Raw genomic sequence first — 144,179 nt, forward strand, 5'->3', positions numbered from 1 at the left:
CCCAACTGTGTACAATGCTTAACATTAAAGCTCATCATGTCCTCACCCTCCCCAGGTCCAGGGCTGACTCCCTGCTCTGGTTCCACTGGTTTGGCTGCAGTGGTGACTTCATGTCAACAGTGCGTGTCACCGCTGCAGCCGGTGACTGCGCCTGTGTGCCAAGGTTGATGACACACGGTGCTGAGCTCAGTGATATGACGTCACCACGGCGGCTCTTGTGAGAGCAAGTGCGCGACTGCGGGTTCATAACCCAGGTCTGTAGCGGCAGTTATGGATGCAGAAAGGGCGAGGACTAGTGTTGAGCGAGCATGCTCGACACTGCTCGGTACTCGCCCGAGCATCTCACTACTCGGGATGTTCGGCGAGCACCGAGCATTTCCGGGTTACTCGGGCGGGAGCTCGGGTCTCCGCCCTGCACGTTTGGCGCTCTTTACAGAGCCAATGAACATGCAGGGATTGCCAGCCAGTCACTGTAATGCCGCAGCCATGTTGTTTGTGGCATTACAGTGATTGGCTGGCCGCACAGCGTCACCTCGAGTATTTAAAACTGGGCACCGCCATCTTGGACACAGTCGCTCCAGATCAGACGGTGTAGAGACAGCGCTGCTGAGCTAGAGAGAGATTTATACTGCAAAATAGTTAGTGTAGGGTCTGTAAAGGCTGCCAAATCAAACAGTCCTTCTCAGGACTAATATCCATCCCAGATATCAGGCAGGCTGTATAGGAGACGCAGTGGTTATACCAAAAAACACTGCATTACAGTCTTGTGTGCTGCTCCTGTTGGTCAAATTGCTAGACTTATCCTCCCGGTCTCAGGGGCCAGGAAAAATCCTTTTTTTTTCATCTAAATCCTGTTTGTTTGTTTTTTCCCTCAGTCAGACTGTACAAATACCCGTCTTATTAACCTTTTGGTATTCCCCCCCCCAAAAAAAAAAAATTGAGTGTGTCTGTGTGTGTTCAGACACAAATATATCTGTTTAAAAGAATCTGGTATAGGCCAGATAACTAGAACTGTGTTTTTCCTCTTCCACGGTTCAAATCTGGGTGTTATCAACCTGCTTGCCTTTTTTCCATAAAAAAAACAGTTTGAGTGTGTCCAGGGCCGACGTCAGCACCCGGCGCACCCGGGCAAATGCCGCGGCCCTGAGCAGGCAGAGGGGCCCACTCGCGGTCGCGCACCCCGCTGGGCTATGGGCGGAGGAGAGCGGTGTCAGCGCCCGCCCTTCTCCGCCGCTTTCTCAGGGCCCCGGCAGCGGGATACTTACCTCTCCCTGTGCCTCTGCAGATCCGCTGTCTTCCTGCTCTGCGCTCCCTGTGACGTCTCAGGTCAGAGGGCGCGGTGACGTCTTTACACCGCGCCCTCCCCTGAGCCGTCACAGGGAACGCTGAACTGGAAGACGCCGACAACGCTGGAGTTCGGACCCGAGCAGCGGGCAGCAGGTAGCAGGTGAGGAGAAGGAAGGCGAGTATTTGATTTTTTTTTATTTTTTTTTTAATGTATAGAGGCATGGGGCAGTATAAAGAGAAGGGGGGGGGGGCATCCTGCATGGGGCAGTATAAAGAGAAGGGGGGGGTGGCATCCTCCATGGAGCATTATAAAGAGAGGGGGGGGCATCCTGCATGGGGCATTATAAAGAGAGGGGGGAACATCCTGCATGGGGCATTATAAAGAGGGGGGGTGACATCCTGCATGGGGCATTATAAGGTGGGGAACAGCCTGCATGGGGCATTATAAAGAGAAGGGGGGGTGGCATCCTCCATGGAGCATTATAAAGAGAGGGGGGGGGCATCCTGCATGGGGCATTATAAAGAGAGGGGGGAACATCCTGCATGGGGCATTATAAAGGGGGTGGGCAGCCTGCATAGTGCATTATGTGAGGGGTAACAGCCTGCATGGAGCATTAAAAGGGGGGGGGCCTGTATGGGGCATTATGTGGGGGGTAACAGCCTGCGTGGAGCATTATAAGGGGTGGACAGCCTGTATGGGGCATTATGTGGGGGGTAACAGCCTGCATGCAGCATTATATGGGGGCCAGTATCCTGTATGAAGCGTTATAAGGGGACCGGTATCCTGTATGGAGCGTTATAAGGGGACCGGTATCCTGTATGGAGCGTTATATGGGGGCCAGTATCCTGTATGGAGTTTTATAAGGGGACCAGTATCCTGTATGGAGCGTTATATGGGGGCCAGTATCCTGTATGGAGCTTTATAAGGGGACAAGTATCCTGTATGGAGCGTTATATGGGGGCCAGTATTCTGTATGGAGCCTTATATGGGGGCCAGTATTCCGCATGGAGCCTTATATGGAGGCCAGTATTCCGTATGGAGCCTTATATGGGGGCCAGTATTCCGTATGGGGCCTTATATGGGGGCCAGTATTCCGTATGGAGCCTTATATGGGGGCCAATATTCCGTATGGAGCCTTATATGGGGGCCAGTATTCCGTATGGAGCCTTATATGGGGGCCAGTATTCGGTATGGAGCCTTATATGGGGGCCAGTATTCCGTATGGAGCCTTATATGGGGGCCAGTATTCTGTATGGAGCCTTATATGGGGGCCAGTATTCCATATGGAGCCTTATATGGGGGCCAGTATTCCGTATGGAGCCTTATATGGGGGCCAGTATTCTGTATGGAGCCTTATATGGGGGCCAGTATTCCACATGGAGCCTTATATGGGGGTCAGTATTCCGCATGAAGCCTTATATGGGGGCCAGTATTTCGCATGGGGCCTTATATGGGGGCCAGTATTCCGTATGAAGCGTCATATGGGGGCCAGTATTCCGCATGGGGCCTTATATGGGGGCCAGTATTCCGTATGAAGAGTCATATGGGGGCCAGTATTCCGCATGGGGCCTTATATGGGGGCCAGTATTCCGCATGGGGCCTTATATGGGGGCCAGTATTCCGTATGGGGCCTTATATGGGGGCCAGTATTCCGTATGAAGCGTTATATGGGGGCCAGTATTCCGTATGGGGCCTTATATGGGGGCCAGTATTCTGTGTGGAGCGATTAGTGTTGAGCCACCCCCGTAGTGTTCGAGTTCGGTTCGGTTCGTCGAACACCCGTGTGTTCGCCGAACTGTTCGTCGAACTGTTCGTCGAACACCTTCGAACACCGTTAAAACCAATGGCAGGCAAACAAAAACACATAGAAACACATAGAAAACACCTTCAAAGGTGTCCAAAAGCTGACAAACTGCTCAGAAGACACAACTAACACATGGAAAAGTGACAAGTACATATAGTCATGCGAAAATAAAAGAGGTGGAGGAGTAAAAGGAGGGGGAGACACAGATATAGGCATGTCATGCCCTTCTAAAATCCAAAAAGTGAGAAGCCGAGACGGCCAGTCCGCTCCTGCCCGTGCCACCTCCATGTCGCCGGGTTTGTGCCAGAGCCGCGGTGAACCCTGACGGCCAGCCCCCCTCTCCCAATACTGGTGCCTGTCCGCTGGTGGGTCGAGAGAGCCCCCCTGTGGTGGAGGCAGCTCTAAGCTTTTTAATTTAAATTGTCCCTCTAATTTGAATGAATACACTTTAAATCCATTTACAAGGATCTATTGGAGGGCAAGTCTCATGCCAGCAGCCGCGTAATTCCAGCTCCAGTAGCGTCCACTAAAGCTGCTGCAGTTAAAAAGCTTTTATAAGGATCGAGCTCGGCTGTCCACCGCAAGGCATCCTAGTGCCAGTCCCAGCCCCTATGCCTTGGGGTGCCTCCTGATGCTCTTCACTAAGTATCCCGTGGTCCCGAAGCATTTCCTTTGAAAAAATTAAGTGTCCAAACTACAGGTGGTGTAGCTTGCTTAACAGCCGGGATAATCCGCTGACTAGCAGACACTGCTACTAGGCACAAAGTATTTCCTGGGCTAGATGCAGTTAAAAATTTGTAAGTAGATACTCTCGTTGGATGCTGAGAAAGCATTCCATAGAGTCTCCTGGCACGCCATATATGATTCTCTTAAAAAGCTTGGGGTAGGGGTCTAGGGGACCCTTTTATAGCCAAAATCACGGCCCTGTATCACAATACGTCACCTAGGCTGAAGATAAATGGAACTGTAGCACCGAGGGCTCGGTTGCTACAGACGTATTGCACCTCACCCAGAGGTGTGATATCTCACTCTCAGATAAGGATGGAGTGTGGATCAGGACCCGACACCTGCATGCATTACACCACATTGCCGTGGGGCAAGGCGACCAATATGCCCCTGAGATGGGCACGACAGTCCCTGTCCCTGGCTGGAGTGGGGGGAGGGAACACTGAGGAAGGGGAACCCTGCAGTGCAGGAGCAGGGAGGAAGCAGTTCCTGGGTGCATTGAGAAGGGAGTATAAAAGGTGGGCACCATCTTAGTTCAGTGCAGAGAAGTCTGAGCAGAAGTGGCAGGGAGCAGGGGCTCTGCATGAGCTCTGCTCCGGAGGCGGGCCTAGTAACAGAGGCCCAGGCCTGCAAGAGGGAGAAGGAAGGAAGAGGAGCGGAGAAGGCTCCAGGAACGAGGAATGAAGGGATCCCAGGGGTGCGGACGGGCGAGTCGCCACCGCACGCCCGAATCCACCTGCGTGGAGGGGTCAGGCCAAAGGGGGAGACCGGTCCCCGAACTAGTGGAGGCAGGAAACGACCCTCAGCTAGAAACCGGAGGCTCTGACATTTTATGTGGCGCAGCCCCTTGCTCCACCCGCTAGGAAGGCACCACATAGGGTCAGGGAAACTGGCGCCAAGTTTACCAAGAGGAGGCCCGAGGCAGCCGGACAGAAGTGTTGGTAAGAAAGGCCAGACAAAGGACACACAAAGGGGGTCCTGTGAAGCGCTCCAAAGTTATCTGGGAGTTGTCTGAGCCCCTCACCTGGTGAGCACAGTACGACGTGGGCAGCCGTTACCTGCAGACGTGGTCTGGATAATAAGAACTGTGAGTAAAGGCCCTGAACTACATCACTGACTCCGTGTCGTTACTGCTGCTGCCCTGCACCATCACCCCCATCCTCCGCATACACTGCCCTGAGGCTATACTCCTCCCGTGGGGAGTTATGCTACGCTCTGCTGCACCCACAACACCAGCCTTAGCGGTCTGCCCTGTAGCGGCGGTTCACTCTGACCGCAATCCACGGGTGGCGTAGTCGGACATTTAAACATCAAAACCACATAAATAGTTCCGCCACTGGTTTGACCGCCCTGAGCCACGGAACCGGATCGCCGCCACGAAGACTACAACCACCAGCATCCACCAAAAAGGGTCCGGCTCCGGGTGTCCCAAGGCCCAGGGGGTGCGTCAGAACATTTTCATCACCTTTCACAATCACCAATGGGACAAGGCAGGGATGTCCTCTGTCCCCTCTCTTATACATCCTAGTGACGGAGCACCTGCTCTCATCAATTCGCCATAACCCCAATATTAGGTGGATTGAGGTGGGAGGCACCGAGTACAAGTGCTCTCTATTTGCTGATGATGTCCTAGTATATATCACTCAATCACATATATCCATCCCTGCTGTTATGGCTGAAATAGATCACTTTGTTACATGGTAAAATTTTAAAATCAATGCAGCGAAGTCTGAGGCCCTCGATGTCTCCCTCCCTAAATCCATATAGGATTCCATCCAGTCCAACTTTCCCTTTGCCTGGCCCTCACAGGGTATCAAATACTTAGGAATTCCTATTCATAGAGACCTCTCCCATCTATGTTATCTTAATTTTGGGCCCTTTATTGAACAATTCCATACAGACCACGGTTGGCAAGTTAGAACTGTAAGATTCACTACGTGAACCACTGGTGTTTTGTGGAAAAGCACATGTACACCGCGTTCCAAATTATTATGCAAAAAGTGTTTAGGAGTGATAAGGGAAGAATTTGTTTGTTTGTCAGTTAAACTCATTGATGGTGATGTGTGTCAGGGCTCTTTATATCACTGTAAGCAATTGCAGACACCTGTGCTAATTAGTTTGGCAGGTGTGTCCAATGAAAGGCAAGACTACTTAAGAAGGCTCTCTCACATTATTAAGCAGCCTACATTTTCTGCCAAAATGGGAAAGAAAAAGGATGTGTCGGCTGCTGAGAAGCAACAAATTGTGGAGTGTTTAGGTCAAGGCATGACTACAATCAACATTGTGCGATGATCAGGATGAAGTGTCTTGGCAATCAAGAAGTATGTAGCTGATTCACAGTACACACGTGTGCGTGCTGATAAGGGCAAATTGAGGACTCTTTCCTACAGGCAATTACGTCAGGTTGAAAGAGCAGCGGCAAAAAAGCCTTGTCATAGCAGCAGACAAGTTTTTGAAGCTGCTTGTGCCTCCAACGTCCCCCGAACAACAAGATGCAGGGTCCTTCAGAGGTTTGCAGCTGTGCATACGCCATCCTGTCGACCTCCTCTATCCACTTCACACAAGCAGAAACGGCTCCAGTGGGCCAAACATTACATGAAGACTGATTTCAAAACTGTTTTGTTCACGGATGAGTGCCGTGCAGCGCTCGATGGTCCAGATGAATGGAGTGGAGGATGGCTGGTTGATGGACACCCCACGCAAACACGGCTACAGCGCCAACAAGGAGGAGGTGGAGTAATGTTTTGGGCTGGAATCATGGGGAGAGAGATTGTCGGCCCCTTTAGGATCCCTGAAGGCGCTAAAGATGAACTCCATAATGTATGTGGATTTTCTCAAACAGCACTTCCTGCCATGGTTCAAGAAGAAGAACCGTGTATTTCACAGCAAGATCATTTTTCTGCATGATAATGCACCATCTCATGCTGCACATAAAACATCTGCATCTCTGGCTGATATGGGCATAAAAGGGGACAAACTTATGGTGTGACCCCCATGCTCCCCTGACCTCTACCCCATTCAGAACCTTTGGAGCATCATTAAAAGGAGTGTCTATGATGGCGGGAGGCAGTTCACATCTAAGCAACAGCTCTGGGAGGGTATTCTGTCCTCATGCAAAACAATTGAAGCAGAAACCATCCAAAACCTGACAAATTCAATGGACGAGAGAGTTCAGAAGCTCCTTTCGAACAAGGGGTCCTATGTGAAAATGTAACATCACCTAGAATAAAGTTTTGAGTTGAAAACTGTTTGATTTCAGTTTCTAACAACCTGCTAATGCTTATAATTTCAAAAATGACCATTTTTTTGGTCTTTATTAAAATGAAAAGGTTGATCGAAAAGTTTGGGGGATCTAAGAGTGTGGCAACCCAGTAGTCATGATTACTTCGAATTCTGACAATATGAGGGTCATGCTGCAGGTAGTGCAGCAAGAAGGCACTTATGTGTCTTGCGCATCTCGGAGCCCCAAAATTATTTTCCGGGCTAGATGCAGCTAAAAATTATTTTTAATTTTAAATCTGGTGAAGCTTATTATAGATGGCCTAATAGGATCAGTGCTGCACACTGCTACAAAGCCCAAATTATTTTCCAGTCAAGATACAGATAAACATGATTAGTAATTTGAAAGCTTAAAACGGTTGGTAGGGTGATTTTAACCAATCATCAAGCTTTTACTCTCCCCAGGATGACACAGGGGTAGAAAAGTCGTTTCGGATCCATGATTTGTTCATCTTTATGAACGTGAGTCTGTCTACATTATCAGTGGAGAGCCACGTGCGCTTATCTGTCAGCACACCACCAGCAGCGCTGAACACACGTTCAGACAGAACGCTGGCTGCGGGGCATGACAAGATCTCCAAGGCGTAAGTGGCTAGCTCCGGCCATTTATCCAGATTGGAAGCCCAAAAAGAGCAAGGGTCCAGTGACACAGTCGTGGCTTCAATGTTTACTTGGAGATACTCCTGTACCATCGTCTCTAGGCGTTGACTATGTGTCAGACTTCTTGTCTCCTGTGGCCTTGCAAAGGATGGGCTAAAAAAGTGGTGAAATGATTCCGCAAAATTGATGTTACCAGCAGATACTGTGGTTCTGTTACGGTTTGAGTGCTGAACACTTGACGGTCCCACGGTTGGCAAGTTGGAACTGTGAGATTCACTACGTGCACCACTGGTATTTTGTGGAAAAGCACATGTAAGATTCTGCAACAGTCTCTGCTGATACTCCTGCATGCGTGCATCCCTTTCTATGGCAGGAATAATTTCTGCAAATTTACTTTTGTACCGGGGATCTAACAGTGTGGCAACCCAGTAGTCAGGATTATTTCTAATTCTCACAATTCGAGGGTCATGTTGCAGGTAGTGCAGCAAGAAGGCACTCATGTGTGTTGCGCATCCAGGAGCACCAAGTCCCTGTTGTGTTGGTGGCGAGGTAACAATCATGCTTCCTTCCTCTGTCCTCTCCCCCCAACCTCGCACAACAGAAATGTGATCAAGGTCTCCCTCATCTGATGAGTCTTCCATCAGTTCGTCCTCCACTTCTTCCTGGGCTCCTGCACCTTCCTCACTAGTTTGGCTGCTACCATGCGCCCTGGTAAAATCATCTCCCCCACCCTCACATGCCTGCCGCCCTGGTGCTGCCGACCGTCTGGACCTTGCAGATGTTAGCCCTTCCGCATACAACTCCTCCTCCTCTACTTCCTCCACCTCCTCTTGTGCCACCACCTGACTCCGAATTCTGTTTAACATGTGCTCCAGCATGTAAATCACCGGAATAGTCATGCTGATAATGGCATCGTCAGCACTAAACATCTTCGTCGCCATTTCAAAACTGTGCAGAAGGGTGCATAGGTCCCTGATCTGAGACCACTCCTCCAGCGTGATTTGCCCCACCTCTGAATCTCGTTGGCCCAGGCTATACGTCAGAACGTATTGCACCAGGGCTTGTCGGTGCTGCCACAGTCGCTGCAACATGTGCAGAGTTGAATTCCACCGGGTAGGCACATCGCATTTTAGCCGGTGAAGTGGCAGGCCCAACGACTTCTGTAGAGATGTAAGTCGCTGAGCTGCGGGATGCGAACGGCGGAAGTGAGCACACAGCGACCGTGCCCTCTGCAGAAGGCCATCTAGTCTGGGATAGTGGGCTAAAAATTGCTGGACAACCAGGTTCAACACGTGAGCCATACAAGGCACGTGTGTGACATTGCCCCGGCGAAGGGCCGCACCCAGGTTTGCAGCATTGTCGCACACGGCCTTCCCTGGTTTCAGGTCCAGTGGAGACAACCATTCATGAAATTGGTTCTCCAGAGCTGACCACAACTCCTCAGCTGTGTGACTCACATTTCCCAGACATTTCAATGTAAAAACCGCCTGATGACGTTGAGCCCTACTGCCAGCATAGTAAGGAGGTGTGCAGGATCCCTTCTGCGCAGTTAGAAAGCTTGTGGCATGACCAGACAGGCTTTGGGTGCAGGTGGAAGACCGAGAGGAGGTTGAGGAGGCAGAAGCAGTGGAGGAAAAATGACATAAAGAGGATTGACGCACAACTCGTGGGGACGGCAAGACTTGGACAGCAGCCCCTTGTCCTGCTGTCACCATAGTTACCCAGTGCCCAGTCAGCGACATGTAACGCCCCTGTCCATGCCTACTCGTCCAAGTGTCTGTGGTGAAATGCACCCTGTCACACACAGAGTTTCTCAAAGAAGCGGTGATGTTGTGTGCGACATGCTGGTGGAGCGCAGGCACACCTTTCTTTGAGAAGTAGTGCCGACTGGGCATCTGGTACTGGGGCACTGCGACGGACATAAGGTCTCGAAAATCCTCTGTGTCCACCAGGCGGAAAGGCAGCATTTCTGTAGCCAAGAGCTTGCAGATGGTGAAATTCAACCTCTTAGCTTTCTCATGGCTAGGAGGAAATGGTCTTTTACTTGTCCACATCTGAGGGACCGAGGGCTGGCTATTGTGCTTAGACGGGGTTGATAAGGGTGTCCCCGGCAAACTGCCGGTCTGTGAGGAAGATACAGGCGGACATGTTAGGTTGCCTTGATCCAAAGGTGGTGCTATCGATGTCGGACAGCGCTCAAGACCAGCTGGTGTTACCACCTCCAAAGAAAATGATGACCTGCCAATCACGCTGGCTGTTGCGGGTAAAGAGGTGGCAGGTCTGCGCCCCAAAACAGGTGTGACTGCTGTCCCCCCAGTCACAGAGGATGAAGAGGCCGCGGATGCACAAGATATGGCAGACGGTGGTTGGCCCGGCCGGCTAGACCGCATTGTAGCACACTGAGCTTCCCACTGCAACTTATGCTTCATGTCCATGTGCCGGTTCATGCATGAAGTACTCAAACTATGTATTTTTTGGCCTCTACTTAGCTTTTGCTGACAAATGTTACAGATAACACGAGTTGGGTCATCTTTATCGATCTGAAAAAATGCCCAGGCTATGCAAGGCTTAGCACCCATGCGACCTGAAGAGCCACCACGACTTGTGGTGAGAGGCAGAGTTGTGTTTGAGGATGCAGTTGTTGACGTGCTTCCAGTACTACGTCTCTGTCCAGGAAGGCGCAACCTGACCTCGTCGTCACTAGCATCTTCCTCCACCTCCTCTGCTGACCTCATCTCTTGGCTGACTGTGGGTTGACAGTAAGTGGGATCTCCGACCTCATCATCATCACCCTGTGCGTTATCACACCCGTCGTCCTCAGAGCCAACCTGTTCCTGCCCTGACAAAAAACTAAAGTTGTCGCTCCAATCAGGTATTTGAGTCTTATCATCGTCTTCCTCATTGTCTCCACTAACAGGAGTTACAGTTTGGGAATGAGGGTCTACATTATGGTCAGAACCTTCTGCGTCTGGTCCTGGATCCGACTCATAAAGATTCTGGGCATCAGTGCAGATCATTTCCTCGTCTGGATTCACAGAAGCGCTGGAGTCGACCTCTGATTCCCAGGCTATAGTATGAGTAAACAGCTCTGCAGACTCAACCATCTGTTCTACCTCATACTCAGACGGGCAGCTGGAGATTTGGGAGCTGTGAGGAAGCAAGTGCGATTTGGGTGACACCTTTGAGGACTGGAGTATTTGTGATGTTGAAGTTGATGTGGAGGAGAGCCCACTTAAAGGAGCACTTGATATCCGTTGAAGCACCTGCTGTTTTTGTGCCTCATCTGGAATTTGTAGCGATTGGCGTGGCCGTAAGAAAGGGATCTTGTCACATTGTCCGCTAAAAGAAGTAGACATTTTAGTTTGGCTGGAAGATGGTCTTTCTTCTGCACCTACCCCACGGACACAACCTTTTTTCCCCTTCCCAACACGCCTATTCCCCTTTCCACCAGCAGCAGGCCTTTTTCCACTCATTTTGGTGGTTAACTAATTCACAACTCTGGAGTTGTTTGCACAAAAAAACAATGGATGGTAACCGAGCAGAGCTGAGTGGCCAAACTGTGGTATTAGGCCAAAACTATTGGCTGGGTTAGATGCAGAAAAAAATTATTTTTAATTTGCAACCTGATGGAGGTCAGTATAGATGGACTAATAGACCAAGTCCCACACACCGCTAGAAGCCCAAATATTTTTTCAGAGCTAGATGCAGAAAATTTTTTTATTCAATTTGCAACCTGATGGAGGTCAGTATAGATGGACTAATAGACCAAGTCCCACACACTGCTAGAAGCCCAAATATTTTTTCAGAGCTAGATGCAGAAAAAAAATATTTTTAATTTGCAACCTGATGGAGGTCAGTATAGATGGACTAATAGACCAAGTCCCACACACTGCTAGAAGCCCAAATATTTTTTCAGAGCTAGATGCAGAAAAAAATTATTTTTAATTTGCAACCTGATGGAGGTCAGTATAGATGGACTAATAGAACAAGTCCCACACGCTGCTAGAAGCCCAAATATTTTTTCAGAGATAAATGAAGAAAAAAATTATTTTTAATTTGCAACCTGATGGAGGTCAGTATAGATGGACTAATAGACCAAGTCCCACACTCTGCTAGAAGCCCAAATATTTTTTCAGAGCTAGATGCAGAAAAAAATTATTTTTAATTTGCAACCTGATGGAGGTCAGTATAGATGGACTAATAGACCAAGTCCCACACACCGCTAGAAGCCCAAATATTTTTTCAGAGCTAGATGCAGAAAAAAATTATATTCAATTTGCAACCTGCTGGAGGTCAGTATAGAAGGACTAATAGAACAAGTCCCACACACTGCTAGAAGCCCAAATATTTTTTCAGAGCTAAATGAAGAAAAAAATTATTTTTAATTTGCAACCTGATGGAGGTCAGTATAGATGGACTAATAGACCAAGTCCCACACACTGCTAGAAGCCCAAATATTTTTTCAGAGCTAGATGCAGAAAAAAATTATATTCAATTTGCAACCTGATGGAGGTCAGTATAGATGGACTAATAGAATGATGCTATGCCCAAAAGATTTTACTTCACTAGGTGCAGTAAAAAAATTGGTATTCTATACACAGGTGGTATATCTTGCAACACAGATAGGCTACTCCACTGACTAACACACTCTGCAATAGGCCAAAAAGGATTAGCTTTGCTAGATTCAGCCAAATGCTGTGAAAAAAACTTGCACAGCACTGGCACAGACCTGCCTGGCAAAAACTGATAGGAACTGATGTAACCTAGTCCTGAAAAGGACTGCAATTACAATTAGTCTTTACTCCCACAATCTATCTATTTAAGAGCACAGACCTGCCTGATAAAAGTCGTAGGAAATGCTGTAACCTAGTCCTTAAAAGGACTGCAATCACAACTATTCCCTACTCCCAAGCTATCTGTATATTTGTGCGAAAATTGGCTTGAAATTAACAAGGTATAGCGCACACAGCAACAGCGGTGCCGTCTAACACGCAGCTGCAGCAGTGAGAAAATGGTGGCGACGGGGAAAATGGCTTGGTCTTATAGGGCAAGGACATGTGACATACACTGCCAATCACACATGCCCTTGCTTGTGTGAAAAAAAGCACTTCGCTCCGTGTGAGCGCTGCTGATAGGCTGACAGATTGCACCTCCCCACTGCAAATGCGGGAAAGAGAAAAAAAAATGGAGATCTTCATTGTTCCTGCAGAGATCCATCCCCTGCCCCTCCCCCCGCCCCGCTGTACACTCAAACTGCGTATTAACATTAATTTTCATCATTACTGAGAAAAAATCCAGTTATGATTTTGGTGCACGAACAGTTATCGAACATAACCTCGAACAGCCGAATTTTTCTCAAATTGTTCGTGTTCGCCGACCGGCTCGAACACCGCCCAAAACAGCTCGAATTTGAGATTGGCGAACAGTTCGAGTAGAACAACGCTCATCTCTAGGAGCGATTCACCGGTTTCTGAGCTATTGTGGAATTTACAATAGATATCACTCATGTAATGTAAGAAGTGAAATCTTTGCATTGTACTATGTATATATTTCTCTGCGGTATCTGCGCATCATGAATCGGGGTATGTGTTAAATGGGCCCACTGAGACTCTTTCGCCCGGGGCCCAGAAAAACCTGGAGCCGGCCCTGAGTGTGTCGCTGACTGTTCAGACACAAATATATCTATTTTAACAAGTCTGGTATACATCAGGAAATTATAACTGTGGTTTTGCAGTTCCATGGTTGAAATCTCTGTATTATCCACTTTTTTGTCTTTTTTCCATAAAAAAAAAACATTTTCAGTGTCTCCCTGACTGTTCAGACACCAATATATCTGTTTAAAAGATTCTGGTGTAGGCCAGAGAACTAGAACTGAGGTTTTCCTCTTCCACTTTTCTAATCTCCTTTTTATTACCCTTTTTCCATTGATAGTGCGAGTGTAAGCTATTTTACTTCATTTACAATGGGCAAGGCGAGTGGCAAGAGACGTGGAACTGGACGTTCTGGTGATGGTGCGTGTAGAGGACGGGGCCGTGGCCAAGGTGAAAATGTGCCACAACCAACAGCCATATCTTCTCTCTCCCAGTTCTTGACCGAATTACTAGGGAAGCACACAACAGCACCACTATTGCAAACTGATCAGTGTGAACAGGTTATTAATTGGATAGCAAATAATACTTCCAGTCACCTGGGCACCACCACCTCCGGTCTGTCTTCCACAAGGTCAAGTGTTAGTAGCCGTGAGTCTTGACTGCATACTCCGCCTCACCCTGACGCTCCTTCCTCCCACCATGCCGAGTGTCGTCAGACAGCAACTGATCCCACAGTTGGACACTCTGAAGAGCTGTTCACTGGTCCATTTCCATATTTGGGCCCCTCGCCTGATCCCCATGAAGTGGTGGAAGAGGAGATCTCATGTAGCGATGGCCAAATATTTGAACAGCCATGGCCACAGGAAGGCGACGCTGCCAATTTGTTCCAAGAGGTGGAAGATGACGAGACACAATTGCCACGAAGTGAGGAGGAGGACCGTGGTGCGCAAGTGGAAGAGGAGGAGGTGGTGGATGATCTAGTAACTGACCCAACATGGCAGGAGGACACGCAGAGCGAGGCCAGCAGCACACAAGGGGAGGGGGGCAAAGTACCCCAAGAGGCAGGAAGAAGCAGTGTGGTGGCCGCAGACAGAAGGCGGGCAATCGTTCCCCATAACACCAACATGAGGGACGTTGCCAGTACAACCGGTAGGTCTTCCAGAGTCTGGAATTTTTTTAAAGACTCTGCTGATAACCCCAAAAAGGCCATTTGTACCACCTGCCAGGCCAGCATCAGCAGGGGTGACAAAACTACCAGCCAGACCACCACCAGCATGATCAGGCACATGTCAGCAAAGCACCCGACTTTGTGGGGCGAACCCCAGGGTCCACGACCAGTGTCAGCGGGTGTCACCACTGCTGCTTCCGCTGTTGTGCGTGTAAGAGAACCCCCTGTTGTGCGTGCAAGGCAATCCCCTGTCCATACTGCATTCAAAGATGCCCCCTCCTCTCAGTCTTCACTTGTTATGGCAGTTTCTCAAGAAACAGCATCAACGTCCATGTCCCACCGCAGCGTTCAATTGTCCATATCCCAGACCTTTGAAAGAAAGCGCCAATTCGCAGCCAACGCCCCACAGGCCACAGTCCTAAATTCGCACATTTCACGACTGCTTGCATTGGAAATGCTGCCTTTTAGGCTGGTGGAGACGGAATCCTTCCGCAACCTTATGGCGGTGGCCGTCCCTTGGTACTCGGTCATTTTGCCCAGTGTGCCATCCCCGCACTACACAAGCACGTGTCCCAAAACATCTGCCGTGCCCTCAACAACACAGTTACTGGGAGAGTCCACCTGACAACGGACACGTGGACAAGTGCTTGTGGCCAGGGACGGTACATCTCCCTGACGGCACACTGGGTAAACATAGTGGAAGCCGGGACCCAGTCGGACCTTGGGACGGAACACATCCTCCCCACACCGAGGATTGCGGGCCCTATGTCAGTCAGAGTTGCCTCCACACTGTACAGCTAGTGCGCATCCTCCTCCTCCTCATGTTCAGCCTCCATCTCAGATATCACCACATCAGTTACAAGCTGGAAGCACTGCAGTACTGCCTCAGCCAAGCGGCAACAGGTTGTGCTGAAACTCATAAGCTTAGGTGATAAACCTCACACTGCTTGTGAGTTGTGGACAGCTGTGAAAGAGCAGGCAGATCTGTGGCTGAGACAGCTGAACCTACATCCAGGCATGGTCGTGTGTGACAATGGCCGTAACCTGGTGGTGGCTCTGAGGCGAGGCGAAATCACACACGTACCATGCCTGGCTCATGTGCTTAACCTCGTGGTTCAGCGGTTTCTTAAATCGTACCCCGAGTTTCCATATCTGCTCGTCAAAGTACTCCACCTGTCAGCTCATTTTCGGAAGTCGGCTACAGCTTCCGCCGCCCTTGCTGTGTTGCAGCAGCGTTTGCAGCTTCCGGCACACCGACTGGTGTGTGATGTCCCTACACGTTGGAACTCTACCCTCCACATGTTGCAAAGGATTTGTGAGCAGAAGAGAGCAGTTGTGGAGTACCATCTGCAACAAGGCCATTGATTTTCAGGTCAGACTCCACACATAAGACCTCAGGAGTGGACCTGGATGTCTGACATATGTACCATCCTGACAAACTTTGAGGAGTCCACCAAGATGGTGAGTGGCGATGACGCCGTCATTAGCGTCAGCATCCCACTTGTCTGTCTTTTGCAACGCTCTCTGCAGAGAATTAAAGAGGAGGCATTGCAGCCAGAGTATGATGAGATGGACCAAGAAGCCGTAGCGGGCGATTACACACAGCCCAGCCTCATCTCATCCCAACATGCATTGGGGGACAATGAGGGAGAGGAGGAGGAGGAAGAACAGGAGCTGGTATCATGCGCTGTAGATGGTAGTACTTGTACAACTGTCATACCGTCGGTTCAGCGTAGGTTGCCTGAGGACCAGGGGGAGGGGGAGGAGGAGAGCATGTTCAGTCATCATCTTGTTGAGGACACGGAAGTTTTGCCCGTTACCAGTCTGGCACGCATGGCTGACTTTATGTTACACTGCCTTAACCGTGACCCTCGCGTTGTCAAAATGTTGGGTGACATTCATTACTGGTTGGTGACACTTTTAGACCCCCGCTACAAGGAGAACTTTCACTCTCTTATTCCTGAGGTGGAGAGGTCTACAAAAATGGGGCAGTACCAGAAGGCCCTTGCTGCAGAACTGTTAAAAAAATTCCCATCTGAACACGCTAGCGGCAGAGGTCACAGTTCGTTGACCAACCAAGGAGTACAGGCGAGAGAGACGCCACCTCAATCCAGCAGAGGCAGGGGAACACTGTCAACGTTCTGGGACAGTTTTCTGAGACCCACCCAGCTTACAGGCCCTGAGGTGCGGGGTATTCTCACAAGGAGTGGAAAGTTTCAAAAGATGGTGAGGGAGTACCTTGCCTACCGTACTAGCGTCCTCCGTGACTCCTCTGTGCCTTTTAATTATTGGGTATCCAAGCTGGACACTTGGAATGAACTTGCTCTGTGCGACTTGGATGGCCTGGCCTGCGGTGCCGCTAGCGTGTTATCGGAGCGTGTTTTTAGTGCCACTGGGGGAATTATAGCTGATAAGCGCACTCACCTGTCAACTGACAATGCTGACAAGCTGACCCTTATCAAAATGAACAAGGGCTGGATTGGGCCAGACTTCTCATCACCACCAAATGACAGCAGAGTAACATAAAGTCAAATCCACTGTGTTGTTTCGGGAGGTGTATTCCCATGCACCGCTTCACACCCACACATGGGTATACGCTTCCTCATTTCGGCTGTTTTTTGCTCTTCTCCTTATCCTCAGCCTCCACCACCACTATACCACCAGGGTGACCGTGGTCCGTGTTCCCAGCATTGCAAGTTCCTCCGTCCTAATTTTTGGCAGCTTTTGTTTGGAAGTCATAGGCAAAGACTATGGGTGACCCACTCCCCCATAATGGGAATAATGTTTTTAATATGCTGTACTGCATGGCTCTTGTACGGGGCATTGCAAGTTCCTCCATCCTAATTTTTGTCAGCTTTTGCTTGGAAGGCATAGGCAAAGACTATGGGAGACCCACTCCCCCATAATGGGAATAATGTTTTAATATGCTGTATTGCATGGCTCTTGTACGGGGCATTGCAAGTTCCTCCGTCCTAATTTTTGGCAGCTTTTGCTTGGAAGGCATAGGCAAAGACTATGGGAGACCCACTCCCCCATAATGGGAATAATGTTTTTAATATGTTGTACTGCATGGCTCTTGTACGGGGCATTGCAAGTTCCTCTGTCCTAATTTTTGGCAGCTTTTGCTTGGAAGGCATAGGCAAAGACTATGGGAGACCCACTCCCCAATAATGGAAATAATGTTTTTAATATGCTGCACTGCATGGCTCTTGTAAGGGGCATTAAAATCGTCTTGTTAAGCTACTGTGACCTCCAAGTCTCTTCCACGGGGCATTAATATTGTCTTTTTATTTCACTGCGACCTTCACCACTCTTCCAAGGTGCATTGATATTGTCTTTTTATTCCACTGCGACCTCCACCACTCTTGCAAGGGGCATTAAAACCATCTTGTTAAGCTACTGTGACCTCCACGTCTCTTCCACGGGGCATTAATATTGTCTTTTTATTCCACTGTGACCTCCACCACTCTTCCAAGGGGCATTGATATTGTCTTTTTATTCCACTGCGACCTCCACGTCTATTCAACGGGGCATTGATATTGTCTTTTTATTCCACTGCGACCTCCACCACTCTTCCAAGGGGCATTGATATTGTCTTTTTATTCCACTGCGACCTCCACCACTCTTCCAAGGGGCATTGATATTGTCTTTTTATTCCACTGCGACCTCCACCACTCTTGCAAGGGGCATTAAAACCATCTTGTTAAGCTACTGTGACCTCCACGTCTCTTCCACGGGGCATTAATATTGTCTTTTTATTCCACTGCGACCTCCACCACTCTTCCAAGGGGCATTGATATTGTCTTTTTATTCCACTGCGACCTCCACCACTCTTCCAAGGGGCATTGATATTGTCTTTTTATTCCACTGCGACCTCCACCACTCTTCCAAGGGGCATTGATATTGTCTTTTTATTCCACTGCGACCTCCACCACTCTTCCAAGGGGCATTAAAACCGTCTTGTTAAGCTACTGTGACCTCCACGTCTCTTCCAAGGGGCATTAAAACCGTCTTGTTAAGCTACTGCGACCTCCACGTCTCCTCCAAGGGGCATTAAAACAGTCTTGTTAAACCACTCTGAACTCCACCGCTCTTCCAAGGGCATTGAAATGTTGTTTTTAATTACCGCTAACCTCCACGACTCTTCAAATGGGCATTGCATTTCCTCCTAATTTTAGTCAGCTTTTTCTTTTCAATGCATAGGCGAACACTAAGGGAGACCCACTCCCCAATAATAATTTTTGGAAAGCCTTCCATTCACTGCTTAGGCCAACAGTGCACAGGAGACCCAGTTGCTATAAATGGAAAAAACAGTTTAGTTAAGGCCCTCTGACCTCCATGTCACTTCCAAGGGGCATTGGAGTGCTTCGAAATTTTTGGTAGGCATTGCACTCACTTTATGCTCTATAACTGTGTAGCCGAACCGCTCCTTTTGGTACAGAAACATATCCTACAAGACATGTGTGGTTGACTGGCCTGATATTGATGTGAATGGTCCCTGTTCCTCCTGCTCTTTCTCCTTTGCCACCACCTCATCCATCATTCATCACCTGAAGCTTTGTTTTAATAGGAGTCATAGAACTGGGATAGTAGCATGAAAACATCCAGCAATCCTCGGAGGAGGTAGGATATGCGCCAAAACGCTGACCACCTCAGGCCTAGCCGCTACTACATACATGCGCTTGCATTCCAAGGAACAGAAAGCTAAGGAGGTGGATGGCCTCATGATCATGAATAATTTACTCGTTGTGTAGGAGGCCGACCACTGCTGCTGTCTACCTTCTGAACTTTGTGTTGAAGCCTGATTGACCCAGGACCCGCAATCCTCTATGTCTGGAGGATGTGTTGCATCCCAGTGTCCAACTGTGTCCCGGCTTCCACAATATTAACCCAGTGTGAAGGCGTCAGTGAGATGGACCATTCCTGGCCACATTCACTTGTCCACGTGTTTGTGGTTAGGCTGTCCTTCCCACTAAATGCACTGGGGAGGGCACAGGTAATGTTTTGGTATGCGCGCTTGTGTATAAGGCGCACCGGGACAAATAGGGGCGGCTGGGGACCGTTTATGGACACCCGGCTGCCCCCAGGCGGCTGGGGACCGTGTGTGGGCACCTGGCCGCCGGGCGGCTGGGGACTGAGCATGGATACCAGGCCGCCGACGCAGCCATGACATGGTGGCCGGCGTCTGCCTCCACAAGCCTAAAAGGCCTCATTTCAAGTGCAAGCAAGCTAGCAGTATGGTATTGCAGCCTGGGGGTGGGTGGGTGGCAGGCTGCACACTTACGCTTGCATTCCAAGAAAACAAAGCAGATGCTAACTGCTTTGTGCAATTGTGCAATCATTTACAGGAAGAAACTGAGTATTATCTGACAGAATTGCAGGGGTGCCAATACTTTTGGCCAGCACTGTATATAAGTGTGTGTATGCATATAATAGTGTATATAAAGTGTGTGTATATAATAGTATGTATATAGTGTGCATTTGTGTATGTAATAGTACATATATAGTATGTATATATAGTGTGTGTCTGTGTGTATATAATAGTATATATAGTGTGTCTGTATATAATAGTGTATCTATAGTGTGTCTGTATATAATAGTGTATGTATAGTGTGTCTGTATAGAATAGTGTATATACAGTGCCTACAAATAGTATTCAACCCCCTGCAGATTTAGCTGGTTTGATAAGATGCAAATAAGTTAGAGCCTTCAAACTGCAAACGAGAGTAGGTTTTATGAACAGAAGCATAAACCTTACAAACCAAAAAGTTATGTTGCTCAGTTGAATTTTATTAAATTTTAAACATAAAAGTGTGGGTCAATTATTATACAACCCCTATGTTTAATATTTTGTGGAATAACCCTTGTTTGCAATTACAGCTAATAATCGTCTTTTATAAGACCTGATCAGGCCGGCACAGGTCTGTGGAGTTATCTTGGCCCACTCCTCCATGCAGATCTTCTCCAAGTTATCTAGGTTCTTTGGGTGTCTCATGTGGACTTTATTCTTGAGCTCCTTCCACAAGTTTTCAATTGGGTTAAGGTCAGGAGACTGACTAGGCCACTCCAACACCTTGACTTTTTCCCTCTTGAACCAGGCCTTGGTTTTCTTGGCTGTGTGCTTTGGGTCGTTGTCTTGTTGGAAGATGAAATTACGACCCATCTTAAGATCCTTGATGGAGGAGCGGAGGTTCTTGGCCAAAATCTCCAGGTAGGCCGTGCTATCCATCTTCCCATGGATGCGGACCAGATGGCCAGGCCCCTTGGCTGAGAAACAGTCCCACAGCATGATGCTGCCACCACCATGCTTGACTGTAGGGATGGTATTCTTGGGGTCGTATGCAGTGCCATCCAGTCTCCAAACGTCACGTGTGTGGTTGGCACCAAAGATCTCGATCTTGGTCTCATCAGACCATAGAACCTTGAACCAGTCTGTCTCAGAGTCCTCCAAGTGATCATGAGCAAACTGTAGACGAGCCTTGACATGACGCTTTGAAAGTAAAGGTACCTTACGGGCTCGTCTGGAACGGAGACCATTGCGGTGGAGTACGTTACTTATGGTATTGACTGAAACCAATGTCCCCACTGCCATGAGATCTTCCCGGAGCTCCTTCCCTGTTGTCCTTGGGTTAGCCTTGACTCTTCGGACAAGCCTGGCCTCAGCACGGGAGGACACTTTCAAAGGCTGTCCAGGCCGTGGAAGGCTAACAGTAGTTCCATAAGCCTTTCACTTACGGATGATGCTCCCAACAGTGGAGACAGGTAGGCCCAACTCCTTGGAAAGGGTTTTGTACCCCTTGCCAGCGATCTTTAATCCACACATGTGAAGCTCACTATTCTTGGTGCCTGAACTACTTCTTAATACTTTAGGGGGACCAAACAGAATTCTTGTGGTTTGAGGGGTTGAATAATAAATGACACTCTGAATTAACTTTTAACGTTTTAAAAAAAAAAAAAAAAAAACAATATTTGCTGCAGTGCATTTCCCACTTCCAGGCTGATCTACAGTACAAATGTCACAATGCCAAGTTAATTCCGCATGTGTCAACCAGCTAAATCTGCAGGGGGTTGAATACTACTTGTAGGCACTGTATATATAGTGTGTGTCTGTATAGAATAGTGTATATGACGCGCCCCCTGGGACATATTCCTTTTTTGAGGGGAATACCCGGCACCGGATCAGATGGGGGGTTGTAGTCTCCGAGCGGCTGTGACCCGGTCCCGTGCCCAGGGCGTCAAGCTCAGTGTGATGTGGCAGTTCTACAGATGTTACTAAAGTTCTTTTGTGTCGACTACGCCACCCGTTGTGATGCGGTCACTGTGGCCGCCGCTGCAGCAGGGTCCGCTGAGGCTGATGGTGGGTGCGCAGCTTGGTGAGATAACCCCCAACGGGAGGGGTATAGCCTCAGAGGGGACAGGCGCAGAGGATGGGGGTTGTGGTGGTGTAGTGCAGACGGCAGTGAAGACAGAGTCGGGTTGTGCAGTTAAGGGTGTTTACTTACTGCAGATGTTGTACTGGTCACTCCAGCTGCTAGTGACCACCCGAGCCGTGCTGCGTCCACCAGGTCCTGGATCCAGCCAACCCCCAAACAAGTCCGGAGCGTGGCCCTGAGCTCTCCCTCTGTCCTTTCTTCAGCCGTCCCCACCAGTGATCCACCTAGGTCCAGCTCCCTCGGGCCTTCTGTTGGGACACCCTTGGCCCTGGGTTCCCTGACCCTTCATGTGGTGTGCCTTCGGGGTGAATGTGGTGGGTGACCGTGACAGACACTGCCCACGGTCTCCGGTCTCTGGCTGGGGATTGTTTTTACCCCCACCAGCTTGGGTTCCGGTACCCTGATGCTGACTCCTCACCCGGTGCTCTGATTTGGGTTCTTGGGTCCCTTCTCTTCTGTGCTCTGGGTCTTTCTCTTTTCTCCTCTCTCACTCTGGGTCTTGGTCTTTCTTCTCTCCTCTCCTCTCCTAACTTGTTTTCTGCAGCTGATCCTCTCTGCATCTGACTCTCTGCGTCTGACCCTGATTCTAGTTGGTGCCCACCTTATATACACCCTCTATGTGTGAGCTCAGGTGACCAGCACCCAATGAGCTCCTAACTTTACCCAGGCTGCTCCCCCTATCTGCCCCTACACTACATGGGATGTTCCACCCCCCTCCCACTCCAGCCAGGAACAGACTCGGTCGTACCTGCACATTTCTAAGTGGGAGTACCGTCGGCCTGTTCCTCGGAAATGGGATGTGTGTAGTGCATGCAGCCTACCGAGCTCAGTTCCACTCTCCATCCTTACCCGGGAGTGGAATATCACACCTCTGGGTTGAGGTGCAATACCCCTGTAGCAGCCGAATCCTCAGGGTGCTACATATATATAGTGTGTCTGTATATAATAGTGTATGTATACTGTGTCTGTATATAATAGTGTATGTATAGTGTGTCTGTATAGAATAGTGTATATATACAGTACAGACCAAAAGTTTGGACACACCTTCTCATTTAAAGATTTTTCTGTATTTTCATGACTATGAAAATTGTACATTCACACTGAAGGCATCAAAACTATGAATTAACACATGTGGAATTATATACTTAACAAAAAAGTGTGAAACAACTGAAAATATGTCTTATATTCTAGGTTCTTCAAAGTAGCCACCTTTGCTTTGATGACAGCTTTGCACACTCTTGGCATTCTCTTGATTAGCTTCAAGAGGTAGTCACCGGAAATGGTCTTCCAACAATCTTGAAGGAGTTCCCAGAGATGCTTAGCACTTGTTGGCCCTTTTGCCTTCACTCTGCGGTCCAGTTCACCCCAAACCATCTCGATTGGGTTCAGGTCTGGTGACTGTGGAGGCCAGGTCATCTGGCGTAGCACCCCATCACTCTCCTTCTTGGTCAAATAGCCCTTACACAGCCTGGAGGTGTGTTTGGGGTCATTGTCCTGTTGAAAAATAAATGATGGTCCAACTAAACGCAAACCGGATGGAATAGCATGCCGCTGCAAGATGCTGTGGTAGCCATGCTGGTTCAGTATGCCTTCAATTTTGAATAAATCCCCAACAGTGTCACCAGCAAAGCACCCCCACACCATCACACCTCCTCCTCCATGCTTCACGGTGGGAACCAGGCATGTAGAGTCCATCCGTTCACCTTTTCTGAGTCACACAAAGACACGGTGGTTGGAACCAAAGATCTCAAATTTGGACTCATCAGACCAAAGCACAGATTTCCACTGGTCTAATGTCCATTCCTTGTGTTTTTTAGCCCAAACAAGTCTCTTCTGCTTGTTGCCTGTCCTTAGCAGTGGTTTCCTAGCAGCTATTTTACCATGAAGGCCTGCTGTACAATGTCTCCTCTTAACAGTTGTTGTAGAGATGTGTCTGCTGCTAGAACTCTGTGTGGCATTGACCTGATCTCTAATCTGAGCTGCTGTTAACCTGCGATTTCTGAGGCTGGTGACTCGGATAAACTTATCCTCAGAAGCAGAGGTGACTCTTGGTCTTCCTTTCCTGGGGCGGTCCTCATGTGAGCCAGTTTCTTTGTAGCGCTTGCTGGTTTTTGCAACTGCACTTGGGGAAACATTCAAAGTTTGCCCAATTTTTCAGACTGACTGACCTTCATTTCTTAAAGTAATGATGGCTACTCGTTTTTCTTTACTTAGAATTTGTATTATGGCAAGAAAAAAGCAGCTAACAGTCTATTCAGTAAGACTATAAGCTGTGTATCCACCAGACTTCTGCACAACACAACTGATGGTCCCAACCCCATTTATAAGGCAAGAAATCCCACTTATTAAACCTGACAGGGCACACCTGTGAAGTGAAAACCATTACCGGTGACTACCTCTTGCAGCTCATCAAGAGAATGGAAAATGTGCAAAGCAGTCATCAAAGCAAAAGGTGGCTACTTTGAAGAACCTAGAATATAAGACATATTTTCAGTTGTTTCACACTTTTTTGTTAAGTATATAATTCCACATGTGTTAATTCATAGTTCTGATGTTTTCAGTGTGAATGTACAATTTTCATAGTCATGAAAATACAGAAAAATCTTTAAATGAGGTGTGTCCAAACTTTTGGTCTGTACTGTATATAGTGTGTGTCTGTATAGAATAGTGTATGTATACTGTGTCTGTATAGAATAGTGTATATATATATAGTGTGTGTCTGTATAGAATAGTGTATATATAGTGTGTCTGTATATAATAGTGTATGTATAGTGTGTCTGTATAGAATAGTGTATATATATATATATAGTGTGTGTCTGTATAGAATAGTGCATATATAGTGTGTCTGTATATAATAGTGTATGTATACTGTGTCTGTATATAATGGTGTATGTATAGTGTGTCTGTATAGAATAGTGTATATATATATAGTGTGTGTGTCTGTATAGAATAGTGTATATATATATAGTGTGTGTCTGTATAGAATAGTGTATATATATATAGTGTGTGTCTGTATAGAATAGTGTATATATAGTGTGTGTCTGTATATAATAGTGTATATATAGTGTGTGTCTGTATATAATAGTGTATGTATAGTGTGTCCGTATAGTGTGTGTCTGTATAGAATAGTGTATATATATATATAGTGTGTGTCTGTATAGAATAGTGTATGTATAGTGTGTCTGTATAGAATAGTGTATATATATATATATATATATATATATATATATATATAGTGTGTGTCTGTATAGAATAGTGCATATATAGTGTGTCTGTATATAATAGTGTATGTATACTGTGTCTGTATATAATGGTGTATGTATAGTGTGTCTGTATAGAATAGTGTATATATATATAGTGTGTGTGTCTGTATAGAATAGTGTATATATATATAGTGTGTGTCTGTATAGAATAGTGTATATATATATAGTGTGTGTCTGTATAGAATAGTGTATATATAGTGTGTGTCTGTATATAATAGTGTATATATAGTGTGTGTCTGTATATAATAGTGTATGTATAGTGTGTCCGTATAGTGTGTGTCTGTATAGAATAGTGTATATATATATAGTGTGTGTCTGTATAGAATAGTGTATGTATAGTGTGTCTGTATAGTGTGTGTCTGTATATAATAGTGTATGTATAGTGTGTCCGTATAGTGTGTGTCTGTATAGAATAGTGTATGTATAGTGTGTCTGTATATAATAGTGTATATATATATATAGTGTGTGTGTCTGTATAGAATAGTGTATATATATATATATATATAGTGTGTGTCTGTATAGAATAGTGTATATATAGTGTGTGTCTGTATATAATAGTGTATGTATAGTGTGTCTGTATAGTGTGTGTCTGTATATAATAGTGTATGTATAGTGTGTCCGTATAGTGTGTGTCTGTATAGAATAGTGTATATATATATATATATATAGAGTGTGTGTCTGTATAGAATAGTGTATATATAGTGTGTCTGTATATAATAGTGTCTGTATAGTGTGTGTCTGTATATAATAGTGTATGTATAGTGTGTCCGTATATAATAGTGTATGTATAGTGTGTCCGTATAGTGTGTGTCTGTATATAATAGTGTATGTATAGTGTGTCCGTATAGTGTGTGTCTGTATATAATAGTGTCTGTATAGTGTGTGTCTGTATATAATAGTTCATGTATAGTGTGTCTGTATAGAACAGTGCAACTATAAGGTATTTCTGTATATAATGGTATATCTATAGTGTACTGTATGTATAGTGTGTGTATATAATAGTGTATATACGGTATAATAGTGTATATATGCCTGTGTGTATAATAGTGAATATATAATGTGTCTGTGTATATACTAGTGTATATATAATGTGTGTCTGTGTATATAATAGTGTATATATAATGTGTGTCTGTGTATATAATAGTGTATATATAATGTGTGTGTCTGTGTATATAATTGTGTATATATAATGTGTGTGTCTGTGTATATAATAGTGTATATATAATATGTTTGTGTGTGTATAATAGTGTATATATAATGTGTGTGTCTGTGTATATAATAGTGTATATATAATGTGTGTCTGTGTATATAATTGTGTATATATAATGTGTGTGTCTGTGTATATAATTGTGTATATATAATGTGTGTGTCTGTGTATATAATAGTGTATATATACAGGGTGGGCCATTTATATGGATACACTTAAATTAAATGGGAATGGATGGTGATATCAACTCCCTGTTTGTGGCACATTAGTATATGGGAGGGGGAAAACTTTTCCAGATGAGTGGTGATCATTGCGGCCATTTTGGATTCAACTTTATTTTTTTCAATGGGAAGAGGGTCATGTGACATATCAAACTTATTGAGAATTTCATAAGAAAAACAATGGTGTGCTTGGTTTTAACGTAACTTTATTCTTTCAGGAGTTTTTTATTATTTTTACCTGAGGAAGATAGCTTCTGCTATCGAAACGCGTCGTGGCGTTAGAGAGTGTATTAAACAATTAAAGCTTTGTGTGTTATAACCTTAATCTCCTGTCTAGTTGTTCTAGCGCTTCCCTAACACCGCACAATTCTTTCTTTCTTGATTGCTAATCTCCCCTGTGGAGAGCGGTGGAAGCTGCTCTGTTTACAACTAGCCTACGACAGGACCTGCCGTGATGTCATTGTGGAACGCCCACTTCGGTCACACGGTCCTGGTCATGTGACCGCTGAAGCAGACAGAAGCTCCCTACAGCAGTTCCTGCTAAGCTGCGGTCATCTTACAGACTCCCACCTGGAAGTGTTTTCCCTTGTTGTGCGGGGCTCCTTGGCACAACAGGACCAGGTGAGTGGTCACAACATCTCCCCCTTCATTCCCCCCCAAACCTCAGGCTCTTCACCATTGGCGCTCCAACTGTTTTTGTTTTCCATAAACTTGTAAAAAAGTCATGAAAGAATAAAGTTACGTTAAAACCAAGCACACCATTGTTTTTCTTATGAAATTCTCAATAAGTTTGATATGTCACATGACCCTATTCCCATTGAAAAAAATAAAGTTGGATCCAAAATGGCCGACTTCAAAATGGCCGCCATGGTCACCACCCATCTGGAAAAGTTTTCCCCCTCCCATATACTAATGTGCCACAAACAGGAAGAAGATATCACCAACCATTCCCATTTAATTTAGGTGTATCCATATAAATGGCCCACCCTGTAGTGTGTTTGTGTGTATATAATAGTGTATATATAGTGTGTGTGTATATAATAGTGTATATATAATGTGTGCGGAACATATTATGAGAGGCTGAGGGGGGACCTAATATGAGGGGCTGCGGGGCAACATCATATAAGGGGCTGTGGAGGGACCTGATATGAGGGGCTGAGGGGGGACATGATATGAGGGACGTTATATGACGAGCTGTGGGGGACATTATACTGTTTAAGGGACTACAAATTAAAATTTTAAATTTATCTTTTAATTTTTGAGAAATGTTTGACAGTTTTATAAATTAATGCAAAACATACCAACCTAAATTTACCACCAACAAAAGTGTCACGAATAAACAAACCCAAAATTACTAGGATAAGATTTAGATTTGAAAAAGTGAGCTTTGACGATAAGGCCAAACCTTGCTGTGCCGCAAAGGGGTTAATGGACAACACTATGGCATGTTTGATTTTATGGACCTTTTGCAATTTTGTCTTTGCAATATAGTTTTACAAATTGAATATAACAATGTAGTGCCGTATTTTTCGGACCATAAGACGCACTTTTTTCCCCCAATATTTGGGAGGAAAATGGGGGGTGCGTCTTATGGTCCGAACGTTACCTGTGGTGGTGGTGAAGTGGGATTGCAGGGCCCTCCAGGATCGCGGTGGTGATCACGGCGGCGGCATCGGCAGCAGAGGTGAGGCAGAGCGGCTGGGGCCAGGACCTGTGCCCGGTCGGTACTGGGGCCGGTGTCGGGCTGTGAGCAGCGTCGGGCGGCGAAGCAGTGCGGCCTGCGCAGGTTTCCGGTGTGCGCAGCCATCTTCCTAGAGCTGTGATCTACAGGAAAATGGCCGCCCGAGCCGGCGCATGCGCAGACCGGTAGCTCCGGAGGCCATTTTTTTTGTAGATCACAGCTCTAGGAAGATGGCTGCACACACCAGAAACCTGCGCAGGCCGCACTGATTCGCCGCCCAACGCTGCTCACTGCCCGGCACTTGCCGCAGCCCGGTACAGGCCCAAGCCCGAGATCCCGGCCTCAGCACGGTACAAGCCCCAGCCCGAGGCCCCGGGCTCAGTCCGGTACAGGCCCCAGCCCCAGCCAAAGGCCTCAGCCCCAGCCAAAGGCCTCAGCCCCAGCCAAAGGCCTCAGCCCCAGCCAAAGGTCTCAGCCCCAGCCAAAGGTCTCAGCCCCAGCCAAAGGTCTCAGCCCCAGCCAAAGGTCTCAGCCCCAGCCAAAGGTCTCAGCCCCAGCACAGGAACCGGCCCGGCAAAGGCTCCACAGCATCTGACCTCTTCTGCTGCAGCCACCGACTTCCTGAGGGACCCTGCCTCCTGTGACCCTCGCTCCACTGCCCCCCAGGTAAGATACTGTACCTATTCAGACTATAAGATGGACCCCCATCTTATAAAAAATATTTGTTTCTATTTTCCACCCCAAAATATGGGGTGCGTCTTATGGTCCAGTGCGTCTTATAGTCCGAAAAATACGGTATATAAAAAATTAATAAAGTAGCATAATAAACAGATTTATACAAAATAGCAACCACTAACAAAAACGCTTTATTAAACAGTAATGGACACATAGTGCAACTCATCATTTTTTATACAGAATATTCTAAAAGCATTATATTAGTATTATTTGTCTTACATAAATATAGTACTTATATCTGGTTCCTGTGTGGAAAGTTGTTTACAGTAATAATAATAATTTTATTTACATAGTGCTATCATATTCTGCAGCGCTTTACAAATCAGAAGGTCCATGTACAAACAGTATCAGACATTACAGAGTAAGACAATATTCAACAAATAAACAAGAGGAGTGAGGACCCTGCTCACAATCTTACAATCTAAGGAAATACGAGAGACATATGTAAGAAGAAGCACACAGTTAATACCTAACGGAGTGTCTGCAAATGACCACCGCCATCTGCTGGTCAAAGATGATAGAGAAAGTGAAACCAGAAAGAATTGCATTACCAGGAACTCAAGGGTGAAGTGCATGTTCCCTCGGGTAAGAGATTGGAGGAGACACCAATTCATGTAATAGCTGTGCCGCAGTTATTAATTATAAAAGGCCCAGGAGGGCAAAGGAGGGGAGAAGTTGGCGCCCGAACTTGTAGCAGTACAGATGTATGATACAACGAGCTGGCTTATAGCCACCATTACGAAAGACCAGATCAAAGTAAGGACCCGACAGAGACCAGACCTGAGTGAAGACACGAGAGCGACCAGATCCAAGTGAAGACCCGAGAGACCAGATCCGAGTGAAGACCCGAAAGAGAGAGCAGACCTGAGTGAAGACACAAGGCCAGAGCAGGGAGAGCTAAGCCGAGAGAGTCAGAGCTGAGAGACGACTAGGTTGCAACAGAGGGAAGTTTGTGTGAGCTATTACTTCCATTGTAGACATATGGTAGAGAGTGGAGACCGGGGCAGTGCTTCAGAGAATGAAGGCGGCCAATGTGACGAGTGGGCCGAGTAACTCACCAACCTGGGACTTGCTGTCTAGCTTGTAGTATCGTCAACCCCCGTTAGGGCCTGTGTGATGTTTTGTGTTCTCTAGAGAGTGACGATGGTGATGGGCCCAGTAGTGACAACGACACCCTTTAGGGTGGGATATTAGCACTGAGACATCACTGATAACTGTTATTTAAAGTTAATAGTAGAGCAATAGAGTGTAAGTAGCATTGTATCAATACCGGTTCATCTGAATTACTGTATTCTTCTTGTTACATAACTTGTTTCATTTTCAATGTCTGCGCTATCCCCTAATATTGTGCCGAGAGCCTCCCTTTGATTGTGTTAATCGAATAAATAGTTGTTGGTGTAACTGCCACTGTCTCCTCATTGTCTGTGCTCTTGCATCCGTGTACCCGTTAACACATAAAATGTAAAGTGCTTGTATTGTGTGATCCAGCCATTAGTATAATAGGAGTATTCAAATAAGACTGCATGATCCAGTAACCAGCCAGTATCTGTATAAGAACAGATACAAAGTGCTACTGAGTTCTTGGAGGGTGTGCGACCAGATTCTGAGAAAAGTTTGGGATGCAAGAACAGATACCAGTTAGTGGTGATAGTCCACTCTAAAGAAATGTGTTTTTAGGGCACACTTAAAACTGTAGAAACTGGCGAATTAACTGGATAATCTGGGGTAGTGCATTCCAGAGAACTAGAGCAGCAGAGAAAAATCTTGGAGACAGGCGGTTCGGATTATTGAGGATGTTTGTCATAGATCATTAGCAGAATGGAGGGCACGGGTAGGGTGGTAGACAGAGATGAGGGAGGAGATATAATGTTGGGCAGAACTGTGGAGAGCTTTGTGGGTGAGAGTGATTATTTTAAGTTCTATTCTGAAGTGGATGGGCAACTAGTGTAATGACTGGCACAGGGTGGAGGCACCGGTGTAGCGGCTGAACAGAAAAAAGACCCTGGCTGTCGTGTTCAAATTAGATTGGAGAGCGGAGAGTTTAGTGTGAGAAAGACTGATTGGTAGAGAGTTTCAGTAGTCCAGATGACAATGAATAAGAGCAACAGTAAGTGTCTTTGCTGTTTCAAAGGTGAGAAAAGGTCGGATTCTGGAGATGTTTTTTAGATGCAGGTGACAAGAGCGAGCGAGTGATCGAATATAAGGAGTGAAGGAAAGATCTAAGTCAATATAACCCCAAGACAGCGGATGTGCGGTCACAATAAGAAATGACAATATAAACTTGTGAACTTGAACGGGTACAGACAAGTGTGAAGTTAATGTAACTTTCAGGCTTTGCTCACAAAGGGCTGATATGTCGTTTTTAATATTTTTTTAGATAAAAAATTGGGATTGGATCCTAAAAATTCTTTCAATATATACTTTTCCTGTGTTTAGGATCCACTCCTGCTTTTTTGCTACAGAGATACATACGATAAACTCTTACACTTTTGTCATATTTTAACAACAAAAAGTACCGTAATTTATTTTTTATACCCTACTCGTGCGGCAATTTTCTGGTTAGTAATTTGCGTTGGTAGTCATAAGCCACAACCAGGAAAAGGAATTACAGAGATAAACTTTAATTGAAAGGATGGACTTGCGTGGCAGTGGTCCAGCACAACCATGCTGCTCCATTGAATCCCAAACCAGAGTGAGGAGAAAAGATTAATCGGGACTTGCATTCTGGTGGGATTCCTTGTAATACATGTTTGGGGTACTGGGTCATGATGACCGGAGTTTAGGGTTTATCAGTTAAAAAAAGAAAAAATGCACCTTTACGACTAAAGCTGGTATCCGCAACTTCATAAGATGGCCAACTGAATATCCGCCATTCCCTATAGTAGAGCAACTTAATGTGAGCAATTAACTATTTAATATTCACAGTTCTCCCCCCTTTATTATCTCACTGTCCAGTCTCTATCACCTCACTTTCCTCTTTAACGGCCCTGTATAGCTCAGGCTGAATTCAGTAATCCATGTTTCACAATCCGAGCATAGACTGAGACTTACAGACCAGCCGTGAGTCTCTTGAACAATACTCTACAAACTCATATGTGCCTCGGACTGTGAAACACGGATGTCTGAATTTAGCCTAAGGATATAAAATAGGTTGTGGGCTTCAAAATTTGGTTCCCAAAAAACTCAAGGACCAGAAGAGATTTTATGGATTTTATTAGATTTTCTGATGTTTCTCCCTTTTATTTTGTAAACTAATTTGCTTGTTTTATCTAATTTTATTTTGACTCTTTCCTGCAGATATCACTGGATTGCACAATACATGCTGCATACATAATTAAATAGATCTCTTAGACTTGATGAGGCTGATGTACTTTCATTGAAAATCAACGTCAGAATAGCTGTATAATGCTTTTTTGCAAGTTTAAATTCAACCTATGACTACCTAGCCTCAGTGTCCCTCCTCCTTGCTTAGCTATAATCTCACACTGCTCAGTGCAAGCTGCAACTATCAATCAGGGTTGATGGACCGAGACTGAATACGCTTTGATTAATACATTTCTTCTCCATATTTAGCTATAAAATAATTGTAAAATGCTAATATTAACATCATGATTATATGGGATTATCCATTTTGGACATTAACAGTTGGCACCTTCTTGTAAATGCAGTGATCGCAGCTAGCTCAGATCACTAATGTTTACCTGCATAAAAGCCGCAGTCAATGGCTGACAGGGCAAACCCATCCACAGGATAGGCCATCAATATTTGTTTTGTTGGGGTCTATCTCCCCACACCCCTGCCAATCAGCTGATTGTTTCCAGGTATAGCTCTGTACACTTTGTAATGGCTGTGACTGGTATTGATGCTTAGTCCCATTCACTTGAATATGACTGAACAGCAGTGAGCTGTGGTACCAGGCACTGCCACTACAGATTGAAGGGGACTGTGCCAGGTAAACAATGAGGAAACACTGCCACTTTAATCAGCTAATCGAAATGTATGCAGATTCTTATTCTTTTTATTAAGGTTTTCAAAAAAAATTAAAAATATATTTTGTAGTGTACCATTATACAAAAATGACTTGATGAGGCGACATGATTGCACCATGATGGTTTCCCTTATTCCAGTGGGCTAACTTCTTGGTTGCTTCGAGATGGTCTTTGTCTTAGTTGTTCTTGTTTCAGCTTAAGGGCATGCATAGCAAAGATCTGTCAGACAAACAGAGGTGTCAATATTGCAGGGATAATAAAAGAATACTTTTTTAAATACAGTAAATTCTTAATTCATACACAACCAAGAGAAAATCAAAGTACAGAAATAAGAGTAAGGTCCGAATCCCAACATAAATATAACAAAAGCCCAAATCATCAGGATCCACAAAGGTATAACTTGGAACCTATTAAAAACAAGTATAGCCGAGATGGGTTGGAAGGAACCTAAAGGAGTATAGAGATTAGTCCTAGGCAGATGACATCCCTTAATTGTCACTGAGGCAGGTCTGATCAGAAGAGGACTAGAATTCCATCCAGTAATAGCAGGTTTTCTAGAATCTTTCATATGATTTGTTGTCATGTCCCACGACTTTGGAATCATACAGTATTATATTATCATTGTATTGTAGCTGCTATATATCAATGCAATTAGGTTTGCCTTTTAGAAGTTTGTCCTGTCTCTCTCCCTGTAGTCCAGCTCTGATGTAAGTAACCTCTCCCTTCTTCCTCAGTTAGTGTTTGTCAGCCATCTTGCTAGCTTCATCTCTGTATATCTTTGGTTCAGAAACGTCTTTTTTTTTCCTACTGCAGCTGTTGCAGCTACTGCTGTTACTATTTTGCATAATGCAAGAATTCCGCCTGAGAATAAACTTCTTCTGGAATCTTCACATATATCTCTGCAGTCGAGTCAAGCTATCTGATGAAGTTTCTTGGTGTGAGTACTGGTTCAATAAAGACATCCATATAAATGCTGTCTCAAGAGTCCCACATTTGCAGCCTAGTTATGGAGTCAGAATAGTTGTCAATTGAGGATGTTTTTTCCCCATCAGCATCATTACATTCATTTTTGAGATCCAAAAGAGGGCTATACAAGCTCCTGTCGATGAAACTAGGTGGCTAAGGAAATCATAGTGGGTATCACGCAAGAATGGAGAAAGAACAGTGCAGGCCTCAAATCCATTATAAGGTCAGTGACTTTTTGGATCACTTGGTGCACCCCATCCCAAAAAGAGGTGAGGAGTCTACAGGACCAAAACATATGAAGGAAGTCACTCTCCTCTTCTCCATTTCTCAAAAACATGGGATTGACTTTCGGAAAGATTGTAGTAGGGACCCTGTACCTTTTGAACGGATTGCGATGGATTTGGTGGGGTCCATTGTAAAGTCAGCTTGTGGCCACCAACACATACTTGTGGTCGTCGATTTTGCCACCCGTTACCCAGAGGCCATTCCGCTACGCCACACTTTGGCTAAACTTATTGCCCGCGAGCTGTTTGCCATGTTCTGTCGCCTTGGACTGCCTAAGGAGATCCTTACAGATCAGGGGACTCCTTTTATGTCCCAGGTGACGAAGGAACTGTGCAAGCTGCTGAAAATAAAACAGTTGCGTGCATCGGTGTACCATCCACAGACCGACGGTTTAGTCGAACGGTTCAAGTCCATGTTAAAAAAAGGTGGTTTCCAAGGATGGGAGGGATTGGGACATGTTACTGCCCTATTTGATGTTCCCTGTCCGCAAGGTACAGTACCACAGACTTCCACGGGGTTCTCACCCTTTGAGCTATTGTACGGCAGGCACCTAGGGGATTGCTGGATGTAGCCAAAGAGACGTGGGAACAAGAGTCGACTCTGCATAAGTGTAATTGAGCACGTGGCAAATATGCAGGATCAGATCACAGCGGTCATGTCTATAGTAAAAGGCATGTAATGGATGCCCAGGCAGCGCAGTCGCACGTATAATAAAAGGGCCACAGTCAGGTCCTTTAAAGAAGGGGATCGGGTGTTGGTATTCGTGCTCACTGCAGAGAGTACGCTCTTGGCCAAGTAGCAAGGGCCCTATGAAGTCTGGGAGAAGGCTGGGGAGGTAAATTACAGAGTGTACCAACCCGGAAAGAGAAAACCAGAACAACTGTATCATGTCAACCTGCTAAAAGCCTGTAAAGACCAGGAATGTTTGACTGTGAATGCGACTCCAGTCGTAACCATCTGGGAACCCTCTGTCACCGGCCAGGGACGAGGCCAGAGGAGAGGTAAAGATAAATGATGCCCTCACTAAGCAGCAGCAGCAGCAGCGGGAGGCTCGGAGATTAGTGCAGCAGTATACGGATGTATTCTCCTAACTGCCCGGCCGCACCTCTGTCATCCAACATGACATTGTCACCGAGTCTCGGGTGAGGGTGTGAGTGAAACCGTACCGTGTACCAGAAGCCCGTAGGCAAGCCATTGCAGCGGAAGTAAAACTAATGCTCAAACTAGGAGTAATTGAGGAATCCCGGAGTGAGTGGGCTAGCCCCATTGTGCTGATTCCGAAGCCGGAAGGATCGTTACAATTCTGTAACGACTTCCAAAAATTGAATGAGGTGTCAAATTTGACCTTTATCCAATGCCCCGGGTGGACGAGCTGATTGAGAGACTGAGGCAGGCCCAGTACTTCACCACACTCGATCTCACCAAGGGTTACTGGCAGGTGCCTCTGACAGAATCGGCGAAGGAGAAGACCGCCTTTATAACACCGGAGGGCCTCTATCACTATGTCGTCTTGCCTTTTGGGTTACATGGGGCCCTGGCTACATTCCAGAGGCTGATGGACATAGTTTTGGAGCCCCATCAGAAGTATGCGTCCGCATATTTGGATGATGTTATCATCTTTAGTACTGATTAGTAGACCCACTTGTCCCAGGTACAAGCAGTAGTGGATTCGCTCAGAGTAGCGGGCCTGACAGCGAACCCCAAAAAAATGTGCGACAGGTCTCAAGGAAGCCCAGTACTTGGGGTACGTGATTGGCCGCGGGGTTATCAAACCCCAAATAAACAAGATCGAGGCCATTCAAAACTGGCCCAGGACTGTGACTACTAAACTAGTGAGAGCGTTCCTCAGCCTCTTCGGGTACTATTGACAATTTATACCTAACTTTGCTGGGAGAACGGCACCCCTGATCGATCTGGTAGAGGGTAAGAAGTCAGTTATGGTTCGGTGGAACCCTCAAGCGGAATAAGCGTTCCAGTCCATGAAGTCGGCGTTGTGTGGACAGCCGGTCCTCATCAGCCCCAACTTCAAGAAAGGCTTCATCGTGCAAATAGATGCCTCTGAGGTAGGCCTAGGAGCGGTACTGTCGCAAGAGGTGAACGGAGAAGAACATCCGGTCACCTACTTGAGCAGGAAACTTACCCTGGCAGAAAAAAATTATAGCTTTGTGGAGAAGGAGTGCTTGATTATTAAGTGGGCCTTGGAGTCCCTACGCTATTATTTGCTCAGGCGACAGTTTTGTTTGGTAACGGACCATTCGCCCCCCGTCTGGATGAGAAATACAAAAGAGAGGAATGCTCGGGTCAACAGATTGTTCCTGTCCCTACAAAACTTTAGTTTTTCGGTGGAATATCGGGCTGGGAAGTCGCAGGGAAATGCAGATGCCCTGTCACAGGCAGCCTGTATGGTGACAAGTGTTCAACTCCACAAGTTTGAACAGAGGGGGGGGGGATATGTGATGCTATGAGGGGAATTACAGTATATGCAAGGGATGGTATGTATCCCCTAGGATGCGCCTAGAAGCATATTGAACCTGCTGGAGTGCATTGCAATCACAGACATAGCTGTGGTTGAGTTGCAGAATAAAAGTAAGTTTGGACTTGGTCAAGCTATTTGACCAAGGAAGATTTAGTAAATCCCGGCACGGGTTTTTGTTCTTGGAGTGGACTACAGGATGGCAGTGGGGCGGGTCCACTCCCTCCAGCCCGGGTCTTGCATGTCGCTCATGTCCACAGTTTTCATTTAAAAACCTGCAGAAAAGGTTTAGGTGTGTCAATTTTGTGTTTGCAAGCTGCAGAGCAGGAGGCTCTGCAATACTGGCCTGTGTGACCTGAACACAGAGCCCAAGAAGGCAAAACTCTGACGCACCTCAGAGTGATACGGCGGTGCAGTCACCCACGGCAAAGGGTCTGGAAACGGAGTATACTTTGACGGCCCGGCTGCGATTCGAAGGACGCCAATTACTTTGTAAGTTTTCTGGAGAATAAAGACATTTGATTTGAACTTTTCCTGGGTCACTGACTCATTACCGCACAGTGTGAACACCGCCACACTACACCACTTAACTTTCCTAAGTATTTTAGTGCTGTACTAGCCCATTTAAAACTGAAAGCAGGTGTCCGATGTATAATGGTAGTAGGAACATTAGTATTATTGACTTCTGACTTAGCTTTAAGGTAGTCATTGTAGGTTGAGACTTTCTATATGACACCATGGAATAAAGGGTCGGTAATGTCAGGGTTCAAGCCTAAGATCCTAAGGAATAGTTCCAATGTGAGTACAAAAAATTGTGGTGATTAAGGACAATGCTGATGAGTACCTATGCTTATCTCAAGCACCCTACCCGTTCATATTAATGCAAACCTGAAGTACAGGGCAGATATCCATTGTAAAATAGCATTCAGATTAGAGATGAGCAAATAGATACCAGTGGAATTTAATTCCACTCGAATGTTACAAAAATCCGCATTCACAAAAATGCAGATTTTTTTAGCTTCTGCATAAATTCAGCAAAATGAGCGATGAAACCTCCGGTCCTCTCACCATATGCCAGGACTTTTGGCTCTGATGAGGCCCAAGATGTTTACGTGCATGCGCTCATGGTCACAGCGCACATCGTGATGTTGCGACCAGGGGTGTAACAATCGTGGTCGCAGGGGTTACCACTGCAAGCAGGTCCACGCAGGAGGGGGGGCCCGCTGACGCCAGCTCCTATTTCAGTTGGATGTATGTCCGAGCATGCAGAACCGTGTGGGAGGGGGACCCATCGACATCAGCCCCTATTTCAGCTGAATGTGCATCCGTGGACGCACAGTCAGCTGAAATCTATTGCAGTGCAGAGACCCACTGGGTCCCAGCACCGAACTACATGCCGTGGGCCAATCAGAGGCTGACAGCTGACATTGGCGTGCCATTTACCAGCGGCATATAGCCGTGATATCATGCGTCGCCCATAGCAGGCACTCAAAAGTCAGCTGCCGGCCTCAGTGCTGGCCATAGAAGAGAAAATCATGTGTAGTTGGATCGGGGGAAGGTGAGAAGAATCGTTTTTGTGGGGGATATGTTGCATGTGTGGCAGAAAGGGGAGCATAATAACATGATAGGTCCAGGAGCTGGGACATAATACCTGTAAGGGAACCAGGATGGCGGACATATTACTAGAAGGGGCCAGAATGGGAATATTACACCAAGATGGGCACATTATTGCTGGAAGGGGCCCAGGATGGGGGACATATATTACTGGAAGGGACTTAGTATGGGGGACATATATTACTCCAAGGGGCAGGGATGGGCGATATTATTACTGGAAAGGACCCATGATGGGGAACATTACACCAGGATGGGCTCATGACGTACGTTGGACATTATAGCAGGAAGGGGCCAGGATGGTGGACATTAAAACGGGAAGATGCCCAGGGTACCTGATGAAGGAGTTAGATCTGCTCTGAAACGCATTGTTTCAATAAATACCTGTTTTATCTATGGCATCCCGGACCTCCTCTTCACTGGCAGCGCTCACCGAGACCCTGCTTTTTTATTCTATGCAAATTTTGATGGACCGACTTTTTCCTTAGTCCACCATAGGCACCCAAAAATCTCATGGAAAACCAGGCACGTTCTTTTTTTTCCACCTCATCTCTCCTGACATATTTGCTTTAGTAAGTACTTCCGCTCATTCAAGGACAATACTGGAACATTTTTGTTTGCACTTTGTGTTGTGCCATTCCAAAATAAGTTTACAACTGGTTATTCCAGTTTGCCTGTCTCTGTACAATCTGTACCGATTAGAAAGCATCAGAATGTGTGGAGACATTTACAGGGTTTGTTGCTTGTTTCATACAATTTTATTTAGTATTTTTATAGCCACTGCATCTTTCTTAAACAGTAACCATTGTTTTCATTTTTATTTGATAAATCAATAATAAATGTGAAAATAAGAAACTTTGTAATATATCTTATCAGAGGAATCTACTTTCTCCTTCTGAACTGATGTTTTATTCTTTAACCCCTTCCCGACATGCAGGAGCTGCGTTGGAGTGCGGGTGTCATCTCTATGTGAGAGCAGGAGCCAAGACGTCTCCTCCGCTGATCTGATGCTCTGCAGTGCAGAAGCATTGCAGAGTATTAGATACGCGATCAGGGCAGGGAAAGTGAAACAGTGAACAAAAAAAGTTAATTATAAAAAGTATTTAAAAAAAAAAAAATCACAAAATAAAGAACAAAAAAAAAAGAAAAATATGAATCCAATAGATACATTCATCTGTATGTAAAAAAAAATAAACAAAAAAGGACACATATTTGGTATTGCTGCGTCCAGAATGACCAGACCAATAAAACTGTCCCAACCATTCAGTGAACATCGTAAAAAAAAAAAAAAAAAAAAAAAAGAAAAACAATGCAAAAAACAATGCTTTATCATCATACCACTGAACAAAAAGTGGAATAAAACGTGATCAAAAAGACTAATGTAAATAAAAATGATATCACTGAGAACGTCATTTTGTGTGTCCCACAAAAAAAGAGGCTGCCATACAACTCCATCAGCCGAAAAATAAAAAAAAGTTATAGCTTTCAGAATAAAGCGATGCAAAAATAATTATTTTTTCTATAAAATAGTTTTAATTGTGTAAAAGTGACAAAACATAAAAAAACTATATAAATGTGGTACTGTTGTAAATGTACTGACCTGAAGAATAAAGCTGCCTAATCAATTTTATCACATGCAGAAAGACATAAAAAAACCTCAAAACAATCCCTGAATTGTTGGTTTTTGTTTATTCTGCCTCCCAAAAATCAGAATAGAAAGTGATCAAAAAATGTCACGTCACGTGCCCAAAAATGGCACCAATAAAAACGTCAACTTGTCCCACAAAAAAACAAGCCGTTATATGACTCTGTCAGAAGAAATATGGAAAAATTATAGCTATCAAAATATAGCGATGCAAAAACTAGTTTTTGCAACAAAAAAAGCGTCTTTTAGTGTGTGACAGCTGTCAAACATAAAAACCCGATATAAATCTGGTATCTCTGTAATTGCACCGACCCGAAGAATAAAGTAATCTCATAACTTATACCGCACGAGGAACGGCGTAAAAAACAAATAAAACCAATTCTTCACCAGCTACTGATTTGTTCATTCTGCCTCCCAAAGATCGCAGTATGGCTCGGCACACATTTACCATGCGCTCTGCGCTGAGCGCTTACATCAGGGTTTCCGTGTAAATCTCTGAAATACGTAATTCAGACGGAACCCCCGGCAGAAGATTCCCTATAATAATCTTTTATGAAGGCACTGTGGACGCTGTCTGACCTATGATGCGGCGGTGTCCATCTTGTTAGGTGTACATAAAAGTGCCGTCGGCTACCGTTTTGTGCACCTCAGAAAAGAAGTACAGCTGAACAGAGGCCAGACGGAGTCCAGAGTAATTTTGATGGAAACCAAGATATAAGTGCTCAGCATAGAATGCCGTATAAATGTGATCCCAAACGTTATGTAAAATGTTCCCGATAAAAGCTTCAACTCAATCCACAAAAAAGTCCCCACTCAGATCCTTCATCTGTCAATGGAAATATAGGGGGCTTCCATGTTATTGGTAGCACAAAGGCTCTGGAAAAGCGCTATGGCTCCTCGCCCCCAAAAAGAAACCCAGCAAATTCTGCATTCCCAAATCCAAATGTCCCCCTCCCATCTGAGCCCCAGTGAGCCTAAACCACATTTAGTGTCCACATGTTTGGCATTTTTGCAGCAATGAGAGCTCGCCTAATTTACGGGTGCATGTCTCCAGAAGCACAAGCTGAGCATAATGTACTGGTCACTACAACGTAATGGTCACTACAACGTACTTGGCACTACAATAGCAGATTTGCAATTTTCACTCAGCAGCATCCACTGCTGCTTGTTTCTGGAAAACACCCATGCAGTCAAAATCATCACTACACTTGTAGATAAATTCCCAAAGGGGTATAATTTCCAAAATGGGGTTACTTGAGGGGGGAATTCTGCTCTTGAAGCGCTTAGGGAATCTGTATATGGAGTCTGCAAACTATTCTAGGAAAATCTGCTCTCCAGGAGGCAAATAGTGCTCCATCCCTCGCCATGTGGCTAAGCAGTACTGTACAGCCACATATGGGATATTTCCACGTTCAGCAGAAATTGTGTGTCAAATTTTGGTGCTATTTTTTACCCATTTCCCCTTGTGAAAATGTAATATCTGGGGCTAAAACAAAATTTTGGTGGTAAAAATGTAATTTATTCTTTCTTTACTGCCCAATGGTGTAATTTCTGTGACACACCGAAGTGTCAATATGATCATTGCACCGTTAGATGAATTCATTGAGAGGTGTAGTTTGTAAAATAGGGTCAATTATGGGGGTTCTGCTGTTCTGACACCTCAGGTGCTCTCCCAGTGGGCCATGATACCTGCAAACCATAACATTAAAATCTGCACTAAATTATGGTGCTCCTTCCCTTCTGAGTTTTGCACTGTGCATCAAAAGTAGTTCCCAGTTACATGTAGGGTATTAGCGTACTCAGGAGAAATTGCACAACAAACTGAAAGGTCCATTTTTTTTCCTACTAGCCCTTAGAAAAATAAAAAATTTGGGCTAAAAACAACATTTTACCTGTAAATATGTAATTATTCTTCTTTCTTCACTGCCGAATGGTATAAATTTCTGTGAGGCACATGTGGTGTCAATATGCTCACTGCAGCACTAGATTAATTCACTGAGAGGTGTACTTTGTAAACTGACATAACTTATGGAGAGTTTCTGCTGTTCCGGTACCTCGGGGGCTCTGCCAATGTGACATGGCACCCTCAAACCATTCCAGCAAAATCTGAACTCCAATATAGCGCTTCTTCCCTTCTGAGGTTTGCACTGTGCCTTAAAATTATTTTTCGACCACATATGGAGAATCGGTGTACTCAAGATAGAATTGCACAACAAATTGTATGGTGCAATGTCTCCTGTTACCCTCGTGAAAATAAAAAAATTGGGGCTGAAAGAATATTTTTGTGGGAAAATGTGACTTTTTATTTTCACAGCTAAACGTTATAAACATCTGTGAAGCACCTGGGGGTTCAAGGTGCTCACCACACATCTAGATACATTCCTTGAGGGGTCTAGTTTCCAAAATGGGGTAACTTGTGGGGGGTTTCCACTGTTTAGGCACACCAGGGGCTCTCCAAACACGACATGGCGTCCAGTCTTGATTCCAACCATTTTTGCGTTCAAAAAGTAAAACGGTGCTCCTTCCCTTCCGAGCCCTGTCATGCACACAAACAGGAGTTTTCCTCTACAAATTGGTTATCGGCGTACTCAGGAGAAATTGCACAACAAATTGTATGGCACCTGGGGGTTCAATTTGCTCACTTCACATGTAGATAAGTTCCTTGAGGGGTCTAGTTTCCAAACTGAGGTTACTTGTGGGGAGTTTAGGCACATCAGGTGCTCTCCAAACGCGACATGGTGTCTGCTCTTGATTCCAGACAATTTTGCGTTCAAAAAGTCAACCAGCAGTGCTCCTTCCCTTCCGAACCCTGCCATGCACCAAACAGTAGTTTTCCCCCATATATGGGGTATCGGCGTACTCAGGAGAAATTGCACAACAAATTTTTGGGATCCATTTTCTCCTGTTTCCATTGTGAAAATAACAAAAATGTTGGGTCTAAAGTAAAAAATTTTGGATACAATTATTATTATTTTTTTCCTTACACATTGCTTCAGTTCCTGTGAAGCACCTGAAGGGTTAATAAACTTCTTGAATGTGGTTTTGAGCACCTTGAGGGGTGCAGTTTTTAGAATGGTATCAATTTTGGTATTTTCTTCAATACTGGCCCCTGAAAGTCACTTCAAATATGATGTGGTCCTTAAAAAAATGGTTTTGTAAATTTTGTAATTTAGAAAATTTTGGAAAAATTAGAAATCGCTGGTCAATTTTTAACCCTTCTAACTTACTAACAAAGAAAAATAGTTTCAAAAATCATGCTGATGTAAAGTAGACATGTGGAAAATGTTATTTATTAACTATTTTGTGTGATATATCTCTAGTTTAGGGGCATAAAAATTAAAAGTTTGAAAATTGCAAGATTTTCTACATTTTCACCAAATTTCTGTTTTTTTCACAAATAAATGCAAGTTATATCGAAGAAATGTTACCACAATCATGAAGGACAATATGTCACGAAAAAACAATCTCAGAATCAGTGGGATCCGTTGAAGCGTTCCAGAGTAATTACCTCATAAAGTGACAGTGGTCAGAATTGTAAAAATTAGCCAGGCTCAGGGGTGAAGGGGTTAAGCATATTGCTGCTGTATTTTTATGTTTTTATTGAAATGAATGGGACTGTAGTAGACAATTTAGTAGTGGCAGTTTAGTGGACACAGATGACACATGGTGCATAGTCGTACCTAGGATTTAGCTGGACAGTCCGGATTGTACGCACAATTCTGCAGTCTTCCAGCAAATCCATTACAATTAAAATAATCTCCAAATATGTTAATGTGGAACTTGATGCAAAATCACTTGAATTTCACTGACAACCTGGCACTTTTCCAAAATATCTGCCATATCCCATAACATAATGAGAATACTATGGATTTGAAAATCTGTAACATACTAATTTTTCCTGCATAAAATGTTTCAGCGACATGTGAATGGCATTAACAAAACACAATCTCCATATATTGTACTGTAACTTGCGGTCTTTTCGATGTGGGAAATCTATTTCAAGTGTGAACTCACTTTGAATGGCCTGGGTCCAAGACAACTACCTCAAACACTCTGAGTATCATGTCTCTCACTATCTGCCAATTCCAAAGTCACAAGAGCTGGTGTGACTTCTGTGCCTCCTGGCATTACTACCTATGTCTGTACCTCCTTCATGGTAACATGACTACTGCAGCCATCAGACTGCAGCATCATTCAGATATAATCTTAGTGTAACTTGCACCTGTCCATATGGCCTTCGTCTACGAGTTGGCAAATATTCATGATCAGTAAATTACCATTAATGTCTCATGTGAGGCATCGGCAGTGCCAGCAAGTATTAGGGCAATGCCAGTCAGAGAAGATGCACTACACTCAGATGAGTGTGTGTATGTCTGTGTGTTTGTGCATATTTTTCTTTGTGTGTGTGTGCTTGTTTATGTCTATGTTTACATGTTTGTGTGTGTGTTTGCTTGTGTATGTTTGTATTTGTTTTTGTGTTTGTATGTTGTGTATATATGTTTACTTCTGTTTGTGTGTATTTTTATGTTTATGTCTATATGTGTTTTTGTGTGTATTTGTTTGTGTGTTGTGTGTATTTGTTTGTGTGTTGTGTGTGTGTCCGCATTATGTAGAGAGTTGTTCAGTTCCTATTTATTTCTCATCCCTTTAACAGTATGAGCAGTCTTCTGCCTTAGGGCTCGCTCACACTGGTGTAGAACACGGCTCTCTGTGCGCTGATGTTTTATCGGATAGCACTCAACCCAGTGTTACACTATGGGGCAATGCGATTATTTTCTTACGCCAATTCGACATGCTGCATGTGGCTCCGATAATTGACTCACACGCACCCATACAAGTCTATGGATGTGTGTGAAACATCAGACTGTACTGGGATGTCATCTGAGTGCAGTCCGATTTACGTGGACACAGACAATGGAGAAGATGGAGGTATTAAGTTCTCCATCTTCTCCGCACTTGCTGCGATTCTCACCTGCGAGAGGATCGGATCACTCTCAGATGACATGCTGACAGAGTTTGGGCCGAGCGTCCTTAGCATTACCGGCTTGATACTTTTGCGTGAAAGAACATACGCCAGTGTGAGCGGACCCTGAATGTAATGTTTCCATAATGTGTCCAATAATTTATTATGAACTAAACTCACCAAACGTGTTTTCCATATCTCCACTATAGGCTCCAACTTCCAGACATTTTATTTGTCTTTTTGGAACAAGTTTCTTCTTTTTTCTTCTTTTCTTGGGACCTGTGTAAATAAGCATAATATTATTTCAATAGTAGTTCAGTTAATATTATAGTGATGGGGATTGATTGGTTGGAGAAATCAGTACACCCGTTTACTTCTCCGTAAACATGCTGTAAATGTGCAGAATAACTGTTAAGAGGAATAAGTATACTTTTTAATGATTCAGCGCATTATTGTACCTTCAGCCGTTCCTTGTGGATTATCCTGTGTATCTGGCATGATCACAGCTCCGTGTCCCAGAGTATGGCAGACTTGAGCTCCGCTGGATGCTTTATCTTCAGCTCTTTGTTCACCTTCCCCCTTACGATTTACCTTCAGAACTTGAGGTGGTGACGTTTCTGTAACTTTCACCTTCCTCTTTCTTTTTTTATTCATGCCGCGCAGACTGTGACCAGTCTATTTAAACAGAACAAAAAAAGAAGAAGAAAAAAAAAAACCTGGTGAGAAAGTAAGGAAAGCCGACAGAGCAATGAAAAAAGGAAAGATACAGTGTAGCGCAATCAGTTTACTAAATGCTTCAAATATCGTTCCAGAAATGATACAATGTCTACCGGAGCTTCAAAGATCTTTCATCTGGCAAGCAATTTCCACTTGCTGGCACAGTATCCTTATTTAATACATGTAAAGTCTACACATCAACCAGATTAGTTTACAATATTACATCCCACCAGCCCGATTTACTGATAATATGGATCACTATAATATAACAGCCAACTTTTGAAATCAAGAATAGGTAGAAACATCTGAAATTTACTGTGATTCTGAAGATGGAAACCACAACACCTGCCTGTTCCCCCGGAATATCCTGCGGATATGCCAGAAATGTAAAAGACAGTTATAACCCGTTCAAACATTGTGGCACGTGGTCCTAATGAATAAAGCCATACAGTGCTCACAGGAACAGTCCCATACGGAGCTTGTAGGAACGAAGAGAGGCCGAACAAGGGAGGTCAACATGACAAGGTGTGAGCGGGAATGTAAGAAGAATGAAAGCAGGAACGAGGACTGAGCGATGTGAGGGTGGGGGAGTGAGGGGGTAAAATGAAGAGTGGGGTCCTCGTTATAAGGCCGTATCCATTATATGATGTAGCTTTGGAGGAGTAATTTATAAAGCCCAATTATCACTTTCCAAGAGCTGTCATGATAATGGAGGCAGTGAAAGGTGTATTAACAGAAGAGTACTGTAAAGACAAGAGGTCCGGAGTTTGGGGCTGCTGTAAGGGTCATGGTATACCCCTACTCAGGCATCCCCCCAAAGCAGGGGGATGTCACCTGTAACAGTATGGGTGTAGCGACCAGCAGCCAGCATAAGTTCAGCTGGATGACCAGCAGTGTGTCCAGGGGGAGCGGGTTTAGTAACCAGGGGCTAGGAGGTCTTATTGTAGCAGGGGTAGTGAGTGAAATGGTGAGTGTCCATACAGAGAGACACATTGGATAAGAGCAAGGATAAGGAAGATGACACCCCCAGGTTACATGGTTCAACAAAAAGGGGGCCCTTTCTGAAAAAGGAGGTTAGGGAAATATATGGAAGGTATAATCTGTGGATATTTTCACTCTTTAGCTATTTAACCTGGAGAGGGTGATATAAGACAATAGTAAAGAAGAGGACAAGGAGAAAAGTGCTACTGTTTGACCTCCCATACCTTCTCTAATTGGTAGCATTCAATCTCAGTATTAGTTATCATTATTGGGGTTAAGTCACCTGAAAATTGATCGGCCATTGTTACTAAGTTGTAATATGGGAAGCGTGTATGGTTTATGGGTGTCCGATGTGGTTACACAATGAGAAAGAATTTTAGCATAGGGCAGTTTGGTCAAATATTTGCTGGAGCCGGAAAGATACTTCCCTATGGTTAAGGGTGACAGCTCCAAGTAGATCGGGTTAAGGTAGGCAGACATTTCCAGGGGCGCCGGGGAAAGTCAGGTCATTTCTGCATTTTTCAGCTTCTTTTTTATGTATTTTTTATGCAAACATTCAGCAGCCAAGGTCTGTAGGATGTTTTATTAGACATGTCATAAGTGCATCTGTTTATCATGAATTATACTGAGTAACTAGGCGCAAATGCAGCTGGTAACAATGGTATCTTAGAATAGCATAGTTGAACTGTGCAACAACCCGCCTGTCAGATGTTTTATTAAATAGGGTCATTAGGTGCATCTGAGAATGCTCAACTAACAGCGTTAGAACTACTGGAGGAAAGATCCAGTCGCAATGGAGGATAGAATCAAGAATTAGAAAGGGGCATGAGGTGTAAATGTAGCTGGTATTAGTGTTATCTTCAGCATGGCGTAGCTGATCAGTGCTGTGACCCATCTGTCTGATGTTTTATTAGGCAGGGTCATTAGGTGCATCTGAGCACTAGAACTACTAGAGGACGGATCTACTAGCAACAGCATGTTAAAAGAGCCATGGGGGTCATCAATGGGGGTGATATCTGCACATCAGTGCAGAGGGGTAGAAAATAAAAAACGGAGTAGATGGTGCTGAAAAAAAAGTGGAGACCTCAAAACAGGAAGCAAAGATGGTGCAGTTTCTAGATAGGTACCTCATTAGAAGCAGGATTTAAAGGGAAGCTGCCAGCAGACTCATACTACCTGCAGCATGAATCAGACACAGGCTGCGCGATTGTAGCCAGGTATGTTATACACTGAAATGCTGTGAGGTTGCAAAGAAAATATACATTTAAAAGCCGGCTGGGGACTATGTCTTCGCTGACTAGTCCAAAGCAGGTCTCCAGTTGGACTGTGTGAACACAGGGAGAAACCTGTCAGTCAAAGATGCTAGTGAAGGAAGATTCTTTAGTGGATATAGCCGCTTGAAAGATCACAGCTTTGCAAAATTTGGGTTTATGAATATTGTTTCAAATCCAATGATTACTTCTTATGTTTTCTTATGCCCTGATCGCAAAAAAACACTTCTATTTTCAACGATCACGTATGGATTTTGCACAACACGTGAGTGAAATTATGTACAAGTGAGATGAACAAGAAAAATCTTTTTTTTGTAGCCAAAAAGGTACATCATTTTATATATAAAAATGTATTGAACATTCAGTCTGCAACTTTATTGGAATTGAATTCTTGCCCCTCTTCCTTTTAGCTTCAAAGCTTCTCTTGATCCCTTTTCCCTTATAGAAGGCCTATGGATCTTCTCTTGATCCCTTTTCCCTTATAGAAGGCCTACGGATCTTCTCTTGATCCCTTTTCCCTTATAGAAGGCCTACGGATCTTCTCTTGATCCCTTTTCTCTTATAGAAGGCCTACGGATCTTCTCTTGATCCCTTTTCCCTTATAGAAGGCCTGCAGATCTTCTCTTGATCCCTTTTCTCTTTTAGAAGGCCTGCAGATCTTCTCTTGATCCCTTTTCTCTTTTAGAATGCCTGCAGATCTTCTCTTGATCCCTTTTCACTTTTAGAAGGCCTGAAGATCTTCTCTTGATCCCTTTTCTCTTTTAGAAGGCCTGCAGATCTTCTCTTGATCCCTTTTCTCTTTTAGAAGGCCTGCGGATCTTCTCTATGATGCATCCAGCAGTAGTCTCCCCTCATGTTCACGTTCTGTCTACCTTGGTATTGTCGTTCCATCTTCTTCATAGCCTGATGAAATCTTTCTCCTAGCTCTTCGCTAACAGCACCAAGGTTTTCAGGAAAGTAGTCCATATGGGAATGTAAAAAATGGACGTCCAAATTCATCAGACAACCAAGGCTTTGAAACTTTCAGCATGTTCTCCACAATGGACTTGAATTCTTGATCTTTGTTGTTACCTAGAAATTTCTTCATGACTTCTTTAAATGAATCCCAAGCCCTTTCCTCAACAGCTTTCATTTTTGTTTCGAACACGTCGTCCTTCATGAGTTTCTGAATATCTAGACCCACAAAAATGCCTTCCTTCAGTTTTGCTTCAGACAATTCATGAAACTTGGTACACAGGTACTTAAGTCTCTCTTTCCTTCGGTAGAGCTTTCACAAACTGCTTCATCAGTCCAAGCTTAATGTGGAGTAGTGGCAGGAGAACTTTAGAGGCATCAACTAAACTTTCCATATATTACTGAGTTCAGGTTGCAAAGATGTTCTCGTTGGCTCCACTGATGAGTCCTATTCCGGCTGTCCCATTCACACAAAAAGAATGGGTACATTGTATATTCTCCTTGCTGCCCAAGGAGTAAAGCGAGAATGTTCAGATCTCCAGATATTCACCATCCTTGATTCTTGTAGTTAGGTTTCTTGAGAATAAAGTATAAATTCTCATAAATTTCCCTCAAGTCCACAGAATGCCCTACAGGCACTGAAGCATACTTGCTGCCATTGTGCAGTAGCACAGCTTTCAGACTTGTTTTGGATGAGTCAATAAGGCATTTCCACTAGCTCACATTGTACTCAATGTTAAATTTTTCCATCAGCCCAGGAAGATCACTGCAATACACTAGAACATCATCTTGAGAAAAGTATGGAAGGAATTCCTTTTCTCTGCTTCTCTACCATGAAAAACCATTTCAAACCAATCTAACGACACCAAAAATCATCCACCAAAGGTTACACAAAGGGGTCAAAATATGGTGCAAGAAGCCTATGTAGTTATGCTATACACTGAGAAGCGCCCATGTCCCTGAGTACACAGGACAATCAGCTGACAGGACAGCAATAACTCAGTGACATCGGCACTTCTCAGTATATAGCACAGACACACAGGACAATCAGCTGACAGGACAGCAATAGCGCAGTGACATCGGCACTTCTCAGTATATAGCACAGACCCACAGGACAATCAGCTGACAGGCCAGCAGGAATTCAGTGACATCGGCACTTCTCAGTATATAGCACAGACACACAGGACAATCAGCTGACAGGACAGCAATAGCGCAGTGACATCGGCACTTCTCAGTATATAGCACAGAGACACAGGACAATCAGCTGACAGGACAGCAATAGCGCAGTGACATCGGCACTTCTCAGTATATAGCACAGACACACAGGACAATCAGCTGACAGGACAGCAACAGCGCAGAGACATCGGCACTTCTCAGTATATAGCACAGACACACAGGACAATCAGCTGACAGGACAGCAATAGCTCAGTGACATCGGCACTTCCCAGTATATAGCACAGACACACAGGACAATCAGCTGACAGGACAGCAATAGCGCAGAGACATCGGCACTTCTCAGTATATAGCACAGACACACAGGACAATCAGCTGACAGGACAGCAATAGCGCAGTGACATCGGCACTTCTCAGTATATAGCACAGACACACAGGACAATCAGCAGACAGGGCAGCAATAGCGCAGTGACATTGGCACTTCTCAGTATATAGCACAGACACAGGACAATCAGCTGACAGGGCAGCAGGAATTCAGGACATCGGCACTTCTCAGTATATAGCACAGACACACAGGACAATCAGCTGACAGGACAGCAATAGCGCAGTGACATCGGCACTTCTCAGTATATAGCACAGACACACAGGACAATCAGCTGACAGGCCAGCAGGAATTCAGTGACATCGGCACTTCTCAGTATATAGCACAGACACACAGGACAATCAGCTGACAGGACAGCAATAGCTCAGTGACATCGGCACTTCTCAGTATATAGCACAGAGACACAGGACAATCAGCTGACAGGACAGCAATAGCGCAGTGACATCGGCACTTCAGTATATAGCACAGACACACAGGACAATCAGCTGACAGGACAGCAATAGCGCAGAGACATCGGCACTTCTCAGTATATAGCACAGACACAGGACAATCAGCTGACAGGGCAGCAGGAATTCAGGACATCGGCACTTCCCAGTATATAGCACAGACACACAGGACAATCAGCTGACAGGGCAGCAATAGCGCAGTGACATCGGCACTTCTCAGTATATAGCACAGACACACAGGACAATCAGCTGACAGGGCAGCAATAGCGCAGTGACATCGGCACTTCTCAGTATATAGCACAGACACACAGGACAATCAGCTGACAGGGCAGCAGGAATTCAGGACATCGGCACTTCTCAGTATATAGCACAGACACACAGGACAATCAGCTGACAGGCCAGCAGGAATTCAGTGACATCGGCACTTCTCAGTATATAGCACAGACACACAGGACAATCAGCTGACAGGACAGCAATAGCGCAGTGACATCGGCACTTCTCAGTATATAGCACAGAGACACAGGACAATCAGCTGACAGGACAGCAATAGCGCAGTGACATCGGCACTTCCCAGTATATAGCACAGACACACAGGACAATCAGCTGACAGGACAGCAATAGCGCAGAGACATCGGCACTTCTCAGTATATAGCACAGACACACAGGACAATCAGCAGACAGGGCAGCAATAGCGCAGTGACATTGGCACTTCTCAGTATATAGCACAGACACAGGACAATCAGCTGACAGGGCAGCAGGAATTCAGGACATCGGCACTTCTCAGTATATAGCACAGACACACAGGACAATCAGCTGACAGGGCAGCAATAGCTCAGTGACATCGTCACTTCCCAGTATATAGAACAGACACACAGGACAATCAGCTGACAGGGCAGCAGGAATTCAGTGACATCGGCACTTCTCAGTGTATAGCTGACAGAGCTGGAGCACTGTGCCAAAGACTGAGGTAACCTGCTGCTGCACTGACATACAGTGCATGGGATTCAGCCAAGGAGCGAGCACGCTGTTTAGGCTCTGCCTCCACCCTTAGAAGCCATATTCAGTATCTGTGTCTCGTTCAGAAACAGCATAGGGGACAGTTTATCAAAAATACAGAGGAAACCATGCCATTTTTTAAAAAATATATATTTATTTTGCAGGCGCCAGCAGATAAATATTTCCATCAGCCGCATCTGCTCTCACTGTTATCGGTGACAGCAGGCAAAGGCTGATGGGTGTAGTAGTCCCATCTGCCGATGCCTGTGACCGGAGGTGAGCTGTGGGCTCACGCTGTCATCTGACACCATGGAACCGCAGCACTCTGATCAGCAGTAATGATCTTATTGCCGATCAAAGGCAGTGTCATGTACATTGGTGTGACTGGTATATGTGGTGCTGGACAGCCAAATAATGTGTACTTGTATGTTTCTGCAGATTTTCTGGTAAGTAGGAATAATTCGCTCCCTACTGTGACCTATGGATCTGCCCTCCGAGTATTGGGCAGCATAAAATCTAACCTGGAGAGGTGGATAGGATTAGTAGTCATTGATGGGTAATATAGAAGGGGATAATGGCTTATTCTTGCGGTTAATTGGACACTGTTGGGAAGAAGGGTGGTCTGTGTAAAAAAAAAAATAAGTTCCTTGTCAGTACAGTCTTTGGTTTTAAGCTCAGCAGTGCTGAGGATGAGACTTAGGAGCTGATTCATCAAGGAGTTTGGCTGTTTTCTGGTGCAAAACTCCTTGAAATGTCACAAAGTTTTTGTGCAACTTGAATCTGCACAAAAATGTTGCAACTTTTAGCATTCTTACGCCAGTCCCGACCAGGTCCATTTAAGCACTTGTAATTTGCAGACGCGACTTGCACGTTTTCAATATAATGTTGAAGTCCTAGAAGTTGGCAGGACTCCTAAAAAGGTAATTTTCTGAAGTCCGTTTAGAGTGTATGAAACAATACATTTCACTAGTCTGTAATAGCAGAAGATTTCGGCCACAGCATTGGATGTAGAAAGGGATGTTATTAAAAAGTCTACTTTTTTGCTCTCAAAAGTAAAATTTTCAAGCAACACCAACTTATGAATCTGGATGTCTGAAAGGAGTTGTGGAGATGCTTTTGAGGCATCAGAATATTAAGACCAAGCTTTAGTCTAGTTCGCGTTGTAAAGCTGGGCTAAAGCTGACAAAAAAAACTCTCCTTTACTTTTAAAGCAAAACTTTTTATCCACTTTTGAAATAACTAAAGAACAACCTGAATTAAAAAATCTGTATATATACTTCTTGGGCAATTACATTAGTCTAATGACAATACAGCGTTTTGGACACTAGGTGTCAGTGTTTGCAGAATTATATGATATAGTGATTCAATACTGTCACATTTGTCAGTAAAGTAAATGATAACACCACAAGTGACAGAAATCAGGTTTGACAGCTGAAAAAAACAAACAAAAAAAATGTCAGGCTTGGCTTGTCACTCTTCACAAGGAGAAGTGTTACCCCTTAAACCACGAGAACCCGGATTAAAATTTTCCTCTCTGTATCCTATTCATAAAGTGTTGAATTAAAAGTTTAATATAGACTCTAGTTTTCACCCATGGCTATCTTTCACCCATTTGTGTGAATACAATTTAGTTTCACTGTTTTTGTCACTTTTAGCAAATGTTTACCAATTTCTGTACTTTGCAAAGTTCAAATTCTTACACCAAAACATCTGTTTTTTTTCATGCGATTGTCCAACAAAACAAATTAAAAAGTGGGCATGACATAAACATTTTTTTTTCTGAAAGTGGGTCTTTTTTGTTTTTCCCTGGGGGTATTATCAGGGTATGTGCACATTGAGATTTTTGGAGGTGACAGAAAACTTCAGGAAATGCTCCTTCTTTGGGGAGTTTTGGAAGGAGTTTTTTGTTTCCTTGGGACACGTGCACACAACGTCTTTTTCATGCCTATTCTGCCTGGGTTCCATGTGAAAAAGTGCCGCAAAACTGTTGCTAAAAATTCACACAGTGTCGGTGCTGTGCACATGTTCAGTCCTGTGTTGCTTCTTTTAACCACTTCAGGATTTCGAAACCATGAAGCGAGTAAAAGAAGTAAGGACTTTCATTCTTCCTGAAGGAAGCCGCTCATCACTATAATGGTAAGCACAGAGAAAAGATGCTGGCAGGACAGCCCCCCCAAAAAACGATGCCAAAGCTGCCAGCACAGCCACTTCACGAAAAAGACGACTTCCTAAAGCGTCTTCTCCTGGAGTTTTGGAGGAGTTTTTTCCCTGAAGCATATTTTGCAATCCTTTGACAGTGCCTAGTTGGAGCGGAGTCCATCAGGAGCCACAGAAGAAATGACATGCACTTTCTTTTTTTTTTTTTCCAACAGGCGTTTTTCAAAACCTGACGTAGAAAAAAATGCTCAAAAGACTAAACATATGACCAGAAAAATGGTTTTACAATAGACATAAATAGTCTTTCAAGAATTTTTAAAGCCATTTTTCAAGAGTTTCTTGAAACAGACATGCTCCAAAAAGCTCCCCAAAAAACTGAGTGCATTACCCGCAGGTTTATTCAGGATTGGCAGAAGAGTGTTCTGGAAAAAGAGATACAAATTTTGGGATGTATGCAAACACTTTGTATATACAATCACGGCCAAAAGTGTTGGCACCCTTGAAGTTGTTCCAGAAAATGAAGTATTTCTCCCACAATATTATTGTAATTCCACGTTTTGTTATACACCTGTTTATTTCCTTTGTGTGTATTGGAACAACACAAAAAAAACTGAAAAAAATGCAAATTGGACATAATTTCACACAAACTCCCAAAAATGGGCCTGACAAAATCATTGGCACCTTTCCAAAATTGTGGGTAAACAACTTTGTTTCAAGCATGTGATGCTCGTTCAGACTCACCTGTGGCAAGTAACAGTTGTGGGCAATATGAAAATCACACTTGAAACCAGATAAAAAGGGGAGAAGTTGCCTCAGTCTTTGCATTGTGTGTCTATGTGTGCCACACTAAGAATGGAGAACAGAAAGAGGAGAGGAGAACTGTCTGAGGACTTGACAACCAAAATTGTTGAAAAATATCAACAATTTCAAGGTTACAAGTCCATCTCCAGAGATCTTGATGTTCCTTTGTCCATTGTGTGCAACATAATCAGGAAGTTTACAACCCATGGCACTGTACCTAATCTCCCTGGATGTGGACAGCAGAGAAAAATTGATGAAAGGTTGCAACACAGAATAGTACAGATGGCGGATAAGCAGCCCCAGTCAAGTTGCAAAGAAATTCAATCTGTCCTGCAGGCTCAGGGTGCATCAGTGTTCAGCGCAAACTATCCATCGACATTTGAATGAAATGAAACACTATTGCAGGAGACCCAGGGCGACCCCATTGCTGACACACAGACATAAAAAAAACTAGACTTCAGTTTGCCAAACCACAGTAAGCCATAATCCTTCCAGGAAAATGTCTTGTGGACAGATAGAGGTTTTTGGTAAAGCGCATCATTCTACTGTTTACCAAAAACAGAATGAGGCCTACAAAGAAAAGAACACAGTACCTACAGTCAAATATGGTGGAGGTTCAAAGATGTTTTGCGGTCTCTGGCATTGGGTACCTTGACTGTGCGCAAGGCATCATGAAATCTGAAGATTGCTGGATTTTGGATCACAATGTAGTGACCAATGTCAGAAAACTGGGTTTGTGTCCTAGGTCATGGGTCTTCCAGCAGGGGATAAAAAGGAAAATCCAGCTTCCACGATATAAAATCTTCTTTCTTTATTTAATCCTTTAAAAATAGAGACATGGGTACAAACCAGTGGGGGAGGTGTGAGGTGAAAGGAAAAACGCAGCACACTAGACGCATTTCGAGCGCATTACATGCTCTTGACTCACACTGACCTGACTATTCTTTTGTCTCACCCCTTTGTCTATGACGTACCCTCCTGGCTTCTGACCTTGCACCTTTTGATTTGCAGCCTTACGGCTTGTCCATTAGTAGTGACTAGCATCACAGCTGGAGAGTTCTGAAGTGGCAACGATGAGTCCGGATCTAAATCCCATTGATCACCTGTGGAGAGATCTTAAACTTGCTGTTGGGAGAAGACGCCTTCACATATGAGAGACCTGGAGCAGCTTACAGAAGAGTCCAAGATTCCAGCTGAGAGGAGTAAGAAGCTGATGGTTTTAGGAAGCGACTGACTGCAGCTATTTATCCCAAAGGGTGTGCAACCAAATATTAAGTTGAGGGTCCCAACAATTCTGTCCGGCCCATTTTTGGGATTTTGTGTGAAATTATGTCCAATTTGCCTTTTTTCTCTGTTTTTTTTTTGTTGTTTTGCTCAAATACACACAAATGGAATAAACATGTGTATAACAAAACATGTGTAACTGCAATAATTTTCTGGCATCATTTCAAGGGTGCCAACACTTTCGGCCATGACTGTAATTACCAACATTGCTGTTGGCTGAAAACAGATATTTAAAGTCTCAGCACCCAAGAACACCCACAACTCCACTGAAGAACCAAGCAACATCATCATACCATTAGTACCTGTGTCAAGAGGTTTTGGATAGGTCTCAGAGGTCGCCTCTTGCCTCCTGGAAATCCATGTTTGTATTTCACAAGCGCTGCGCTGCCGTCAGGAGTCATGTCGCACCCGGACACATCACTGGAAAACAAGAACAAAAAAGACGTGAAAACTTATTCCGTATACAGGAGCAACTCAATTCTACATCTTTCTTGTATTTCTAATGTAAAGATAAGTTATGCAAGGTTACATTAAAAATCAGTTTTAAGAAAAGCAAAGTAGCAAACACTGAAGCCATGTCCACACACTGCACCAAAATGCACAATAGCAATCTACTCTGATTATTACATATTTCTGCCTTTACTTTTTTGTGTGTTTTTCCCTTTTTTATTCTGTCTTAATGCAAATTTGATGCAGCTTTCTTAATGCGTTTTTTCAGTGCAGAAATGGTAGGATGCTTCGTTTTTGAAGGCTATATACTGTTCATGTGATATTTAATCTTTTCTATATATAGTCTATGCTATATAGACAGGGAGAGTGTAAAGGGCATCGCAGTCTCTCTCGCAAGGTGAAGGACCTTTGCTCATGTGACCTTGTTGACCCCAGTGGTCCTTATAACCTTCTACACTCAGAAACTGCACTAATAATGGAGGGCTGGCAGTATCAGTGCAGTGCATAGACTGATGCTTCAGCTGTGTGGTGTCTTGCGGGGGTCCCCTTTGGGGATGATGACCCTGGACATTGCTCAGTTTGCCCCCTCCCCAATGCCAACTCTGCATTAGCTTTACATAAAAACATACAAAAATAGAGAAAATGGTATGTAAGGGAGGGACCACAGCCTGCAGAACCCTTCTCCCAAACGTGAGATCAGAGGAGGCAGAAAGGTCAAGCCTATAGTGATTATAGAAAGTAGACAGATGACCACGTGGCCGCCTTATATATTTGCTCAGTGGGCACGTCCGCTCTTTCTGCCCAGGAAGCAGCCATGCCCCGTGTAGAGTGGGCCTTCAGATTGTTAGGAGGATCTCTGACTGATCCCGTATAGGCCATCATGATGGCTTCCCGGATCCACCTTGATAGAGTGCCTTTTGAGACCTTTGATCCCTTTCGGGAGCCCTGAAAGGAGACAAATTGAGCCCTATCCTTCCTCCATGAGCTTGTGGATGCTAAATAATGTATAAGGCATCTCCTGACATCCAAGGTATGAAACCTTTCTTCCTAGCTATTTTTTGGGTTCAGGACAGATGGATGGTAGGGCTATCTCCTGAGACATATGAAACCTAGAAACAATCTTAGGTAGGAAAGCAGGGTCTGGTCACAAAACTACCCTATCGTCTAGCACTAGGGTAAAAGGTGGATCTGCAGATAAAGCCTATAACTCACTAACCCTCCGTGCTGATGTTAAGGCCACCAGAAGTATTGTTTTTAGGGTGAGTAATTTTATGGACCCTGAGCTAAGGGGCTCAAAGGGAGAACCTGTTAACGCGTTTAACACTAAGTTTAAATCCCAAGAAGGGACCCTTATTGTAGGGGTTGGATTGGCTCTACTGCATGCCCTCACGATCCTGGAAATCCATTTGTTACCGGCCAGATTATAATTATACAAGGTCCCTAAGGCAGAGATTTGGACCTTTAAAGGTGCTAACCGCTAGGCCTTTTTCCAGCCCTCTTTGAAGAAATTCCAAAATGGCCATTATGGGACCCCCCCCCCCAGGGAGAATCCCTGAGATGACAAGAACTTCTTCCAGACTCTAACTGTAAATTTTAGTAGTTATTGGTTTCCTACTACCTAGAAGAGTAGTCAGTAGATTCAATGAGAAACCCCGACCCTCTAGCAACGACCTCTCAAGTTCCAGGCCGCTAAGTGCAATCCTTTCACCTGAGGATGGAATATAGGACCTTGAGCAATAAGGTTGGGTATCTCTGGAAGAATCCAGGGTTTTGTGAAAGACATGCTCCTTAGCCAAAATAACCACGGTCTCTTGGGCCAGAAGGGGGCTATGAGGACTACTCGAGCCTGATCGTCCCCGATCTTCCTCAACACTGCTGGAATTAGGCACGTTGGGGGAAAGGCATAGGCCAGACTGAAATCCCATCTGCACTGGAAGGCGTCTACTACTAAAGGGTTTTCCGTGGGATTCAGTGAGAACTTTTTTAACTTGCTGTTCTGATGAGTCGCAAACAGGTCGACCTCTGGAGCCCCCCACATGGCCACTAGCTGGCGGAAGACTGAGTGATTTAGAGTCCATTCTCCCTGCAATAATGGCCTGCAACTTAGAAAGTCTGCCTTCGTGTTGTCCTCTCCTCTGATATGAAGGGCCTTTAAAGAGAGAACTTTTCCTTCCACTAGAGAAAATATCCTCCCCGCAACCTGCATAAGTGATTTTGAGCGAGTTCCCCCCTGGTGGTTCAGACAGAATTTTTATGTGATGTCCTCGTAGAAGGGGTAAGAAGCTGATTAATGCCTTCTCTACAGCTCGTAGTTCCCACATGTTGGAAGACTCAAGACTCTCCTCCTCTGACCAAGTCCCCAGTATTGGGCGGTTGTCTAGGTGCGCCCCCCACCCCCTGGGGCTGGCGTCTGTAGTAATCACTCTGGTAAATTGTGGAACCCAGGGGGACGCCTGTCTGGAACGTGTTTGTCTCTAACCAACAATACAGTGACTGAATTACATTTTGAGGGAGTGTTAACCTGCCCTCCAGATGTCCCCTGAGGATGATTTCGTTCTTTAGGACGTCCCACTGCAATTCTCTTGAATGAAATTGGGCCCAGCATACCGCTGGGATGCAGGAGGTGAGGGACCCCAACAGAGACATGGCCCCCCTGAGAGTCATTACTGGGTCTGTTATGGCTGTCGAGACTAAATTTTTTATTTTCTCTCTTTTCTGCTCGGGCAGGCGGCATTCCTGTCGAATCGAATCCAGAGTAAGGTCTAAAAATATCTGAATTGTATGCGGGATCAGTTTTGATTTTTCTAGGTTTAAGGCTATGTGCCCACGATGCAGAAATGAAGCAGAAAATTTCTGCAGCATTTCTGCATCTCCCTGGCAGAAAAAACGCATGCAGATTGTGCATGTGTTTTTCCTGCAGAATACATGCGGATCCACATGCGGATCCACATGCGTTAACACATGTGTTTCCGCATGCGGACTGACAAGCACTTTCCAGGCGATAGCATCATTTGGAAAGTGCTTGACAACTAGGTCACACTGTATAGATCCATGCAAAAGGCATGGATTTATATGATGTGACCGTAAAAATAAAAAAATAAAGCTATACTCACCACCGATGCCCGGCGTGTGCTGTCGCGCTCGTCCTGGCTTCTTCTGGGTTGCCGGCATCTAGCGAGACAGCCTGCGGTCACATACGTCATCTCAGGTCCTGGAAGGAGAAGCGCTGCCGGCAAGCAGAGAGAAGCCGCCGGACAGGTGAATATAAATTATTTATTATTTTATTCTTTTTTTTACAGGTACAATTGTGAGAGTCTTCTCTCCTCCAGGACTGGGTACCATCCGCACATTGAGACGCATAAAATCCGCTTGTCAAATGTACAGACACGGATTCTATGCGTCTCAATGCAAGTCAATGGCGGCGATTCCGCTGCGCTTCCGCAAAATTAATGAACATGCTGCGGATTTATGAGCGCTGCAGAAACGCTGCGGAAAAATCCACAGCATGTGCATTGACATTGCGGAATGCCATTGGGGACCATAGGGTGCGGATTACCATGCGTTTTTGATGCGTTTCCGCTGCGGAAATTCCGCAGCATAAACGCATGAAAAACGCATCTGATCCACTTGGGCCAGGCAGTGATCGTAAGTTTTGCCCACTATTAGGAAGTCGTCCAGGTACGGAATGATCAATCTGTTTTCCTCCCTGAGATGAGCCGTAACCTCTGCTATAAAGTTTTGTGAATATGCGGGGCGCCACTGCTAGGCCCGAAGGGAAGAGCTCTGTACTGGAGGTACTTGACGACTCCCTGTACAGTTACGGCCACTCTGAGGTATTTGTGAAAGTCGTAATGGATTGGCACATGGTAATACACGGGGAACAGAAGGCTTATCGTTGATTTTATTGTTTCCATCTTGAATGATGGAATGTTCAGGAATTTGTTTAGGTCTTTCAAGTTGAGGATGACTCTGTATGAATTGTCCGGTTTCTTTATAAGGGGGAATAGAACCCTCTTCTTTCTTCTTGTGGTGATACCTCCAGTAAGACGTTCTTTTGCAGGAGACCTGAAATCTCTTCCTCCAGTGCCCGCTGTTCTGGTAGACAGGATCTGGTAGGCAGTCGGGATAAATTTCTCTGGTGGGTGCCTCAGAAATTGCAGTTTTAAATCTGATATCACTAAATTGAGGATCCACTTGCTGGAAGAGATCCTTTCCCAGGCTGGAAGGAAGAGAGAGAGCCTCCCTCCCACCTGGGATAGAGTTGTCATTTTGGCGGTTTGCGACTATCCTGGGAGGGCCCGCCAAACAAAAACCCTTTCACTTTCCTGGAACGATCCTCCCATCTAGATTGTTCTGTGGACGTCCTTCTGTGGCCAAATTTCTTCCTCCGAAAGGACTGCTTAAAAGTTGAGAAGGAAGATTTAGGAAACCCTTTTTTGTTGTCACCTGCTTTCTCCAGAATTGTGTCAAGAGAGGCACCGAAAAGAAAATCTCCTTCACACGGAGGAGAACATAGCTTTCCTTTCGTTTGTACGTCCCCCGGGCAACATTTCAGCCAGACTGCTCTACGGCCGGCATTAGACAGGGCCGCAGATCTTGCTGCTAATCTGGCTGAATCCGCAGAGGAGTCCGATAAGAAGGTCGCTGCTCCTCTTAATACAGGTAGAGAGGTCAGAATGGAGTCCTGTGACTCATTGTTCTTAACCTGGCCTTCTAACCTGTCTAACCAAACCATAAGGGATCTTGCGGTACAGGTTGCTGCTATGGCTGGTTTCAATGCCCCTGCTGATAACTCCAAAGTACCCTTAAGGAAGGTATCTACCTTCCGGTCCAGTGGGTCCTTCAGCATCCCTGTGTCTTCAAAAGGGAGAGAAGATCTTCTAGAAGCTTTGGATACCGCCACATCCAGATTCGAGGCTTTATTGCAGAAAGCGGTATCTACCTCATTAAAGGGATATTTCCTTTTGAAGGAGGATGGAAGGGGACCCTTTTTCTCCGGCCTATCCCACTCCTTCCTGAAAAGTCCCTGCACCTTATCATTAATCGGGAAAACTCTTTGTTTTTTCCGATCCAAGGTGTCGAACATAATATCCTGTACCAATTGTTTTGCCTTCTGGTCAACTTAACCCCATTACTAAGCTATCCACACTTTCCAGGGGAAAACAATGACCTGTGCCTGCCTCGCTATCCGAAGAGGAAGAGTCAGTGGAGTCATCCAGCATTCCCTCATCGGATTCAGAGTCTGAAAGGGTGCGGGGGGGGGGGTTTTTGCTCTATGGGTCTGGGATGCTTGTTTTGCTTGGGAAAACAATTTTAACAATTTTCCTACCTCAGACCTAATAAGGGTTTTTAGATCTGAAGAAAAATCCGGGGTTCCCTCCGAAATTGTTTCCTCAATACATGGCTGGCATAATCTTTTGGGCCAAGTGTTTAGTCAGACCCGTTCACACAGGGCACATACTCTGTACTTGGATTTCTCCGTACATTTTTTAGGGACATCCTGACCATATAAAGTAGGAAGGAAAGGGAGAGAGAGAGACAAAACAGAAAAAAGTCTACATTAATACGTCGACTTTCACGTAGCTCACTCACCACCCAGTAGATAAAGACAGGGTACCGGAACGGGAGGCAGGACGGTATCCGAAACTTCTCCTCGGGAGACCGCAGAATCATCGATCCTGCAGGAGCTATGTCGGCTGGATCTTGAATCCTTGGTGCTGCGACTCCCAGAATGCCCGCTTGCTCCTGGGTGCGCTTCTGGCGCCGAGGCGGCTGCTCCATCTCCTCGGGCTGCTGCAGCTGCAGCATGGACTGCTGCTCTTGCTGCTGATGTGGTGGGGAGGTCTGCTGTGAGGCAATTACGGTGCACTGCACCCTGCCTGGCCGGTGATCTACCCTTAAGTACCCTCATTGTGCCACGGAGATCACCAGCTCGCGTCCCCGCAGTTTCCGGTACCTCCCCCGAAAATTACATCCGGGGGTCAGAGGTCCTGGCGCGCATCATCGGGGCGTGACTTCCGGTTTCATCACTTCTGGTCGTGCCCCGTGAAGTGACATCCGGGACGCAGGGTTTGCCGGCTACTATGCTGTGTAGGTGCCGCAAACCCAGGCCCCCAAGCGGTGAGACCACATGTCGGCGCCCCCCGCGGCGCTTCCAGGAACCACGGGACTGGCTGCAGCAGACTGTGCCCGGCCACAACCGACCGGCCCCGGCCCAGGTAAGCTGAAACTTGCTGCTGTCGCCGCCGAAGAGAAGGAAGGTCCCCCATCAAGGACAGCAAACCACTGAGGCGGAGAGAGGCGCCGCCCTTTTTATCTTGAAGGTTTCCTGTCCTTGAAGGGCGGATCCCCTCTCTCGTTGTGCTGACAGAAAAATCATACTGTCAGGGCCATGATACTGAGTGAGGGACTGTGGGTCATCATACTGTGTATAAGGGGGCTGTGGGTGTATCATACTGAGTGAGGGCCATCATGAGAGAGGGCTGTGGAGGCCATACTGTGAGGACCATAATACTGAGTGAGGGCTGTGGAGAATACTGACAGGCCATTGTACTGTGTATGGGAAACTTTGAGAGTGCACTTTATGCTGCTATGAGCCCACCTACTCCGCTGAATGCAATGGTTGCCCTGCAGATGACATATGTGTCATTTGCATTTCATTTTACCTTAAAATATCAAAGGTTTTCTGATTGTTTACCTGTGATTTTGTGGCCTCACAGATGTCTTGTGGTGACTACTTTCTTTCTGCTCCGCACTGTCTTGTGATATCCGAGCACAGAGTGTAGAATAGTGGATGGTCACAAATCGGAAGACCCACCGTAGACCTCTTAGCGTAGGCCAGTCATGACTGGAATGAAAGTCTGCGCTTCCTGAACACGGCTCCTACGTGATGGAAACAGACAAAATGTTATCATTGTAGATGGCACGCGCCATTCTAAACGCTCCGAAACCTGTGACCATTACCAAAAAGTCAGCGCCACAAGATCCATTCACCATAATGACTTTACATTGAAACATTACAAGACTAGGGGAGGTCACCAAAGGTGGTGAAGTGGGGTCACAAAGCTTGTGCCCACCATCTATAACAGTGCTGGCGAGAGCCCTCCCGGTGGGCACACGAGCCATCGCCGCAGCACTAGCGCTACTGGATCGGGCCCGGCGGATGAGAACTCAGAGCCCCCCGCAGAGTGCCGACACCAGCCCCGCTACTGCAACTACATGAGCGCTCTCGGAAGCAGAAGTGTACTGCAGCGAACTTGCCAGGCTCGTGCGCTGCAATACACACTGCTGGCCAATCAGAGGACAGCATGACGTCGACCGGCCAATCAGAGGACAGCGGAGGCCAGCCAATCAGAGGACAGCATGACGTCGGCCGGCCAATCAGAGGACAGCGGAGGCCAGCCAATCAGAGGACAGCATGACGTCGGCCGGCCAATCAGAGGACAGCGGAGGCCAGCCAATCAGAGGACAGCATGACGTCGACTGGCCAATCAGAGGACAGCGGAGGCCAGCCAATCAGACGACAGCATGAAGTCGGCCGGCCAATCAGAGGACAGCGGAGGCCAGCCAATCAGAGGACAGCATGACGTCGACCGGCCAATCAGAGGACAGCGGAGGCCAGCCAGAGGACAGCGAGGGCCAGCCAATCAGAGGACAGCATGACGTCGGCCGGCCAATCAGAGGACAGCATGACGTCGGCCGGCCAATCAGAGGACAGCGGAGGCCAGCCAATCAGAGGACAGCATGACGTCGACTGGCCAATCAGAGGACAGCGGAGGCCAGCCAATCAGAGGACAGCATGAAGTCGGCCGGCCAATCAGAGGACAGCGGAGGCCAGCCAATCAGAGGACAGCATGACGTCGACCGGCCAATCAGAGGACAGCGGAGGCCAGCCAATCAGAGGACAGCGAGGGCCAGCCAATCAGAGGACAGCATGACGTCGGCCGGCCAATCAGAGGACAGCGGAGGCCAGCCAATCAGAGGACAGCATGACGTCGGCCAGCCAATCAGAAGACAGCGGCGGCCGACCAATCAGAGGACAGCATGATGTCGACCGGCCAATCAGAGGACAGCGGAGGCCAGCCAATCAGAGGACAGCATGACGTCGACCGGCCAATCAGAGGACAGCGGAGGCCAGCCAATCAGAGGACAGCATGAAGTCGGCCGGCCAATCAGAGGTCAGCGAGGGCCAGCCAATCAGAGGACAGCATGACGTCGGCCGGCCAATCAGAAGACAGCGGCGGCCGGCCAGAGGACAGCATGATGTCGACCGGCCAATCAGAGGACAGCATGAAGTCGGCCGGCCAATCAGAGGTCAGCGAGGGCCAGCCAATCAGAGGACAGCATGACGTCGGCCGGCCAATCAGAGGACAGCGAGGGCCAGCCAATCAGAGGACAGCATGACGTCGGCCGGCCAATCAGAAGACAGCGGCGGCCGGCCAATCAGAGGACAGCATGATGTCGACCGGCCAATCAGAGGACAGCAGAGGCCAGCCAATCAGAGGACAGCATGAAGTCGGCCGGCCAATCAGAGGACAGCGAGGGCCAGCCAATCAGAGGACAGCATGACGTCGGCCGGCCAATCAGAGGACAGCGGAGGCCAGCCAATCAGAGGACAGCATGACGTCGGCCAGCCAATCAGAAGACAGCGGCGGCCGGCCAATCAGAGGACAGCATGATGTCGACCGGCCAATCAGAGGACAGCGGAGGCCAGCCAATCAGAGGACGGCATGAAGTCGGCCGGCCAATCAGAGGACAGCGGAGGCCAGCCAATTAGAGGACGGCATGACGTCGACCGGCCAATCAGAGGACAGCGGAGGCCAGCCAATCAGAGGACAGCATGAAGTCGGCCGGCCAATCAGAGGTCAGCGAGGGCCAGCCAATCAGAGGACAGCATGACGTCGGCCGGCCAATCAGAGGACAGCGAGGGCCAGCCAATCAGAGGACAGCATGACGTCGGCCGGCCAATCAGAAAGACAGCGGCGACCGGCCAATCAGAGGACAGCATGACGTCGCCGGCCAATCAGAGGTCAGCGAGGGCCAGCCAATCAGAGGACAGCATGACGTCGGCCGGCCAATCAGAAAGACAGCGGCGACCGGCCAATCAGAGGACAGCATGACGTCGCCGGCCAATCAGAGGTCAGCGAGGGCCAGCCAATCAGAGGACAGCATGACGTCGGCCGGCCAATCAGAAGACAGCGGCGGCCGGCCAATCAGAGGACAGCATGATGTCGACCAGCCAATCAGAGGACAGCGAGGGCCAGCCAATCAGAGGACAGCATGACGTCGACCGGCCAATCAGAGGCCAGCGGCGGCCAGCTAATCAGAGGACACCATGACCTCGGCCGGCCAATCAGAGGTCATCGAGGGCCAGCCAATCAGAGGACAGCATGACGTCGGCCGGCCAATCAGAAGACAGCGGCGGCCGGCCAATAAGAGGACAGCGAGGGCCAGCCAATCAGAGGACAGCATGACGTCGCCGGCCAATCAGAGGTCATCGAGGGCCAGCCAATCAGAGGACAGCATGACGTCGGCCGGCCAATCAGAGGACAGCATGACGTCGGCCGGCCAATCAGAGGACAGCGGCGGCCGGCCAATCAGAAGACAGCATGACGTCGGCCGGCCAATCAGAGGACAGCGGTGGCCGGTCAATCAGAAGACAGCATGACGTCAGCCGGCCAATCAGAGGCCAGCATGACGTCGGCCGGCCAATCAGAGGCCAGCGGCGGCCGGCCAATCAGAGGACAGCATGAAATCAGAGGCCAGCGGCCTCCAACCAATCAGAGGAAAGTATGACGTCGGCCGGCCAATCAGAGGCCTGCGGCTGCCGGCCAATCAGAGGACAACATGACGTCGGCCGGCCAATCAGAGACCAGCGCATGGCCTAGCCAGTTCGTGCGCTGCAATACACTTCAGCTAGATGTGCCAGGAGAGGACGCTGCTCGGGAGAAGAAGGAAGGTGAGTAGGGGTGTTTATTATGGTTGTTTTTTTTTTATATGCGATGCACAGTGGCGCCAGCAGGCTGGGGGGGAGGGGGAGCATATATACATAGACTGAGGGGGGGGCATGTATACATAGACTGAGGGGGGGGCATGTATACATGGACTGAGGGGGGGGGGGCATGTATACATGGACTGAGGGGGGGGCATGTATACATGGACTGAGGGGGGGGGGGCATGTATACATGGACTGAGGGGGGGGGGGCATGTATACATGGACTGAGGGGGGGGCATGTATACATGGACTGAGGGGGGGGGGGCATGTATACATGGACTGAGGGGGGGGCATGTATACATGGACTGAGGGGGGGGGGCATGTATACATGGACTGAGGGGGGGGCATGTATACATGGACTGAGGGGGGGGGGCATGTATACATGGACTGAGGGGGGGGCATGTATACATGGACTGAGGGGGGGGGCATGTATACATGGACTGAGGGGGGGGGGCATGTATACATGGACTGAGGGGGGGCATGTATACATGGACTGAGGGGGGGGCATATATACATGGACTGAGGGGGGGGCATGTATACATGGACTGAGGGGGGGGGCATGTATACATGGACTGAGGGGGGGGCATGTATACATGGACTGAGGGGGGGGGCATGTATACATGGACTGAGGGGGGGGCATGTATACATGGACTGAGGGGGGGGCATGTATACATGGACTGAGGGGGGGCATATATACATGGACTGAGGGGGGGGCATATATACATGGACTGAGGGGGGGAAGCATATATACATGGACTGATGGGGGGGAACATATATACATGGACTGAGGGGGGGCATATATACATGGACTGAGGGGGGGCATATATACATGGACTGAGGGGGGGGCATATATACATGGACTGAGGGGGGGGCATATATACATGGACTGAGGGGGGGCATATATACATGGACTGAGGGGGGGCATATATACATGGACTGAGGGGGGGGCATATATACATGGACTGAGGGGGGGGCATATATACATGGACTGAGGGGGGGGCATATATACATGGACTGAGGGGGGGAGCATATATACATGGACTGGGGGGGGAGCATATATACATGGACTGAGGGGGGGGAGCATATATACATGGACTGAGGGGGGGGAGCATATATACAAGGATTGAGGGGAGGGCCAGCTAATACAGTATACAAGGATTGAGGGGAGGGCCAGCATATATACCAGGATTGAGGGGAGGGCCAGCATATATACCAGGATTGAGGGAAGGCCAGCATATATACCAGGATTGAGGGGAGGGCCAACATTATATACCAGGATTGAGGGGGGAGCATATATACGAGGATTGAGGGGGGGGGGATATATACAAGGATTGAGGGGAAGACCAGCATATATACCAGGATGGGGGTGAGCACATTCTTTATTTCTGCAGTCTCATACCCCTGCTCCACGTGGGATTTCTTGCCCTATAAATAAGGTTGGGACTATCAGTTGTGTTGTGCAGAAGTCTGGTGGATACACAGCTGATAGTCCTACTGAATAGACTGTTAGAATTTGTATTATGGCAAGAAAAAAAGCAGCTAAGTAAAGAAAAACGAGTGGCCATCATTACTTTAAGAAATGAAGGTCAGTCAGTCCGAAAAATTGGGCAAACTTTGAATGTGTCCCCAAGTGCAGTTGCAAAAACCATCAAGCGCTACAAAGAAACTGGCTCACATGAGGACCGCCCCAGGAAAGAAAGACCAAGAGTCACCTCTGCTTCTGAGGATAAGTTTATCCGAGTCACCGGCCTCAGAAATCGCAGGTTAACAGCAGTTCAGATTAGAGACCAGGTCAATGCCACACAGAGTTCTAGCAGCAGACACATCTCTGCAACAACTGTTAAGAGGAGACTTTGTGCAGCAGGCCTTCATGGTAAAATAGCTGCTAGGAAACCACTGCTAAGGACAGGCAACAAGCAGAAGAGACTTGTTTGGGCTAAAGAACACAAGGAATGGACATTAGACCAGTGGAAATCTGTGCTTTGGTCTGATGAGTCCAAATTTGAGATCTTTGGTTCCAACCACCGAGTCTTTGTGCGACGCAGAAAAGGTGAACGGATGGACTCTACATGCCTGGTTCCCACCGTGAAGCATGGAGGAGGAGGTGTGATGGTGTGGGGGTGCTTTTCTGGTGACACTGTTGGGGATTTATTCAAAATTGAAGGCATACTGAACCAGCATGGCTACCACAGCATCTTGCAGCGGCATGCTATTCCATCCGGCTTGGGTTTAGTTGGACCATCATTTATTTTTCAACAGGACAATGACCCCAAACACACCTCCAGGCTGTGTAAGGGCTATTTGACCAAGAGGGAGAGTGATGGGGGGCTACGCCAGATGACCTAGCCTCCACAGTCACCAGACCTGAACCCAATCGAGATGGTTTGGGGTGAGCTGGACCCCAGAGTGAAGGCTAAAGGGCCAACAAGGGCTAAGCATCTCTGGGGACTCTTTCAAGATTGTTAGAAGACCATTTCCGGTGACTACTTCTTTGAAGCTCATCAAGAGAATGCCAAGAGTGCGCAAAGCAGTCATCAAAGCAAACGGTGGCTACTTTGAAGAACCTAGAATATAAGACATATTTTCAGTGGTTTCACACTTTTTTGTTAAGTATATAATTCCACATGTGTTAATTCATAGTTTTGATGCCTTCAGTGTGAATGTACAATTTTCATAAAATAAATAAATAAAATAAAATACAGAAATTTCTTTAAATGAGAAGGTGTGTCCAAACTTTTGGTCTGTACTGTATATTATATATATATATATATATATATATATACATACATACATACATACATACACACACACACAATGCTGTGAAAGTGTTTGCCCCCTTCCTGATTTCTTATTCTTTGGATGTTTGTCACACTTACTGCCATGTGTCATTACTGCCACACCTGTTCTCAATCAAGAAATCATTTAAATAGGACCTGCCTGACAAAGTGAAGTAGACCAAAAGATCCTCAAAAGCTAGACATCATGCTGCGATCCACAAATGGCGAATCATTATCCACAAATGGCGAAAATATGGAACAGTGGTGAACTTTCCCAGGAGTGGCCGACCGACCAAAATTACCCCAAAAGCCCAGCGACAACTCATCCAAGAGGTCACAAAAGACCCCACAACAACATCCAAAGAACTGCAGGCCTCACTTCCCTCAGCTAGGGTCAGTGTTCATGACTTCACAATGTGAAAGAGACTGGACAAAAATAGCATGCATGGCAGAGTTCCAAGATGAAAACCATTGCTGAGCAAAAAGAACATAAAAGGCTCATCCCAGTTTTGCCAGAAAACATCTTGATGATTGCCAAGACTTTTGGGAGAATACTCTGAACTGATGAGATAAAAGTTTCACTTTTTGGAAGGTGTATGTCCCATTATATCTGGAGTAGAAGTAACAGCATTTTAGAAAAGGAACATCATACCAACAGTAAAATATGATGGTGGTAGTGTGATGGTCTGGGGCTGTTTTGCTGCTTCAGGACCTTGAAGACTTGCTGTGGTAAATGGAACCATGAATTCTCCTGTCTACCAAAGAATCATGAAGGAGAATGTCCAGCTATCTGTCCATGACCTCAAGCTGAAGTACACTTGGGCTATGCAGCAGGATAATGATCCAAAACACACCAGCAAGTCCACCTCTGAATGGCTTTAGAAAAACAAAATTAAGACTTTGGAGTGATCTAGTCAAAGTTCTGTCCTTAATCCGATTGAGATGCTGTGGCCGGACCTTAAAAAGGCGGTTCATGCTCGGAAACCCTCCAGTGTGACTGCATTACAACAATTCTACAAAGATGAGAGGCCAAAATTCCTGCAGAGCGTTGTAAAAGACTCATTGCCAGTTATCGCAAACGCTTGATTGCAGTTGTTGCTGCTAAGGGCCCAACCAGTTATTAGGTTTAGGGGGCAATCACTTTCTCACACAGGGCCCTGTAGGTTTGGATTTCTTTTTCCCTTCTAATAAATATCTTCATTTAAAAACTGCATTTTGTGTCTACTTGTGTTATCTTTGTCTAATATTTAAAATTGTTTTGTGATCTGAAACATTTAAATGTGACAAACATGCAAAAGAATAAGAAATCAGGAAGGGGCAAACACTTTTTTACACCACTGTATATATACAGTGGGTACGGAAAGTATTCAGACCCCTTTAAATTTTTCACTCTTTGTTTCATTGCAGCCATTAGGTAAATTCTAAAAAGTTCATTTTTTTCTCATTAAAGTCCACTCTGCACCCCATCTTGACTGAAAAAAACAGAAATGTCAAATTTTTGCAAATTTATTAAAAAAGAAAAACTGAAATATCACATGGTCATAAGTATTCAGACACTCATATTTAAGTCACATGCTGTCCATTTCCTTGTGATCCTCCTTGAGATGGTTCTACTCCTTCATTGGAGTCCTGCTGTGTTTAATTAAACTGATAGGACTTGATTTGGAAAGGCACACACCTGTCTATATAAGACCTCACAGCTCACAGTGCATGTCAGACCAAATGAGACTCATGAGCTCAAATGAACTGCCCAAGGAGCTCAGAGACAGAATTGTGGCAAGGCACAGATGTGGCCAAGGTTACAAAAGAATTTCTGCATTACTCAAGGTTCCTAAAAGCACAGTGGCCTCCATAATCCTTAAATGGAAGAAGTTTGGGACCACCACAAGTCTTCCTAAACCTGGCCGTCCAGCCAAACTGAGCAATCGTGGGAGAAGAGCTTTGGTGAGAGAGGTAAAGAAGAAACCCAAGATCACTGTGGCTGAGCTCCAGAGATGCAGTAGGGAAATGGGAGAAAGTTCCACAAAGTCAACTATCACTGCAGCCCTCCACCAGTCTGGCATTTATGGCAGAGTCGCCTGACGGAAGCCTCTCCTCAGTGCAAGACATATGGAAGCCCGCATAGAGTTTGCTCAAAAACACATGAAGGACTCCCAGACTATGAGAAATAAGATTCTCTGGTCTGATGAGATGAAGACAGAACTTTTTGGTGATAATTCTAAGCAGTATGTGTGGAGAAAACCAGGCACTGCTCATCACCTGCCCAATACAATCCCAACAGCAAAACATGGTGGTGGCAGCGTCATGCTATGGAGGTGTTTTTCAGCTGTAGGAACAGAACGACTGGTTGCCATTGAAGGAAACATGAATGCGGCCAAGTACAGAGATATCCTGGATGAAAACCTCTTCCAGAGTGCTCTGGACCTCAGACTTGGCCGAAGGTTCACCTTCCTACAAGACAATGACCTTAAGCACACAGCTAAAATAACAAAGGAGTGGCTTCAGAACAACTCTGTGACCATTCTTGACTGGCCCAGCCAGAGCCCTGACCTAAACCCAATTGAGCATCTCTGGAGACCTGAAAATGGCCGTCCACCAACGTTCACCATCCAACCTGACGGAACTGGAGAGGATCTGCAAGGAAGAATGGCAGAGGATCCCCAAATCCAGGTGTGAAAAACTTGTTGCATCATTCCCAAGAAGACTCATGGCTGTACTAGCTCAAAAGGGGGCTTCTACTCAATACTGAGCAAAGGGTCTGAATACTTATGACCATGTGATATCTCAGTTTCTCTTTTTTAATAAATTTGCAAATATTTCTACATTTCTGTTTTTTTCAGTCAAGATGGGGTGCAGAGTGGACTTTAATGAGAAAAAAAATGAACTTTTTAGAATTTACCAAATGGCTGCAATGAAACAAAGAGTGAAAAATTTAAAGGGGTCTGAATACTTTCCGTACCCACGGTGTATATATATAGATTGATATGTATATATAATTTTTATAATCTACAGTGCTCAGCATAAATGAGTATACCCCCTTTGAAAAGTAAGATTTTCATCAATATCTCACTGAACACAAGAACAATTTCCAAAGTTTTGACAATTCCGAGTTTCACACAACATTTTTTAACCCACGACATGACAGTAAGGTCAATAATATAACTGTCATTACAAAATCCTCAGTTTTATTCAAATTAGTTAACTTAAAAATGAGTACACCCCACACCAAAAACTACTACATCTAGTATTATGTATGACGTCCACGATTTTTAAGGACAGCACCAAGTAATTTAGGCCTGGAATGAACAAGCAGGTGACATATTGCAACCGCAATCTTTTTCCATTTTTCCAGAATGACCTTTCTTAGTCTGGATGCTGGACGGAGGTTGATGACTACTCCCGTAGGTGGTCGGGTAGGGTCAGATTAGGAGACACTAAATCACTTTCTCCCTGTTCTTCAGAAATGCAGCAGATTGGTGTTTTGGATCATTGTCATGTTGGAAAACTGCATGTCTACCAAGGACATGGAGTGATGGAGGCAGCTTCTCATTCACTATAGAGCAGTACATCTGTGAATTCATGATGCCATCAATGACATGTAGCCAGGGGTGGATTAAGAGTAGTCATACCTTCCTAGATACAGTATGAGCCAGCGCATAGCTCCCTAGATACAGTATGAGCCAGCGCATAGCTCCCTAGATACAGTATGAGCCCCACACATAGCTCCCTAGATATTGTATGAGCCCCACACACCGCTCCCTAGATACAGTATGAGCTCCACACATAGCTCCCTAGATACAGTATGAGCCCCCCATAGCTCCCTAGATACAGTATGAGCCCCACGCATAGCTCCCTATATATAGTATGAGCCCCACATGGCTCCCTATATACAGTATGAGCACCCACATAGCTCCCTATATACAGTATGAGCCCGTACATAGCTCTCTTCTGTGATCGACTGTCGGTTCCACAGCAAGCTCAGAGAATGGTCGAATGCAAAATGCAGCTGCCTGGGAGACACCTCTGACCACCGCATGAGGTGGCCCGGAGGCACCCCCCCCCCTCATGGCTGTACCCTGGTCACATGCCCCCTCTGATTCCCCTTGGTATGGCCCTGTACAGTTTATATGAGAATACATGACTGGTATCTATAGAATAATCAGGGATGTGTCCGTCTGTCAGAAGCCTCTATAGACTGCGCAATACCTGCGCAGTCTGGCCGCAGACAGAAAGACACATCCACATCCCAGACAGGGATCCGGAGATCGCAGTATGCAAAGGCACCATAAACGCATACCTGTTCGGTCCTGTCCTCTTTGGAGAGGCTGGGGGAGGAGTGTGGCGCCGGAATCGGCGCCTGCGCATACTGCGATTTCCAGCGCTATTTTAGTGAAGACAAATATGAACAGTGTCTTCAACAAAATGGACAGCGTGGTCTGCGCATGCGCGTACTTTGGCGCCATTTTGTTGAATACACTCTGCACATTTGTATTCATTCAAATTAAACCGGATATCGCGCCATGCGGACAAAGGGAGCATGGACCAGGGTGAGGGGGGGAGCATATACCAGGATGGGGGAGCATATACCAGGATGGGGGAGCATATACCAGGATGGGGGAGCATATACCAGGATGGGGACCAAGGTGGGGAAGCATGGACCAGGATGGGGGAGCATATACCAAGATGGGGGGTGAAGCATGGACCAGGATGGAGGAGCGAAGCATGGATCAGGATGGGGGGGAAGCATGGACCAGGATCGGGGAGCAAAGACCAGGATGGGGGAGCATATACCAGGATGGGGGGAGAAGCATATACCAGGATCGGGGGAAGCATATACCAGGATGGGGGGGAAGCATATACCAGGATGGGGGGGAAGCATATACCAGGATGGTTCAATAGCTAGTACGATATACTGTGATACAGACATCAGATGTTATATACTATACACATTGTTATATCCCATCTGATGTGTTTACCACAGTATACCATACATTAATCTTTATACTGGATGACAATTTTTGTACAGGGATATACACTGTACTGATCACACATGGACCTGCCTACAGGACCTCACATATATATGGAGCAGTATAGTATGTGATGTCCTGTAGGTTCTGGGTTGATCAGTCAGTGTAGGATCCTGTATGCTATGTCCGTGGTCGCTCTGCTGGGGCTCAGTGTGATTTATTGCAGGACTCTGAATTTTCCTGCAGATCTGGTGACGATGGAGCCGATGACCTGGCACTGACTGCGCGACCTGATCTGCAGCAAATGTCAGACTTCAGCAATAAGTCACACAGAGCCCCAGCAGAGCAGCCGCCGACCTGACACTAAGGGATCCTGTGAACTCATCAGGAGGGGATCAGCGTCCTGCAGCCCCCTCCTCCTTCCAGACATCCTGCCCTGGGCTCGACCTCGCATTTACTATTTTTTATCGCCATCCACTGAAGCAGGAGCTCCTCTCCAGCAGGCTGAAGTGATCCAGCTCCAGGCGCCGCTGTGTGACGTCAGTCCTGGAGACTAAGCACACAGCTTGCAGTGCAGGGGGAGTGTCTGCCTCCCTGTGATGTATCCGGCCAGCGTCTAAAAGGTACAGTGTGGTCCCCCGCCTCTGCCAAAAACATTATAATGAGTGCGATCTGGCCATGGGCCCCAGGAGCCTCGGTCCCTGGACGGTAGCCCAGATTGTCCTCATAATTTGCATGTAGCGCCCCGACACCAGCAGCTCATGCAGCCCCACGTAAGGACACTGTCCCCACCATGTGTCACTGTGGGCACCAAGCATTTAGAAAAATGAATTTAGAAAATTCCAGCTCAGGGAAGTTAAAATCATTTGTATGTTTAAAAATTAGTCCTTGTAGAACTGCTGTACTCCCTGAAACAAAATTGCGAGTCCATTAGTGCAAGGAGTACTTACTTAAGGCTATGTTCACACACATGCAAACTCAACGCTCCGATCCCACCCAGTGTCCATCAATCACACGTGCTCTGCCATCAAGACGGAGCAGCAGAATTATGAATATTCACCAGGAGAAGCTGGCGTGATTTGTGGATGATTGACATGTGCCATTCATAACCATTGCAGGCAAAATTACAAGAGGCGTGCAGGTAATAATACACATAATTGTATCACCATGCTCAGAGGCCGGTAGGGAACACCAATGTTAGAGCCGTTTGTGCGGCTTATAGGTGCTGATATCTTTAGTTTTATAGATATTAAATGGAATCTATCAAAACTTACAATTCTGCAAAGGGTCTTATTCTCGTTCACCAGCTTTTCTAATGACATCAACTCAATGATCTCACTAGGTAGAAGCGCGGAGGCTCGGTCCTGCTTATTTGCCAGGCTGAAAAACAAGGAACATCTAGAATAAGTATTCATATATTATATTTTCATTAAAGAAGGAATAGCATGCAGGGGGTCGTGGAGGCGTGCATATTGTGCGCTGTTGTAAGGGTGGTGGACAATGGCTATCGCGTTCCTACCCCTGAAGACACCAATCGCGTCATGTGAATAGAGTCCTGCTTCTTTTATATTAGGTAAACATCACATGATACATATGTAATGTGTAGTAATGTATAAAGAGGGATGTGATGACGTAAGATAAGTAATGTTAGTAGCGTACAGTATAGCATAGGGTAAGACACATTAGGACTTAGGACACAAGATAGGTAGGATAAGATAGTGACTGTAGGTAGGTAGTGACGTTAGGGTAAGGATAGTGTTAATATTTGGGACTGGCCCATAGTGGAAAGGGCTTAGTGCTAGGGCAAGTGACTGCTCCCTGTACATAGTTAGATAGGGACAAGTTCAAGTATAAGTAGGAAGTGTCTGTAAGCAGTGCTGCCATTGTGGGTGAACTATGGAGAAGGAGACTAAGAGGCAAGGGAGTAGCGTGACCTAGAACTGACTGAAGGGATAAAAATGGCTTTCCACCTTAAAGGAGTGCTTGGATAGGACGACTTGTCACGAGAAACCCTGAGCTTGCTAAACACTGAAGGTAACGGACCTAAACAGGACTGAGTTTGTGGGACTAGCGGGGGTCCCAAGCAGTAGATCCAGGGCGCCAGTAATGGAAGAAATAGGACCCAGAACCGCTGAACAGGTAGAAAAACTTGCTGATCAGGATTGTGGCGACAAGCTAGGCTATGGAGGAGTAGAGAGAAACAGTGTGCTTCACCGGCCCTGGAGTAAACCACAGTGGTGGGATACTGTGTGTGTGAAAATGCTTCATACTGTGAAGGAAACGACCATAAGACTTTGGACCCGCTACCCCTTGTGCATAACTCTTACCAAGTTACCACCCAGTACAGACTGTTTTAGAACGGGAGTCTCCTGTATTGAACTCTGAAATCTACGGTCCTGGCCGGCCAACACCACGGCTACAGGCGGCCTGCACGACGGGCGCTAGGCCCTCACAGCCCCAACACCCGGCCAGGACCCACTCTCATGTGACAGGAGCAGACCAGTGCCTCGCCCGCGCTACACTGTCATGGTCCAGCAGTCTCCAGTCTTCTGGACTTATTTCTTAGGTTAAGTTCCCACGATGAGTTTTTAGTGACTTTTTGACGCTGTGTATTTTTGCTGCACAAAAAACAACATCTTCCAGTTCCAGCAAAGTTGATGGGATTTATAAAAATCTGCCCACGGCGCTTTTTTACTCAGTGTAAACTGACCCGCAGTGCGTGTATGATATCCGCAGCATGTCAATTTCTCTGGTGGGTACGTTGAGTTTTATGTGAGGATTTTCCCCATAGACTTACAGTAGATACAGAAAATGCATTTTTAGTGCGTTTTTACTGCGGAAAAGTACTAAAAACACATGTAATCTGCACATGACTGTATCAATAATGTTTTGTCAAATCCAAATATCTGGAAGTATCAAACAAAGCAGCCTTGTTTAAAACATGACACCAAAAATAAAAAAAATAGTTCATATCAAAGTATGAGGAAAGTAACAAAAAATAATGCCCTCTGGGGGTCAATATACATAAAATGCATGCAAGGTAAATGAAAATAATAACCCGTAGTGAGGCCTGGAGAGTAGGGGATCGAAACCAACCCCCCAGGCCTCACTACAGGTTATCATTTTCATTTACCATGCATGCACTTTATGTATATTGACCACCAGGGGGCATTATATTTATGTTATTTTCCCCATACTTCGTTGTGAACTAATCTGAGTCCATTTGAAGTGGTATTTACTAATATTTCCATTATGTCAGTTTGATGTCTTTATGTCTTTTTGCTTAATATCCTATTGTTGGAGAATCTGGGTCCATTTGGACCATTACACATCTGCATTTGCACTTTTTTCCCTATTTCCATCAGAATTTCACCACTATAAAATTTTGTTCTACCTTTGACTTAAACATATTTACCTGTAGGGTTTATTTAGCTTACCTTTAGATCAGTTACTTATAGTGCCATCCCCCACATACCTGCTACTGTTATTATTTCTTTGGTTGTATATTATGGTGCTGGAGTAAAGGGATTTCTCCTGTCCCACTCTCCCTTTTTATTATGATTGTCTACTTCTTATACCAATAAAGATGGTTATCTTATTCTTACCTAGGCTGTCGTGGCTTCCCATTTATTTAGTATTTCTCCAATACTTGCAGATTGTAAGCCTATGAGGGCAGGGTCCTCTCTGCCTCTCTACCAGCCTGTCACTATTAGTTTGTTTATTATACTTGTATTTTATATATGTATTATATGTATGTAAACCCTATTCGCATGTGTAGCACCCTGTAATTAATGGTGTTATAAATTGTATTATTAGTACTAATAATAATGATAATAATAATAATAATACACAGAAAAGTTTTTTTATATTCTAATGTTTTACTGACTGGAGATTAATGTACACACGAGGCTAAATGCTGCAATGGGTCATAAATAAACTTGACAGTGCTACTTCCCTGCTTTACTGCCCATTGACAGCTCTTCCTGTATGAGTTTGTATACAGAGAAGTCGGTAGGGGATGAGGGACTCAAAGGTTTTCTTTTCATTATTTTTGGGATATAATCATTAGTTTAGAGGTTAAAGGCTCACTCAGACGTCAATGGATTTCGGTCTGATCTCGCACCACAATGCATGGACTGGCCGCGGCTTTCCCGAATGGAGTATGAAAGCCGCGCCAGTCCGTGCATTAGCAATCCATCCATAGACCAATTGGCACAGACGTCTGAATAAACCCTTAGTCTGTACTGAAGTCTGGGTGGATTTTAGAGACTTTTTTTTCCATTCTAAAAACTGATACATAGCGGAACCCAGACAAACTCCATAATAATCAATGGGGCACCTCTGCTTCCATTAGCATCCGTTATGCCTGTTTTTCTCATGAGTTCCATTTGTCTGTTCTAGTGATGAGCGAGCACTAAAATGCTCGGGTCGAGTGCATTGGAATGCTCGAGTGCTCGACCCGAGCAACGAGCCCAATGTAAGTCTATGGGAAACTCCAGCATTTTTCAGGTGGCTCCCCTCAGCGGTCTGCAGAGGCCTAAAAATTTACCAAATCGATGGGAACAGTGTTCAAATGACATGGGGACAGCATGGGGAAGACCCCTGGAAGCATTTCTGACTTCCAGGTCACTGCTGTCAACAACGTTGTCAGAGGTATTACGAACATCTTTTCCAGGGTAATGACTTGTATATAAGGCAAAATAAATAACCAAAAACAAAAATGCTCCTCCACACCTTGTGTTATGTTCACATGTTTTTGATGCGTTTTTTCACTTTTGCATTGCTTTCAACAGTGAAGAATGTATTCACCAGGAAATGTCATTTTAACATTTTACTACCTTACCTGTCCATGTGGTGTGTGAGACATCAGACACATCCTGTTTCATTTATGATGGACGGACCATGAAAGTCACAAACACTATTTTTATAGGGCCATCAGGCGGCCCTTACTATTCTTAAAGGGCCAGCAGTCAGCTGTGCTTTGTTGTTCCCATTATTAAAGAGTGGGTTTCCTATGCTGTTATAGCATTTGCTGTGACTGCAAGGGCTGCCAAAAATTTGGACGCACCCCAATACAACTTTGAAGAGACAGAAAAGGGTCTCAGTAAAAAAATGTTCCCATTATAAAGGAGTGGGTCTCCTTTAGCGGTAATGCCCGTGCAGTGACTGCAAGGGCTGCCAAAATTGACCCAAGGCCCGCAATCCTCAGCGTCGGGAGGAAGTGTTCCTTCCCAAGACCCGACTGGGTCCCAGCTTCCACTATATTAACCCAGTGTACCGTCAGCGACCACAAGCACTTGTCCACGTGTCCGTGGTTAGGTGGACTTTCCCAGTAACTGCTTTGTTGAGCGCATGGCTAATGTTGTGGGACACGTGTTTGTGTAATGCGGGGATGGCACACCAGGAGAAATAGTGGTGGCTGGGGACCGAGTACTGAGAGGCCTGAATCTACAAATGGAAAAGTGAACAGCTCTGTAACATCCCTGGCGGCTAGCTTGCATAGTGCACCACCTCCCACTATGCAAGACCGCAATCTTACCCATCAGTCCAGCCTGCAAACCTTGCTCCAGTTCATGCGATGTGCATGTCTCTTGTCTGATGGCTTAGGGCGGCGGCCCGGTTACTTCCTGATTCTTATAGCTGCTGTGGGCGCGCTCCTAATGTGTCCCCAGCCTATTGCTGTGAGTCACTGGATATTTAAACCCCCTCCACCGAGAAGGAGGTGCCTGAGCAACACCTTCACTTAGTTTGTCTTTGCAACTGAATTGACAGGTCCTGTCCTGTATCTTGTCTGTTTCTGCCACCCTTGGGGCTGCATACCCAGGCCTGTTATCTCTGAATTCTAGTCTGTTTCCGCCACTCTGGGGGCTGCATACCCAGGCCTGTTATCTCGGACTTCTAGTCTGTTTCCACCACTCTGGGGCTGCATACCCAGGCCTGTTATCTCGGACATCTAGTCTGTTTCCGCCACTCTGGGGGCTGCATACCCAGGCCTGTTATCTCGGACTTCTAGTCTGCTTCCGCCACTCTGGGGGCTGTATACCCAGGCTTGTTCTTGTATCTCGTTGCAGTATCAGTTCCTGTCTGAACTGTTTCCTAGCCTGTTACCTGTTTGTCTCTTTGTCCGTACCTTCCCTTTTCCTGCAGTGTCTGAACCTGCACCTAACTCCAACTCGTTGTCTCTGTACTTCTGTTGTTGAGTTTTTTGTCCACTCGCTACTTCATTGTAAGTACCTTGTGTGTATCTGGTTCTGCTTGTCCCTTTTCCCTTCCTCCATATCTACCTCCTGTGTTCTAGCCATCTTCCTGTATTTTCCAGTCTGTTCCATGTGAACAGAGTCCTGTCCTCTCTGTCTGCACCTTCAGCCCTGTTCGGCTCTGCTTGCTCTTTGCCAGCGGTTTCTCTCTGCTCTGACTTGCCCACCGCACCTGCGGTTTCGCTCTGCTCTGCCTTGCCCACCGCACTTGCGGTTTCGCTCTGCCTTGCCCACCGCTCCAGCGGTTCCGCTCTGCTCTGCCTTGTCCACCGCACCTGCGGTTTCGCTCAGCTCTACTTGCTCACCGCACCGGCGGTTCCTCTCTGCTCTGCCTCGTCCACCGCTCCGGCGGTTCCGCTCTGCTCTACCTTGTCCTCCGCTCCGGCGGTTTCGCTTTACTCTGCTTGTCTACCGCATCTGCGGCTCTGTGCCTGTCTCTCAGTCTGTACTGGACCCTATCCAGCCTGCGCTCCAACCTGCTAGTACCTCCCTGTCTGCACTCCAGCCGTGCTTGCCAGTATCTCCCTGTCTGCGCTCCAGCCGTGCTTGCCAGTACCCACCTGTCTGCATACCAGCCGTGCTTGCCAGTGCCCACCTGTCTGCATACCAGCCGTGCTTGCCAGTGCCCACCTGTCTGCATACCAGCCGTGCTTGCCAGTGCCCACCTGTCTGCATACCAGCCGTGCTTGCCAGTATCCACCTGTTTGCATACCAGCCGTGCTTACCAGTATCCACCCGTCTGCATACCAGCCATGCCTGCCAATACCCACCTGCCTGTATGCCAGCCTAACCAGTCTATTCCTGTATTCCCCTGTGTGGGTCAACAGCTGTGACTGGGGTCTGACCTGGAGTAGCACCTGGTCCCTCTGCTCGGTTCCTCCTTGGTTCACGGAGTCGACCGAGCCGCCGTGCGACCTTGGTCAGATCGGGTTGATACTTAGTTACGCCCCTCCAGGCACTCCTCGGTTCATGGTACAGTGGGAACACTAATCACGCCAGTCAGTCCGGGCGCGAGCGTAACAAGCTCTTATGAGTGTCCAAGTGTGGGATCAGTTGTCTCCGGGCACTTGGCATGGGAGGAAGGAGGATCAGGGTGAGGAATAAGCGGTCCAGACTTACGGTTACTGAGACTTGACCGTGTGAAAGGCAGGGTGGTAGTGGCAAAGTGACTGGAAGCATTATCTGCTATCCAACCAACAACCTTTTGACATTGCTCTGGGTTCAATAGTGGTGTACTGCGGTCCCCTAGCAATTGGGACAGGAAGGTTGGGCAACAAGATGTGGGTGTTTGTTGTGGCACAATTTCAGCTTGCCCACGGCCTCGGCCTCTGCATGCACCATCACATCCACTTCCCCGTCCCTTGCCACATTTTAAATGGAGGACAATATTTTCCATGTTCACTAGAAATGGCTGATTTTAGAACGCAGTTATATGTGATAGGTCTGACAGAGAACCACGGTTTTAAATAGCAGGCCTGTAATTTACTAATGTTATTCTTCACAGAGACCTAGTGTGAATAGCTTGACCAACACACTGCAACGAAATGGAAGGCAGAAATGGCTGATTTTGGAACACCGTTATATGCGATATGTCTGACAGAGAACCATGGTTTTAAATAGCAGGCCTGTAATTTACTAATATTATTCTTCACAGAGACCTAGTGTGAATAGCTGGACCGACACACTGCAATGAAATGGAAGGCAGAAATGGCTGATTTTGGAACACTGTTATATGTGATATGTCTGACAGAGAACCATGGTCTTAAATAGTAGGCCTGTTAATTTACTAATACTATTCTTCACAGAGACCTAGTGTGAATAGCTTGACCAACACTGCAACAGAATGGAAAAGGTGGCCAATATTTTCCAGGTTCAGTTCAAATTTCTGGATTTTAATCACTGAAATATGGAACAGATCTGGCTGTATTCTACAGTGCTAACAAGCAAATGGAGCAGAAAAATTGTGTACTCTGGATTGCTTTTTAAGCAAATAACCAGGATTAAGATGAAAACAAAAAGTTGCCCTGGCCCCTGATATATGGGGCTATGTCTACAAATATCTGTAAGAACAGCAGCAGCAGGAACATGCTATGGACCCACTTGCACTACAGTATATGCACTGCAGTCTGCCACATACACGGCCTGCCTGCCTCCTGCTCTCACCTTCACCACTGAAAATATGCAGCTGGATTAGTCCTCAGAAGGACTGTTAGTTCAGTTGGATATATATATATGTTGTGAAATACCTATACTAACTATAAACAAGCAAATCTCTCCCTAGCTCAGCAGCAGCTCTCCCTACACTGTCTGATTCCGGAGTAGACTTTGACGAGCATGGCGGCGCCAGGTCTGATATAGACCTGATGACGCTATGCAGCCAGCCAATCACTGTAATGCCACAACCAACATGGCTACGGCATTACAGTGCGTGGCAGACAATCCCTGCATGTTCACGGGCTCTCTAAATAGCGCCAAACACACAGGGAGGGGACCCGAGCATCCGCCCGAGCAACACGGAAATACTCGCCGAGCATGTCGAGCACCGTGATGATCGGGCGCTCATCACTAGTCTGTTCCTCTTGACTGTTGACAAATGGAATTTCCAAACGCTGGTGTGAACATTGCCTGAGAAAGCTGTAAAAAATTAGACAATGGGAGGCAAAACATATTAATGCTGCTAATGCACAAAATGTCTAAACCTGTTAAAGTAGAGGGGTAAAACCTTCCGGTTAGAAAAACTGATGATTAGATCAATTCGATAGTACCGTATTTGCCGGCGTATAAGACGACTTTTTTGCCCTGAAAAACATGCCTCCAAGTGGGGGGGTCGTCTTATACGCCGGGCAGATGCCGGGGCCCTGAGCAGGCGGGGGGGCCCACTTGTGGTCGGGCACCCCGCCGGGCTATGGGGGGACGAGAGCGGTGCCAGTACCTGCCCTTCTCCCCCGCTTGCTCAGGGCCCCGGCAGCCGGATACTTACCTCTCCCCGTGCCTCCACAGATCCGCTGTCTTCCTGCTCTGCGCTCCCTGTGACGTCTCAGGTCAGAGGGTGCGGTGACGTCTTTCCACCGCGTCCTCCCCTGAGCCGTAACAGGCAGTGCAGAGCGGGAAGACGCTGGAGTCCGGACCCAAGCAGCGGCAGCAGGTAAGGATGAGTGAGGTGAGTATTGGATTATTTTTTTTTAATGTATGGAGGCATGGGGCATAATATGGGGGGTGACATCCTGCATGGGGCATAATATGGGGGGGTAACAGCCTGCATGGGGCATAATATGGGGGGGTAACAGCCTGCATGGGGCATAATATGGGGGGGTAACAGCCTGCATGGGGCATAATATGGGGGGTGACATCCTGTATTGGGCATAATATGGGGGGTAACATCCTGCATGGGGCATTATATGGGGGGGTAATAGCCTGCATGGGGCATAATATGGGGTGTGACATCCTGCATGGGGCATAATATGGTGGGTGACATCCTGCATGGGGCATTATATGGGGGGGTAACAGCCTGCATGGGGCATAATATGGGGGGTAACAGCCTGCATGGGGCATTATATGGGGGGGGTAACAGCCTGCATGGGGCATAATATGGGGGGGGTAACAGCCTGCATGGGGCATAATATGGGGGGTGATATCCTGCATGGGGCATTATATGGGAGGGGGTGAGTATATAACAAACTCTATATTTTGAGTGGAAATGTTGGGGGGTCGTCTTATATGCCCAGTCATCTTATACGCCAGCAAATACGGTATATATTGATTGTCATTGCTAATCTACATTGCTACTTTTGTTCAATATTTTCAGAAGTTCTCCTTGACAATAATAATGCTGTATGTTTGGCCTCCGCATTACCTCTAGTTGCAGAGGTTCAGCTCTATTGTTCCCGCAGGCCGATATTTTAGATGAATTTTTGTATATAAAGTTTAACAAGACGATGGGTCCGGATGGCATTCAGCCCAGAGTTCTTGAAGAAGTCCAATTTAACCTGGGCTTTGTATTCTTTCTAATATGTCAATAGCTGATATGGGAGAAGGTTTGGTAGACAAGGTATGTTTGCTGATGGTACAAAAGTGCGTAATAAGATTGATATGTGGTGTTGTGGTGTCTGTAATATGGAAAATAATATAAAGAAATAATATAATGCAAAAAATAAACAATACTTGGTATTGTCGCATCCGTAAAAATCTGATTAAGGAAAATATAAAATTAATTAACCGCATAAAGAAAAAATATATAAAAATGACAAAATTACCAATTTTGGGGTATCTGCACATTTCACCTTAAAACCTGCATAGAGCTCCACATTTGGAAAAATAGGAAGGTTAGGAAAATGGCAACAAAGGAATTTTTTTTACAAAGTTCTGAATTTTTTAAACACTAAAATATTAAACATCATTTTTATTTCATAAATCAATTATATACATGAAAATAAGGAACTTTGTAATATATCTAATCAGAGAAACCTGATTCTTTTTCCTCCTGGAGATGATCATTTATTCTCAAATTTCTCAGTTCCAGGGTAAAATCTGTATTCAGTGAAGACAAATTGTTACATTACTGAGATACAAGATGGCGGTTACGGCTGATAAGACTCTATGTGGAGGGGAGAAGGGAGAACTAAGAAGCAGAGCTCCTCCCTTCTGCAAAGAATCTTATCAGCACCAACCGCTATCTCCTATCTCAGTAATGTAACAATTTGTCTTCAATGAATACAGATTTTACTCATGAATTGAGAATGAAATATCAGCCCAGGAGGAGAAAGAAGCAGATTTCTCTGATAAGATACATTACAGAGTTGTTTATGTCCATGTGCACTATTGATTTATAAAAAAATATATAAAATGATGGTTACTCCTTAAAAAAAACTATTTAAGTTTAGTTGCAGTAATATTACTGCCCCCATGTTTTCTCATTTATTCCACCCTATACTTAAAATATTTGTTCCTGCTTTTCAGTACATTATATTCTAATGTAAATGTTCTCTCACACAACCATGACTCGTAAGTCAAAAAACAAGCTCCCAGCTATGGTGGACAAAAAAAAATAAGAAAAGTTATGGTTCTTTTTCACTTTTATATAGAATTCATTATTCTCCCTCAATCCTTTGCCACTCTCATATAGGGAACCTTACCAAACTACTCTAAAGAATACCTGTCACCAGGACATAAGTGTCCAGTGTTTGATCTTTCTTTCTTCTCGCTGTTCTCCTGAATATTCCTTTTTTCATATTTTTTACATCTGCAGTTTGGTTCCAAAGATATAAACCTTTTTATTTCATATTCATCTTTATGGTCATTACCAAGGGGGCGTGTTTCGCAGGATCCTCTGGGGCGTGTCTTTACACGGCTCTGCATCATTACCCTGTGAGCACCACCCCCTTGAAAAAAAAAGATAAAAACTAGCACTAAATAAAAAGGCCCATATCTCTGTGACCGTGTGCTGGATTTAAAAGAAGACAAAAATGGAAAACTCAGGGAGTAGCGGGAATAGCATAAAAGCATAATCTGGACACTTTTGACCTGGTGACGGTCCCTTTTAACAATATGTTTTGCACAGTATTTAGAACCTGGGATCCCTTGAGTCACCTGAGGTGGAAGATGCCAAGTTGATGACCCGGTGGTACAAAATGTACAAACAAGTGGAACAAGTACTCACATTAAAAGTGGTTTTCCAGACACTCTGGGGTGTTTTAGGACACTCGAAAGGACACCTGCAACTTCCTGTATACGTCCATGGTCACTGGCATCCACCACGAATACAAGAGCGTGCGCTTGAGAGAAGTACGACCTCCAATTTGCCCTCGTTTTTTGTCCACTGGAAAGCTCCAGAAGAGTGAGGTCAAACTGGTCAAAACGAAGCTCTGTCCTGAAGGGGTCAGTGAATGAAGACATCTGACATGGAGGACCTGAGAGGAGTATAATGGAGACATCATGTGTTAGAATTTATATCACCAAGGTCAACATCCTTTTATTTATTTCTAAAATTATTCTAATGGTTTCTGCATATCAAATTAATATACCCATGTTCTCCTACATCCAACCACATCATAGACCACGTTGTACCATTTATAGAGAATCTGTCACCAGGTTTTTGCTCCTCCATCTGAGGCCAGCATCGTGTAGTGGCAGAGACCGTGATTCCAGTGATGTGTTACTTACTGGGCTGCTTGCTGCAGTTTTGATAAAAATTACTGTTTTATCTAGCAGTTCTTTTAATGCTGAGCTCTGTATAACCCCGCACCCTGCCACTGATTGGCAGCCTTCTTTGTACAATGTGCATAGGCAGAAAGCTGCCAATCAGTGGTGGGGTGGGGTGAAACAGAGCTCAGCATTCAGAAAACTGCTACATAAAACAGTGATTTTTATCAAAACTACAGCAAGCAGCCCAGTAAGTGTAAAAACAGGCAACATTGCAATTTACCTCTTACTAAAAACATCTCCGTTCTCAAGAAAAAAAAGGATTTTACAGTGCACAGGTCTTTGCTAAGTAACTTCTCGCCCTGTGGTCTCAGAGTGGCCGGGCACCTAAGTTAGGGCTCCGCTCCGTTAGCAGGCTCTATGCTTTCCAGCCTGCTTGCTCGATTCCAAGTCAGGCTGGATCGCTGCGCTTCTCCTACAGTATGTTGAAAAGGCAAAGCTGCACCTGGTCTGGACTGTCACGCCTCAGCACATCTAAAGATGTGACGCGGCCCCTGGGCCGTGGGGTACTCGGTAGCCGGGCCGGTCAGTGCTGGCGGTGTCACAGTGGCGGTGACCCGGTCCGTGACCCCGGAGCGGTCAATAAAAAGGGGAATAAAGAAAAGGGAATGAAGTTTTTTAATAATGTTCGTGATGCCACCTGTGGTATGCGGCTATATGGAGCCACTGCTGCGGTGCAGATCCTCTGGAGCTGATGGTGACGCAGCAGAGTTGGTTCAGCTCTCCACAGGTAGAGCTTAGCTCCAGGGTGGTGCAGTGATGTTATAGATGAGGTAGATGTTGCTGTGCAGTGTAGTGCAGGTGATGTCGCAGATAATAATTCTAGGACACAGTGGGGTGCAGTCTTCAAGGTTTACTCACAGTTGTTGAACTCCAGGTTACCAGCGCCAGGGTAATCTCCCACGCCGTCCTGTGTTTACCAAGGCAGGGGTTCAGCAAACTCCCAGGTGTTTCAGGAGTACGTAACGGGACCCCAGTCTATGTGCCTTCCTCGGTCGTCTTCCTGCGCTGGATCTCACCCTCCTGCCCTGCGCCTCGCAACCAATGTCCCAAGCCGGTAACCTCGGATTTTGGCGGGCAACCTGCAGTCCCCTGAATCCTATCCGGCTACCTTTTTAGCTATGTAGTTGCAGTTGTCAGCAGCTGCACCCTGAAAGTACAGAAGCCTCCGGTTTCTAGCTGAGCCTTGTAGTTCTCCACTAGTTAGGGGCCGGTCCCCTTTGCAGCCTGATCCCTCCACGTTCCTGCAGATTCGGGCGCATGGGTGGCTTCCGCCCCTGGGATCTCCTCACTCCTGGAACCTTCCTCTGCTCCCTTCCTCTTCAGTCAGTCCTCCTGGGCCTCTCAACTTAGGCCCCCTCCTCTCTCCTCTCCTATGAGCAGAGCTCCCACAGAGCTCCTGCTCCCAACACTCTCTCCTCATACTGTCCTGACCACTCCCAAGATGGTTCCCCTTTTTGTACTCCTACTGAAGTTCTCCCCTGTGCTGCTTCCTCCACCCACACCCACTGCATGGTTCCCCCTCTCTCGGTTCCCCTCACTTCCAACCAGGGACAGAGCTCAGCATAAGCCAGTGCATCTTGCCCCGCCTGCTGGTCTGGAGCAGTGTAGTGTTGGATGCAGGTGGGTGGGTTCCGGGCAGTACTCCATCCTTACCTGAGAGTGGGGTACTTCACCTCTGGGTGAGATGCAGTACCTCTGTGGCAACTGAACCTGCAGGGGCGCCACAGATGCAACATGGGAAAACCCTTTCAGATACAAACAGCGGTATTAAAAAGTGTTTGCCCCTCCCTGATTTCTTATTCTTTTGCATGTCTGTCACACTTAAATGTTTCAGATCACAAAACAAATTTAAATATCAGATAAAGATAACACAAGTAACCACAAAATGCAGTTTTTAAATTAAGGTTTTTATTATTACGGGAAAAAGAAAGCCAAACCTACAGGGCCCTGGGTGCTAAAGTGATCCCCCCACTTAAAACATAAATTGACTGTGGTTTATCACATCTTTGGGAAGCTGAGTTCAATTTCCCTAGCCACACACAGGTCTGATTACTGCCACACCTATTCTCAATCAAGAAATCACTTAAATAGGACCTGTCTGACAAAGTGAAGAGGACCAAAAGATCCTCAAAAGCTAGACATCATGCTGCGATCCAAAGAAATTCAGGAACAAATGAGACACAAAGTAACTGAGATCTATCAGTCTGGAAAAGGTTATAAAGCCATTTCTAAAGCTTTCGGACTCCAGCGAACCATAGTGAGAGCCATTATCCACAAATGGCGAAAACATGGAACAGTGCTGAACCTTCCCAGCAGTGGCTGGATGACCAAAATTTCCCCAAGAGTGCAGCGCCGACTCATCCAACAGGTCACAAAAGACTCCACAACAATATCCAAAGAACTGCAGGCTTCACTTGCCTCAGTTAAGGTCAGTGTTCATGACTCCACTATAAGAAAGAGACTGGGCAAAAATGGCATGCATGGCAGTTCCAAGACGAAAACGACTGCTGAGGAAAAAGAACAAAAAGGCTCGTCTCAGTTTTGCCAGAAAATATCTTGATGATTGCCAAGACTTTTGGGAGAATACTCTGTGGACTGACGAGACAAAACTTAAACTTTTTGGAAGGTGTATGTCCCATTACATCTGGTGTAGAAGTAATACAGCATTTCAGAAAAGGAACATCATACCAACAGTAAAATATGATGGTGTTAGTGTAATGGTCTGGGGCTGTTTTGCTGCTTCAGGACCTGGAAGACTTGCTTTGGTAAATGGAACCATGAATTCTGCTGTCTAACAAAAAATCCTGAGGGAAAATGTCCGGCCATCTATTCATGACCTCAAGCTGAAGTGCACTTGAGTTATGCAGCAGGATAATGATCCAAAACACAAACACAATTAAGGCTATGTGCCCACGATGCAGAAATGCTCCGGATTTTTCCTGAGCGTTTCTGCATCTCCCCTGGCAGAAAAAACGCATGCGGATTGTACATGCGGATTGTACATGCAGATTGTACATGCAGATTGTACATGCAGATTGTACATGCAGATTGTACATGCAGATTGTACATGCGGATTGTACATGCGGATTGTACATGCAGATTGCACATGCGTTTTTCCTGCCAGGGACATGCGGATGTGAAGCGTTCTTCTCATGCATTTCCGCATGCGGGTTGACAGGCGCTTTCCAAGCGATTTTAGCATCACTTGGAAAGTGCTTGACAACTTGGTCACACTGTATAAATCCATGCAAATGGCATGGATTTATATAGTGTAACCGAAAGAATGTTTAAAAATAAACCTATACTTACCTTCTGATGGCCCCCGGTGTCTTGCTTCCCTCCATTCTCCCTTGTCGGCAGATCGCGGTACACTGAAGGACCTGCCGACGTCAGCATCGCGTGACCTGTCACATGACTATGACGTCAGCCCAGGTCCTCCAGTCCATCGCGAGCTGCCGGCAAGCGAAGACAAGAGCACCGGGGGGCCATCAGAAGGTAAATATAATATTTATTTTTTATTTTATTCTTTTTTTTTTACAGTTTTCTATGGTACCCGGGTCCGGAGGAGAGTCTCCTGTCCTCTAGACCTGGGTACCATCCGCACATTGGAACGCATGGAAAGCGCAACTACATATACAGTGATGCGGAATCCATGCGTTCTAATGCAAGTCAATGGCGGCGAAAACGCAGCACTTCCGCAAAATAATTGGTAGTGCTGCGTTTTTTTCCGCAATGATAATCCGCAGCTGAAATTTCCGCAGCATGTGCACAGCACATGCGGATTATCATTGGGGAACCATGCGTTTTTTAAGCGTTTCTGCAGCGGTTTTTCCGCTGCGGAAAAGATTAAACGCATCGTGGGCACACAGCTTAAGACTTTGAAGTGGCCTAGTCAAAGTTCTGATCTTAATCTGATTGAGATGCTGTGGCGTGACCTTAAAAAGCCGGTTCATGCTCGGAAACCCTCCAATGTGGCTGAATTAATTACAACAATTCTGCAAAGATGAGTGGTCAAAATTCCTCCTGAGTGTTGTAAAAGACTCATTGCCAGTTATCGCAAAAGCTTGATTGCAGTTATTGCTGCTAAGGGTGACCCAACCAGCTATTAGGTTTAGAGGGCAATCACTTTTTCACACAGGGCCCTATAGGTTTGGATTTCTTTTTCCGTTAATAATAAAGACCTTCATTTAAAAACTGAATTTTGTGTTTACTTGTGTTATCTTTGTCTTATATTTAAACTTGTTTTGTGATCTGAAACATTTAAGTAACGAACATGCAAAAGAATAAGAAATCAGGAAGGGGGCGAACACTTTTTCACACAACTGTACGTCAGACGAAACTGCGATTAGCTATCGTGATCATTTGTCATGGTATGGTCACATGGTCACGGGGAACTGCAGTGCTGACATTGTAGGAGCAGCACCAGTCCAGGAGATACATTTATTGTTTTTTTTTTTATGTTGTGTGGGGCACCTAAGCAATAAAAAAAGGGTGGGCAAACCCTTGAACTTAAGGGAGCCAGGCAGTTGATACATGCTGCCTAAACCACAGGGACTGGCAGGATGACTTCAGACAGTGGGGGAAATAAGTATTTGATCCCTTGCTGTTTTTGTAGGTTTGCCCACTGACAAAGACATGAACAGTCTATAATTTAAAGGGTAGAAAAATCTTAACATTGAGAGATAGAATATCCAAAAAAAATCAAGAAAATCACATTGTATAAATTAGATACATTTATTTGCATTTTGCAGCGAGAAATAAGTATTTGATCCCCTACAAACCATTATGAGTTCTGGCTCCTACAGACCAGTTAGACGCTCCTAATCAACTCGTTACCTGCATTAAAGACAGCTGTCTTACATAGTCACCTGTGTAAAAGACTCCTGTCCACAAACTCAATTAATCCGGCACATCGCTGATCAGGTTGACAGATTACTGGGAGGGGCTGGTGAGGACCCAGCGGTCATGGTGCACATTGGCACAAATGACAAAGTTAGAGGTAGGTGGAAGGTCCTTAAAGATGATTTCAGGGAATTAGGCTGCAAGCTTAAAGCAAGGACCTCCAAGGTGGTATTCTCTGAAATACTGTGTCAGCTATATACTTTATACTTATGGAGATCGATAGCGTGGGTCGGAGTGAAGACAACACGATATATCATATTAACAGGATATATTGAAGCAGGCAAGCATATATTATAGCAGGCAGGTATAGGCAATAAGCGATCAGTAAACAGTCTCTGGAAACGGTTGTGATGTCAGTACAAACTGATAGATGTCCCAGGTCCAGAAACGCACAGTCCACGAGATCCTGAGCCCAGACCAGGCTCCTTGCAGAGAGCAAGCTGAACTGCAGGTGGATGCAGATGGGGTCTTTGCACACAGATGAAAGTCCGGATAAACGGCAGGCAGGTAACAGGTGGGGAACCCCAATGTAGAGAAGCAACAGGCACGATGCAAGTCCTTCAAGCTTGGCAGCAGGTAAGATACAAGATACACAAGCAAAGTATAGTTGGCCAGAGTCTCTTTATATATATAGCAAACAGGAAACAGGAGATATCAGACAGGAAACAAGATGGCCCCCGAGGCTGTCAACTCCATTTTGGATAAGGGCAGAACCAAACAGAACAGGTACATGCAGCTCCATCTTGAATAAGGGCAGCACAGGTACATGCGGCTCCATTTTGGATAAGGGCAAAAACCGGACAGAACAGATACATGATTCAGCTCCTTATATACTGCCTGTACCACATGCCACGCCAGAGAGGCAACGGGAGATTAGGGAGATAAATAAGTGGCTCAGGAACTGGTGTAGGAAGGAGGGGTTTGGGTTCCTGGAGAACTGGGCCGACTTCTCAGTTGGCTACAGACTCTACGCTATGGACCGGCTGCACATCAATGGGGAGGGTGCAGCTGTGCTGGGGGAGAAAATGGCTAGAAGGTTGGAGGAGTGTTTAAACTAGGGATTGCGGGGGAAGGTATTCATTTTATAGGTGGGGAAGATAGTGCAGATAGTGACCTGGGCACAAATAAAGAAATTGGGGGTGGGGTTAGAAAAGTCAATATAGTAAGAAGGAATAGAGGTACAGAGAGATACATAAAATGCATGTACACTAATGCCAGAAGCCTCACCAACAAAATGGAGGAATTAGAATTAATTTTGTTGGAAAATAATTATGACATGGTGGGGATATGTGAGACATGGCTGGACGAGAGCCATGACTGGGCTGTTAATTTACAGGGCTATAGTCTGTTCAGAAATGACCGTGCAAACAAGCGAGAGGGGGGTGTGTGTTTATATGTAAAATCATCCTTAAAACCCATCTTGAACGAGAATATATGTGAATCTAATGAAAATGTAGAGTCCCTGTGGGTGGAGATAAGGGCAGTGGGAAAAAATAATAAATTACTAATAGGGGTTTGTTATAAGTTTCCAAAAATAATGGAAGCAGCGGAGAATATCCTCGTAAAGCAAATAGATGAAGCACAACTCAAGGAGAAGTCATTATTATGGGGGACTTCAACTACCCTGAAATACATTGGGGAACAGAAACCTGTAGTTCAAGCAAAGGTAATAGGTTTTTGACAACTATGAGAGACAATTACCTTTCACAACTGGTTCAGGGCCCAACAAAAAGGGGGGCACTGCTAGACCTAATATTAACCAACAGGCCAGACCGCATATCAAATATATGAGTTGGGGGTTACTTGGGTAATAGTGATCACAAAATAATACGTTTTCTTGTAACCTTTAATAAGATGTGTAGTAGAGGGGTTACAAGGACACTAAACTTCAGTAAGGCAAATTTCCAACGGTTGAGAGATGATCTTAGTGCAATAAACTGGGACGATATACTGAGACATAAAGATACACAAAGCAAATGGGAGACATTTATTAACATCCTGAATAGGACCTGTGCACAATATATACCCTATGGGAATAAACATGCTAGAAATAGGAGGAAAACCACTATGGCTAAATCGAGCTGTAAGGGGCGCAATAAGTGACAAAAAGAAAGCATTTAGAGAACTAAAGCAAGTAGGTAGTGATGAGGCATTAAATAAATACAGAAAATTAAATAAATTCTGTAAAAACCAAATCAAAGCAGCAAAGATTGAGACAGAGAGACTCCTTGCCAGTGAAAGTAAAAATAATCCCAAAATATTCTTTAACTACATGAATAGTAAAAAACTAAAAAATGTTAGTGTTGGCCCCCCTTAAAAATAGTCTGGGTGAAATGGTGGATGAGGATGAGGAAAAAGCCAATATGCTAAATGATTTTTTTTCAACAGTATTTACACAAGAAAATTGTATGACAGAAAACATGATTAGTGATGACAAAAATTCTCCATTAAATGTCACTTGCTTAATCCAGCAGGAAGTACGGCGGCGTCTAAAAATCACTAAAGTTGACAAATCCCCGGGCCCGGATGGGATACACCCACGAGTACTGCAGGAATTAAGTAATGTCATAGATAGACCATTATTTTTAATCTTTAAAGATTCCATAATAACAGGGTCGGTACCACAGGACTGGCGTATAGCAAATGTGCTGCCAATATTCAAAAAGAGGACAAAAACTGAACTTGGAAATTATAGGCCGGTAAGCTTAACCTCTACTGTGGGTAAAATCCTGGAGGGTTTCCTAAGAGATGCTATACTAGAGTATCTGAAGAAGAATAACCTCATGACCCAATATCAACATGGGTTTACGAGGGACCGTTCCTGTCAGACTAATCTGATCAGCTTTTATGAGGAGGAAAGTTCCGGACTGGACCAAGGAAATGCAGTGGATGTTGTGTATATGGACTTTTCAAAAGCTTTTGATACGGTTCCACACAAAAGGTTGATACATAAAATGAGAACAATGGGGATAGGGGAAAATATATGTAAGTGGGTTAAGAATTGGCTCAGTGATAGGAAACAAAGGGTGGTTATTAATGGAAAACACTCAGACTGGGTCTCAGTTAACAGTGGGGTACCACAGGGGTCAGTATTGGGCCTGCTTCTTTTTAACATATTTATTAATGACCTTGTAGGGGGCATACAGAGTAATATTTCAATATTTGCAGATGACACTAAACTCTGCAGGGTAATCAATACAGAGGAGGACAATTTTATATTACAGGAGGATCTATGTAAACTAGAAGCTTGGGCTGATAAATGGCAAATGAGCTTTAATGGGGATAAATGTAAGGTAATGCACTTGGGCAGAGGAAATAAAATGTATAATTATATGCTTAATTGTAAAACACTGGGCAAAACTGTCACTGAAGAAGACCTGGGTGTATTGGTGGACGACAAGCTCACGTTTAGTGGCCAGTGTCAGGCAGCTGCTGCAAAGGAAAATAAAATAATGGGATGCATTAAAAGAGGCATAGATGCTCATGAGGTGAACATAATTTTACCTCTATACAAGTCACTAGTGCGACCACACTTAGAATACTGTGTACAGTTCTGGTCTCCGGTGTATAAGAAAGACATAGCTGAACTAGAGAACTAGAAAAACGAAGGCTGAGGGGTGATCTTATTACTATGTACAAGTATATGAGGGGACAGTACAAAGACCTTTCTACTGATCTTTTTACTCTGAGGCCTGAGACGGGGACAAGGGGGCATCTTCTACGTCTGGAGGAAAGAAGGTTTAATCATAATCACAGACGCGGATTCTTTACTGTAAGAGCAGTGAGACTATGGAGCTCTCTGCCGCATGATGTTGTAATGAGTGGTTCACTACTAACATTTAAGAAGGGTCTGGATGCCTTTCTTGAAAAGTATAATATTACAGGTTATATATACTAGATTCCTTGATAGGGCGTTGATCCAGGGAACTAGTCTGATTGCCGTATGTGGAGTCAGGAAGGAATTTTTTTCCCCAATGTGGAGCTTAGTGTTTGCCACATGGGTTTTTTTTATTCTTCCTCTGGATTAACATGTTAGGCTATGGGTTGAACTAGATGGACTTAGTCTTCGTTCAACCTTAAAAACTATGTTACTATGTATGTATGTTAATCAGTCAGACTCTAACCTCTACAACATGGGCAAGACCAAAGAGCTTTCTAAGGATGTCAGGGACAAGATCATAGACCTGCACAAAGCTGGAATGGGCTACAAAACCATAAGTAAGACGCTGGGTGAGAAAGAGACAACTGTTGGTGCAATAGTAAGAAAATGGAAGAAATACAAAATAACTGCCAATCAACATCGATCTGGGGCACCATGCAAAATCTCACCTTGTGGGGTATCCTTGATCATGAGAAAGGTGAGAGATCAGACTAAAACTACACGGGGGGAAGTTGTTAATGATCTCCAGGCAGCTGGGACCACAGTCACCAAGAAAACCATTGGTAACACATTACGCTTAAAGGTTTAAAATCCTGCAGTGCCCGCAAGGTCCCCCTGCTCAAGAAGGCACATGTGCAGGCCTGTCTGAAGTTTGCCAATGAACACCTGGATGATTCTGTGAGTTATTGGGAGAAGGTGCTGTGGTCAGATGAGACAAAAATTGAGCTCTTTGGCATTAACTCAACTGGCCGTGTTTGGAGGAAGAGAAATGCTGCCTATGAACCAAAGAACACCATCCCCACTGTCAAGCATGGAGGTGGAAACATAATGTTTTGGGGGTGTTTCTCTGCTAAGGGCACAGGACTAATTCACCGCATCAATGGGAGAATGTATGGGATCATGTACCGTAAAATCCTGAGTGACAACCTCCTTCCCTCCGCTAGGACATTAAAAATAGGTCATGGCTGGGTCTTTCGGCAAGACAATGACCCAAAACATACAGCCAAGGCAACAAAGGAGTGGCTCAAAAAGAAGCACAGTAAGGTCATGGAGTGGCCTAGCCAGTCTCCAGACCTTAATCCCATAGAAAACTTATGGAGGGAGTTGAAGCTCCGAGTTGCCAAGTGACAGCCTCAAAATCTGAATGATTTAGAGATGATCTGCAAAGAGGAGTGGACCAAAACTCCTCCTGACATGTGCGCAACCCTCATCATCACACAAAAAACATATGACTGCTGTGCTTGCCAACAAGGGTTTTGCCACCAAGTATTAAGTATTGTTTGTTAGAGGGATCAAATACTTATTTCTCACTATAAAATGCTAATAAATTTATCTAAATTTATATAATGATTTTCTTGATTTTTTTTGGGATATCTCTCAATGTTAAAATTAACCTACCCTTAAAATTATAGACTGTTCATGTCTTTGTCAGTGGGATCAAATACCTATTTCCCTCATTCTATATATTTGACTCCAAAATGCTGCAGAAACATAATTTTCAAAGCCAGCTTGGGATTGAGCTCATTCAACAATAAATCATTTTCTTGAGTTCAAAATTGATGATTTATAACAAACATTAATACATGTAAATAAAAAAATTATAAAGGCTGACAAAAATTGCCGCATTTGGGAACAGGGGCGTAACCAGGGCCGGAGTTAGCACCCGGCGTACCCGGGCAAGTGCCGGGGCCCTGGACCATCAGGGGGGCCCACTCGTTATCAGGGCCCGGGCCGCTTCCCCGGCATCTGTGCAGGGCCGCCGGTGCTGTTCAAGCCCTGCTCTGCTTCATGCAGTCAGTGTGCTGCTGCTCCACCAATCAGGCCCAGTGATGTCACTTTCCAGACATGGTCGCGCGCTATGCGCAGTGCGGCTGTGTCTGGTAGTAATGACACGCAGGGGCGACACAGCACCTTTAATTTTGCTTGTGTGTCACCCCTGCCGCGTCATTACTACCAGACACAGCCGCACAGCGCGCGGCCATGTCTGGAAAGTGACAGCACTGGGCCTGATTGGTGGAGCAGCAGCACACTGACTGCATGAAGCAGAGCAGGGCTTGAACAGCACCGGCGGCCCTGCACAGATGCCGGGGAAGTGGCCTGGGCCCTGACAGCGAGTGGGACCCCCTGATGGTCCAGGGCCATGTGACACGCCTGAGGCCCTGCACTGCCACATGACTGAGGAGCTGGACGGGACACAGGTCAGGGGGCAGGTGAGCGAGCTTCCCCAATCCCCATATAACAAATATTTCTAATGTGTGTGTGCATGTATGATGTGAATGTGTGTGTATGTCAGTGTGTATGACTGTGTATATATATTTATGTCTGTTTTATATGTGTTTTTAAGAATGTGTTCAAATATGTATTTGTATGTATCTGTGCGCGTCTGCGTATTGTGTGTGTATATCTGTGTACCATGTTCATGTGGGTATGTGTGTGCATGTCTGCGTACCGTGTGCATGCGCATGTCTGTGCACTGTGTGCGTTTCTGTGCACTGTGTGTGCGTGTCTGCGTATTGTGTGCATGTCTGCGTGTGTGTGTGTGCGCGTGTCTGCGTATTGTGTGTGTGCGTGTTTGCTTATTGTGTGAGCTTGTCTGCGTATTGTGTGTGTGTGTGTGCGTGTCTGCGTATTGTGTGTCTGTGCATTGTGTGTGTGCATGTCTGCGTATTGTGTGTCTGCGTATTGTGTGTGTGCGTGTCTGCGTATTGTGTGTGTGTGCATGTCTGCGTACTGTGTGTGTGTGCGTGCATGTCTGCATATGTGAAGGATGAGGGGGCAGGCTGGGCCTTGTGTTGTATACTAATATTTCTCCGCCATATCTGTGCATCATGAATCGGGGTATGTGCTAAAGGTCCCCACTGAGACTCTTTCGCCCGGGGCCCACAAAAACCTGGAGCCGGCCCTGGGCATAACGACCACGGTCGCAGAGGTTGCAAGTGTGAACAGGCCCATGTGGATGAGGGCCCGCTGACGCCGACACAAACTTTAACTGGTTGTGCATCCCCGGACTCACATTCAGGTGAAGAGTATTGCGGTGCAGAGACCCGTTGGGTCTGTATGCGTCAATACATGTTGCCAGCCAATCAGACAGCAGCAGCTGATGTCAACGTGCAAGTGACTGGGGGGGCATGTCAGTGATGTTATGTGCTCCCATCGCTTACACACTGGTCAGCTGCTGGCTGCAGAAGAGGTGGTGGGGAAGCGGACGGAAGGGGAGTAGAATTGTTTGTTCTTTTCTATGCATTAAAGAACAGAGGAAGAACGGGGGACATATACCAGGAGGGAGGATATATAGATATATATATATATACACACACACACAGTATATATACAGTGGTGGCCAAAAGTATTGGCACCCCTGCAATTCTGTCAGATAATACTCAGTTTCTTCCTGAAAATGATTTCAATCACAAATTGTTTGGTATTATTATCTTCATTTAATTTGTCTTCAATGAAAAAACTCAAAAAGAATTGTCCTAAAGCCAAATTGGATATAATTCCACACCAAAGCTAAAGAAGGGGGTGGACAAAAGTATTGGCACTGTTTGAAAAATCATGTAATGCTTCTCTTATTCGTGTAATTAACAGCACCTGTAACTTACCTGTGGCACCTAACAGGTGTTGGCAATAACTAAATCACCCTTGCAGCCAGTTAACATGGATTAAAGTTGACTCAAATTCTGTCCTGTGTCCTTGTGTGTACCACATTGAGCATGGAGAAAAGAAAGAAGACCAAAGAACTGTCCGAGGACTTGAGAAACCAAATTGTGAGGAAGCATGAGCAATCTCAAGGCTACAAGTCCATCTCCAAAGACCTGAATGTTCCTGTGTCTTCCGTGCGCAGTGTCATCAAGAAGTGTAAAGCCCATGGCACTGCGGCTAACCTCCCTAGATGTGGACGGAAAAGAAAAATTGACGAGAGATTTCAACGCAAGATTGTGCGGATGGTGGATAAAGAACCTCGACTAACATCCAAACAAGTTCAAGCTGCCCTGCAGTCCGAGGGTACAACAGTGTCAACTCGTACTATCCGTCGGCGTCTGAATGAAAAGGGACTGTATGGTAGGATACCCAGGAAGACCCCACTTCTTACCCCGAGACATAAAAAGTCAGGCTGGAGTTTGCAAAAACTTACCTGAGAAAGCCTAAAACGTTTTGGAAGAATGTTCTCTGGTCAGATGAGACAAAAGTAGAGCTTTTTGGCAAAAAGCATCAACATAGAGTGTACAGGAAAAAAAAAGGAGGCATTCAAAGAAAAGAACACGGTCCCTACAGTCAAACATGGCGGAGGTTCCCTGATGTTTTGGGGTTGCTTTGCTGCCTCTGGCACTGGACTGCTTGACCGTGTGCATGGCATTATGAAGTCTGAAGACTACCAACAAATTTTGCAGCATAATGTAGGGCCCAGTGTGAGAAAGCTGGGTCTCCCTCAGAGGTCATGGGTCTTCCAGCAGGACAATGACCCAAAACACACTTCCAAAAGCACTATAAAATGGTTTGAGAGAAAGCATGGAGACTTCTAAGGTGGCCAGCAATGAGTCCAGACCTGAATCCCATAGAACACCTGTGGAGAGATCTCAAAATGGCAGTTTGGAGAAGGCACCCTTCAAATATCAGGGACCTGGAGCAGTTTGCCAAAGAAGAATGGTCTACAATTCCAGCAGAGCATTGTAAGAAACTCATTGATGGTTACCGGAAGCGGTTGTTCGCAGTTATTTTGGCTAAAGGTTGTGCAACTGACTCGCCCCCTGGGCCGTGGGGCACTCGAGACCGGACTTCAGGGTAATGCTGGGAGTAGTAGTGGCGACCCGTTCCCGTGGCTCAGGGTAGTCAGACCAGTGGTAGTCTATGATGTGTTCTAGGTAATGTCCGACTACGCCACCCGTGGATTGCGGTCAGGGAGGACCGCCGCTGCAAAGCAGACCGCTGAGGCTGGTGTTGGGGATGCAGCAGGGAATAGTACAACTCCCCACGGGAGGAGTGTAGCTGCAGTGTGATAGGATGCTGGGGGTGATGGTGCAGGCGCAGCAGTAACCACACAGAGTCCAATAATGCAGTCCAGGGTCTTTTACTGATCTTATCATAGACCCAACAGGAGTACAGGGTAGGAATGGACCTGGGTGTCTGAGGGCATTCGGGCGAGCCCCACTGGTCAGGGTGAGTGGGTAGGCCTACCGTTCTCTCTCTGCCCTTGCTGACTATCTCCCCCTTTAGTGGTATGATAGCCCACGTCCCTGAGCTTGCCGTGTACTACGCCTGTATGGCTTGCGACTCGGGCCTTAGGTACCTGTAGCTTCTCGGACCCCAGTGTCAGGTATGTAGTTTCTCTCTGCCAGGACCGGCTCTCGTCGCCTCTGTCCCTGGCTTTATGCTCCTACTTTGCCTCCTGGACTCCTCAGCTGCGGCTGACCTGTCCCTCTCTTCTTGGAACCCTTCTGGATACTTCAGAAGTGGGTCCTGGTCTCTCTAACCCTGCCCTCAGTACCAGTTTTTATAGGGGCAGCCTGCTCCCCCTACTGGTCTGGGACAGGAGGTGCTGCATGCAAATGGTCCATGACCAGAGAACCTCCCTCCTGCTCTCAAACACAGCCTTACAAGTTTGTGGCATCCAGGCCAGGGTGACACACAACCAAGTATTAGACTGAGGGTGCCAATACTTTTGTTTGGCCCATTTTTGGAGTTTTGTGTGAAACAATCAATGGTTTGATTTTTGCTTCATTCTCTTTTGTGTTTTTTCCTTGCAAGCAAATTAAATGAAGATAATAATACCAAAGAATTTGTGATTGCAATCATTTTCAGGAAGAAACTGAGTATTATCTGACAGAATTGCAGGGGTGCCAATACTTTTGGCCACCACTGTATACACACAAAAAGACAAAAAGATTGGAGGCAGCACACAAGCAAATGATGAAAAATTATCTTTTAATAGCCCATGTGGCTACCAGGATGGGGCTAGGATGAGGGACAAATATACCAGGATGGAGAACATATACAGTACAGACCAAAAGTTTGGACACACCTTCTCATTTAAAGATTTTTCTGTATTTTCATGACTATGAAAATTGTACATTCACACTGAAGGCATCAAAACTATGAATTAAGACATGTGGAATTATATACTTAACAAAAAAGTGTGAAACAACTGAAAATATGTCTTATATTCTAGGTTCTTCAAAGTAGCCACCTTTTGCTTTGATGACTGCTTTGTACACTTGGAATCCATATTGTACTTGTATTTTACACGAGCTCTGTCATAGTGGGGAGAGACAAACATCGCTACAGTTTATAATTGTATTGAACAAATTTAAATAAAAAAATGTTTTATGAAATAGGAAACCTAGAATTACTGCTGGTACACTGTAACCCGGTGATCACTGACCTTTGCGGTCACCAGTCCTGAGTTACTTGTAGCTTTCTTCTTTTGTGTCTCCTCCATTAGATCAGACCTGAATGTGTGATGTCAGGAATGTTTGCCACAAAAAGTATTTTGGTTTCAAGCCTGACATTGTGACTCATTGTGCCAACATTTACCTCTCTTTATTGTCTTGATTATTGAACTTTTCCCAGCGCCTTCCAGTCCCATGAAGAGAATCGTCACACTTCTGTATACAAAGACAGGCAATAAATAGAAAAGACAAACACATGCAGGCTCTAAACATTTATAAATACTGTCATATAGGTAGGATATTAGGATAACAGAAGTCGGCAAACCCCGACCTGCACCGGATCCATTCCACCGGCACATCCTGTATGACAAACATCGGCCTGATGGAAATCCGCTGTATAAACTTGATGCTTATTGGGTGAAGCCGATCAGGTGATGTGTATTTGGGTAATGAGGGGGGTGCGCCTTCAGGATACAACGCCCTTTATCAGGGAGGGCAGAATTATTAGCAGCTGATTTTCCTCAGGCACAGGGGGCCGACTCTGGAAGAAATTGTTACCCATCTTGGAGCAGAGGATTGTTTACACCGGTCCTGCTGAGCGTTATCAAGATAGTGTAAGGATATGACAGTGTTACCACAGGGCACCTTCACTGGACTTTCTTACCTAACTGGTTCCTGCTTTATCTGGACCCATCGCCAACAGTGAGAAAAAAGGTGAAACATTGTCCAGTGTCTGCAAAATGAGAGAAGATGTGAGCGATACACAGTGTATCAAAACCAGGTTTAAGCCACGTGCAGCCAGTGAGTTTTCCGCTTAAGGATAGGAATGGCGGACGTTTTCCTGACGCGGCTTCGAGGGCCGTTTTGCACTGTTCTTACAGCCGCTCTATGATTTCAAGTAAAGAGACCAAGTTAGACGACTGGGTTAAAAGAATTAGCAATAGACTGAAGATGTGCACAGCAATGCCGTTTTCACAGTGCTGTGCATTATGTTTATTTTATGGGGTGTTTGCATGCTGCTTTTTTCTGGAGGATTTAAGGTGTAATTCACCTGAAAAAGACGCCATGTGCACATAGCTTTAAGGCAAAATACTGAATTGATAATAATGAGGAATGTGAGTTCCTAGCAATAGTCAAGGCAGGATTCAGTTACACCTCACATGGCAGCCTACAAGGGCAGGTGCAGACGACCGTGTATTCTGTCCTCCGAGAGAATCGGGACAATTATGCAGGTCACACTCTGATCAGAGTTTGATCGGAGTGTGATCATAGTGTGATCTGATTTTCTTGGATGAAGAGAAGATGGAAAGACATTTCTCCCTTCTATCAGTCCGTGGAAATTGGACCACACACAGATGTCATCCAGGTGCGTCCGATGTTTCCCACAGATTCATAGACGTCTATGGCTGAGTGTGATCCGTATATCAGATGAAACTCGGGCATGCAGCATTTTTTTTCCTCGGACCGGTCCAGTCTGAGGAAGATTTCTGACGTGCACAGCCCAATAAACTAACATTGGTCCGAGTGCGATACAATGTTTTGTCTGATCGCACTCAGTCTGAAAACATGGCCGTCTGCACCTGCACTAACATCGATCCGTGTAAATAATGTATACCTTATGCCAAGAATGGCATCAACTTCTATATCAGGACGGCCACATAAATGGAGCCGTGGGGCTCGTTCAGACGGCTGGAGCGGCTCATTCTCGCCTGCTCCTCGGCATCAGCAGTCAGAGGATTACAGCGGGGGACATCTCCAGACAGGTGAGTATAAGGATTTTATTCTTCTTTCTACACAGAGACACCACGGGAGCAGACACTACTCCCAACATTGTCTTCTGCTCGTGCTGATGTGGAGAGCAGCGCTGACTGTACCGCTGATTCCCAGACGCCAGTATGTGTGATCCTGATGTGGCACACGTATGTCACACACGGACACGGATATCTCCAGTAACCGAAAAATCAGGACGTATGAAACCGGCCTTATACTGTGTCAGTGGCCGCTCCTAACCCTGACATCTCCTTTCCTCCTGGTTGGCTCAACTATAGCTGCTTCATTTACAGAGATACATTGCAGCATTACTGGACACTGGATACTAATAAAAACCCCGTTCATTTACTTTCAATTATGTTAATTGTAGTTTTAACACAGAAGTTTTTGGGGAAAAAAACAATGGTTTTCCATAGAAGGATTTCGACATTTATTTCCTTAAAATGCTTCTTTATAAATCGTACAATATTCCAGCTGCAGACATTGCAGTAACGCCGCTCCCCGCTGCTCCACTAAATGTGAGTAAATCGTCCTAAAATCCAGTAGTAAACATGAGATTGCCACACTACCTTTTGATGTATGAAGGGTCCATTTTTCAGAAGTCCATGCTTCATGTAGGTGATCTATGCGTGTTTTTCACTATAGTCTATGGGGCTATTCACATGTCCGTGCATTTTGTGGCTCAAGTATCTGAGGCGTGTAAATTTTTATTCCAAATCACAGATCTCAGCTCGTGCATCTGCTGACTCTGCAGGGACATTCTTACAGGTGTTATTCAGGACTATTGCATTGTTGTTACTATGGGACTAAGAACTATCAGGCAGATAGAGACTAACTACCTGCCTGTTGTGCCGGGCGCCGATCTCTGCCGGCACAGACTGCTCCTGCCAGTGATTCAGCAGCTTCTCTTCCCCTCTGCTCTGTTGATGGGGCGTGACTGTTAAAGTCATGCTGATTGACATCCGGCTCCCCACTGCCTAACTGCAGGAAGCCGGCGGTCAATCATGTCTTCGACAGTCATGCCCGGTCAACATTGCAGCCTGGAGAAAGAAGAGCTGCTCTGCTGATATGGGGGGGATGAATCACCGGCAGAGCTCGGTGACCGCTCTGAGCCGGTGCCGGATAGAACAAGCAGGTAGTTGCCTCTGTTAGCAACTACCAGCTTGTTAGTTTTTTGGCCCATAAAAAAAAAGTAAAATAGTTCTGGACAACCCCTTTAAACATTCTTGCGGGGTCTGTATACTATTAGTTTGGGGTCATGTCCGTACACAGTCTGGCAATGGCCCAGGTCTAAGAAAAGATGGTCTATAATTGAAGAGCCGGCCAGTGGCATTGCACTAGTCTCATCTCTGGTCGGATCATGAAAGTATATTCTTCAAAGTATATTTTCTGTGAAATAGTGGAGCATTTTGGAGAGTATACCCAGCTACAATCATGCTGTCCGCAATTTGGGCAGCATGAATCGCCTGCCTGGTTGACTTCGAAGGGGTTGTCCAGTACGGAGCATTCCCCTTCTTAATAAAACCAGCCTGCAAAATAATAAAAAAAATGCATGCTTACCCACTGCACCACTTCTTCTCTGATGTCGCTGTGTTAACCATTGGTCGCGTGACATTGTTGTGCCGCGTAACTGCTGCTGCACCCAATCAGCGGCTGCCATTCAGCTGCAGCCTTCTCTACTCCATCAGAACAGACTTCTCCTCTGATGGAGAACTAAAGGTTACAGCCGATGATTGGTTGCATCGGTCATCTGACACAACAAATGCAATGTGACCGCCTGAAGAAGGCACAGCGCCAAGACGGAAGGAGCAACGCGAGTTCTGGAGAGAAGTATGTTGTTTTTTTATTTTGTTCTGCAGGTTCGGTAGTGGACAACCGCTTTAATAATTCTTCACATTTACTTTTTTAGTGCTTTAAAATGTATGTAATAGAAGCTTTGTATTTTAAGTGGGTTACCCAGTTTAAAAACTAAAAATATCTGAAGTTGCTTTTATATGTCTTGTTTAATGGCCCCAAGACGTCTTCTATGTATTCAGAGTTTCTGCAAAAAAAAAAAATCCATTGTGCTTGTTTTTCCTCCAAAGTCACAGTTCAAACTCACCCATTGAAGAGTATGGGACCGTGAAAACGACAGCACTCAGATGCCGTCCTAGTCACTTCCTGTGCTGCCCATTTTTCATGTTTATCTGATAGGCAAAGCTAGATAACCTTCATCTTTTGTATGCATGCAAGAAAAACTGACAAAGCACTGATGGGAAAAACTGAAACGCGGAGGAAACTTAGATGAAAATCTGATACAAAATCCTGATAAAAATCAGTTTGTTCTTTTGCTTATCAGAAAATGCTCTAAAGGCCCCGTCACACATAACGAGATGGCTAGTGAGATCGTTATTACGTCACGGTTTTGGGATCGCTGGAGAGTCATTTTGTGATCGCTGGGGAGCTGTCAAACATGCAGAACTTTCCAACGATTTTGGCCGCCCCAGCGATCTAACTAACGATCTCGGCGGTCGTTGTGACGCTTTCACACAGCAGCTATTTCAACAATCCACACCTTGATAGGGACTGTACTATGTCACAAAGGCGTGCATAAAATTATGCAAAATCAGGACTCAGTCGAATGAGCGGATATCAACAGCCCGGAGAATTCTGCTAGGATCAGAAATCCAGCTGTGTCACCCTGGCCTGGATGCCACAAATATAATAAAGCTGTGTCTGAGAGTAAGGGGGAGGTCCTCTAGTCAAGGACCATTAGCATGCAGCACCTCCTGTCCCAGACCAGTAGGGGGAGCAGGCTGCCCCTATAAAAGCTGGAGCTGGGGGCAGGGTTAGAGAGAGCTGGACGACCTGTCTCTGGATTGAGAGGTGTCCCAGATCAGGGACAGACAGTTGTGTTGCAGCCTAAGAGGACGTGTTGCAGTAGGAGAGCCACGAGCCAGGGACAAGAGGCGAAGTGAGCCTGTCCTGGCAGACAAAGAAACTAATCTACCAGACTTTGGTGTCTGAGGCTGGGAGGATTCCAAGTCCTACAGCAGATAACCAGTCCACAGGGGACTGTATATTCCTTGGCCTAAGAAGCCCGAAGGCTCCGCCACAGCAGAAGGGACCAGCAAAGCCGTACCAGGCCGGGAGTAGAAAGGGACCCAAGTTGCAAGCCATACGGGCGAGAGGACACGGTGAGCTCGGGAACGTGGGCTGTTACACTACAAGGAAGGAAATAGCCAGAAGGAGCACAGAGAGCACGGTAGGCCTACACCCTCACCCTGACCAGGGTCAGCTTCCCACTTGTTCTCAGACATCCAGGCCCCCTCCTAGCCGAGCCTGTTTCTGGGTCATTTTACCTGTTCTAATAAAGACCATGAACTGTTTAAGAGGCCTCCGTTTACTGGCTATCGCGGTCGGAATCATCCCCTCCATCATCCATTATATATTGCCCTGGGGCCATACTCCTCCCGTGGGGAGTTGAACTATTCAGTGCTGCACATTTATATCAGCCCCAGCGGTCTGCACTGCAGCGGCGGTTAGCCCTGACCGCAATCCACGGGTGGCGTAGTTGGACATTACCTACAGCACATCATAGACTGCCACTGGTCTGACCACCCTGAGCCACGGGACCGGGTCGCCACTACTACTCCCAGCATTGCCCTGAAGCCCGTTCCCAAGTGCCCACGGCCCAGGGGGCGAGTCACAGCACGAGGTCAGAAACAAAGGATGGAATCGCTATTCTGTTGCCTTCTTTATGCACGGCGGAAAATGAACGCTGTAGCGACCACCAATCGGGGACGAGGGGTGCGGAAAAGTCCAATTTATGCACGCCTACGTTTCTCAGTTCTGAATCGCTAACGAGGTCGTTGATAAGGTGTCAAATACAGCGATGCACACTGCCCAGCGGGAGCGCAACGACCCAGGAATGGTCCAGGAAGATTTGTAACGATCAGCGATCTCCCAGCAGGGGCCTGATCGTTGCTACCTGTCAGACATAACGAGATCGGTAGCAAGATCGCTATTGCGTCACAAAAACCGTGACGTATCAACGATCTTGCTAGCGATCTCGTTATGTGTGTCGGGGCCTTAAGGTGTGAATGAGGCAACAGGCTGGAGTACAAATACTGGTCTTGATTTGCTTAAATGGGTGGACTACATTTAATTTACTGTTAGATTATGCGATGTTAGGCTGCTAAGTTCAACAGCACGGGCCACTTTTAGGGCTCATTTTTCAGTACATTTGATCAGAGCATTTCCCCATAGTATTGATAATGGCAAGGTCTGTAAACACACTATTTTCAGGAACAATCCTCAATAGGAGTGTCTTATCGTACCTCCCGACTGTTTTAAAAAATTTGACCAAGCCCCTAGCCACACCCCATTTACCATTTCTTTCTATCCTGGCAAGAGCAGACGTCAGAGAGGGCGGTGGCGTTAGTGGTTGTGGGTTCGATTTCCGAGGAGGCTCACGAAACAGAGAAAATTACATTTTTCTAAATTTTTTTCATTATTTTTTAGTAGTTTTATAGGAACAAAAAAAATCTTTCTTTTTCTTCATATCTAGAATACAGGGACATAGAAGTACACTGTTATGTACAATGTATCTCTATCTACCAGTATAATCTGCTTCTGGGTTCATTGCCTCCAGTGAAGCTTCAAGTATACAAAATTCTCCTTTCTCCATTAGTGCAGCCAGTGGCTCATTGCTTTACCTCTATCTTTGCAAGCAGTGGCTAATGGGTTTGATTCCCGGGGAGACCAGATCACAAGAGAAGAAGAAACTTATTGATATCATTTATCTAAGTGTGTGCGGAGCAGAGATGCAGGAGAAGCCACGGAGAGTTAAAGACGCCAGAGAGAAGTGAGTATTTAAAGTTGGGCCAAGCCCTGACCTGCAGCGACAGCAGGACTGAGCCCTCAAATCAGGACAGTCCTGCTGAATCCAGGATGATTGGGAGCTATAGCTTTATCCGGAAGGCCTAATTTACTCGTCAGGGGAGAAGGTCTCAGAGCGTTTGCAGTGGTCCACCTTTGCGCCATATCAGTGTATAAAATGGCTTCAAAGTCGTGGCCAGATTTGTTACAAAAACCCATGAAACTTCAGTGTTTTGGCTGAAAGCATAAATTCAATTATAAGCCAAGGCCAGAAGTGAACCCATTAATAAGGAGAACTATGACTCTGTGACGATACAGCTTATAATCTTAATCAGCCAGATGATTAGATATGTTAAGCCAATAGAAATACAGTATTATCTTTGCGTTGACTTGTAAATGTATATGTATTTCTATGGCTGGTCAAGAAGGACATATGTTTATTTGTATAACCCTGATTATTGTCTCCTCTTGGGTCTGTGAACAATGATGTTTGTTAATATGCTAATTATATATTATACAAAGCTAGCTAGATGTGATTTAAAGAGTCCCTCCTACTATTCCTTTATTAGTTTCTCATACTGAGTTTAAGAGCACGAAAGGGTGCTCAAAACGCGTTCACTTGTTACTTACCAGCACCTTTTTTCCTCCACTATGTTTGAATTGGTCTAGACAATCGCCTATATTTTTAATGGACTTAACAATAAAGGAATACTTTTGATTTTACATTGCTGGAGCTGGATTTTCTCTCTACTTGCAAGCTGCGTACCACGTCTGACAGGGATGTTTTTCCGCGCTCCATTTCATGGATCAGATGGACTCAAGGGTGAGCTGAAAATTTACCTTCAGTTTTCTGCATGTTTCCCCCTACTATACCAACTACGTAAATAGATTTGCTCAAACAATGAGACCTGAGTCCTGTGAGTAATGCCCTCCCTAACCCCTTACCTGTGAGTGTGTACTTAAAAAGGAGATATGCTTCTGTAGCAGTGAGACTTAAAACAGAAATTGTAAAAAAACTTTACAGGGAGAGTCAAGGTTCAGACTCTCTGAGACCATCAGCTTAGAGCATAGATTTAACCAAAGAGACACAGATTTGGATTCTACATGATTCCAACCTAAGGGTATATGGCCCTGACTGGAAAGATACGGATCAGCTCCATTGAGCATTAGAGAGCCCATGGATACATTTGGGGAGACTAGGTTGGGACGATGAAGTGACCAGGCCCCATGGATATGTTGCTTAGAGTTGCCAGGTGGGACCCTCCGGTCACCTGGAACCCATGGAGACATTCAGAGAAGCCAGATTGGGACCAGCCAGTCATCTGGATCCATGGAAACTCTTGCAGAGGCCAGGGTGGGACCCTCGAGTCTCCTGGCTTTGTGCCTCGATGGACTGCTAGCTTCCTAAGCTTGCCGCTACCTTCTCTCTGTGGGAGCCTGCCAGAAGCGGGGGGCCACTGGTGGAACTAGTTGACCCTAGAAGTCCCAAAGTCGCAGTTGTTCTATCCCAGGCGGGCAGAGAAGGAAGGGTGAGACTGTGTAATGTTCTACCATCTTGTGTATTTTGCTGGGACTGTTCTATGTGTTTATTGTCCGCTTTGTGGTTCAATAAAGTATTGCCACGCTGTTTTACCCTCACCCTGTGTTGTCTGATTAGTGTTACGCCCACGGAAGACCTGGGGTCTTCACAAGCTCCTTCTTGTATATTTCCACTCCTGGCTTTAAAGTGAATGTGTCATCAGAAAATTACCTATCGTTTAAATTGGGTTTTTGTGTAAATTGTATTTTTTTCGATTTTTTTGCTACTTTTGGCAATGTTTTTTTCTTCCATATCACAATTTGTAATAAAAATAAAAATGATAATCTTGGAGTTTTCACACTCGTGATTGTGGCATTTCTACACTTCCTGTCGTTTCTGGAAATCCACATGTACATTTGCAGCAATGAGCAGACTCAGACCCTATCTTTTGTATTGAGGCTTTTAAAGGGAATTTGTCAGCAGGCTTTTGTTATGTAACATGAGAGAAGCATGATGTAGGTTCTGAGACCCTGATTCCAGCGATGTGTTACTTGCTGGGCTGGATACTGTCTTTTTAATAGAATTCTTGTTTTCTCTGCTACAGATGTAGCAGAGCTCTGAATGCTGAGCCCTGTATAGCCGTGCCCACACCACTGACTGGTAGCTTCAGGGGTGGATTAAGAGTAGCAAGGGCCCCGGGCAGTTTAGAAGACGCGGGCCCCGCCCTACCCCCCACCCACACACACACACACACACCTGATGTATCACATGTCACATGATCCCCTGTGATAGATCATGTGATAGTTCACGTGAAATTAATTTGGCACAATATTAATAATAATTTTTTTTAGGCTGTGTGCCCACTATGCGTTTAAGCGTTTCCGCAGCGGCAATTCCGCTGCAGAAACGCTTAAAAACGCTTGGTAGAAGGTCTGCCATGTTCCCCAATGATAATCCGCCTGTGCTGTGCACATGCTGCGGAAATTTTCGCTGCGGATTATCATTGCGGAAAAATCCGCAGCATTACCAATTATTTTGCGGAAGCGCTGCGTTTTCGCCGCCATTGACTTGCATTGGAACACATGGAATCCGCATCACTGCATCTGTACATGCAGAATCCATGCGTTTCAATGTGCGGATGGTACCCGGGTTTGGAGAAGAGGAGACTCTCCTCCAGACCCGGGTACCATAGTACCTGTAAAAAAAAGAATAAAATAAAAAATAAATATCATACTTACCTTCTGATGGCCCCCGGTGTCTTTATCCGATGCGTCCTGGCTTGCCGGCAGCTCACGATGGTCTGAAAAGGACCTGCCGTGACGTCATTTAGTCATGTGACGGGTCACGCGACCGCTGACGTCGGCAGGCCATCAGAAGGTAATTATATATTTATTTTTTACCATTCTTTTATGGTCACACTATATAAATCCATGCATGTTGCCGTTTGCATGGATTTATATAGTGTGACCAAGTTGTCAAGCACTTTCCAAGTAATGCTAAAATCGCTTGTCAACCCGCATGCAGAAATGCATGTGAAGAACGCTTCACATCCGCATGTCCCTGGCAGGAAAAACGCATGTACAATCCGCATGTGTTTTTTCTGCCAGGGAGATGCAAAAACGCTCAAAAAAAATCTGGAGCATTTCTGCATCGTGGGCACATAGCCTTACAATTAATGTATGACTCAATATGGAGCACATGTAGCCACCTATACACAGCGGGAGGCCGCACGTAGCCACCTATACACAGCGGGAGGCCGCACGTAGCCACCTATACACAGCGGGAGGCCGCACGTAGCCACCTATACACAGCGGGAGGCCGCACGGCGCCATCTATACACAGCGGGAGGCCGCACCGCACCATCTATACACAGCGGGAGGCCGCACGGCGCCATCTACACACAGCGGGAGGCCGCACGTAGCCATCTATACACAGCGGGAAACCACATGTAGCCATCTATACACAGAGGGAGGCCACGTAGCCATCTATACACATCAGGAGGCCGCACAGCGCCATCTATACACAGCGGGAGGCCGCACAGCGCCATCTACAGACAGCGGGAGACCACATGTAGCCATTTATACACAGCGGGAGGCCGCACGTAGCCATCTATATACAGCAGGAGGCCGCACGTAGTCATTTATATACAGCAGGAGGATGCACGGCACCATCTATACACAGCAGGAGGCCGCACGGTGCCATCTACACACAGCGGAAGACCACATGTAGCCATCTATACACAGAGGGAGGCCGCAAGTAGCCATTTATACACAGCGGGAGGCCGCACGGCGCCATCTATACACAGCGGGAGGCCGCACGGCGCCATCTATACACAGCGGGAGGCCGCACGTAGCCATCTATACACAGCGGGAGGCCGCACGTAGCCATCTATACACAGCGGGAAGCCGCACGTAGCCATCTATACACATCAGGAGGCTGCACGGCACCATCTGTACACAGCGGGAGGCCGCACAGCGCCATCTATACACAGCAGGAGGTTGCGCAGCGCCATCTATACACAGCAGGACTCCGCACAGCGCCATCTATACACAGCAGGAGGCCGCACGGCGCCCCCCCCAGAGACAGCGGGAGGCCGCACGCAGTCACGCACACACAAACATATACAGACATATACATACATGCATAAACACATTTGAAACACAAAAATACATATAAACAGACATCATACAATGATATCTGCCTGCACATACACACACACTCACTCAATCACACACTCACTCTCACACATACACACTCTCTCACACACACACAGACTCACCGTCCCCCGGCTCGGCTCCAGTCCTCCTGCTCTTTTCCGGTGCAGCACTGCATGCCGGGCACGCACTGCGTGACTTCACAGCTAGGAGACACGGCCGCGCACAGGGCCGTGTCTCCTAGTAGTGACGTGGCCGGGCCAGCACAGGGAAGTTAACAGCTGCAGTGCTGGCCCAGCTGGAAAAGTAGCAGCTTCCGTGCGCCGCTGCTGGGGGAGCGGTCCGGGGGCCCCCCCGCCACTGTCTGCCACTATGTGCCGCGGCGCCGCACATATAATGAGGGCAATCTGGCCATAGACACCCCGGAGCCCCGGACCCCCTGGAGGCCTGAGGCCCCGGGCGGTAGCCCGGATTGCCCTCATTATAATCCGCCTATGGGTAGCTTTCTGTGCATTCTTTGCCAATTAGTGGTGGGGGCGTGGTTACACATAGCAGTTGACTAGGAGGCACGAGACACATACTCCTGTGGTGATAATCTCCTGCTGATAAAACACTGATTTTATTGAAACAGCAACACAGCCTGATAAGTGACATTACTGGAATCAGGGTCTTAGCCCCTACATGATGCTGCTCTCAGATTACATAGCAAAAACCTGTTGGCAGATTCCCATTAATGAGTGTGTGTAAAGATCATTGAGAAGAGAGGGAGAGCAGGAGAGCTGTGACATCACCTATTGGTGGATCCTGTGTTATCAGCTGTGTATTGAGGTGTCATCTGTCATTCTATCATTCTATTGCTGCCTCTGATGATAAGGAACCTGCTGAAAACTCTTTCTGAAAAGACAGGAAGCATGAGTCTTAGGCCTCTTTCATGCGTCAGTATTTCAGGTACGTGTGACGACAGTTTCCACACATTACCGGAGACTCTGACACACGTAGACACATTCAAATGAATGGGTCTATGCACATGTCAGTGTGCTTCCACGGCCCGTGTGTCCTTGTGCTTTACACGCTGACACGGCCGTTTTTGGCTGGCAGCATGGATCACATGGACCCATTCAAGTCAATGGTCCATGTAAACACATAACGCTCAGTGTGACACGTACCGGCGCTTGGGAATCAGTGTACAGGTAGCGCTGTTCCCAAGCGCCGGGTGCTGAACGCTGCCCTCATCATGGTTCCCTGCCGGCGCTGCCATCAGCACCAGCAGAGACAGTGATGAGGGTAGTAGTATTCAGCTCCCGGTGTCTCCACCTGTAAAAATAAGAACAAAATAAAACAAGATAAAATCCATTTACTCACCTGTCCTAAGTGTCCCCCGCGGTAATCCGTGCGAGCCGGGGAGAATGACTCCTGCAGTGAGTGGCCTTTTAACTGCAGCTTAAAGTGCACCTGTCAGCAAGATTGTGCTCAGTAAACTACATACACTGTCAGGTGGGCGACATTACACTGATTTATATGATACCTTGGTTGATGAAATCCGTCCTATGGCTCTTGTGTAATCTTGTATGCTCTTATGACATCTCACTGTGCCTTCATTGACCTGCCTCTTATCTTACATAATGCATCTAGTAGTGTGGGGCTAGGTAAAATAGGAGGCAGATCAGTGAACGATCAGTGAGCTGTCATAAGAGCATACAGATGAATATGTAAGCAGAGCACCAGATAGAGCGCCCCCCACTGGCCGCCCCAGAGCACGAGCATATCATCATCTCCAATCTGAAAGTAAAGATTACACAAGAACCACAGGACGGATTTCATCAACCAAGGTATCATATTAATCAGTGTAATGTCGCCCACCTGACAGTGTATGTGGTTTACTGAGCACAATCCTGCTGACAGGTGCACTTTAAATAATCATATAATTTAGCGAGAAAACACCGGTTTCGCCCACAGATCTGCACGGCTGCAGCTTTAGGCCAGAATCACACATCTGTGTTTTCCTGAGTATGGACTGCGATGCACGGACGGGTCATGCGTCTCCTGACGCGAACTTGGCACCATCATATGCCTATAAGTCTATTGAATTGGGATCAGGAGACCCACAGCCGGTGCATGCATTGCAGTCGGTACTTGGACTGCGAAACAAATACCTGTGAATTGGAACATAAGCACAAGTGTATGAATAATATTATCGAAACTAAAATACTAATTCATGCAAAATTCCTAACTGATCCAAGTATGACGCCATCAGTGAGCAGATACTGGAATTACTACACAAGCAGGACTAAACACAATAAAGCAGATACCAAAACAGCACAAACACAAACAAGCTGAAAACATGGCTACACAAATAACAAACGTGACGATGAATCCCCCAGATACATCCACCTTGCCTCTCACTGGAATACTCATCTTACCTATATAATACCCAGAGGACCAGGTGAGAGACACCATTTCCTCTAAACTGAAATTGTTTAACTAGCAAAAGGTTACAAATAGGAAACAGCGGTGATACAAAGTATCTAATATGGAAGCCGTCCGCTATAGTGCTAGGAGGAAGGGCAGCAATATTAAACTTACTGCAAGTTTGATCTAGACGTCCATACTGCTGCCTCCATCGCACCAACTAATCTGTAATCCTAATGAATTGCTTAGTGTCCCCTAATCTCAGGGAGGAGAACAGAGGACCCTGGGAGATCCAATCCTCGGATTTCATGCACTAATGGAGGGAGGGATAGGAGTCGTCTCAAGCACTGACCTAATTAGCTGCCACAAAACACCTTAACAAAACCAACGCTATCACTATCTTACTATTCTGGCCTGCAATATATTCCTTCAGCGAATATTTATTGTTTTTGGGTTTTTCTTTGCTACTGTCTATGTGTCCCACTTCATATTTCAAGGGGTTATCCTATTTTAGTTTTAGGTTATCAGCCACAGCATCAGTCCATCAGTGGTGGTCGGTTTCTTAGGCAAGAAGCACAGTGTCTGCAAACTCTTTGTTATGCCTCATTCACATGTCCATGTTTAAACACGTACGCGAAAAACGAGGTACCCATGTCATCAGTGTATGGTCCGTGTGTCATCAGTGTGCGATCCATGTGTCATCAGCGTACGGTCCGTGTGTCATCAGTGTGCGATCCATGTGTCATCAGTGTACGATCCATGTGTCATCAGTGTACGGGCCATGTGTCATCAGTGTGCGATCCATGTGTCATCAGTGTACGATCCGTGTGTCATCAGCGTACGGTCCGTGTGTCATCAGTGTGCGATCCGTGTGTCATCAGTGTACGATCCATGTGTCATCAGTGTACGATCCATGTGTCATCAGTGTACGATCCATGTGTCATCAGCGTACGGTCCTTGTGTCATCAGTGTGCGATCCATGTGTCATCAGTGTACGATCCATGTGTCATCAGTGTACGGGCCATGTGTCATCAGTGTATGGTCCATGTGTCATCAGCGTACGATCCGTGTGTCATCAGTGTATGATCCATGTGTCATCAGTGTACGATCCGTGTGTCATCAGCGTACGATCCGTGTGTCATCAGTGTATGATCCATGTGTCATCAGTGTACGGGCCATGTGTCATCAGTGTACGATCCATGTGTCATCAGTGTATGGTCCGTGTGTCATCAGTGTACGGTCCGTGTGTCATCAGCGTACGATCCATGTGTCATCAGCGTGCGATCCATGTGTCATCAGTGTACGGTCCATGTGTCATCAGTGTACGATCCATGTGTCATCAGTGTATGGTCCGTGTGTCATCAGTGTGCGATCCATGTGTCATCAGCGTACGGTCCGTGTGTCATCAGTGTGCGATCCATGTGTCATCAGTGTACGATCCATGTGTCATCAGTGTACGGGCCATGTGTCATCAGTGTGCGATCCATGTGTCATCAGTGTACGATCCATGTGTCATCAGCGTACGATCCATGTGTCATCAGCGTACGATCCATGTGTCATCAGCGTGCGATCCATGTGTCATCAGTGTATGGTCCGTGTGTCATCAGTGTGCGATCCATGTGTCATCAGCGTACGGTCCGTGTGTCATCAGTGTACGGGCCATGTGTCATCAGTGTACGATCCATGTGTCATCAGTGTACGATCCGTGTGTCATCAGTGTGCGATCCATGTGTCATCAGTGTACGATCCATGTGTCATCAGCGTACGATCCATGTGTCATCAGTGTACGGTCCATGTGTCATCAGTGTACGATCCATGTGTCATCAGTGTATGGTCCGTGTGTCATCAGTGTGCGATCCATGTGTCATCAGCGTACGGTCCGTGTGTCATCAGTGTACGGGCCATGTGTCATCAGTGTATGATCCATGTGTCATCAGTGTATGATCCATGTGTCATCAGTGTACGGGCCATGTGTCATCAGTGTACGGTCCGTGTGTCATCAGTGTATGGTCCGTGTGTCATCAGTGTACGATCCATGTGTCATCAGCGTACGATCCATGTGTCATCAGCGTACGGTCCGTGTGTCATCAGTGTACGATCCATGTGTCATCAGTGTACGATCCGTGTGTCATCAGTGTACGATCCATGTGTCATCAGTGTATGATCCATGTGTCATCAGTGTATGATCCATGTGTCATCAGTGTACGGGCCATGTGTCATCAGTGTACGGTCCGTGTGTCATCAGTGTACGATCCATGTGTCATCAGCGTACGGTCCGTGTGTCATCAGTGTACGGGCCATGTGTCATCAGTGTACGGTCCGTGTGTCATCAGTGTACGGGCCATGTGTCATCAGTGTACGGGCCATGTGTCATCAGTGTGCGATCCATGTGTCATCAGTGTACGATCCATGTGTCATCAGTGTACGGTCCGTGTGTCATCAGTGTGCGATCCATGTGTCATCAGCGTACGGTCCGTGTGTCATCAGTGTACGGTCCATGTGTCATCAGTGTGCGATCCATGTGTCTTCAGTGTACGATCCATGTGTCATCAGTGTACGGTCCGTGTGTCATCAGTGTGCGATCCATGTGTCTTCAGTGTACGATCCATGTGTCATCAGTGTACGATCCATGTGTCTTCAGTGTACGATCCATGTGTCATCAGCGTACGGTCCTTGTGTCATCAGTGTACGATCCATGTGTCATCAGTGTACGATCCATGTGTCATCAGTGTACGGGCCATGTGTCATCAGTGTGCGATCCATGTGTCATCAGTGTATGGTCCGTGTGTCATCAGTGTACGGGCCATGTGTCATCAGTGTACGATCCATGTGTCATCAGTGTACGATCCATGTGTCATCAGTGTACAATCCATGTGTCATCAGTGTACGGTCCATGTGTCATCAGTGTACGGTCCATGTGTCATCAGTGTATGATCCATGTGTCATCAGTGTATGATCCATGTGTCATAAGTGTACGGGCCATGTGTCATCAGTGTACGGTCCGTGTGTCATCAGTGTGCGATCCATGTGTCATCAGTGTACGATCCATGTGTCATCAGTGTACGATCCATGTGTCATCAGTGTATGGTCCATGTGTCATCAGTGTGCGATCCATGTGTCATCAGTGTACGGTCCTTGTGTCATCAGTGTACGGTCCTTGTGTCATCAGTGTATGGTCCGTGTGTCATCAGTGTGCGATCCATGTGTCATCAGTGTATGGTCCGTGTGTCATCAGTGTACGATCCATGTGTCATCAGTGTACGATCCATGTGTCATCAGTGTACGGTCCGTGTGTCATCAGTGTGCGATCCATGTGTCTTCAGTGTACGATCCATGTGTCATCAGTGTACGATCCATGTGTCTTCAGTGTACGATCCATGTGTCATCAGCGTACGGTCCTTGTGTCATCAGTGTACGATCCATGTGTCATCAGTGTACGATCCATGTGTCATCAGTGTACGGGCCATGTGTCATCAGTGTGCGATCCATGTGTCATCAGTGTATGGTCCGTGTGTCATCAGTGTACGGGCCATGTGTCATCAGTGTACGATCCATGTGTCATCAGTGTACGATCCATGTGTCATCAGTGTGCGATCCATGTGTCATCAGTGTACGATCCATGTGTCATCAGTGTACGATCCATGTGTCATCAGTGTATGGTCCATGTGTCATCAGTGTGCGATCCATGTGTCATCAGTGTACGGTCCGTGTGTCATCAGTGTGCGATCCATGTGTCTTCAGTGTACGATCCATGTGTCATCAGTGTACGATCCATGTGTCATCAGTGTACGATCCATGTGTCATCAGTGTATGATCCATGTGTCATCAGTGTACGGTCCATGTGTCATCAGTGTGCGATCCATGTGTCATCAGTGTGCGATCCATGTGTCATCAGTGTGCGATCCATGTGTCATCAGTTTGCGATCCATGTGTCATCAGTGTACGATCCATGTGTCATCAGTGTACGGTCCGTGTGTCATCAGTGTGCGATCCGTGTGTCATCAGTGTACGGTCCGTGTGTCAGCAGTGTGCGATCCGTGTGTCATCAGCATGCGATCCGTGTGTCATCAGTGTGCGATCCATGTGTCATCAGTGTACGGTCCGTGTGTCATCAGTGTACGGTCCGTGTGTCATCAGTGTGCGATCCATGTGTCATCAGTGTGCGATCCATGTGTCATCAGTGTACGATCCATGTGTCATCAGTGTACGATCCATGTGTCATCAGTGTATGATCCATGTGTCATCAGTGTACGGTCCATGTGTCATCAGTGTGCGATCCATGTGTCATCAGTGTGCGATCCATGTGTCATCAGTGTGCGATCCATGTGTCATCAGTTTGCGATCCATGTGTCATCAGTGTACGATCCATGTGTCATCAGTGTACGGTCCGTGTGTCATCAGTGTGCGATCCGTGTGTCATCAGTGTACGGTCCGTGTGTCAGCAGTGTGCGATCCGTGTGTCATCAGCATGCGATCCGTGTGTCATCAGTGTGCGATCCATGTGTCATCAGTGTACGGTCCGTGTGTCATCAGTGTACGGTCCGTGTGTCATCAGTGTGCGATCCATGTGTCATCAGTGTACGATCCATGTGTCATCAGTGTACGATCCATGTGTCATCAGTGTACGGTCCGTGTGTCATCAGTGTGCGATCCGTGTGTCATCAGTGTACGGTCCGTGTGTCATCAGTGTGCGATCCATGTGTCATCAGTGTACGATCCATGTGTCATCAGTGTACGGTCCTTGTGTCATCAGTGTACGATCCATGTGTCATCAGCGTATGATCCGTGTATCATCAGCGTACGGTCCTTGTGTCATCAGCGTACGGTCCGTGTGTCATCAGTGTACGATCCGTGTGTCATCAGCGTACGGTCCTTGTGTCATCAGCGTACGATCCATGTGTCATCAGTGTACGATCCGTGTGTCATCAGTGTACAGTCCTTGTGTCATCAGTGTACGGTCCGTGTGTCATCAGAGTACGATCCATGTGTCATCAGTGTACGGTCCGTGTGTCATCAGTGTACGGTCCGTGTGTCATCAGCGTACGGTCCTTGTGTCATCAGTGTACGATCCATGTGTCATCAGTGTACGATCCATGTGTCATCAGCGTACGGTCCTTGTGTCATCAGTGTACGATCCATGTGTCATCAGTGTACGATCCGTGTGTCATCAGCGTACGGTCCTTGTGTCATCAGCGTACGATCCATGTGTCATCAGTGTACGATCCGTGTGTCATCAGTGTACAGTCCTTGTGTCATCAGTGTACGGTCCGTGTGTCATCAGAGTACGATCCATGTGTCATCAGTGTACGGTCCGTGTGTCATCAGCGTACGGTCCTTGTGTCATCAGTGTACGATCCATGTGTCATCAGTGTACGGTCCTTGTGTCATCAGTGTACGATCCATGTGTCATCAGCGTACGGTCCTTGTGTCATCAGTGTACGATCCATGTGTCATCAGTGTACGGTCCTTGTGTCATCAGTGTACGGTCCGTGTGTCATCAGTGTACGGTCCTTGTGTCATCAGTGTACGGTCCGTGTGTCATCAGTGTACGATCCATGTGTCATCAGTGTACGGTCCGTGTGTCATCAGTGTACGATCCGTGTGTCATCAGTGTACGGTCTGTGTGTCATCAGCGTACAGTCCTTGTGTCATCAGCGTACGGTCCGTGTGTCATCAGTGTACGGTCCGTGTGTCATCAGTGTTCAGTACAGACCAAAGGTTTGGACACACCTTCTCATTTACAGATTTTTCTGTATTTTCTTGACTATGAAAATTGTACATTCACACTGAAGGCATCAAAACTATGAATTAACACATGTGGAATTATATACTTAACAAAAAAGTGTGAAACAACTGAAAATATGTCTTATATTCTAGGTTCTTCAAAGTAGCCACCTTTTGCTTTGATGACTGCTTTGCACACTCTTGGCATTCTCTTGATGAGCTTCAAGAGGTAGTCACCGGAAATGGTCTTCCAACAATCTTGAAGGAGTTCCCAGAGATGCTTAGCACTTGTTGGCCCTTTTGCCTTCACTCTGCGGTCCAGCTCACCCCAAACCATCTCGATTGGGTTCAGGTCTGGTGACTGTGGAGGCCAGGTCATCTGGTGTAGCCCCCCATCACTCTCCTTCTTGGTCAAATAGCCCTTACACAGCCTGGAGGTGTGTTTGGGGTCATTGTCCTGTTGAAAAATAAATGATGGTCCAACTAAACGCAAACCGGATGGAATAGCATGCTGCTGCAAGATGCTGTGGTAGCCATGCTGGTTCAGTATGCTTTCAATTTTTAATAAATTCCCAACAGTGTCACCAGCAATGCACCCCCACACCATCACACCTCCTCCTCCGTGCTTCACGGTGGGAACCAGGCATGTAGAGTCCATCCGTTCACCTTTTCTGCGTCGCACAAAGACATGGTGGTTGGAACCAAAGATCTCAAATTTGGACTCATCAGACCAAAGCACAGATTTCCACTGGTCTAATGTCCATTCCTTGTGTTCTTTAGCCCAAACAAGTCTCTTCTGCTTGTTGCCTGTCCTTAGCAGTGGTTTCCTAGCAGCTATTTTACCATGAAGGCCTGCTGCACAAAGTCTCCTCTTAACAGTTGTTGTAGAGATGTGTCTGCTGCTAGAACTCTGTGTGGCATTGACCTGGTCTCTAATCTGAGCTGCTGTTAACCTGCGATTTCTGAGGCTGGTGACTCGGATAAACTTATCCTCAGAAGCAGAGGTGACTCTTGGTCTTCCTTTCCTGGGGCGGTCCTCATGTGAGCCCGTTTCTTTGTAGTGCTTGATGGTTTTTGCAACTGCACTTGGGGACACTTTCAAAGTTTGCCCAATTTTTCACACTGACTGACCTTCATTTCTTAAAGTAATGATGGCTACTCGTTTTTCTTTACTTAGCTGCTTTTTTCTTGCCATAATACAAATTCTAACAGTCTATTCAGTAGGACTATCAGCTGTGTATCCACCTGACTTCAGCACAACACAACTGATGGTCCCAACCCCGTTTATAATGCAAGAAATTCCACTTATTAAACCTGACAGGGCACACCTGTGAAGTGAAAACCATTTCTGGTGACTACCTCTTGAAGCTCATCAAGAGAATGCCAAGAGTGTGCAAAGCAGTCATCAAAGCAAAAGGTGGCTACTTTGAAGAACCTAGAATATAAGACATATTTTCAGTTGTTTCACACTTTTTTGTTAAGTATATAATTCCACATGTGGTAATTCATAGTTTTGATGCCTTCAGTGTGAATGTACAATTTTCATAGTCAAGAAAATACAGAAAAATCTGTAAATGAGAAGGTGTGTCCAAACTTTTGGTTTGTACTGTATGTTCCGTGTGTCATCAGTGTGTTATTCATGTGTCTGTTTTTACCATCAATTGTCATCAGTGATTTTCACAGATGGGTAAATAAATTACAAAGCTTCCCTATCCTATGCAACCTTTGATACAGATGACACACGGATGCTGTAGGTGTTTTTCACTAACCCATGGATTTGCATTGGCATTTTAAGCCGTGATTCCACAGAAAAACGGACATGTCTCCATGAGTTTTGCATGAACACATCATCCATGAAAAAAACACGGATGTGTGATCAGCCCCATAGATTATAATGGGTACGTGTTGTATCCATGAAAAATACGGGTACAACACGGACATGCAACATGGACGTCTGAATGAGGCCTTATAGAGTTTGCAAGCAACATAGGGCAGATTGATTTGCAGGGCTCCGGTCCATGACGCAATGACACACAGATGGTGATGCACCAGCCCGGTTAATCAGAGGGATCCCAGAAAGTGAGAGATTTGCGAACCTCCCATCCAGCGGGCAAAGATGACTGACATTAACTGGAGTCCCTCAAATCAGTCACCCCAACTTTACTTGCAGTTGGCTGGATCACTGCATGTACGCAGCTCCAGTGCTCCTGCGCTCGCGCTCCTCCAATATCCTGGTATCTTTGTTCTATGGGACAGTGCGGTTATAGAGCTACCAAACATATGTAGGTTTCTGTATGTTACTAAACAAAATTGCACAAAAAGTTTGGCTTCATTCGTCATATTTTGTAAGCCATAACTTTATTATATTTTTCTTAATATAGTTGTATAAGGATAGTTTTTTTTGCAGGGAGTAGCTTGTATTTTGGGTAATATGAGCTGGCTTGGTGATGTGAATTTGCTAAGCATGGACCAGAGGCGTTGATGCAGCGTAGCTGGACTTGCTGGACAGCATGTGGAAAAGTGAGAACCAGCAGACTTGGAAATGCAGTATGGCCCATGGAAAAGAGACCCAACGTGCACTAACAAAGAGGGGTCCAACCGTAGAGTAAGGGGGAGGTACAGCGGAACAGATGAGCAATGTTGGGGTCCATATGACTTTCTGGTGACATCACGAATCGATGTTCTCTGACATTTCCAGTTTGAAAGTGGTAGAAATATAAATGGTTTAAATGGTCTCTTTCCTAAACAAGTAGAGAAACCCTAAAAGGAAATTTCTCCCTTTTTAATAATGAAGTTTTAAGATCTTTTCATCAGATATTTCTATGACTACGGAAGTATCACAGAAGAAGATACAGCCTTACCAGCACCAAATCAGATTACAAATGCACTAATTCATTTTAGTGTTAGGACTCACAAGTATGAGGACCCTTGGCGTGGGCTGCGAGCTTACAAAAAAACTGCAACAACTCCACACATGTACATACAGTACCTTTGTTATATTATAACAATGTACTTTTTATAGGACAACGTTTGGCTTCTTGTACTTGGAACAGAAGTGATAAGTTAATGGTTACCTCTTCTGCAGTTTTATACCATTGCTTTCAAAGTCAATGTTATTTATCTTTATATAAAGATATAAACTACTCTTTGGACTTTTCTCTATTTCTTCGAGGAAGTACCGATAGCAATTATTTTTTAAAGCTTTGCTTCCAGTAGTTAGAGTATAATGTTCTAAATAAAAAATGAAACTCCACCTTTGCTTAACATTGTGTTCATTGCCAACAAATATCCTGAGCTTCCTGGTTCATGCACAGAATGTCAGACATAGACTAACACACATGAGCACAGCTGTGAATTTCATTGTATAGTTTGTCACCATCTTATCTGGTTGGGATCTAAGGCATTGTTCATCCTGATCTTACAAGTTGAGCTCTCACCTCTGGACAGGCAGTGAGGCGGAGGGGTAGTACAGCAGAGCTGACAATGTTATGAGAGGAGGTCAGATAACATAAGGCTAAGTGCCCATGATGCAGAAATGCTGCAGATTTTTTCCGCTTCTCCCTGGCAGGAAAAACGCATGCGGATTGTACATGCGGATTGTACATGCGGATTGTGCATGCGGATTGTGCATGCGGATTGTACATGCGGATTGTACATGCGGATTGTACATGCGGATTGTGCATGCGGATTGTGCATGCGGATTGTACATGCGGATTGTACATGCGGATTGTACATGCGGATTGTACATGCGGATTGTACATGCGGATTGTACATGCGGATTGTACATGCGGATTGCACATGCGGATTGCACATGCGTTTTTCCTGCCAGGGACATGCGGATGTGAAGCGTTCTTCACATACATTTCTGCATGCGGGTTGTCAAGCTCTTTCCTAACGATTTTAGCATCACTTGGAAAGTGCTTGACAACTTGGTCACACTATATAAATCCATGCAACCGGCAACCGGCATGGATTTATATAGTGTGACCAAGTTAATAGTTAAAAAAAAGAATAAAAATGGTAAACAAAAAACAACATTATACTCACCTTCTGATGGCCCGCAGTCTTCTCTCCAGTGTGTCCGGTCTCTTGTACGGCTCGCGGTGGTGTAAAAGGACCTTCCATGACGTCATTTAGCCATGTGACAGGTCACGCGACTGCCGACGTCAGCGGTCGCGTGACCTGTCACATGACTAAATGACGTCATGGAAGGTCCTTTTACACCATCGCGAGCCACTGGGGAGCCAGGACGCACCATAGAGGAGACCAGGGGACATTGGAAGGTAAGTATAATCTTTATTTTTTATTTTAAATTCTTTTTTTCGCAGATACTTATGGTACCCGGGCCTGGAGGAAAGTCTCCTCTTCTCCAGACCCGGGTACCATCCGCACATTGAATCGCTTAATATCCGTGTGTGCACATGTACTCATGCGGATATTAAGCGATTTAATGCAAGTCAATGGCGGCAATTACGCTGCGTGTCCGCAAAATTAATGGACATGCTGCGTACTTTTCCGCAATGATAATCCGCAGCGGAAATTTCCGCAGCATGTGCACAGCACATGCGAACTATCATTGGGGACCATCGGGCACGTATTACCGAGCGTTTTTTAAGTGTTTCGCTGCAGAAATTCCACGACAAAAACTCTTGAAAAAGCATTTTGGGCACACAGCCAAAAGGTTTGCAATGTGACACAGCTATAAATCAATCTTATCTGTGAGTCATCTGTGCTCTATACCAAGTACTATCTAATCATGCAGGAGGTGAAACCAAGAGATCAGCTCTGTATCCTTACATCTCACACAGAGAAACCTAAGCTCTGGTGGGGGCATGTTCTTTCTCTAGGATGTTGCCACCAGCTTATGATTGGGCAACTTATACAGGGAGAAGAAGTGCACTCCCTAGTGAAAAGTCACTAATAACACTCACTTGAACTGAAAAAAGTTAACTCATTATGTGCCGATACTTTGATTGCTAATGTCTTCACAACAGAAAGGCAAAATAAAAAAAAAATAACATTTGTTTTATTCAGCTTTACAGCCACTTTACATCGTGTCTCCAGTTCAACATGAAAAATTTAGTAAAAGGTTCTCTTGAAGAGCTTGCAGTGGTGATAAGTGGATCCTTCCTGTGATAGGGGTGATTCTCCTAATATCAATCTGTTAGACAATTGTCTGTTATCCATGTAGTAGACTGAATCTGAGTGTCCACCTCCAGTAGGAGTATAGACCCAAAAATGATGTTCGTCGAGTACACATCGGGGAAGGGAAATGTGCCTGAACGAAAAAATCTAAAAACACCGAAGCAGCAAACCTTGGAAAAACAAAAATATGGATCAGTCTCGAAAAACTTTTGGCCACCACTGTACACCCTAATGGCACCAGTCCTATATACAGCTGTAATGCAACGTATATGACGCGCCCCCTGAGCCGTGGGGATACCCGGAGCCGGGCCTTGTAGATGCTGGGGGTTGTAGTCACCGTGGCGGTGACCCGGTCCGTGACCCAGGGCGGTCAAAAGAGGGTAGTCTATGTGCACTAATATCAATGTCCGACTACGCCACCTGTGGATTGCGGTCATTGGTAACCGTCGCTGCGGGGCAGTCCGCTGAAGCTGGTGGTATGTGCAGCAAGGTGATGTGACTCCCCACAGGTGAAGTGTAGCATCGGGGCAGCGTGAGTGGATGATGGTGGTGATGGTACAAGGTGTCGGGGTGCAAGAATAATCACAGAGTCCAGATGAAGCAGTCCCAGATCTTTTACTCACGGTTAAAGCAGTTCCAGTTAAAGGGCCAGTGTAAGAGCCCACGGCGTCCTGTGCTCACGCAGTGAGGGGCTCGGTCGACCCTCAGGTATCTCTGGAGCATTTAGCAGGACCCCCTTCTGTGTGTCCTCTCTGGCCTCTCTCCTTGTACCTCACACCTAGCGGCACCTCTGTCCAGTGTCCTCGGGCCTTAGCGGGTGACGTGTGTTCCGTCCCCTGACCCTAATGTGGCTACTTTCCTAGTGGCTGGTGTGGACGGCCTCCTGTACTTGAAGTGCTGCAGCCTCCGGTTCCCAGTTGAGCCCTGCAGTCTCCGCTGGCTGGGGGACCCGGTTCCCCTTCTTTGGCCTGACACCCCTACCTCCTGGCAGCGGCGGGCGTACGGGTGGCGGCTGCACGGACCGTACCCCTGGGGTCCCTTCACTTCTTGTCCTGGAGCCTTCCTGTTCCCCTTTCCTCTCTTCTCTCTTTCCAGGCTGAGGCCTCCTGGCTGGGCCTGCCTGTGGAGCAGAGCTCATACAGAGCCTCTGCCCCCTGTCTGCACCTCAGTCTGACTGACTGGAGCTGAACTCTCCCTTCTCTTCTGAACCAAGATGGTTCCTTCCTATTATACCTCCTACTACAGTGCTCCCAGGATCTATGTCCTCCACCCATCCACTACATAGTTCCCCCTCTCTAAGTGGTTCCTCCCCACTCCAGCCAGGGATCAGGGACACTTGTGCTCTCCCGTAGGAGCATTCTCGCCCTGTCCGCTGGAAGTGTGGTGTAGTGGATGTAGTGTTAGGGTCCTGAGCCATACTCCTTCCTTACCTGAGAGTGAGATACCACACCTCTGGGTGAGATGCAATACCTCTGTGGCGACCGAACCCTCAGGGGCGCCACACTCCCCCCTGGTAAAACACAGCACGTCCGTGGGCTGGAACAGAGTAAAAGACAATTTTTAAAGACATGCAAAATTTTTGGACACGTCCACATACAAGATCATAAACACAAAACTTCTTCCCTTTATGGGAGGCGTACTTCTTTCAATGCTACCGTTTACATTATAGAAACATTATTAAACTTTTCACATATATAAAACATTTCTTTTTCATATAAAACATTTTCAGTAATCTTTGATTAACTGGTCACAGTGCAATTCGCGACCAGGTGTCCATTTTCTTTAAAGTGCAGCTTGCAACTGGTAACAGACGAACATGAGGGACCCGTCCCAAACCCTCAACGGAGGCCCTGGGGTGGCTGCAGGGCTTAGATGATGCAGGTGCTGGACCTCGTCTTCGGCCACCTCCAACGGGTTTTTGTTCTGAGGTACTTATTTGTTGGAGGTTCTTATAAAACCAATATGGGGCACCTCAAGAGGTGCAAATATTTACAAGGAGTGGCTGCTCCCAGTCCTCAGCCAGTTAGTCTTTGGACCCGTTCCGGGTAACTAAATAAACGGGTTAACTGTTCACACACACACATTAACTCGCAGTGTCCATTCTGCACGGGTACTGGTGACAGTCTCTAATTATACTGCTCCCTCCGGGGAGGCTCTGGTCCTCGAGAAGCTGACCCAGCCGGGTCTTCCTCCTTACAGAGGTGGAACTCACTCTGCTCCTCCACCCTGTGTACATTAAGGGCGTACCAGCCCCTGACTCCTCGGTGCCTGGTATATGTTACAATGTCTCCGGGGTAGAGGTCCCGATCAGGATGACCCGCTCTGAGATGAGACTCCACGTCCCTTCTATTCACAAACAAATCAATGTCTGTGTGCGGATCCCGGATGAACCCCCATCCGGCCTTTAAATCAAATTTAACAACGGTCCCCTCTTCTCTGGGACTGTGAGCGGCCTTGTTGGACTGACGGGCCCGGGTCTTCTCCTGCATATTCTGGGCCTCTAATTTCTCCCACCGCTTGCACCATGAGCTGCGCTCTTTTTCAAATTGAACCAGCTGCTGGTGGCAGAACTCCTTGCGGCGGGCTGTGGCTGCCCTGGTCTCCTGGGAGAACCCCATCAGGTCCTCCCCAGCATGATCCCACTCAAACTCGGCCTCATCTTCCGACAACCGGGAAGAGGCGGCAGGCTGTGGAGCGGGCAGGAGCGAGGGCCGCTGGTCCTCCAGCCAGGCGGACCAGTCCCACCGGCGACATCGGTGCACCCACTCAGCGGGCGGGGGAGACGGCTACTGCAGGGGACCCAGAAGCTATCCGGCATCGCTGGTGCCCAGAGGTAGCGGTGTTGAGGTCTGCGGGGCGTGCAGGGTTGGCACGCCCGGGATTTGTGGGGCTTGCGGCGAGATCAGAAGCTGGCCGCCGCTGGTGGCGCCTGGGGTTAGAGGGCTTGGCTGCGGGAGCGGGCGGCCACTGGTGACACCCGGGGCTGGAGGGCTTGGCGGTGGACTTTGGAGCAGGCTGCCACTGGTGGCGCCCGGGGCTGGAGGGCTTGGCGATGGACCTTGGAGCGGGCCGCCGCTGGTGGCGCCCGGAGCTGGAGGGCTTGGCGATGGGCCTAGCTGTGGGGGCAGGAGCGGGCTGGCAGTAGTAGCGCCCAGGAGCAGCGGCTCCACCAGGGGGCTCAGGAGCAGGTCGATGCTGGCAGCGCCCAGGACGGAGAGACTCCTCCTACCTGTTCCCGCGGCCGCTCCTGCGTCACGCGTCGCCTCCTGGCACTGGTCAGGATCCGCCGAGGCTGGGGCACCGCCGGTGCCTGGTAGCGTCATCGGCAGCCGGTCCGCCATCCTCCGTTCCATCTCCAGCTTCCATTCGGTGATGGCGTCCTGCTGGGCCCTCTCCATTCTCCGGCCCAGGTCCTCCATCCCCGAGCGGAGGAACTCTGAGTCCTCCTGGGGCAGCTTTGCTATTAGCTCCTCCAGGGTGCAGGGTGCTGCGGCCTGCAGCAGGTCACTGACTGGGGCTCCGGTGCTGTCGTCCTCCATCTTCCCCACCGGGTGCGATCTGTCTAGACTGATCCAGACCACACCCTGTCTCCCAGTTTTCTTCTCTCCTCTCCCCTTTTGGGGGCGGTCCCAGGGCAGTTGGCTGCGGTCCCATGGCAATCTGCTGTCTGTCACTTTCAGGGTCAGCCCCCTCACCTTGATGGACACACTGGCATACATGACCATTGCTGTTTGGGGCGGGCTCCGCTGTTGGCGCCAGACTGGGACCTGGCCCACGATGGGAGGTGGTTTCTTGTCGTCTTTTAGCACGCACATAATGGTGCCCGTTCTTCTGGGGCGGGCGCCACATTCAGTACAGTAAAACAGTCTCTAGGCGCGCAATACCCGGTAATAACGGGTGGGTTGCAGATCCTGCCAACTACGCCAAAGTTGACGTGCCCCCTGGGCCGTGGGGATACCCGGAGCCGGGCCTTGTAGATGCTGGGGGTTGTAGTCACCGTGGCGGTGACCCGGTCCGTGACCCAGGGCGGTCAAACCAGGGTAGTCTATGTGCACTAATATCAATGTCCGACTACACCACCTGTGGATTGCGGTTATTGGTAACCGCCGCTGTGGGGCAGGCCGCTGAAGCTGGTGGTATGTGCAGCAAGGTGATGTGACTCCCCACAGGTGGAGTGTAGCTTCAGGGCAGCGTGAGTGGATGATGGTGGTGATGGTACAAGGTGTCGCGGTGCAAGAATAATCACAGAGTCCAGATGATGCAGTCCCAGATCTTTTACTCACGGTTAAAGCAGTTCCAGTTACAAGGCCAGTGTAAGAGCCCACGGCGTCCTGTGCTCACGCAGTAAGGGACTCGGTCGACCCTCAGGTATCTCTGGAGCATTTAGCAGGACCCCCTTCTGTGTGTCCTCTCTGGCCTCCCTCCTTGTACCTCACACCTAGCGACACCTCTGTCCAGTGTCCTCGGGCCTTAGCGGGTGACGTGTGTTCCGTCCCCTGACCCTATGTGGCTACTTTCCTAGTGGCTGGTGTGGATGGCCTGCTGTACTTGAAGTGCTGCAGCTTCCGGTTCCCAGTTGAGCCCTGTAGTCTCCGCTGGCTGGGGGACCCGGTTCCCCTTCTTTGGCCTGACCCCCCTACCTCCTGGCAGCGGCGGGCGTACGGGTGGCGGCTGCACGGCCCGTACCCCTGGGGTCCCTTCACTTCTCGTCCTGGAGCCTTCCTGCTCCCCTTTCCTCTCTTCTCTCTTTCCAGGCTCAGGCCTCCTGGCAGGGCCTGCCTGTGGAGCAGAGCTCATACAGAGCCTCTGCCCCCTGTCTGCACCTCAGTCTGACTGACTGGAGCTGAACTCTCCCTTCTCTTCTGAACCAAGATGGTTCCTTCCTATTATACAGTGCTCCCAGGATCTATGTCCTCCACCCGTCCACTACATAGTTCCCCCTCTCTAAGTGGTTCCTCCCCACTCCAGCCAGGGATCAGGGACACTTGTGCTCTCCCGTAGGAGCATTCTCGCCCTGTCCCCCGGAAATGTGGTGTAGTGCAGTGGTCCCCAACCTTTTTTGCACCAGGGACCGGCTTGAAGCAAGATCATTTTTCCATGGCCCAGCAAGGAGGGGGTGGGGTGGGCGGGGATTTGGTCATATGGGGGCGGGGTAATGGAGGGATTTGGAGTTTAGTGCATACTTATCATATAGTGTAGACCAGGTCCCCGCCAGGAGCTATGCCAGGAGCCCCACATAATGTGCTGTGCCAGGAGCCGCATCACTGAGGCCCCATCACGCCCTGCAGCAGGACAGGGCAGCTGTCCTGACAGCTGCTGTTCAGCTGCATTTACTTCATCCCAGGGGCGGACACAGACTGTAGTGGGCCCCTGTGCAAGAAATTTTTGGGGGCCCCCCCCGCCCTTCATAAGGCAACAAAGTTATGTAAACATAACCCCCCCATGTGCATCTCTCACCCCCCCATGTGCAGCTCACCCCCGTGCATCTCTCATCCCCCTCCGTGCATCTCTCATCCCCCTCCGTGCATCTCTCATCCACCCCCCGTGCATCTCTCATCCCCTCCGTGCATCTCTCATCCCCCCCGTGCATCTCTCACCCCCCCGTGCATCTCTCATCCACCCCCCGTGCATCTCTCATCCCCCCCGTGCATCTCTCACCCCCCCGTGCATCTCTCATCCACCCCCCGTGCATCTCTCATCCCCCTCCATGCATCTCTCATCCACCCCCCGTGCATCTCTCATCCCCTCCGTGCATCTCTCATCCCCCCCGTGCATCTCTCACCCCCCCGTGCATCTCTCATCCACCCCCCCGTGCATCTCTCATCCACCCCCCCGTGCATCTCTCATCCCCCCCGTGCATCTCTCACCCCCCCGTGCATCTCTCATCCACCCCCCGTGCATCTCTCATCCCCCCCGTGCATCTCTCACCCCCCCGTGCATCTCTCACCCCCCCGTGCATCTCTCATCTCTCCCCTCCCTCCCATGTGCATCTCTCATCTCTCCCCTCCCCCCATGTGCATCTCTCATCTCTCCCCTCCCCCCATGTGCATCTCTCATCTCTCCCCTCCCCCCATGTGGATCTCTCATCTCTCCCCTCCCCCATGTGCATCTCTCATCTCTCCCCTCCCCCCCATGTGGATCTCTCATCTCTCCCCTCCCCATGTGCATCTCTCATCTCTCCCCTCCCCCCCATGTGGATCTCTCATCTCTCCCCTCCCCCATGTGCATCTCTCATCTCTCCCCTCCCCCCATGTGCATCTCCCATTCCCCCCACTCCTAGTTAATTGTATTTAAAAAAAATAAAACTTGTTATACTTACCCCCATGCGATCCCTGCAGAATCCTGGCGCTCGTCCAAATCGCTGACACCAGGTTCTCCTGACTTCCGGCCATGTGACGGCGCCGTCACATGACCGGAAGTCAGGGGAATCATGAAGGTGCTGCCGCAGCAGCGCAGCGCTAAGATGTCCCGGACCCGGCGCTTAGCATGCGGCCGGGGGCCCCATGAGGAGAGAGACGCACAAGAGGGGGGCTCCGAGGGGGCTCCTACCGGCCGGGCCCCATACTGGAGTCAGGGCAGTCATGCCCTGATGGCGGCCCTGCTGGAGGCTGGAGGGGCCCCCTCTCCCCGCGGACCGGCTGAAAAACCCCAACGGCCCGGTCCTGGTCCGCGGACCGGCGGTTGGGGACCTCTGGTGTAGTGGATGTAGTGTTAGGGTCCTGAGCCATACTCCTTCCTTACCTGAGAGTGAGATACCACACCTCTGGGTGAGATGCAATACCTCTGTGGCGACCGAACCCTCAGGGGTGCCACATATACACAATGTACATTAATTAAAAGAATATTTAACATTCCATTTATTTTTAAAATAATAAGTCCTATTTAACGTGTCCAGATCCTGAGCCCTCCTGTGATCACTCACAACTCAGCTCCAGTGTGGTTTCTCTTTCCCAGTAGCCAATGTTGTTTGCTGCTCTTTCCGAGTAGTAAAACTCTATGTTGGGTGGAGCGCGGACACAGGACATGGGCAAGATGCTGCGGACACCCAGTGGGAAGGAGGACGTGTCCAGGGTCCTTTCAATAAACCTTGGTGGTAGGTGCTACAGTATTAAAGAGGACCTATCCATTTTTTAATTAATAATAAGCACTACCTAACGTGTATAGAGGATCTATGGAATCCGGGTCTTGAGACCCCACTCAGGCAGAAACTCCTCCATGTCCTGGCTAATAAACTTTCCACGGAGCTGGTAGACCGCTCTATACATGCGATCAGGCAGTAGTTTAGCACTTCAGAGCACTGTAGAGAGGCTTTCTGAGTGTTCATGGGAATCTCAGGACCCGGATCTAAAAATAAAAATGACAGCTACTATTTAATAGTATAGTGCCCTCCACCATGGTTTATAGAAAAGTTGGCTTTTATCCTGGCACTTCTTCTACCCAGCTTAGGGTTTGCAGACAAGTTATGGCTGGAAGAGGTAATAATGACAGTCTGGGGAAAATATGGGAAAAGTGAGCTACTCCTTTCAGGACGTCCTTCTATGGTCTCTATAACTGGTATCTACCACTGTTTGGTGGAAATATTGGTTTTGGTATCATTTTATTACGTTCAGCAACAGCATTATCATCTGGTGTGGTGCCCACTATGACTAGCGTGTTCGTCCACAGTTGTAAACATGCATTACTTGGGTTGGTGGTCTACTCTGATGTGTTTTGCTGCCTCTGTGCTGGTCCTTTGGCTACGGCTTAGTTTGAGCTATGTTGATTTGTTCTGAAAGGCACATTCTTCTAAAGCTACCGTATTTTTCGGACCATAAGACGCATTTTTTTCCCCAATATTTGGGAGGAAAATGGGGGGTGCTTCTTATGGTCCGAACGTTACCTGTGGTGGTGGTGAAGTGGGATTGCAGGGCCCTCCAGGATCGCAGCGGTGGTAGCGGCGGCGGGAAAATGGCCGTCCGAGTCGGCGCATGCGCAGACCAGTAGCTCCGGCGGCCATTTTCCTGTAGATCACAGCACTAGGAAGATGGCCGTGCACACCAGAAACCTGCGCAGGCCGCACTGATTTTCCGCCCAACACCGCTCACTGCCCGGCATCTTATGATGAAGCCATAAGCATTTGGCGTAACGCGTAGGTTATTTATACTTTTTCCTTTTCTCTGTGCATCTTTATTTTCTGGTACTCTCCTTATTCCTATATTGCTTTATACTTAATTTATTTGTGGGCTTGATAGTGGAGCATAGATATTTTCCACTATGCTCTCTTACCAATTGATTTACCTATACCATGCCATATATATTTTAGCGATATTTGGAATTATGTACCATTGTTATTGAAGTACATTTATCTTGCACAGTTGTGTAATACATCTTTGACATATCTATTGATTATTTTTCTTTTGTTTGGGTGAATTTTTTTCCTTCTTTGTCCTGTGTATGTTTTTTAGCATGTTTTTTAATAATGTCCTATGTAGTGTGCTTTGAGACTAATAAAATTTTGCATATTTTTGTACATTAGTGTCTTTATATCTATTTATTAATTGTATTTGGTGCCCTGGATTTGTCCCAATCCCCCTTGTCTTTTTCTTATGCTTGTTTGCATTCATGGGGACATTGGCACAAATACATAATTTATATTTAGTGTGGTGCTAGGTCTGCCCCTTACTTCTTACACTGCCCGGCATCTGTCGTAGCCCAGTACAGGCCCCAGCCAGAGGCCCCGGGCTCAGTCCGGTACAGGCAACAGCCCGAGGTCCCAGCCCCAGCCCCAGCCAGAGGCCTCAGCCCCAGCCCCAGCCAGAGGCCTCAGCCCCAGCCCCAGCGAGAGGCCTCGGCCCCAGCACAGGAACCGGCCAGGCTAAGGGCCTCAGCCAGGCACAGGCCCCGGAATAGGCTCCTCAGCATCTGACCTCTTCTGCTGCAGCCGCCGACTTACTGAGGGACCCTGCCTCCTGTGACCCTCGCTCCAATGTCCACCAGGTAAGATACCGTACCTATTCAGACTATAAGATGGACCCCCTTCTTATAAAAAATATTTTTTTCTATTTTCCACCCCAAAATATGGGGTGCGTTTTATGGTCCGGTGCGTCTTATAGTCCGAAAAATACGGTACTTTTCGGCATCCTATTTGCAGGCCTTGGCATGTGCAGTAATACCTCTCTTTTCAGGAGTCCTTTGCGTGGCACATCTATCCTGCTCCTCACATTATTTTGCTCTATACCATTTCCTGGTGTGAGAAGGATTAATACTATTTCAGCCTCAATCTGTCGTCTATCCACTCGTGTGCAGTTCGGTTTTCTTGCTGTGACTTGTGTAATTCTTTTTAAGTGCTCTCTTTGCTTTTGTAGTTATCCGATTCCCTCTTGTGACTTTTCCAAGTAACTGCTCTATCCCATATGCCTCTAGCAAACAGAAGTGAATTTCTCTCATGTAGAGATTGCATGAAGACCCTCCTGCAAGCCTTAAAGGGGACCTTTCACCAGTCTGAGCATGTTATACTGTCCACATCAAGGAATAGTGGCTGCAGAGCTGATTAAAAGGTAGATTTTATATCTTCATTTCTCATCACCATTGCAGAGACATTAGCTTTTAAATTGTATATGCTTATTTTCCCTTCAACTAAGGGGGTGTTAGGAAAGATTCATCTCTGGGAATGTGAAAGTAAACTCCTCCAGAGAAGCTTAGAGCATTTCTCTGTGAGATATGGTAAGACACATGTCTAACCAGGTCACATAGATCTAACTGCTGGTGATTACTGTGCAGGGGGAGCAGAGCTATCTGTCATTACCGTCACCTCTATATCTGCAAACACTCATCTCACGGCACTGTCAGTGTGAGGGTGGGGGAGTAGAGCAGAACTGACAGTGCTCTGAGATGAGAGCTGCAAATGGAAAGGTGTTTGTAAAGACACACAGATCTGCTTTACTCCCATCCCCAATTTGGAATCACAATAGATGCCAGCAGTAAGAACAGTCAGGAGCACAGAGCTGTGTGTCATTAGGTCTTTCCCGATCACAGAGAAATCCCGCTTCTGCCATTTTCTGAGAGTGTTTTCTTTTTTTCCCCTGTATGATGCCTCCTCCTTATGACTTATGATGTCGTGCGGACTGACAACCTGCTCCCCCACTTAGGCAGCAGGGAGCCTGCGGTATATCAGAATGATGTCGGAAGTCACGCCCTGTCAACAGAGCAGAGAAGGAAAGAAGCTGCCACACTGTCGACGTGACATCAGCAGAGACAGCCGAATCGCCGGCAGGAGTGGTCTGTGAACGCTCTCTGCCAGCGAAGAATGGCTCCGGGCACAGCAGGCAGGAACTGTAAGTAGCATCTACCTGCCTGCTTGTGAAAAACAAAAATTGTGTCTAAGCACTAAGTCCCAGATAACCCCATTAACATGATCAGACCGGTGAAATGTCCTATGTAACGCCACAGGAAATGTTATAATCTGGATGAAGGATTCTGTCTGTGCTTCTGTTCAGGAAATGAAGAATGAATGCAAAACGTCTTTGGATTAATTTTCGCATAATTTCAACAATTATTGATAATGCACACGGCGCTTCAGTGAAGGACGAGCCTTTGAAATGTAATCTCTTGGATACCGACAAAATTCCTAATACCATTCAGGCAATCAGTTGACTTGAAGACCAACCAGAGGGACAATCGTGACTACCTTATTGAGACCTAAGGCTGTGTGCCCACGATCAGTAATAACAGCGTTCTAGGTGCAGCGTATTTTCGCTGCTTCCAAAACGCTGCGTTGTACAGTACAAGCACCATGGATGGGCTTACTAGAAATCCCATGCCCTCTACTTCTTTATTACGCTGCGTAAAATCACCTGCAATGCGGATTTCCGAGCTGCAGCTTGTCAATTTCTCTGGCGGAAACGCTCCATATTCTGTGCAGAATTTCCCCACAGACTTACATTAGATGCTGTAAATCCGTAGTTAAAAAAATCACATTTTGTATGTGCCAATACGCTGGTGTTTTTAGACTGGTTTAAGATAATAAATAAGTAATTTAAAAAAATATACGACGTGGGGTCCCCCTTATTTTTGATAACCAGCAGACAGCTGCGGGCTGATATTATCAGGCTGGGAAGATCCCTGGTTATTGTCCCTTCCCAGCCTAAAAATACCAGCCCACAGCCGCCCCAGAATTGGCGCATCACATTAGATACGCCAATTCTGGCGCATTGCCCGGCTCTTCCTGATGTCCTGGTGTGGTGGCAATTGGGGTAATGGTAGTTGGGGTTGATGACAGCAGTGATTTGTCAAAAATTACAGTTGCCATCAAGCCCTGGGGTTAGTAATGGAGAGATGTCTATCAGACACCCCCAATACTAACCCAGTAATAAAAAATAAAAACACACAAAAAAAAAATACTTTATTTGAATAAATATCCCCCACACTATCCCTGGTTCACCAATTTATTGTAAAGAATAAAAAATTCCCATGCAGGTCTGCCGTAATCCACCAAATCGGATGAAGTCCAGAAATGAATACCTGAAAAACATAAAAAGACAGAAATAAACACAAGAGACCATCCCTCGTTCACCAATTTATAACCCAAAATGTACCAATGGAGCTCCGATGCAGTCAGTGTTCCCTGATGTCTCTGCGTCTGAATAGCAGTAAATCTGCGCCAGGTAGTGACTACAACGCTCATCAGAGCCGCCGGCGACAATGATGAGCATTAACATCAGTACCCGGCGCTTGTGAATAGAGGTCTCTTTGCTGCTATTCACAGACACCGGAGCAGGATGGGCTACATCGGAGCTCCGTGGGCACATTTTTACAAATAAATTGGTGAACGAGGGGGATGGTCTCTTGTGTTTGTTTCCATCTTTTTATGTTTTTTCAGGAATCTATTTCTGGACTACATCGGATTCGGTGGAATACGGCGGACCTGTTTGGGATTTTTTTATATTTTTTTCAATACATTGGTGAACGAGAGAGAGTGCAGGGGAATCGTTATTAAAATAAAGTATTTTTTTTCTCTGTGTTTTTATTTTTTATTACTGGGTTAGTAATAGGGGAGTCTGATAGATAAATCACAGCTGTCATCATCCCCAACTACCATTACCCCGATTGCCACCGCACCAGGGCATTAGGGAAGAGCCGGGCAATCGCCAGCTTCTTTGCAATTGTCGAACAATGAAGTCCCAAATGTGCTCGAAGGGAGATAAGTCCGGAGACGCTGCCGGCCATGGTAGCACATTTAGGCCATGATGTATTATGAGTATTACGATGAGGCTCTGGCATCATGGGAAATGTAGGCTACATTAGAAGAAAAGAAGAAATCAAAATGGCAGACAACCCAAACATGGTTCATTAACTAAAACAGGTGTACCCCATATATACATTGGCTCCGATTCATCTAACCGGGCATTGTTCACAGCGGTCTTCATGAGGGGTGCATTTGAGTAAGGGGGGCCTGATTCATTAAAAAGCATATACCTCTTAATGAATCAGGTGTCAAAAAAGTGTTGTGCATCTCCGTGCACCTCTCCATACATCTTCCTACAGCCAGGGAGCAGAGGAAGATTTCTGGAATAAGGTATGGCACAGCCGGTCATTAATTAGACGAGCTGTGGCTTCGCGCCACTTTCCTATTCCCGTTCTGGCCATTTTGACAGATCTGTCCAAAAAGTGACGTGAGAGCAGCAAAATTCACACAACTTCACGTTGCAAAAATTTTAGCGATTTTTCACAGCAATTTACACATAGTCGCTTTGATGAATCCGGGCAATTATTCTTTAATAATAGCCTATACTGCACTATATAGGCAAAATAAATGCTAGATGGCGTAAGTACATCAACCTGGCTGCGGATCCGGTGCTATGGTAGCTCAGACTATTCTAGGTCTATGGCCCTTTTCATGAGTGGGAGAAGAAATCCCAGAACAAACAACTTTGTGTGTTCAAAGGCCTCATTAAACAACCGATGAATTTACACCCTCGATAAACAGAAGTTGAGGTTTTTACAATGTGTTGTAAACTATAGCGAAAGGGCAGGACGCAATTTCTTCAGAATAGCTGAACAAATAGTGACACATTAAGCACACATAGTTAGTTGGCTGCGCTGATGAGGAACGTTTTATCCAATGGATGCAGTTTTTAAAACCTCTCATGTATCCAAGAAACTGAGCTGCCCAAACATAAAAAAAACAATAATAATAATAATAGCTTTAGTTAAATGAATGAGTAGTATTAATCCAGCTTCATTATTCTTAAGTTTGCATCAATAAGGCTAGGCACAGACGTTAATAAACTTGGAAAGTTTTTGATTTGTTTTTCAAAAAAGCTCCTAAAACACACAATGAAAACCAATAAAAAGAGGTAAAAAGGGAAATATGGGCAGAGAATCCTGTGCAGTAACAATCACCACATACATATAGAAGGTATTTGCAGAGATAATCATAAAGTGCAAGTGCAGCAAAAAAAACTATGATAAGGATAATAAATTCATACAGGCAGCATCTTGGAGACACCTAGTGATCAATTAATTTATATAAATAATCATATAAGCATAATGCATTAAGAAACACATAGGGTACAAAAAATAAAAAGTCAAGTTGGCCACCCTGATCCCAACACTTCTGTTCTGACGGCTAAAAGATGTAAATTAGAAGATAATAGTGTAAGGGATGGGTCAATGCAGGTGAGATCAGTGAACAGGTAAGACATTTTTGTGATGATCTTGAAGCGGGGCTCTGGGCCGGTTCTGTCTCCTCTTCACCCTGAAACTCCACTTGTAAACGGATAGCTTTCCCAGGTGTGCTGTGCTGTTATATTCGTTCTGTACTTACTTGTGGAAGCCCCTGCTACATCTCTGTCTTTAGGGCCGGGATTAGTAACACACACACTAGGAGACCTTAGGTCCAGTTCAACAGGTTCAGTTTTACTGTACAGTTCAGATACATTTGAAGGCGGCATGCAGTATGGGGCAGAGCCTCCTCCGGTTGATGTTGCCATAAAACAGTACACTTCAAGGTCCAGCCTCAGGTCTGCCCAAACTGTCCCTACCTTAACAGCTCCTGTTGGCACTAGGGACTCCCCGTCCAGCAATGCAGCTTTCTTGAGGCCCGCATCCCGTTTCCTCTTGCTCTTCCCCGATCAGCCTCTTCCTCTTAGGAGAGAATGAGACATGGACTCCAATGCCTCTTCCAGGTCGTAGGCCCCGGACCGTCCAGGGATCTACGCTAGACCCTCGGTGCGCCCTCTTGCTGTTTGGAAGCTTGGTACTATCAGGGCCCATCACAACTTGTACGTGACCTTGAACCTGGTGATAACACTGTGTGTGTCTCCCTATACAGGAAGTGCTTCCCCATTTTGTTTGCTATAAACCCTCCCAGTCTACGGGCTATTCCCAAACCATTTAACTGTATCTTACCCAGTGGGTACGAACTATATCCTTACAGCCTTCCACTGGTTTCCCTATTGGGCAGCCCTCCCCAATCCCTGGGAATGGCCTTGAGATTAAACCTCCAGGAAATCAAACAAAAACCGGCTATAAGCATAAAAATACACTTTTATATAAATATAACATATAAAAAATAAAGACTTTCATCAAATTTAACCCACTTTCCACGATGTCTTCCTGAGCATTGCTCGCCCTCTTACAAAATCAAAGCCAGAGCAGCAGAAATAGACAATGTCAAACTGGGGTGGCAAGGGCCCATCAGTAACTCTGGGGCCCACTGCTACATGCAAATATTACATTATCCTCAGTCACAAATTTTCTATGTTTCTATATAAAAATAAACTGAGTAATTTGTTGAATGACTAAATGATAAGATGCTGCTTCTTTTGTCTGTATATAGTGAAACAAATGTATTGGGCAGCTCATGTTGGGGGTAAGTGGCTTACTCCTGCACGGGGGCCCCCGGGTGATTCACCAGTTCCCCGGTGGGCCAATCCGAGCCTGGAAATAGCTGAGTGTCGCAGTTACCATTAGCAACTTCGTTTAATGCTCCCTAGAAATTTGCAAAACCAAAAGGCTCCGATGCCTTTAAAAATCCGTGCAACGTCAAAATAGAGAACAAGGACTGGTGAAATGGCGCATGTACTAAGATGGACAAGACAGGTACTTTAAATTGTACTTTAGTAAACTACAGCAAAAGTAATAGTTGCTGGTTTGGACATCAAGGTCTACCAGGAGTTTGTCGATGAATATTAAGAAAGCAAAAGGCTATAAAGTTCTTGCAGAATAGGGACAGAAGCTACACCAAGTGTATGCCAAGCTAAAAGAAACACAAAGAAGCTAAGCTAAAAGCAGACATGTTGGAAATAGCTGCTAAGAAGCAATAAGCTGTGAACCTCCAGAATGTCAGTAGGTAGAAGTGCAACAAAACCATTACAGGGCATGGGCCATAGCTACACTCCATACACTAGAGTTATTAGAGTAGAACATTCCAAGATTTTCGCCACAGCTCCGTCAACTAGATACTCGGTTTAGCATCTTAATCCATTTCAAAGGTCTGAAAAGGAGAATTCAAATATGTCCGACTGTATGATGTCAGATAAGTCACAAGAGAGAAGGAGATATGAAATGGAGCTAACCAAGAGAGACTTTACCCAACAATGGTGGCCGGAATAAAATCTAAAAACATAAAAAGAAACAAACCAAAAAACAGAAAGAAAATAGGAAAGGTTCACACACATCACAGCAACTGGCTTCCAAAGTAGAATCACAAAAAAGGACAGCATCAGAAATCCCCTGAATGGTCACCATAGAAAAACAGACACCAGCCTTCGGTTTGCTAGGTGTTTTTTTTCTCTGATAGCTGGGGCCCACCATTGGGACCCCCACTGATCTTGAATATCAAGTGCGTGTGTATCATGCCTCCATTTCTTCTGACATTATAACTAGAGATGAGCGTTGTTCTACTCGAACTGTTCGCCAATCTCAAATTCGAGCTGTTTTGGGCGGTGTTCGAGCCGTTCGGCGAACACGAACAATTTGAGAAAAATCCGGCTGTTCGAGGTTATGTTCGATAACTGTTCGTGCACCAAAATCATAACTGGATTTTTTCTCAGTAATGATGAAAATTAATGTTAATACGCAGTTTGAGTGTACAGCGGGGCGGGGGGAGGGGCAGGGGATGGATCTCTGCAGGAATAATGAAGATCTCCATTTTTTTTTCTCTTTCCCGCATTTGCAGTGGGGAGGTGCAATCTGTCAGCCTATCAGCAGCGCACACACGGAGCGAAGTGCTTTTTTTCACACAAGCAAGGGCATGTGTCATTGGCAGTGTATGTCACATGTCCTTGCCCTATAAGACCAAGCCATTTTCCCCGTCGCCACCATTTTCTCACTGCTGCAGCTGCGTGTTAGACGGCACCGCTGTTGCTGTGTGCGCTATACCTTGTTAATTTCAAGCCAATTTTCGCACAAATCTACAGATAGCTTGGGAGTAGGGAATAGTTGTGATTGCAGTCCTTTTAAGGACTAGGTTACAGCATTTCCTACGACTTTTATCAGGCAGGTCTGTGCTCTTAAATAGATAGATTGTGGGAGTAAGGCTGAGTTCACACGATGCGTTTTTCATGCGTTTCCGCGGCGTTTTTGCAGTTGCGTAAACGCCGCGGAAACGCATGAAAAACGCATGGTAGAAGGGCAGCAATGTTCCCCAATGGAAATCCGCATGTGCTGTGCCCATGATGCGGATTTTTCCGCAGCGTAAACGCTGCGGTCAAAAATCCGCAGCATGTCAATTAATTTTGCGGAAACGCTGCTCTTTTGCCGCCATTGACTTGCATTAGACCGCATGGAATCCGCATCACTGTATATGTTGATGCGCTTTTCATGCGGTCTAATGTGCGGATGGTACCCGGGTGTGGATGAGAGGACTCTCATCCAGACCCAGGTACCATTAAAAAAAAAAGAATAAAATAAAAAATATATATATTCTCACCTTCTGACGGCCCGCGCTGCGTCCTGCTGGCTTCCCGCGCACTTCGCGGTTGAATGAAGGACCTTCGCTGACGTCAGAGTCATGTGACGGGTCACGTGACGCTGACGTCGGAAGGTCCTACAGTCTTCACTGCCGGCAGCCGGGACCGATGAAGCAGGACACCGGGGGCCATCAGATGGTAACGTATAGATTTATTTTTTATTTTTTGACATCACACACTATATAAATCCATGCCGGTTGCATGGATTTATATAGTGTGAAGTTGACAAGCACTTTCCAAGTGATGCTAAAATCGCTTGGGAAGCGCTTGTCAACCCGCATGCGGAAATGAAAGTGAAGACCGCTTCATTTCCGCATGTCCCTGGCAGGAAACCGCATGTACAATCCGCATGCGTTTTTTCCTGCCAGAGAGATGCAGAAACGCTCAGGAAAAAATCCTGAGCATTTCTGCATCGTGTGCACATACCCTAAAGACTAATTGTAATTGGAGTCCTTTTCAGGACTAGGTTACATCAGTTCCTATCAGTTTTTGCCAGGCAGGTCTGTGCCAGTGCTGTGCAAGTTTTTTTCACAGCATTTGGCTGAATCTAGCAAAGCAAATCCTTTTTGGCCTATTGCAGAGTGTGTTAGTCAGTGGAGTAGCCTATCTGTGTTGCAAGATATACCACCTGTGTATAGAATACAATTTTTTTACTGCACCTAGTGAAGTAAAATCTTTTGGGCATAGCATCATTCTATTAGTCCATCTATACTGACCTCCATCAGGTTGCAAATTGAATATAATTTTTTTCTGCATCTAGCTCTGAAAAAATATTGGGCTTCTAGCTGTGTGTGGGACTTGTTGTATTAGTCCATCTATACTGACCTCCATCAGGTTGCAAACTGAATATATTTTTTTCTGCATCTACCTCTGAAAAAATATTGGGCTTCTAGCTGTGTGTGGGACTTGTTCTATTAATCCATCTATACAGACCTCCATCAGGTTGCAAACTGAATATATTTTTTTCTGCATCTACCTCTGAAAAAATATTGGGCTTCTAGCTGTGTGTGGGACTTGTTGTATTAGTCCATCTATACTGACCTCCATCAGGTTGCAAACTGAATATATTTTTTTCTGCATCTACCTCTGAAAAAATATTGGGCTTCTAGCAGTGTGTGGGTCTTGTTCTATTAATCCATCTATACAGACCTCCATCAGGTTGCAAATTGAATATAATTTTTTTCTGCATCTAGCTCTGAAAAAATATTGGGCTTCTAGCTGTGTGTGGGACTTGTTGTATTA

General features: G+C 46.3%; 1 protein-coding gene across 3 annotated transcripts; it reads right to left on the reverse strand.

The window, feature by feature from the left end:
* Positions 1–29,108: 29,108 nt before the first annotated feature.
* ARL13A (ARF like GTPase 13A) lies at positions 29,109–115,409 on the reverse strand. Of its 3 annotated transcripts, XM_073639672.1 has the most exons (11): positions 115,291–115,402; positions 102,569–102,637; positions 102,050–102,120; positions 86,192–86,441; positions 75,553–75,658; positions 63,238–63,422; positions 56,393–56,510; positions 45,387–45,603; positions 45,109–45,207; positions 33,877–33,884; positions 29,109–33,204 (listed from the first exon to the last, which is right to left on the reverse strand). In XM_073639672.1, the coding sequence occupies exons 1-11, from the start codon at positions 115,326–115,328 to the stop codon at positions 33,115–33,117; spliced, it is 1,251 nt and encodes a 416-aa protein (XP_073495773.1). In that variant the 5' UTR covers positions 115,329–115,402; the 3' UTR covers positions 29,109–33,114. The 3 variants fall into 3 exon arrangements, with proteins under 3 accessions (XP_073495773.1, XP_073495771.1, XP_073495772.1); XM_073639670.1 differs by lacking the exons at positions 29,109–33,204; positions 33,877–33,884 and having other exon boundaries at positions 45,077–45,207; positions 56,384–56,510; positions 115,291–115,409; XM_073639671.1 differs by lacking the exons at positions 29,109–33,204; positions 33,877–33,884; positions 102,569–102,637; positions 115,291–115,402 and adding an exon at positions 102,236–102,317 and having other exon boundaries at positions 45,077–45,207; positions 56,384–56,510.
* Positions 115,410–144,179: the final 28,770 nt, after the last annotated feature.

The sequence above is a fragment of the Phyllobates terribilis genome, unplaced genomic scaffold (genome assembly GCF_046119375.1).
Source record: "Phyllobates terribilis strain yellow unplaced genomic scaffold, ASM4611937v1 Scaffold_7__3_contigs__length_470593459, whole genome shotgun sequence".
Classification (NCBI taxonomy): domain Eukaryota; kingdom Metazoa; phylum Chordata; class Amphibia; order Anura; family Dendrobatidae; genus Phyllobates; species Phyllobates terribilis.

Bases quoted from the DNA above. Each gene is read 5' to 3' on its own strand.
- ARL13A (XM_073639672.1), bottom strand. From the start codon at position 115,328: ATGGAGGCAGCAGTATGGACGTCTAGATCAAACTTGCA. The intron at 102,638-115,290 runs GTAAGTTTAATA...CTCATTTTGCAG, and splicing joins ACGTCTAGATCAAACTTGCA to ACACTGGACAATGTTTCACC. The intron at 86,442-102,049 runs GTAAATGTTGGC...TACTCCTCTCAG, and splicing joins AATCAAGACAATAAAGAGAG to GTCCTCCATGTCAGATGTCT.